This window comes from Salmo salar, chromosome 06, assembly GCF_965601325.2.
Source record: "Salmo salar chromosome 06, fSalSal1, whole genome shotgun sequence".
NCBI classification, from domain to species: Eukaryota; Metazoa; Chordata; class Actinopteri; order Salmoniformes; family Salmonidae; genus Salmo; species Salmo salar.
Window position 1 is genome coordinate 26,922,368 of NC_138296.1, and position 121,896 is coordinate 27,044,263.

Below are 121,896 nucleotides of genomic sequence, written 5' to 3' on the forward strand. Positions count from 1 at the left end.
GGATGTAGCAATCGCAGATTGCCCCTTTAATGCTTGGTCTCAACTCTGTTCCACACCAATAGACACTGGATGAAAGGCAACCGAGCACTGGGTTGCATTTGATGCTGTCAGAATCAGAAGAATAGGATTTCATCATGATGGTTGTGTGAAAGAAAGAATCTTGAATGCATCCCAAATGGCCCCCTGATCCCTTTATAGTGCACTACTTTAGACTAGAGGCCTATGGGTGCCATTTGGGACACGTCCTCTCCCTTAAGGACAGATCATTTACATGGCAAGCTGCATCAAGCACCTCATGACATTTTTGTTATTTTGTTTGTTGGATGTTGAGTCATGTCTGTGGAGCATGTAGTATGATTTGTAATATGTGGGGTTAATCAAATGTGGTGTAACAAGTGTGTGTTTGTGCGTGTGCGTGTGCGTGTGCGTGTGTGTGTGTGTGTGTGTGTGTGTGTGTGTGTGTGTGTGTGTGTGTGTGTGTGTGTGGTGTGTGTGTGTGTGTGTGTGTGTGTGTGTGTGTGTGTGTGCGTGCGTGCGTGCGTCTGTGTGCGTGCGTACGTACCTGCGTGTGTGTTTTACATCGTAGAAAGCCAAGTTGGGCCACGGGAAGAAGGTGATCACGCCAGCGGACCACAGACGGTTCAGCTCAGACCGAACCATGCCCGGAATGGACCGTGTCCGACTCAGTGACTTCAACTTTCTGGCTCTGCTGGGGAAGGGCAGCTTTGGCAAGGTAAGAGAAGGGGCTGGGAATGTAACATGTGAGTAGTTGAATTCATTAGAGGTTGAGGCATCAAGCTGGATCAGCAGAACCAATGGCAGGAATCATTTTTGACATATTCGGTAGACTATTTTTGAGGTGTGAAAACATCTGACCAACTTAAATTTTTGGAATGCAATGTCCCGTTTCAGGTTAGGGTTAGGGCTAGTGGTTGAAATCCCGTGTTTGGAGAGAAAGCACCTTTAACCCCAGGTGTCCCTGTGTAGGTGATGCTAGCAGAGATGAAGTCCACAGAGGAGCTGTACGCCATCAAGATCCTGAAGAAGGACGTGGTGATCCAGGATGATGATGTGGAGTGTACCATGGTGGAGAAGAGAGTCCTGGCCCAGAGAGACAAACCACCGTTCCTCACTGCACTCCACTCCTGCTTTCAGACTGTGGTAGGTACTGTACACACACATGCACACATGGGCATACATACATGGACTTACACACGTATGCCACACACACACACACACACACACACACACACACACACACACACACACACACACACACACACACACACACACACACACACACACACACACACACACACACACACACACACACACACACACACACACACACACACACAGGGGATTCCCAGTGGGACTAAGGGGTTCAGGGGTCATCCTGCAGCTGAATAATAGAGGAGGCCTCCTCAGTGTGTTCTCATCACTCTTTCATGAACCTTTCACTGAGAAGAAACAGACAGAGCCCTTGACTACGGCATCTACACACACTCCTTTAGAGCACAGGCTTGTGTGTGAAGCCCTCACAAGAACAAGAAAACAAAGACAATTCTGACAAGTGAAGACATTTTGCCTGTCCCCACAAGAAAAATTACTATTTTAGGCTTAGGGGTTGGGTTTAGGGTTAGGGTTAGAATTAGGGTTAGGTTAAGGGTAAGGTTTAGAGTTAAGGTTGGGGTTTGGGATTAGGGTTATAGTTAGGATTAGGTTAAGGTTTAGGGTTTAGGAAAAATAGGATTTTGAATGGGAATCAATCATTTGGTCCCCACAAGGATAGTAAAACAAACGTGTGTGTTTAATGTGTGTTTCTTTTGTGTCATTGTCTTTGTGCATGTACACGGCACACACTGCTTCAACACAGTGGCCAGTGAGTTGAGTGAGTTGAACCTCTCCAAACAGCCCCAGTATATAGATCTACAGAGGGAGCAGAGAGAGAAGAGAGGCCTTTGTCTTCAGTCAGCCCTGTGGAGAGTCCTGCTCCAGCCTCTCTGTCTGACTGACAGATGACTTATGAGGCCTTTCATAAAACAATAAAACACTTAGGTCTGAAGGTTACACCTGACACCTGCTGGGCTTTCATACACTTCAGGGATGGATTATGGGACTATTGGTCTTCTATGTTGTGTACATCAGCGGGGTACTGATGAGGGTACAAACCAACTGCGTTTTGTTTCCTCCGTTGACGTCTGCCAGCTTTCTATTTCTGTGGTTCAGGTAGTACAGGTATTAATAGGAGGCTGTGGGTCAGGTAGTACAGGTATTAATAGGAGGCTGTGGGTCAGGTAGTACAGGTATTAATAGGAGGCTGTGGGTCAGGTAGTACAGGTATTAATAGGAGGCTGTGGGTCAGGTAGTACAGGTATTAATAGGAGGCTGTGGGTCAGGTAGTACAGGTATTAATAGGAGGCTGTGGGTCAGGTAGTACAGGTATTAATAGGAGGCTGTAGGTCAGGTAGTACAGGTATTAATATGAGGCTGTGGGTCAGGTAGTACAGGTATTAATAGGAGGCTGTGGGTCAGGTAGTACAGGTATTAATAGGAGGCTGTGGGTCAGGTAGTACAGGTATTAATAGGAGGCTGTGGGTCAGGTAGTACAGGTATTAATAGGAGGCTGTGGGTCAGGTAGTACAGGTATTAATAGGAGGCTGTGGGTCAGGTAGTACAGGTATTAATATGAGGCTGTGGGTCAGGTAGTACAGGTATTAATAGGAGGCTGTGGGTCAGGTAGTACAGGTATTAATAGGAGGATGTGGGTCAGGTAGTACAGGTATTAATAGGAGGCTGTGGGTCAGGTAGTACAGGTATTAATAGGAGGCTGTGGGTCAGGTAGTACAGGTATTAATAGGAGGCTGTGGGTCAGGTAGTACAGGTATTAATAGGAGGCTGTGGGTCAGGTAGGACAGGTATTAATAGGAGGCTGTGGGTCAGGTAGTACAGGTATTAATAGGAGGCTGTGGGTCAGGTAGTACAGGTATTAATAGGAGGCTGTGGGTCAGGTAGTACAGGTATTAATATGAGGCTGTGGGTCATGTAGTACAGGTATTAATAGGAGGCTGTGGGTCAGGTAGTACAGGTATTAATAGGAGGATGTGGGTCAGGTAGTACAGGTATTAATAGGAGGCTGTGGGTCAGGTAGTACAGGTATTAATAGGAGGCTGTGGGTCAGGTAGTACAGGTATTAATAGGAGGCTGTGGGTCAGGTAGTACAGGTATTAATAGGAGGCTGTGGGTCAGGTAGTACAGGTATTAATAGGAGACTGTGGGTCAGGTAGTACAGGTATTAATAGGAGGCTGTGGGTCAGGTAGTACTGGTATTAATAGGGGGCTGTGGGTCAGGTAGTACAGGTATTAATAGGAGGCTGTGGGTCAGGTAGTACAGGTATTAATAGGAGGCTGTGGGTCAGGTAGTACAGGTATTAATAGGAGGCTGTAGGTCAGGTAGTACAGGTATTAATAGGAGGCTGTGGGTCAGGTAGTACAGGTATTAATAGGAGGCTGTGGGTCAGGTAGTACAGGTATTAATAGGAGGCTGTGGGTCAAGTAGTACAGGTATTAATAGGAGGCTGTGGGTCAGGTAGTACAGGTATTAATAGGAGGCTGTGGGTCAGGTAGTACAGGTATTAATAGGAGGCTGTGGGTCAGGTAGTACAGGTATTAATAGGAGGCTGTGGGTCAGGTAGTACAGGTATTAATAGGAGACTGTGGGTCAGGTAGTACAGGTATTAATATGAGGCTGTGGGTCAGGTAGTACAGGTATTAATAGGAGGCTGTGGGTCAGGTAGTACAGGTATTAATAGGAGGCTGTGGGTCAGGTAGTACAGGTATTAATAGGAGGCTGTGGGTCAGGTAGTACAGGTATTAATAGGAGGCTGTGGGTCAGGTAGTACAGGTATTAATAGGAGGCTGTGGGTCAGGTAGTACAGGTATTAATAGGAGGCTGTGGGTCAGGTAGTACAGGTATTAATAGGAGACTGTGGGTCAGGTAGTACAGGTATTAATAGGAGGCTGTGGGTCAGGTAGTACTGGTATTAATAGGAGGCTGTGGGTCAGGTAGTACAGGTATTAATAGGAGGCTGTAGGTCAGGTAGTACAGGTATTAATAGGAGGCTGTGGGTCAGGTAGTACAGGTATTAATAGGAGGCTGTGGGTCAGGTAGTACTGGTATTAATAGGAGGCTGTAGGTCAGGTAGTACAGGTATTAATAGGAGGCTGTGGGTCAGGTAGTACAGGTATTAATAGGAGACTGTGGGTCAGGTAGTACAGGTATTAATAGGAGGCTGTGGGTCAGGTAGTACTGGTATTAATAGGAGGCTGTGGGTCAGGTAGTACTGGTATTAATAGGAGGCTGTAGGTCAGGTAGTACAGGTATTAATAGGAGGCTGTGGGTCAGGTAGTACAGGTATTAATAGGAGGCTGTGGGTCAGTGTCACGTCCTGACCAGCAGATGGAGCTGTTGTTGTAGTTTTGGGGTCAGGACGTGGCAGTCTTGTGTTCTGTGTTGGTCTTGTGGCTCCTAATCAGGAACAGCTGGGGATCGTTGTTCCTGATTGGGAGTCATATATGTAGGAGTATGTTTGTCACTTGGGTTTGTGGGTAGTTGTTTTTACACTGCGTGTATAGCCTGTAAAACTGCTACTGTTGTCACCGTCATTGTTTTTTCAAGTGGATGCTTTACTCTTGTTTTGGTAATAAATAACCATGAGTATTCACATACCTGCTGCGCCTTGGTCCATTCATGAAGACAACCGTTACAGAACTACCCACCACCAAAGGACCAAGCAGCAGAAGAGGAGGAAGCCACAGGAGAAGGAAATGGAAGAATGGACCTGGCAGGACGAGAGAAAATTCTGGGCGGACAAGTTAAGGGAGCTAAGGGAACCCGAGAGGCAGCCCCAAGATTTTTTTTGGGGGGGGCACACAGGTAGTTTGGCCAGGCCAGGGAAGAGCCGTAAGCCAGCTACCCGTGACTACAGGGAGGTGCGTACGAGGTGGAGGGCGTCATGTTACGCTGAGGTGCGCACCATCTCGCCTATAAGGAAGCACAGCCCAGTGCGCCCAGTACCAGCGCCCCGCAGGTGCCAGGGCAAGGGGAGCATCGAGCCGGAAGGGGTGATGCCAACCCTGCACTCAAGACCGCCAGTGCGCCCTTTCGGTCCGGTGTTTCCCGCTAGACACACTAGCATGGAGGTGAGTGTCTCCAGGCTGGTACGTCCAATACCTGCCCCACGCATCAGGAGTCAACAGTCGTCGGAGCTGCCCGCCAGTCAACAGTCGTCGGAGCTGCCCGCCAGTCAACAGTCGTCGGAGCTGCCCGCCAGTCAACAGTCGTCGGAGCTGCCCGCCAGTCAACAGTCGTCGGAGCTGCCCGCCAGTCAACAGTCGTCGGAGCTGCCCGCCAGTCAACAGTCGTCGGAGCTGCCCGCCAGTCAACAGTCGTCGGAGCTGCCCGCCAGTCAACAGTCGTCGGAGCTGCCCGCCAGTCAACAGTCGCCGGAGTGGCCGGACTGCGCTGAACTGCCGGAGTGGTCGGACTGCGCTGAACTGCCGGAGTGGCCGGACTGCGCTGAACTGCCGGAGTGGCCGGACTGCCCTGAACTGCCGGAGTGGCCGGACTGCCCTGAACTGCCAGAGTGGCCGGACTGCCCTGTTCTGCCGGAGTGGCCGGACTGCCCTGAACTGCCAGAGTGGCCGGACTGCCCTGAACTGCCAGAGTGGCCGGACTGCCCTGTTCTGCCAGAGTGGCCGGACTGCCCTGTTCTGCCAGAGTGGCCGGACTGCCCTGTTCTGCCAGAGTGGCCGGACTGCCCTGTTCTGCCAGAGTGGCCGGACTGCCCTGTTCTGCCAGAGTGGCCGGACTGCCCTGTTCTGCCAGAGTGGCCGGACTGCCCGGTTCTGCCAGAGGTGCCTGCCTGCCCTGATCTGCCAGGGTGCCCGGCCTGTCAGGATCAGCCCGAGTGGTCCTCCTGCCCTCCGGTCCAGCCCGAGTGGCCCTCCTGCCCTCCGGCCCAGCCCGAGTGGCCCGCATGCCTTCCGGCCCAGCCCGAGTGGCCCGCATGCCTTCCGGCCCAGCCCGAGTGGCCCGCATGCCTTCCGGCCCAGCCCGAGTGGCCCGCATGCCTTCCGGCCCAGCCCGAGTGGCCCGCATGCCTTCCGGCCCAGCCCGAGTGGCCCGCATGCCTTCCGGCCCAGCCCGAGGGGCCCGCATGCTCTCCGGCCCAGCCCGAGGGGCCCTCCTGCTCTCCGGTCCAGCCCGAGGGGCCCTCCTGCTCTCCGGTCCAGCCCGAGGGGTCCTCCTGCTCTCCGGCCCAGCCCAAGGGGCCCTCCTGTCCCCCGGCCCAGCCCGAGGGGCCCTCCTGTTCCCCGGCCCAGCCCGAAGGGCCCTCCTGTCCTCCGGCCCGGCTCGAGGGGTCCGTCTGCCTGGTGCAGCTATCGGCTCCACCAAAGTGGGCGACGCCGAGGGTGGAGCAGGGTCCACGTCCTGCACCGGAGCCACCTCCAGGATAGGTGGGTTGGGGAGGGAGGGTGTAGCACAGTGCCGTCGTTGACGGCAGCCACCCTCCCTTCCCTCCCTTATTGTTTAGGGGTTATTGTTTATGGGTTTTGTTGGGGATTTTTGTTTGTTGGTGTTTTTTCATTGTTAGGTGCATTCCGGGGTCTGCACCTTGAGGGGGGGGTACTGTCACGTCCTGACCAGCAGATGGAGCTGTTGTTGTAGTTTTGGGGTCAGGACGTGGCAGTCTTGTGTTCTGTGTTGGTCTTGTGGCTCCTAATCAGGAACAGCTGGGGATCGTTGTTCCTGATTGGGAGTCATATATGTAGGAGTATGTTTGTCACTTGGGTTTGTGGGTAGTTGTTTTTACACTGCGTGTATAGCCTGTAAAACTGCTACTGTTGTCACCGTCATTGTTTTTTCAAGTGGATGCTTTACTCTTGTTTTGGTAATAAATAACCATGAGTATTCACATACCTGCTGCGCCTTGGTCCATTCATGAAGACAACCGTTACAGTCAGGTAGTACAGGTATTAATAGGAGGCTGTGGGTCAGGTAGTACAGGTATTAATAGGAGGCTGTGGGTCAGGTAGTACAGGTATTAATATGAGGCTGTGGGTCAGGTAGTACAGGTATTAATAGGAGGCTGTGGGTCAGGTAGTTCAGGTATTAATAGGAGGCTGTGGGTCAGGTAGTACAGGTATTAATAGGAGGCTGTGGGTCAGGTAGTACAGGTATTAATAGGAGGCTGTGGGTCAGGTAGTACAGGTATTAATAGGAGGCTGTGGGTCAGGTAGTACAGGTATTAATAGGAGGCAGTGGATCAGGTAGTACAGGTATTAATAGGGGGCTGTGGGTCAGGTAGTACAGGTATTAATATGAGTCTGTGGGTCAGGTAGTACAGGTATTAATAGGAGGCTGTGGGTCAGTCACTACGGAGGTGTTCTATGAACACTACATCCTGCCTTTCAGCTTTTGTGAAGGTGTGTTTGATGTTGATGACCTTCTCTCTCTCTCTCTCTCTCTCTCTCTCTCCCTCTCTCCCTCTCTCCATCTCTGTCGTCTCTATCTCTCTCCATCTCTGTCATTTCTCCTAGGATCGTCTGTACTTTGTGATGGAGTATATTAATGGAGGCGACCTCATGTACCACATTCAGCGTGTGGGCAAGTTCAAGGAGCCACAAGCAGTGTAAGTTGCAGTCTGTTGTCACTGGCTATAGCCCCAGCCATACATATAGCCCTAGCTCACCTATAAGACAGGTTTAAAGGCAATAGTGCACAGCATCTATATCCTCAAATTCAGCTCTCTGTAGATGGATGTACTGTATTATCAACCTGGTATTATACCTTTCTGTAACATCTACTGCACATGTTTTGAAAAACCATCACACTTTTAACATATCTACATGCTTTTCCATGTTTCTAAGTGATCATGTTGTTGCCATTGTAGGTTCTATGCTGCAGAGATCGCTGTGGGCCTGTTCTTCCTGCACAGAAAGGGTGTTGTATACAGGTGGGTGTGAAAGTCTCCCTGGAGGAACCATATCCATCTCTAGACTGGTTTGGGGGATTTCCTTATCCGGTGTAGTGTAGAAATTAGTCCCACACTGAAATACAAAACACATCAGGGACAACTAAAGTGCTCTTGAGAACCTGTGGTGGCACAGGGAGTAATTGCTGTTTGTGAAAGCTGAATATTGAGCTCCAACTTTGCCTGGCTTGTTTATAATAGCTGTATCTGTATATCTGCATGCTGGAAAGGTTAGCTTAGAAGGTTGTGTAAATATAGACTGAGAGACTCATTGTAGAGGCAGTGAGATAAAAGAAGGAGAAGTACAGGAAAGATAAAGAAAGAGAGAAAGGAAGAGCCAAGGCTAAGAGATGTACAGTTGAAATCAGAAGTTTACATACACTTAGGTTGGAGTCATTAAAACTCCAAGCACTCCACAAATTTCTTGTTAACAAACTATAGTTTTGGCAAGTCAGTTAGGACATCTACTTTGTGCATGACACAAGTCATTTTTCCAACAATTGTTTACAGACAGATTATTTCACTTATAATTAATTCACTGTATCACAATTCCAGTGGGTCAGAAGTTTACATACACGAAGTTAACTGTGCCTTTAAACAGCTTGGAAAATTCCAGAAAATGATGTCATGGCTTTAGAAGCTTCTGATAGGCTAATTGACATTATTTGAGTCAATTGGAGGTGTACCTGTGGATGTATTTCAAGGCCTACCTTCAAACTCAGTGCCTATTTGCTTGACATCATGGTAAAATCAAAAGAAATCAGCCAAGACCTCAGAAAAAGAATTGTAGACCTCTACAAGTCTGGTTCATCCTTGGGAGCAATTTCCAAACGCCTGAAGGTACCACGTTTGTCTGTACAAACAATTAGTATGCAAGTATAAACACCATGGGACCAGGCGCAGTCGTCATACCGCTCAGGAAGGAGACGTGTTCTGTCTCCTAGAGAACAAATCAATCCCAGAACAACAGCAAAGGACCTTGTGAAGATGCTGAAGGAAACAGGTACAAAAGTATCTATATCCACAGTAAAACAAGTCCTATATCGACATAACATGAAAGGCCGCTCAGCAAGGAAGAAGCCACTGCTCCATAAAAAAGCCAGACTACGGTTTGCAACTGCACATGGGGACAAAGATTGTACTTTTTGGAGAAATGTCCTCTGGTCTGATGAAACAAAAATAGAACTGTTTGGCCATAATGACCATCATTATGTTTGGAGGAAAAAGGGGGAGGCTTGCAAGCCAAATAACACCATCCCAACCGTGAAGCACGTGGGTGGCAGCATCATGGTGTGGGGGTGCTTTGCTGCAGGAGGGACTGGTGCACTTCACAAAATAGATGGCATCATGAAGAAGGAAAAGTATGTGGATATATTGAAGCAACATCACAAGATATCAGTCAGGAAGTTAAAGCTTGGTCGCAAATGGGTCTTCCAAATGGACAATGACCCCAAGCATACTTCCAAAGTTGTGGCAAAATGGCTTAAGGACAACAATGGCAAGGTATTGGAGTGGCCATCCCAAAGCCCTGACCTCAAACCTATAGAAAATGTCTGGGCAGAACTGAAAAAGCGTGTGCGAGCAAGGAGGCATACAAACCTGACTCAGTTACACCAGCTCTGTCAGGAGGAATGGGATTAAATGTCAGGAATTGTGAAAAACTGTATTTAAATGTATTTGGCTAAGGTGTATGTAAACTTCCGACTTCAACTGTACATAGATACTGTACATGGAGAATACTGTAGGCTACGGGGAAAGAGTTAGAGAATGGAGACAGAAGCAATAGTAAGAGAGAATTAGTTATGAAGACAGGAAAGAAAGAGATTTAAAGGGGGAGGAATATAGAGGTAGAGATATGGAATGAGTGAGGTTGAAAGAGAGAGACAGAGAGAGAAAGAGAAAGAGATCTGTTTTATCTCCATCATTGTGGTTCTGTCAGTACTCAGTGTGTTGCTGTGACATCTGAATGCCCAGAGGACTGCAGCATTCATCTCACATTAATCACCTGACTCCTTGAAAAAGAAAACGACTAGAGAAAGAAAGAGTGGAACGAGAGAGGCTGAGGTCATCATGTCCTCGACTCCAACTGAAAAGTCATTTCCATTCAACTCATTCCTCCATCGCTCCAGCTCTCTGTTTAGTTGTTCTGACGCTCCAACAGCAGATAGAGGTAGATTAACTAAAACCCAGGGCTAAAACACAGTGATATAAAACACAGGGCTAAAACACAGTGATATAAAACACACGTCTAAAACACAGTAATATAAAACACAGGGCTAAAACACAGTAATAGAAAACACAGGGCTAAAGGACAGCGATATAAAACACAGGGCTAAAGGACAGTGATATAAAACACAGGGCTAAAGGACAGTGATATAAAACACAGGGCTAAAGGACAGCTAAATAAAACACAGGGTTAAAGGACAGTGATATATAACACAGCGCTAAAACACAGTGATATAAAACACAGGGCTAAAACACAGTGATATAAAACACAGGGCTAAAAGACAGGGATATAAAACACAGGGTTAAAGGACAGTGATATAAAACACAGGGCTGAAGGACAGTGATATAAAACACAGGACTAAAACACAGTTATATAAAACACAGGGCTAAAGGACAGCTAAATAAAACACAGGGTTAAAGGACAGTGATATATAACACAGCGCTAAAACACAGTGATATAAAACACAGGGCTAAAACACAGTGATATAAAACACAGGGCTAAAAGACAGTGATATAAAACACAGGGCTGAAGGACAGTGATATAAAACACAGGTCTAAAGGACAGTGAAATAAAACACAGGGCTAAAGGACAGTGATATAAAACAGGGTTAAAGGACAGTGATATAAAACACAGGGCTAAAACACAGTTATATAAAACACAGGTTAAAGAACAGTGATATAAAACACAGGGCTGAAGGACAGTGAAATAAAACACAGGGTTAAAGGACAGTGATATAAAACACAGGGCTAAAGGACAGTGATATAAAACAGGGTTAAAGGACAGTGATATAAAACACAGGGCTAAAGGACAGTGAAATAAAACACAGGGCTAAAACACAGTTATATAAAACACAGGGCTAAAACACAGTTATATTAAACACAGGGCTAAAACACAGTTATATAAAACACAGGGCTAAAGCACAGTGATATAAAACACAGGTCTAAAGGACAGTGAAATAAAACACAGGGCTGAAGGACAGTGAAATAAAACACAGGGTTAAAGGACAGTGATATAAAACGCAGGGTTAAAGGACAGTGATATAAAACGCAGGGTTAAAGGACAGTGATATAAAACACAGGGCTAAAACACAGTAATATAAAACACAGGGCTAAAGGACAGCAATATAAAACACAGGGCTAAAGGACAGTGATATAAAACACAGGGCTAAAGGACAGTGATATAAAACAGGGTTAAAGGACAGCTAAATAAAACACAGGGCTAAAGGACAGTGATATAAAACGCAGGGTTAAAGGACAGTGATATAAAACGCAGGTCTAAAGGACAGTGATATAAAACACAGGACTAAAGGACAGCGATATAAAACACAGGGCTAAAGGACAGTGATATAAAACACAGGGCTAAAGGACAGTGATATAAAACACAGGGCTAAAGGACAGTGATATAAAACAGGGCTAAAGGACAGTGATATAAAACACAGGGCTAAAGGACAGTGATATAAAACAGGGTTAAAGGACAGCTAAATAAAACACAGGGCTAAATGACAGTGATATAAAACACAGGGCTAAAGGACAGTGATATAAAACGCAGGGTTAAAGGACAGTGATATAAAACACAGGGCTAAAGGACAGTGATATAAAACACAGGGCTAAAACACAGTAATATAAAACACAGGGCTAAAGGACAGCAATATAAAACACAGGGCTAAAGGACAGTGATATAAAACACAGGGCTAAAGGACAGTGATATAAAACAGGGTTAAAGGACAGCTAAATAAAACACAGGGTTAAAACACAGTTATATAAAACACAGGGCTAAAACACAGTTATATTAAACACAGGGCTAAAACACAGTTATATTAAACACAGGGCTAAAGCACAGTGATATAAAACACAGGTCTAAAGGACAGTGAAATAAAACACAGAGCTAAAGGACAGTGATATAAAACAGGGTTAAAGGACAGTGATATAAAACACAGGGCTAAAACACAGTTATATAAAACACAGGTTAAAGAACAGTGATATAAAACACAGGGCTGAAGGACAGTGAAATAAAACACAGGGTTAAAGGACAGTGATATAAAACACAGGGCTAAAGGACAGTGAAATATAGCACAGGGCTAAAGGACAGTGATATAAAACGCAGGGTTAAAGGACAGTGATATAAAACACAGGGCTAAAGAACAGTAATATAAAACACAGGGCTAAAGGACAGCAATATAAAACACAGGGCTAAAGGACAGTGATATAAAACACAGGGCTAAAGGACAGTGATATAAAACAGGGTTAAAGGACAGCTAAATAAAACACAGGGCTAAAGGACAGTGATATAAAACGCAGGGTTAAAGGACAGTGATATAAAACACAGGGCTAAAGGACAGTGATATAAAACACAGGTCTAAAGGACAGTGATATAAAACACAGGTCTAAAGGACAGTGATATAAAACACAGGGCTAAAGGACAGTGATATAAAACAGGGCTAAAGGACAGTGATATAAAACAGGGCTAAAGGACAGCTAAATAAAACACAGGGCTAAAGGACAGTGATATAAAACACAGGGCTAAAGGACAGTGATATAAAACAGGGCTAAAGGACAGCTAAATAAAACACAGGGCTAAAGGACAGCTAAATAAAACACAGGGCTAAAGGACAGTGATATAAAACGCAGGTCTAAAGGACAGTGATATAAAACACAGGGCTAAAGGACAGCGATATAAAACACAGGGCTAAAGGACAGTGATATAAAACACAGGGCTAAAGGACAGTGATATAAAACAGGGCTAAAGGACAGTGATATAAAACACAGGGCTAAAGGACAGTGATATAAAACAGGGTTAAAGGACAGCTAAATAAAACACAGGGCTAAATGACAGTGATATAAAACACAGGGCTAAAGGACAGTGATATAAAACACAGGGTTAAAGGACAGTGATATAAAACGCAGGTCTAAAGGACAGTGATATAAAACACAGGACTAAAGGACAGCGATATAAAACACAGGGCTAAAGGACAGTGATATAAAACACAGGGCTAAAGGACAGTGATATAAAACACAGGGCTAAAGGACAGTGATATAAAACAGGGCTAAAGGACAGTGATATAAAACACAGGGCTAAAGGACAGTGATATAAAACAGGGTTAAAGGACAGCTAAATAAAACACAGGGCTAAATGACAGTGATATAAAACACAGGGCTAAAGGACAGTGATATAAAACGCAGGGTTAAAGGACAGTGATATAAAACACAGGGCTAAAGGACAGTGATATAAAACACAGGGCTAAAACACAGTAATATAAAACACAGGGCTAAAGGACAGCAATATAAAACACAGGGCTAAAGGACAGTGATATAAAACACAGGGCTAAAGGACAGTGATATAAAACAGGGTTAAAGGACAGCTAAATAAAACACAGGGTTAAAACACAGTTATATAAAACACAGGGCTAAAACACAGTTATATTAAACACAGGGCTAAAACACAGTTATATTAAACACAGGGCTAAAGCACAGTGATATAAAACACAGGTCTAAAGGACAGTGAAATAAAACACAGAGCTAAAGGACAGTGATATAAAACAGGGTTAAAGGACAGTGATATAAAACACAGGGCTAAAACACAGTTATATAAAACACAGGTTAAAGAACAGTGATATAAAACACAGGGCTGAAGGACAGTGAAATAAAACACAGGGTTAAAGGACAGTGATATAAAACACAGGGCTAAAGGACAGTGATATAAAACACAGGTCTAAAGGACAGTGATATAAAACACAGGTCTAAAGGACAGTGATATAAAACACAGGGCTAAAGGACAGTGATATAAAACAGGGCTAAAGGACAGTGATATAAAACAGGGCTAAAGGACAGCTAAATAAAACACAGGGCTAAAGGACAGCTAAATAAAACACAGGGCTAAAGGACAGTGATATAAAACAGGGCTAAAGGACAGCTAAATAAAACACAGGGCTAAAGGACAGCTAAATAAAACACAGGGCTAAAGGACAGTGATATAAAACGCAGGTCTAAAGGACAGTGATATAAAACACAGGGCTAAAGGACAGCGATATAAAACACAGGGCTAAAGGACAGTGATATAAAACACAGGGCTAAAGGACAGTGATATAAAACAGGGCTAAAGGACAGTGATATAAAACACAGGGCTAAAGGACAGTGATATAAAACAGGGTTAAAGGACAGCTAAATAAAACACAGGGCTAAATGACAGTGATATAAAACACAGGGCTAAAGGACAGTGATATAAAACGCAGGGTTAAAGGACAGTGATATAAAACACAGGGCTAAAGGACAGTGATATAAAACGCAGGTCTAAAGGACAGTGATATAAAACACAGGGCTAAAGGACAGTGAAATAAAACACACTGCTAAAGGACAGTGATATAAAACGCAGGGTTAGAGGACAGTGATATAAAACACAGGGCTAAATGACAGTGAAATAAAACACAGGGCTAAAGGACAGTGATATAAAACACAGGGCTAAATGACAGTGAAATAAAACACAGGGTTAAAGGATAGTGATATAAAACACAGGGCTAAAGGACAGTGATATAAAACACAGGGCTAAATGACAGTGAAATAAAACACAGGGCTAAAGGACAGTGATATAAAACGCAGGGTTAGAGGACAGTGATATAAAACACAGGGCTAAATGACAGTGAAATAAAACACAGGGTTAAAGGACAGTGAAATAAAACACAGGGTTAAAGGACAGTGATATAAAACACAGGGCTAAAGGACAGTGATATAAAACACAGGGCTAAATGACAGTGAAATAAAACACAGGGCTAAAGGACAGTGATATAAAACACAGGGCTAAAGGACAGTGATATAAAACAGGACTAAAGGACAGTGATATAAAACACAAGGCTAAAGGACAGTGATATAAAACACACTGCTAAAGGACAGTGATATAAAACGCAGGGTTAGAGGACAGTGATATAAAACACAGGGCTAAAGGACAGTGATATAAAACACAGGGTTAAAGGACAGTGATATAAAACACACTGCTAAAGGACAGTGATATAAAACACAGGGCTAAAGGACAGTGATATAAAACAGGACTAAAGGACAGTGATATAAAACACAAGGCTAAAGGACAGTGATATAAAACACACTGCTAAAGGACAGTGATATAAAACGCAGGGTTAGAGGACAGTGATATAAAACACAGGGCTAAAGGACAGTGATATAAAACACAGGGTTAAAGGACAGTGATATAAAACACACTGCTAAAGGACAGTGATATAAAACGCAGGGTTAGAGGACAGTGATATAAAACACAGGGCTAAATGACAGTGATATAAAACACAGGGCTAAATGACAGTGAAATAAAACACAGGGCTAAATGACAGTGATATAAAACACAGGGCTAAATGACAGTGATATAAAACACAGGGCTAAATGACAGTGATATAAAACACAGGGCTAAATGACAGTGAAATAAAACACAGGTCTAAAGGACAGTGATATAAAACGCAGGGTTAGAGGACAGTGATATAAAACACAGGGCTAAAGGACAGCTAAATAAAACACAGGGCTAAAGGACAGTGATATAAAACACAGGTCTAAAGGACAGTGATATAAAACCCAGGGCTAAAGGACAGTGATATAAAACCCAGGGCTAAAGGACAGTGATATAAAACAGGGCTAAAGGACAGCAATATAAAACACAGGTCTAAATGACAGTGATATAAAACACAGGGCTAAAGGACAGTGAAATAAAACACAGGGCTAAAGGACAGTGATATAAAACACAGGGCTAAAGGACAGTGATATAAAACAGGACTAAAGGACAGTGATATAAAACACAAGGCTAAAGGACAGTGATATAAAACACACTGCTAAAGGACAGTGATATAAAACGCAGGGTTAGAGGACAGTGATATAAAACACAGGGCTAAAGGACAGTGATATAAAACACAGGGTTAAAGGACAGTGATATAAAACACACTGCTAAAGGACAGTGATATAAAACGCAGGGTTAGAGGACAGTGATATAAAACACAGGGCTAAATGACAGTGATATAAAACACAGGGCTAAATGACAGTGAAATAAAACACAGGGCTAAATGACAGTGATATAAAACACAGGGCTAAATGACAGTGATATAAAACACAGGGCTAAATGACAGTGATATAAAACACAGGGCTAAATGACAGTGAAATAAAACACAGGTCTAAAGGACAGTGATATAAAACGCAGGGTTAGAGGACAGTGATATAAAACACAGGGCTAAAGGACAGTGATATAAAACACAGGGCTAAAGGACAGCTAAATAAAACACAGGGCTAAAGGACAGTGATATAAAACACAGGTCTAAAGGACAGTGATATAAAACCCAGGGCTAAAGGACAGTGATATAAAACCCAGGGCTAAAGGACAGTGATATAAAACAGGGCTAAAGGACAGCTAAATAAAACACAGGGCTAAAGGACAGTGATATAAAACGCAGGGCTAAAGGACAGTGATATAAAACACAGGTCTAAAGGACAGTGATATAAAACACAGGGCTAAAGGACAGTGATATAAAACAGGGCTAAAGGACAGTGATATAAAACAGGGCTAAAGGACAGCTAAATAAAACCCCGGCGCTAAAGGACAGTGATATAAAACACAGGGCTAAAGGACAGTGATATAAAACGCAGGTCTAAAGGACAGTGATATAAAACACAGGGCTAAAGGACAGCGATATAAAACACAGGGCTAAAGGACAGTGATATAAAACACAGGGCTAAAGGACAGTGATATAAAACAGGGCTAAAGGACAGCTAAATAAAACACAGGGCTAAAGGACAGTGATATAAAACGCAGGTCTAAAGGACAGTGATATAAAACACAGGGCTAAAGGACAGCGATATAAAACACAGGGCTAAAGGACAGCGATATAAAACACAGGGCTAAAGGACAGTGATATAAAACAGGGCTAAAGGACAGTGATATAAACCATAGGGCTAAAGGACAGTGATATAAAACAGGGTTAAAGGACAGCTAAATAAAACACAGGGCTAAAGGACAGTGATATAAAACACAGGGCTAAAGGACAGTGATATAAAACGCAGGGTTAAAGGACAGTGATATAAAACACAGGGCTAAAGGACAGTGATATAAAACACAGGGCTAAAGGACAGTGATATAAAACGCAGGTCTAAAGGACAGTGATATAAAACACAGGGCTAAAGGACAGTGAAATAAAACACACTGCGAAAGGACAGTGATATAAAACGCAGGGTTAGAGGACAGTGATATAAAACACAGGGCTAAAGGACAGTGAAATAAAACACAGGGCTAAAGGACAGTGATATAAAACACAGGGCTAAAGGACAGTGATATAAAACACAGGGCTAAAGGACAGTGATATAAAACGCAGGGCTAAAGGACAGTGATATAAAACACAGGGCTAAAGGACAGTGATATAAAACACAGGGCTAAAGGACAGTGATTTAAAACACAGGGCTAAAGGACAGTGATATAAAACAGGGCTAAAGGACAGTGATTTAAAACACAGGGCTAAAGGACAGTGATATAAAACACAGGGCTAAAGGACAGTGATATAAAACACACTGCTAAAGGACAGTGATATAAAACGCAGGGTTAGAGGACAGTGATATAAAACACAGGGCTAAATGACAGTGATATAAAACACAGGGCTAAATGACAGTGAAATAAAACACAGGGCTAAATGACAGTGATATAAAACACAGGGCTAAATGACAGTGATATAAAACACAGGGCTAAATGACAGTGATATAAAACACAGGGCTAAAACACAGTAATATAAAACACAGGGCTAAAGGACAGCAATATAAAACACAGGGCTAAAGGACAGTGATATAAAACACAGGGCTAAAGGACAGTGATATAAAACACAGTTCTAAAGGACAGTGATATAAAACACAGGGCTAAAGGACAGTGATATAAAACAGGGCTAAAGGACAGTGATATAAAACAGGGCTAAAGGACAGCTAAATAAAACACAGGGCTAAAGGACAGTGATATAAAACACAGGGCTAAAGGACAGTGATATAAAACACAGGTCTAAAGGACAGTGATATAAAACACAGGGCTAAAGGACAGTGATATAAAACAGAGCTAAAGGACAGTGATATAAAACAGGGCTAAAGGACAGCTAAATAAAACCCCGGCGCTAAAGGACAGTGATATAAAACACAGGGCTAAAGGACAGTGATATAAAACGCAGGTCTAAAGGACAGTGATATAAAACACAGGGCTAAAGGACAGCGATATAAAACACAGGGCTAAAGGACAGCGATATAAAACACAGGGCTAAAGGACAGCGATATAAAACACAGGGCTAAAGGACAGTGATATAAAACAGGGCTAAAGGACAGTGATATAAAACGCAGGTCTAAAGGACAGTGATATAAAACGCAGGTCTAAAGGACAGCGATATAAAACACAGGGCTAACGGACAGCGATATAAAACACAGGGCTAAAGGACAGTGATATAAAACACAGGGCTAAAGGACAGTGATATAAAACAGGGCTAGAGGACAGTGATATAAAACACAGGGCTAGAGGACAGTGATATAAAACAGGGTTAAAGGACAGCTAAATAAAACACAGGGCTAAAGGACAGTGATATAAAACACAGGGCTAAAGGACAGTGATATAAAACGCAGGGTTAAAGGACAGCTAAATAAAACACAGGGCTAAATGACAGTGAAATAAAACAGGGTTAAAGGACAGCTAAATAAAACACAGGGCTAAAGGACAGTGATATAAAACACAGGGCTAAAGGACAGTGATATAAAACGCAGGGTTAAAGGACAGTGATATAAAACACAGGGCTAAAGGACAGTGATATAAAACACAGGGCTAAAGGACAGTGATATAAAACGCAGGTCTAAAGGACAGTGATATAAAACACAGGGCTAAAGGACAGTGAAATAAAACACACTGCTAAAGGACAGTGATATAAAATGCAGGGTTAGAGGACAGTGATATAAAACACAGGGCTAAAGGACAGTGATATAAAACACAGGGCTAAATGACAGTGAAATAAAACACAGGGCTAAAGGACAGTGATATAAAACACAGGGCTAAAGGACAGTGAAATAAAACACAGGGTTAAAGGACAGTGATATAAAACACAGGGCTAAAGGACAGTGATATAAAACACAGGGCTAAATGACAGTGAAATAAAACACAGGGCTAAAGGACAGTGATATAAAACGCAGGGTTAATGGACAGTGATATAAAACACAGGGCTAAAGGACAGTGATATAAAACACAGGGCTAAAGGACAGTGATATAAAACACAGGGCTAAAGGACAGTGAAATAAAACACAGGGCTAAAGGACAGTGATTTAAAACACAGGGCTAAAGGACAGTGATATAAAACAGGGCTAAAGGACAGTGATTTAAAACACAGGGCTAAAGGACAGTGATATAAAACACAGGGCTAAAGGACAGTGATATAAAACACACTGCTAAAGGACAGTGATATAAAACGCAGGGTTAGAGGACAGTGATATAAAACGCAGGGTTAGAGGACAGTGATATAAAACACAGGGCTAAATGACAGTGATATAAAACACAGGGCTAAATGACAGTGAAATAAAACGCAGGGTTAGAGGACAGTGATATAAAACACAGGGCTAAAGGACAGTGATATAAAACACAGGGCTAAAGGACAGTGATATAAAACACAGGGCTAAAGGACAGTGATATAAAACACAGGTCTAAAGTACAGTGATATAAAACACAGGGCTAAAGGACAGTGATATAAAACACAGGGCTAAAGGACAGTGATTTAAAACACAGGGCTAAAGGACAGTTTATTAAACACAGGGCAAAAGGACAGTGATTTAAAACACAGGGCTAAAGGACAGTGATATAAAACACAGGTCTAAAGGACTAATATAAAACGCAGAGTGAAAGCAAATGAACAGGCAAGGGAACAGAAAGACGCTAGAAAGGAAGGTAGAAGCGAATGAATTGTAAAAAGAAAAGTTAAGGCGGGCTGCTGTAGGAGCACAGCTGATTAGAGGCCAAAGAATGATTGTCTGTTGTAGTGTTTTAGTGTGTTGAATGCGTGTTGAGGACAGAAAAACAGGATCATTTAAAGCAAAATATTGATGTTTTTCAAACGTTTTCAGCCTCCCTCTGATCTTCTGCCTCCTTCAGAAAGAACAAACAGTAATAATTCAGTCAACAACACACCAGCGTAATCAAATGACAGCTGACAGACAATTAAACTCTCAAACGCCTTCCTTCCACACCTCAACGCTAATCCCCCTTTCTCTCTCTTTCACTCTCACTCCCTCTCTCTCTCCATCTCTCTTGCATCTCTTTTTCCCCCTCTCCCTCTCTCTTTCTCTCTGTTTATGTCTCTCTGGGTCTTTATCTCTCTCCCTTTCTTGGATCCCTCTATCACAGGGACCTCAAATTGGACAACGTGATGCTGGACTCTGAGGGCCACATTAAGATAGCAGACTTTGGCATGTGTAAGGAGAACATGTATGAAGGCATGGTCACACGCACCTTCTGTGGCACCCCCGACTATATCGCCCCAGAGGTGAGGACCACGGGGGGTGAGGGGAGAGACTGAGGGGAGAGACTGAGGGGAGAGACTGAGGGGAGAGACTGAGGGGAGAGACTGAGGGGAGAGACTGAGGGGAGAGACTGAGGGGAGAGACTGAGGGGAGAGACTGAGGGGAGAGACTGGGGGCGAGAGACTGGGGGGAGATACTGAGGGGAGATACTGAGGGGAGAGACAGATGGGGAGAGACAGATGGGGAGAGACTGATGGGGAGAGAGTGATGGGGAGAGAGTGATGGGGAGAGAGTGATGGGGAGAGAGTGATGGGGAGAGAGTGATGGGGAGAGACTGAAGGTAGAGATTGAGGGGGAGAGACTGAAGGGGAGAGACTGAGGGGAGAGACTGAGGGGAGAGACTGAGGGGAGAGACTGAGGGGAGAGACTGAGGGGAGAGACTGAGGGGAGAGACTGAGGGGAGAGACTGAGGGGAGAGACTGAGGGGAGAGACTGAGGGGAGAGACTGAGGGGGAGAGACAAGGGGGGAGAGACTGAGTGAGAGAGACTAAGTGAGAGAGACTGAAGGTAGAGACTGAGTGGGAGAGACTGAAGGGGAGAGACAGAGGGGGAGAGACAAAGTGGCAACAGAGAAGAATATAATGGTCATGTTGTCTCAGTGTATTCAAGCCTCAAGTCTCTCAGTAGTCTGTCCTCTCACACGGCTATAAAAGGACCATGTGGTTCCTCCAGCCATAGAGATGCAATATAATATAAATAGTGTTCTATTTCATTCTGAGCCTGAGGCTCAGAGAAGGACCTGGAGCGACATTATAGACCTGTCACTTCTCGTTACTGTGACGAGGAATGGATGCCCATACAGCACATGCTCAGACATGTCCCTGTGTTTGGCGGTAGAGCTGCTTCCTGTCTTGTCTGCTTGAGGGGGTGACAGGTGGTAGAGCTGCTTCCTGTCTTGTCTGCTTGAGGGGGTGACAGGCGGTAGAGCTGCTTCCTGTCTTGTCTGCTTGAGGGAGTGACAGACGGTAGAGCTGCTTCCTGTCTTGTCTGCTTAAGGGGTGACAGGTGGTAGAGCTGCTTCCTGTCTTGTCTGCTTGAGGGGGGGACAGGCGGTAGAGCTGCTTCCTGTCTTGTCTGCTTGAGGGGGTGACAGGCAGTAGAGCTGCATCCTGTCTTGTCTGCTTGAGGGGGTGACAGGCAGTAGAGCTGCTTCCTGTCTTGTCTGCTTGAGGGGGTGACAGGCGGTAGAGCTGCTTCCTGTCTTGTCTGCTTGAGGGAGTGACAGGCAGTAGAGCTGCTTCCTGTCTTGTCTGCTTGAGGGGGGGACAGGCGGTAGAGCTGCTTCCTGTCTTGTCTGCTTGAGGGGGTGACAGGCGGTAGAGCTGCTTCCTGTCTTGTCTGCTTGAGGTGGTGACAGGCGGTAGAGCTGCTTCCTGTCTTGTCTGCTTGAGGGGGGGACAGGCGGTAGAGCTGCTTCCTGTCTTGTCTGCTTGAGGGGGTGACAGGCGGTAGAGCTGCTTCCTGTCTTGTCTGCTTGAGGGGGTGACAGGCGGTAGAGCTGCTTCCTGTCTTGTCTGCTTGAGGGGGTGACAGGCGGTAGAGCTGCTTCCTGTCTTGTCTGCTTGAGGGGGTGACAGGCGGTAGAGCTGCTTCCTGTCTTGTCTGTTTGAGGGGGTGACAGGCGGTAGAGCTGCTTCCTGTCTTGTCTGCTTGAGGGGGTGACAGGCGGTAGAGCTGCTTCCTGTCTTGTCTGCTTGAGGGGGTGACAGGCGGCAGAGCTGCTTCCTGTCTTGTCTGTTTGGGGGGTTGACAGGCGGTAGAGCTGCTTCCTGTCTTGTCTGTTTGGGGGGTTGACAGGCGGTAGAGCTGCTTCCTGTCTTGTCTGTTTGAGGGGGGTGACAGGCGGTAGAGCTGCTTCCTGTCTTGTCTGCTTGAGGGGGTGACAGGCGGTAGAGCTGCTTCCTGTTTTCTGCTTGAGGGGGTGACAGGCGGCAGAGCTGCTTCCTGTCTTGTCTGTTTGGGGGGTTGACAGGCGGTAGAGCTGCTTCCTGTCTTGTCTGTTTGGGGGGTTGACAGGCGGTAGAGCTGCTTCCTGTCTTGTCTGTTTGAGGGGGGTGACAGGCGGTAGAGCTGCTTCCTGTCTTGTCTGCTTGAGGGGGTGACAGGCGGTAGAGCTGCTTCCTGTCTTGTCTGCTTGAGTGGGTGACAGGCGGTAGAGCTGCTTCCTGTCTTGTCTGCTTGAGGGGGTGACAGGTGGTAGAGCTGCTCCCTGTCTTGTCTGTTTGGGGGGGTGACAGGTGGTAGAATGTTCTTTCCTAATTTCTGCACGTGCTGTGTTTTATCCCTCACTACATGTGAGAATTTAATCTCATTTCACGTCTGTGGCAAAAGCCATCACAGCTCAGTTACAATTTAGCTGTGAGTGTGAGTGTGAGTGTGAGTGTGAGTGTGAGTGTGAGTGTGAGTGTGAGTGTGAGTGTGAGTGTGAGTGTGTGTGTGTGTGTGTGTGTGTGTGTGTGTACATGCTTGTTTATGCATCCAAGTGAGCATGTGTGTGTGCGAGCGCAAGAGCTTCTGTGTGTTTCTGTACAATGTGTGTGGGTGGACATGTGGATTGGTAAATTGGATGGTAGGAAAATAGTCCTTTGTTATGGCAGATATACATAGCCCACTGTAATAATGGTGGGTGGTGTGGTGGAAGTTTTGAAGAGAACAATCCTATGTGCTGCTACTGCTGTTAACGTAGCTCAGAGCAGAGTAACTGTCCTTGACTGAAATTGCAGGCAGAGCAAACCTGGGTAAATATGAAATTCACATGTGTTGCAGTGGTTCCCACATGCTGGTCCCACAATGGAATAGTGGGTGTGTTTAGGTTGGGCTTCCAGCAGTATATTATGAATGTAATGTGGCTCTTTCACCTTTCTCTCCTCTCTCCTGACAGATCATTGCATATCAGCCCTATGGGAAATCAGTGGACTGGTGGGCTTATGGGGTTCTCCTCTACGAGATGCTAGCGGGACAGGTACGTGCAGTAGTATATTTGTCAGATGGAAGTCTATTGTTCAATAGATCAAATGTGGCCTCATGTTATGCTGAGTCCATATTTCACAGCATCTGTTGTGTGGATCCTGCTAGCCTATATGTATGGATCCTGCTAGCCTATATGTATGGATCCTGCTAGATTATATGTATGGGTCCTGCTAGCTTATATGTCTGGCTCCTACTAGCCTATATGTATGAATCCTGCTAGCCTATATATATGGGTCCTGCTAGCCTATATGTATGGCTCCTACTAGCCTATAAGTATGGATCCTACGAACCTATACAGTATGTATGGATCCTACTAGCCTATACAGTATGTATGGATCCTACTAGCCTATATGTGTGGGTCCTACTAGCCTATATGTATGGATCCTACTAGCCTATACAGTATGTATGGATCCTACTAGCCTATACAGTATGTATGGATCCTACTAGCCTATATGTGTGGATCCTATTAGCCTATATGTATGGATCCTACTAGCCTATATGTATGGATCCTGCTAGCCTATATGTATGGGTCCTGCTGGCCTATATGTATGGATTATACTAGCCTGTAAGTATGGATCATATGAGTCTATACAGTATGTATGGATCCTACTAGCCTATATGTATGGATCCTACTAGCCTATACAGTATGTATGGATCCTACTAGCCTATATGTATGGATCCTGCTAGCCTATATGTATGGATCCCACTAGCCTTTACAGTATGTATGGATCCTACTAGCCTATATGTATGGATCCTGCTAGCCAAAATGTATGGATCCCACTAGCCTTTACAGTATGTATGGATCCTACTAGCCTATATGTATGGATCCTACTAGCCTATACAGTATGTATGATCCTACTAGCCTATACAGTATGTATGGATCCTACTAGCTTATATGTATGGATCCTACTAGCCTATACAGTATGTATGGATCCTACTAGCCTATATGTATGGATCCTACTAGCCTATATGTATGGATCCTACTAGCCTATATGTATGGATCCTACTAGCCTATATGTATGGATCCCACTAGCCTTTACAGTATGTATGGATCCTACTAGCCTATATGTATGGATCCTACTAGCCTTTACAGTATGAATGATCCTACTAGCCTATACAGTATGTATGGATCCTACTAGCCTATATGTATGGATCCTACTAGCCTATATGTATGGATCTTACTAGCCTATATGTATGGATCCCACTAGCCTTTACAGTATGTATGGATCCTACTAGCCTATATGTGTGGATCCTACTAGCCTATACAGTATGTATGATCCTACTAGCCTATACCGCATGTATGGATCCTACTAGCCTATATGTATGGATCCCACTAGCCTTTACAGTATGTATGGATCCTACTAGCCTATATGTATGGATCCTGCTAACCTATATGTGTGGATCCTGCTAACCTATATGTGTGGATCCTACTAGCCTATATGTATGGATCCTACTAGCCTATATGTATGGATCCTACTAGCCTATACAGTATGTATGGATCCTACTAGCCTATATGTATGGATCCTACTAGCCTATATGTGTGGATCCTACTAGCCTATATCTATGGATCCTACTAGCCTATACAGTATATAGACCATCCCTGTAGCTCAGTTGGTAGAGCATAGTGTTTGCAACGCATGGTGTTTGCAACACCAGGGTTGTGGGTTTGATTCCCATGGGGGGCCAGTACAACAAAAAAAAAATGTATGAAATGAAATGTATGCATTTACTCATGTAAGTCGCTCTGGATAAAAGCATCTCCTAAATGACAAAAATGTAAAAAATGTATGGATCCTACTAGCCTATATGTATGGATCCTACCAGCCTATATGTATAAGTCATGCTAGCCTATATGTATGGGTCCTACTAGCCTATATGTATGGATCCTACTAGCCTATATGTGTGGATCCTACTAGCCTATATGTATGGATCCTACTAGCCTATATGTATAGGTCATGCTAGCCAATATGTATGGATCCTACTAGCCTATACGTATAGGTCATGCTGACCTTTATGTATGGGGATATCTGCATGCCTGAATCCCAAAGGAATAGGAAAGATTGGCACGACAACATTAAGTCTGTAGCAGGGGTTCCCCATTCTACACCTCTTATGACACCGTTTCTTCAGAGACATACAGTACATTGGTGTCCTTGATTGGTGTCCTTGATTGGTGTCCTTGATTGGTGTCCTTGATGAATACCTGTGGATGCCACTTACTGACAATATGGTGTATTTAACTCATCTAAAACTTAAACTACCTCATCCTGACCAGACCAGCCACCTCTGAGTCACACACACACACAGGCATACACACTCACAGGACAGTTTGTAAAAGTCTCTCCTAATGGTTTACAGGATTCTTAAGGCCCATTATTCTGTTAATTCAAGATGGTCCTGTGTGGCTCAGTTGGTAGAGCATGGTGTTTGCAACGCCAGGGTTGTGGGTTTGATTCCCACGGGGGACCAGTACGGGGGGAAAAAAATGTATGAAATGTATGCATTCACTACTGTAAGTTGCTCTGGATAAGAGTGTCTGCTAAATGACCTAAATGTAAAAAAATGAGATGATTACCACACATATGTGCGCACAGACACACACAATCAGAGTCATTACCACTCACAAACTACATATATACACACAACCGCACGCACAATCAGTAGTCATTACTGAACACTTCTGAAAACTCCACTTTGTTACCACTTCAGTTGCCTGGCAACGGAAATGGTGTAGTGCTTTGATATGCCTCTTGTCTGCTGAGTGGAGGTCATCTTGACATCTGTAATTTCCCTCCGTTAAATCTAACACAAGACAGTACCCTTAATTAGAACAGAGAACTGAGCCCTTCAACTCAACCAAAGGGGTGAAATGGTAAATCTCACCCATGTTCTATGAACACTGCTGTTTCCCCTACATGGCTAGGTCATCCATGTATTGATGTCGGTCCTGATTATGGTCTTAGGGAGCTCAGTTATTAAGATTGTGGAGCTAGCAACACCAGCGTCATTGGTTCAATTCTGTCTGGGGACATTAATAATAACATGTATTCACTGTACTTAAGTTCCATCCAGCAACCCTGGATAAGAGCGTCTGCTAAATGAACAAATGTAACCCATAGTCATACATAGAGACTTGAAGCAACCCTTTGAAATCCATAGACTCAGTCTGCCAAGTGTGATACCATACAGTATGTCTCCTGTTGGAATTTAACGAAAAACCTTGGCGTTGTTTAAAAAAAAACATGTATTCCACCTTTATTTAACCAGGTAGGCTAGTTGAGAATAAGTTCTCATTTGCAACTGCGACCTGGCCAAGATAAAGCAAAGCAGTTCGACACATACAACAACACAGAGTTACTCATGGAATAAACAAACATACAATCAATAATACAGTAGAAAAAGTCTATATACAGCATGTGCAAATGAGGTAGGATAAGGGAGGTAAGGCAATAAATAGGCCATGGTGGCGAAGTAATTACAATATAGCAATTAAACACTGGAATGGTAGAATGTGCCGAAGATGGATGCGCAAGTAGAGATACTGGGGTGCAAAGGAGCAAGATAAATAAATAAATAAATACAGTATGGGGATGAGGTAGATTGGATGGGCTATTTACAGATGGGCTATGTACAGGTGCAGTGATCTGTGACCTGCTCTGACAGCTGGTGCTTAAAGCTAGTGAGGGAGGTAAGAGTCTCCAGCTTTAGTGATTTTTGCAGTTCGTTCCAGTCATTGGCAGCAGAGAACTGGAAGGAAAGGCTGCCAAAGGAAGAATTGGTTTTGGGGGTGACCAGTGAGATATACCTGCTGGAGCGCGTGCTCCTATGGTGACCAGTGAGCTGAGATAAGGCAGGGCTTTACCTAGCAGAGACTTGTAGATGACCTGGAGCTAGTTGGTTTGGCGACAAATATGAAGCAAGGACCAGCCAACGAGAGCATACAACATTTTTACATTTTTTACATTTTAGTCTTTTAGCAGACACTCTTATCCAGAGCAACTTACAGTAGTGAATGCATACATTTCATTTCATGCATTTCTTTTTTTTGTACTGGTCCCCTGTGGGAATCAAACCCACAACCCTGGCATTGCACACACCATGCTGGCGTTGCAAACACCATGCTCTACCAACTGAGCCACAGGGAAGACTACAAGTTGCAGTGGTGGGTCGTAAATGGGGATTTGGTGAAAAAACAGATGGCACTGTGATAGACTGCATCCAATTTGTTGAGTAGAGTGTTGGAGGCTATTTTGTAAATGACATCGCCGAAGTCGATGATCGGTAGGATGGTCAGTTTTACGAGGGTATGTTTGGCAGCATGAGTGAAGGATGCTTTGTTGCGAAATAGGAAGCCGATTCTAGATTTAATTTTGGATTGGAGATGTTTAATGTGAGTCTGGAAGGAGAGTTTACAGTCTAACCAGACACCTAGGTATTTGTAGTTGTCCACATATTCTAAGTCAGAACCGTCCAGAGTAGTGATGCTGGACGGGCGGGCAGGTGCGGGCAGCGATCAGTTGAAGAGCATGTATTTAGTTTTACTTGCATTTAAGAGCAGTTGGAGGTCACGGAAGGAGAGTTGTATGGCATTGAACCTCGTCTGGAGGTTAGTTAACACAGTGTCCAAAGAAGGGCCAGAGGTATACAGAAGGGTGTCGTCTGCGTAGAGGTGGATCAGAGAATCACCAGCAGCAAGAGCAACATCATTGATGTATAAAGAGAAAAGAGTCGGCCCGAGAATTGAACCCTGTGGAGGGGGGTGGAGGGCTGTTGATCGGGGTAGGGGTAGCCAGGTGGAAAGCATGGCCAGCAGTAGAAAAATGCTTATTGAAATTCTCAATTATAGTGGATTTATCGGTGGTGACAGTGTTTCCTAGCCTCAGTGCAGTGGGCAGCTGGGAGGAGGTGCTCTTATACTCCATGGACTTTATAGTGAAAAAGCTAGCCTTAGCTTTCCTAATTGCCTGTGTATATTTGTTCCTAACTTCCCTGAAAAGTTGCATATGCCACAGGATGTTTTTGTGCTGGTCAAGGGCAGTCAGGTCTGGAGAGAACCAAGGGCTATATCTGTTCCTGGTTCTACATTTTTTGAATGGGGCATGCTTATTTCAGATGGTGAGGAAGGCACTTTTAATGAATAGCCAGGCATCCTCTACTGAAGGGATGAGGTCACTATCCTTCCAGGATACCCGGGCCAGGTCGATTAGAAAGGCCTGCTCGCTGAAGTGTTTTAGGGAGCGTTTGACAGTGATGAGGGGTGGTCGTTTGACTGCAGACCCATTACGGATGCAGGCAATGAGGCAGTGATCACTGAGATCTTGGTTGAAAACAGCAGAGGTGTATTTGGAGGGCAAGTTGGTTAGGATGATATCTATGAAGTTGCCCGTGTTTACGGATTTGAGGTTGTACCTGGTGGGTTCATTGATAATATGTGAGAGATTGAGGGCATCAGGCTTAGATTCTAGGATGGCCGGGGTGTTAAGCATGTCATAGTTTAGGTCACCTAGCAGCACGAACTCTGAAGATAGATGGGGGGCAATCAATTCACATATGGTGTCCAGGGCACAGCTGGGGGCAAAGGGTGGTCTATAGCAAGCAGCAACGGTGAGAGACTTGTTTCTGGAAAGGTGGATTTTTAAAAGTAGAAGCTCGAATTGTTTGGGCACAGACCTGGATAGTATGACAGAACTCTGCAGGCTATCTCTGCAGTAGATTGCAACACCGCCCCCCTTTGGCAGTTCTATGTTGTCGTAAAATGTTATAGTTACGGATGAAAATGTCAGGATTTTTGGTGGTCTTCCTAAGCCAGGATTCAGACACGGCTAGGACATCCGGGTTAGCAGAGTGTGCTAATGGCGTTGTTGTCACAGTAGCACTCAATAACAGGGCAAAGCACGTCATTGCATTCTGATGGGACAATCTGAACAGATCAGTAGAGAACTATGGCTGGCATCTATTGCCAATATGAACCCACTGTACACCAATGACTTATATGACAGATGAAAGACTACACAGAGGAACATTAAAGGAACTCTCACACACACAGAGAGAAATTAGATCCACAGGTTGGTTCTGAGTGGCTGCTGGGATTTTAGGACTCAGTTCCCACCTGTCCTCTGTTTTATTCCACCTCAGAGTGGTGGCTAGTCCGGTCCCTCTTTGTATCGTGCACACAAAGCTGGGGTATCACGCTGTTTAAGATCACAAAGACAAGGGGATTGACAGGAGACATGATTGGTCACATTTCTTTGGCTATTTGTCCTTTTAAAGATATACAGTAAGTATACCATAAGCACTGTATGTACAGTAAACTTATTTTCATATCTATCCACTATAACCATGTTGCTACAAATGTGGACCTTCAGTAAGCAAATGAAAGTAAAATGTGGACCCTCACTTGTGTGTACATTTTGGTTGTCAACTGTATCAATGAATAACTTGTGTATGTTGTTTCCCTGAAGCCGCCGTTCGATGGAGAGGATGAAGATGAGTTGTTCCAGTCCATCATGGAGCACAACGTGTCCTACCCCAAGTCCATGTCTAAGGAGGCTGTCGTCATCTGCAAGGGAGTAAGTAGCTGGGAGATATGGGGTTGTATCTCTCCTACAGTAACTCACTGGGAGATGTGGGGTTGTAGCTCAACTACAGTAACACACTGGGAGATATGGGGTTGTATCTCTCCTACAGTAACACACTGGGAGATATGGGGTTGTATCACTCCTACAGTAACACACTGGGAGATATGGGGTTGTATCTCTCCTACAGTAACACACTGGGAGATATGGGGCTGTATCACTCCTACAGTAACTCACTGGGAGATATGTGTTGTATCTCTCCTACAGTAACACACTGGGAGATATGTGTTGTATCTCTCCTACAGTAACTCACTGGGAGATATGGGGTTGTATCTCTCCTACAGTAACACACTGGGAGATATGGGGTTGTATCACTCCTACAGTAACACACTGGGAGATATGGGGTTGTATCTCTCCTACAATAACTCACTGGGAGATATGGGGTTGTATCTCTCCTACAGTAACTCACTGGGAGATATGTGTTGTATCTCTCCTACAGTAGTAACACACTGGGAGATATGGGGTTGTATCTCTCCTACAGTAACACACTGGGAGATATGGGTTGTATCTCTCCTACAGTAACACACAGGGAGATATGTGTTGTATCTCTCCTACAGTAACTCACTGGGAGATATGGGGTTGTATCTCTCCTACAGTAACTCACTGGGAGATATGGGGTTGTATCTCTCCTACAATAACTCACTGGGAGATATGGGTTGTATCTCTCCTACAGTAACTCACTGGGAGATATGGGTTTGTATCTCTCCTACAGTAACTCACCGGGAGATATGGGGTTGTATCTCTCCTACAGTAACTCACTGGGAGATATGGGGTTGTATCTCTCCTACAGTAACTCACTGGGAGATATGTGTTGTAACTCTCCTACAGTAACACACTGGGAGATATGGGTTGTATCTCTCCTACAGTAACTCACTGGGAGATGTGGGGTTGTAGCTCTCCTACAGCAGTAACACACTGGGAGATATGGGTTGTATCTCTCCTACAGTAACACACTGGGAGATATGGGTTTTATCTCTCCTACAGTAACACACTGGGAGATATGGGTTGTATCTCTCCTACAGTAACTCACTGGGAGATATGTGTTGTATCTCTCCTACAGTAACACACTGGGAGATATGGGTTGTATCTCTCCTACAATAACTCACTGGGAGATATGGGGTTGTATCTCTCCTACAGTAACTCACTGGGAGATATGTGTTGTATCTCTCCTACAGTAACACACTGGGAGATATGGGTTGTATCTCTCCTACAATAACTCACTGGGAGATATGGGGTTGTATCTCTCCTACAGTAACTCACTGGGAGATATGGGGTTGTATCTCTCCTACAATAACTCACTGGGAGATATGGGGTTGTATCTCTCCTACAGTAACTCACTGGGGAGATATGGGGTTGTATCTCTCCTACAGTAACTCACCGGGAGATATGGGGTTGTATCTCTCCTACAGTAACACACTGGGAGATATGGGTTGTATCTCTCCTACAGTAACACACTGGGAGATATGAGGTCGTCATTTTAAATGGGCATCGATCACCCTATACATAGGTTGTTCAACTCATGTACAAAGCATTTTACACAATGCTTGTGAGGCAGCATATATATATACACTGCTCCAAAAAATAAAGGGAACACTTAAACAACACAATGTAACTCCAAGTCAATCACACTTCTGTGAAATCAAACTGTCCACTTAGGAAGCAACCTCCCAAGTCCACGACTCCAAGTACTTTTCCTCACGCCGCTTGGTCCTTTGGTGGTGGGTTGTTCTGTCAGGGCTTTCTGAAGGATCGGTCCAATACGCAGCGTGATCGTAGTTCCACATCTTTTATTGAATCATGAAACCGAATGCCATATGCAATAAACTTGAAAATACAAAACAATAAAGTCGTTACGCAGAGCAGGAAAACACACTACTCACAATTAACAACCCACAGTATACAATAAGAAAACCCCCTACCTAAATACGATCTCCAATCAGAGGCAACAAGAAACAGCTGCCCCCAATTGGAGATCAACCCCAAACAACACCCGACATAGAAACAGAAAACCTAGAACCCACAACATAGAAATAACAACACAGACTGTCAAACAAACACCCCCCTGTCACGCCCTGACCCATCTACTATAGAAAATGACCTCTTCCACTGGTCAGGACGTGACAACTATATTCCATTGAGTTGAAGCAAAGATTTGTTTCTGAACTATTCAAAACAGAGTCCTGTTCTAATCTAGTGAGCATCTGATTCTCTCTAGGGGTCTACTTCAGGGATGGGCAACTTGGATAGGGGTGGGGGCCACAAAAAATCTGAACTCATCATGATCACGGATCTGCATAACCACATCCATAACCACTCATGCAGTCAGAGCATGAGTGGTTATGGATGGGTCCCCAGCCTTTTGGGTCCCCAGCCTTTTGGGACCCTACGTGAAATTTTGTTGGCCCCCCCCAACAAAGTTTTGCCATGGAACGTAGAGAAAAGTTTGCTGCATTTCTACACATTTTCCCATGGGGCGGAGAGAAATTTTTGCAATTTTATAACTAATTTCATGCAATTCAACAAAAATTGGCAGTGGGTGGAGAGAAAAAAATTGCGGTTTTACAGCTAATTTCCTGTAATTCTACACATTTTGCCATAGGGTGATGAGAAATGTTTTCAGTAATAAAAACGAATAAGGGCCCCCGGTCGGTAATTTGACCATGATTACTACACGTTTAGATAGCTGGTTAGACTAACTTACCGATCTCATTTTTTTTGCTGACATGGGCTAATTGAGTGACTGTCAGTGACTGACATGACAACAAAAAAACTGCTGATGCACAAGCAAATTTCAAAATTGCACCTTTTTTATTCTACAATTGTAACTCTCAACAGTAAGTTGAGATCCTGACTAAGTTCCTACAAAAGCAGGCCACCAGTTGCCCATCCCTGGTCTCCTTGGTATCAAGGTCACACAGTCTTCCTCTTCTTTCTGTGGATGGCCATGCTTATATACACTATCGTTCAAAAGTTTGGGGTCACTTAGAAATGTCCTTGTTTTGGAAAGAAAAGCACATTTTTGTCAATTAAAATAACATCAAATTGATCAGAAATACAGTGTAGATGTTTGTTATGTTGTAAATGACTATTGTAGTTGGAAACGCCTATGTAGATATTCCATTTTTTTTAAATCAGCCGTTTCCAACTACAATAGCCATTTACAACATTAACAATGTCTACACTGTAGTTCTGATCAATTTGATGTTATTTTAATGGACAAAAAATGTGCTTTTCTTTCAAAAACAAGGACATTTCTAAGTGTCCCCAAACTTTTGAACGGTAGTGCACCATTGAAATTTGAATTTTGCAGCAATTTACACAAAGAAGAGATTCAATTTAGATGTTCTGGTCGGAAGATCAAGTCTTTTAATAATGTTTTTGGTTCAGTTACTTAGGGATGATGTCACCCGCTGTCCATGCTCCTGAACATATACAGTAATTCATCATCTGATGCTATTGTCGTCGTGACAACAGAGGCGTGTCTCCTCGACCCTTCTCTCCTTCACCTTTACATCTATATGATCTATGAAATCATTATTAAATGAGACGATTTGGAGTTGAATAAAATAGGCGCTAAATACATATTATCGATAACCATCATTTGCAATTTCCTCCCCTTTCTATTTTTAGGCTGGATTCTGAATAATGAAAATATGGATAAAAAATAAGGTTATTAAGGAAGGCTATTGGAAAGGGAAATATAGAGTGGCTTTAAGAGTTGAAGGGAAGCTACACAATAGACCACCAGTAATAAAGAACTATTGTTGTCAAGGCATACAATTGTAGCTTCTATAATGGGATTGCTCAGTTATGGGCTTCTCTCTCTCTTTCTCTCTCTCTCACTCCCTCTCTCTCTCTCCCTCCCCCCATCACTTTACTTCCCCCACCCTCCAGTTTATGACCAAGCACCCGTCAAAGCGTCTGGGCTGTGGTCTGGAGGGCGAGAGGGACATCCGGGAGCAGGCCTTCTTCAGACGTATCGACTGGGACCGCCTCGCCAACAGAGAGATCCAACCGCCATTCAAGCCTAAAACGGTGTGTGTGTGTGTGTGTGTGCGTGCGTGCGTGCGTGCGTGCGTGCGTGCATGAGTTACCCAGCTAGTAGGATCATTCCAGAAGTTATTGGAAGTCTATGATCAGATGAAACAGACCCTTTTATCCACATGCACAGACTGCTATCATAACAAGTCTCTTTAAAGGGGAAATCTTCAGTTCAAACAATACAAAGCGTCACCCCTCCACTGATAGCTACAGTAAGTGATGGGCTGGAGAAATGTATCCACTCTCAAATTCATAGACAAAGCTATGGATAGAAAGACTGACCATCCATCATATCAAAATTACAGTTTTAACCATGTTTTGAGGTGATACAGTGTTTATTTACAATGATTTTGTTTATAAACAAAGGAGTAAAACAAGCTTATATGTTGGGTTCTGATGGAGTAAAAACATTTAACTAAGCTCATGAGGGTTTTATAAGTTATATTCTTCAAGAATCAATGGGGAAATATCATGAAATTAAAAGTAATAAAGTGGATGTAGCAAACACGTATTGGCACTTTAACCTTTTAATGCAGTGGGCTAAATCAGGGTCACACAGTGTTTCTTGGTAGTCTTAAATAAATCTACTTTGAAAGAAAAGTATACACCTCACACACATGGTTATGGACTTATGGACCTGCACCGTGTCATATATAGAGTTGAAATGTATTACATTTTTAGTTTAAATCCCAATATTACACTATATATACATCACAGGAGTCTGAAATATAACATAGAAACACAACATTTTCTGCATTTAAAAAAAATATATGTTTCTAAAAGATATGAATAACATTCCACCCATGAGGCCACTAGAGGGCGATTTGGTCATGTGACTGCAGGAAAGGGCTGGAGAGCACCACTCACCTCTCTGATGCACAACATCAAAGCCACACACTTCACGTGCGCTATTACTCATAAGTGGGGTTTGTATCATATTTCTAAAGAGTTGTAAAGCTATTTTAAAAGAGTTTAAGAGAGTCTGTTTCCATAACTAAATTGGCCACTGTAGAAATGTAGGCATCACCTAGGGTGTGTGTGTGTGTGTGTGTGCGTTCGTCCATGTGTTCGTGCCTGTGTGTGTCTCTCTGATTCATCTCCTACCCTGTATGGGTCTGAGAGCCTGCAGCCATGTGTCACTGTGGGAGGTTAAAAGACTGCTAGAGCACAGCTGCAGCCACCATCTACCCTCCTCCATCCCTCCCTCCATCCCACCATCCTCCTTTGCCACCCTTCCTATTGCTAAACACACTCTCACAACCAGGCGTGGGGGCTTTGTGACCAAACCCCCCCACCCCAACCCCCACCCACCCCTCTCTCCCTCCATCCCATCTCTCTCCATCACTGCCCCTTCTTTTCATACAAACACACTTGCCGGGCGTGGGGGCTTTGTTACTGAACCCTCCTACAGAGGTTTAAGAATACATAGGTTTAAAAATAGCCCTCTAAAAGCCTCCTAGCCCTCACACCATATCCACCGCATGGCTACATGGCGGATGTATCAGTGTGGATTCACATTCAAACAGAGCTAATTCTGGTCTCCATTTATTCTGGAGGTATCGTGAGGTACAGTATACTGTAGTAATGAGATCGTTCTGGAGGTATCGTGAGGTAGAGTATACTGTCAGTAATGAGATCGTTCTGGAGGTATCGTGAGGTACAGTATACTGTCAGTAATGAGATCCTTCTGGAGGTATCGTGAGGTACAGTATACTGTAGTAATGAGATCGTTCTGGAGGTATCGTGAGGTAGAGTATACTGTAGTAATGAGATCGTTCTGGAGGTATCGTGAGGTAGAGTATACTGTAGTAATGAGATCATTCTGGAGGTATCGTGAGGTACAGTATACTGTCAGTAATGAGATCATTCTGGAGGTATCGTGAGGTACAGTATACTGTCATAATGAGATCATTCTGGAGGTATCATGAGGTACAGTATACTGTCAGTAATGAGATCATTCTGCAGGTATCGTGAGGTACAGTATACTGTAGTAATGAGATCATTCTGGAGGTATCGTGAGGTACAGTATACTGTCGTAATGAGATCATTCTGGAGGTATCGTGAGGTACAGTATACTGTAGTAATGAGATCCTTTTGGAGGTATCATGAGGTACAGTATACTGTAGTAATGAGATCATTCTGGAGGTATCATGAGGTACAGTATACTGTAGTAATGAGATCATTCTGGAGGTATCATGAGGTACAGTATACTGTAGTAATGAGATCATTCTGCAGGTATCGTGAGGTACAGTATACTGTAGTAATGAGATCATTCTGGAGGTATCGTGAGGTACAGTATACTGTAGTAATGAGATCGTTCTGGAGTTATCGTGAGGTACAGTATACTGTCATAATGAGATCGTTCTGGAGGTATCGTGAGGTACAGTATACTGTCATAATGAGATCCTTCTGGAGGTATCGTGAGGTACAGTATACTGTAGTAATGAGATTGTTCTGGAGGTATCGTGAGGTAGAGTATACTGTAGTAATGAGATCGTTCTGGAGGTATCGTGAGGTAGAGTATACTGTAGTAATGAGATCATTCTGGAGGTATTGTGAGGTACAGTATACTGTAGTAATGAGATCATTCTGGAGGTATCGTGAGGTACAGTAAGTATACTGTCAGTAATGAGATCCTTCTGGAGGTATCGTGAGGTACAGTATACTGTCATAATGAGATCATTCTGGAGGTATCATGAGGTACAGTATACTGTCATAATGAGATCATTCTGGAGGTATCGTGAGGTACAGTATACTGTCAGTAATGAGATCATTCTGGAGGTATCGTGAGGTACAGTATACTGTAGTAATGAGATCATTCTGCAGGTATCGTGAGGTACAGTATACTGTAGTAATGAGATCATTCTGGAGGTATCGTGAGGTACAGTATACTGTAGTAATGAGATCATTCTGGAGGTATCGTGAGGTACAGTATACTGTCATAATGAGATCATTCTGGAGGTATTGTGAGGTACAGTATACTGTCATAATGAGATCATTCTGGAGGTATCGTGAGGTACAGTATACTGTAGTAATGAGATCATTCTGGAGGTATCATGAGGTACAGTATACTGTAGTAATGAGATCATTCTGGAGGTATCGTGAGGTACAGTATACTGTCAGTAATGAGATCATTCTGGAGGTATCGTGAGGTACAGTATACTGTCAGTAATGAGATCATTCTGGAGGTATCGTGAGGTACAGTATACTGTAGTAATGAGATCATTCTGGAGGTATCGTGAGGTACAGTATACTGTCATAATGAGATCATTCTGGAGGTATCGTGAGGTACAGTATACTGTCAGTAATGAGATCATTCTGGAGGTATCGTGAGGTACAGTATACTGTAGTAATGAGATCATTCTGGAGGTATCGTGAGGTACAGTATACTGTCATAATGAGATCATTCTGGAGGTATCGTGAGGTACAGTATACTGTCAGTAATGAGATCATTCTGGAGGTATCGTGAGGTACAGTATACTGTTGTAATGAGATCATTCACCCACAAAAAGTGACAGCTAGACATCCTCTTGCTGTGGGCAACTTAATGTACTTCCCTTTACCGCCTAATATCAGCCATGTCTCTGTCTCTCCCTCTACCTCCCCCCTCTCTCTCTCACACACACACAGGGTGGCAAAGGAGCAGAAAACTTTGACATGTTCTTCACACGCACCCAGCCCATGTTGACCCCTCCAGACCAGCTAGTCATCGCCAACATTGACCAGAGCGACTTCGCTGGTTTCTCCTACATCAACCCACAGTTCATCCACCCTTCCCTCCTTCACAGTGTGGTATGAGGGGATAGATCAGGGAGAGGAGGAAGAGAGAGAGAGAGGGTGGTAAGAGAGAGAGAGAGAGGAGAGAAGGGGGAAGAGAGCCATGTGGACTGGGACTGGGACAGCAACCCTCCAGATTGACCACCAATCCCCTATTGTCCCTTTGTCAAAGAGACTAATATTATCTTCATGTGTTCTCTGGACTTCAGTAGGCGACATTCTGTAAACAAGCTGTCCACGAACGATCTCGATTGGAATTTGTCTGATGCGATGGAGGGGGTAAGGGAGGGGGTAGGGGTTGGTGTACAAGGGAGTATGTCTAAGTTTATCTGGTGATTGAGCGCAGTAATCATGGATACATTGATTTGAGAAGTAGGCCTGCTACAGTACAGTGAGCGTTGACATGAATTGCACACTGTTACCAAGGGGAACCCTTTAGCTCTGCAACCTACTGGCCTAACATTCAGGAATGGGTTCCATGTTTTCCACAGTTCCAGAACCTCCTACTTGCTCTAGAACCTAGAGCCAAACCCTACAGTACCTTCCTGTCCGGAAGTTGTCTGTGGGACTACATACAGTATGTTATGATTCCTCAGTGTGTTGCTATGGATAGAAAGAGAGCACTCCCTCCCTATGAAGCATGATGGAACGTACCCTCCTGTCCCTACCTTTCCTCTCTCTACTGTACCTACTGTACTGTACTGTACCTCCTGTCCCTACCTTTCCTCTCTCTGCTGTACCTACTGTACTGTACTGTACCTCCTGTCCCTACCTTTCCTCTCTCTGCTGTACCTACTGTACTGTACTGTACCTCCTGTCCCTACCTTTCCTCTCTCTGCTGTACCTACTGTACTGTACTGTACCTCCTGTCCCTACCTTTCCTCTCTCTACTGTACCTACTGTACTGTACTGTACCTCCTGTCCCTACCTTTCCTCTCTCTGCTGTACCTACTGTACTGTACTGTACCTCCTGTCCCTACCTTTCCTCTCTCTACTGTACCTACTGTACTGTACTGTACCTCCTGTCCCTACCTTTCCTCTCTCTGCTGTACCTACTGTACTGTACTGTACCTCCTGTCCCTACCTTTCCTCTCTCTACTGTACCTACTGTACTGTACTGTACCTCCTGTCCCTACCTTTCCTCTCTCTGCTGTACCTACTGTACTGTACTGTACCTCCTGTCCCTACCTTTCCTCTCTCTACTGTACCTACTGTACTGTACTGTACCTCCTGTCCCTACCTTTCCTCTCTCTGCTGTACCTACTGTACTGTACTGTACCTCCTGTCCCTACCTTTCCTCTATCTGCTGTACCTACTGTACTGTACTGTACCTCCTGTCTCTACCTTTCCTCTCTCTACTGTACCTACTGTACTGTACTGTACCTCCTGTCCCTACCTTTCCTCTCTCTACTGTACCTACTGTACTGTACTGTACCTCCTGTCCCTACCTTTCCTCTCTCTGCTGTACCTACTGTACTGTACTGTACCTCCTGTCCCTATCTTTCCTCTCTCTACTGTACCTACTGTACTGTACTGTACCTCCTGTCCCTACCTTTCCTCTCTCTACTGTACCTACTGTACTGTACCTCCTGTCCCTACCTTTCCTCTCTCTGCTGTACCTACTGTACTGTACTGTACCTCCTGTCCCTACCTTTCCTCTCTCTGCTGTACCTACTGTACTGTACTGTACCTCCTGTCCCTACCTTTCCTCTCTCTGCTGTACCTACTGTACTGTACTGTACCTCCTGTCCCTACCTTTCCTCTCTCTACTGTACCTACTGTACTGTACTGTACCTCCTGTCCCTACCTTTCCTCTCTCTGCTGTACCTACTGTACTGTACTGTACCTCCTGTCCCTACCTTTCCTCTCTCTACTGTACCTACTGTACTGTACTGTACCTCCTGTCCCTACCTTTCCTCTCTCTGCTGTACCTACTGTACTGTACTGTACCTCCTGTCCCTACCTTTCCTCTCTCTACTGTACCTACTGTACTGTACTGTACCTCCTGTCCCTACCTTTCCTCTCTCTGCTGTACCTACTGTACTGTACTGTACCTCCTGTCCCTACCTTTCCTCTCTCTACTGTACCTACTGTACTGTACTGTACCTCCTGTCCCTACCTTTCCTCTCTCTGCTGTACCTACTGTACTGTACTGTACCTCCTGTCCCTACCTTTCCTCTCTCTGCTGTACCTACTGTACTGTACTGTACCTCCTGTCTCTACCTTTCCTCTCTCTACTGTACCTACTGTACTGTACTGTACCTCCTGTCCCTACCTTTCCTCTCTCTGCTGTACCTACTGTACTGTACTGCCATTTCTAAACAGTCTGCTACACCACATTCTAGATTATATTTATATACCCACAGAGAAGAGAGGTCTATTGTCTACTGTTACACGAGTGCCAAAATAGAGGTGAAACAAATCATTTTATTCCAGTACATATCTATATAAACATATACTATCTACAGCGTCCGTTTCTTACGATATTCCTATAGTCAACTATGATGTCTTTCCTTGTGGCGAAGCCGTTAACCTTTCTGATGGTGTCAGCACGCTAAATTAAGCTCAACACCGTGTTTCTCTGGCAGTTTTATTTATATACTCCAAACCGTTATCAAACGTTTACAAACGTTACTAAAACGTAACCCACCAAGTATAGCTGTGTCTAACCTGTACTGTACTGTCTAACCTGTACTGTACTGTTGTTAAAGAACAGCTTTTTGGTCGGTATGAACAGGTGACTGATGAAACAATGATGAACATTTTAGATGGTGTCCAATTTTATTTTTGGTGAAAGCACTGGTACCAATATTCTCAGAGTTATTTAGGAGAATTTATGAGCGAGACTGAATTGAGGATATGGTTCTGTTCATGAGGTTTGCGACAACATGTAACTTGGTACTCCGGACTTCTATTTATGGGGGAAAATCTAGAACTGAGGCTCATGAGAAGACGATGTTTTGATTTTACTACTGAAAATGCTCTTTCCATATGCACAATGCAGTTCTCGGTTGCATGCTTATTTCCTGATTATGAATAAGCGCTAGATGACTTTCTAGGGGATGCAGCATATGTCTGATATTTATCATTGTAAAACCAAGTATTATGATATTTGTTGATTATATAATTGTTGTCTGTATGAAAGTCCTACCCCACTGAAAAGTTGAATGAGATTCAGAGAATACATTTTTTTTTGTTACTTATTAAACATATTCTGTATGTTTCCCTCTATACTTTTCAGTCCAGAGAGAACATTGTTTACCCTATTTGTCGACCATTTTGTAAATATCGAAAGAGCTTTTTCAAAAAGAGAAATGCCTCGCAGATTTTATACCACAAACTGAATGTGCTTTTACTACCTTAGACGGGTTAAACATCTCTGTTAGATGACTATCCCAAAAACACATGACGTTTGGCTGAATCTTTGGTATCTTTGTTATCAGCGAAACCTTGTAATATGTATTTTCTCTGTTTATCCACAGTTTGTTTTTGACTATTTTAAAGGTAGAGTCAGCGAAATGACCTTGCACGAAAAGCATCGCAGATATTGTGATGAGCAAGACTCAAGACTTCACTCTCACAAAGTCACCCACAGTATCTGTACATGGGTTCCCTTCACGCTCTTACAACGTTGTAGCCACGGGACCAAGACTGCCTCGCACTCTCAGCGTGTTGCGGAGATTGACCCACTATGCCGTTTACTTTGTGCATCTTGGTCATATCGCTGACTCTACCTTTAATGTTTCACAGACGATATGCAGTATCTACAGTATGTGTGACTGTGGTGCGTGGTCCCTGGTTGAATACACTCCTACTCCTACTCCTAGCCTTGGTTTCTCTTCTATCAGAGGCAGAAGTGTGTTTTCTGGCTTTCGCTGTGTGCATGTGAGGGTAAGGCCTGATCTAAGCATGAGAGAAGGCATGATGCATGTTAACACAGATCCCCAGGTGTACAGTATGAAGTTCATGTGTCACCAAGCATCACAGTGAGACACACGCCTGTCCCGCTAGCCCCTCCCACTACACTTCTCTCCTCTTTCTGTTCTCCTCTTCTCCATGTGTTTATTGGTTTGTCTTAGTGTTCAGTCTCCTGACTCAAGTTATAAGTTCAGTCAGAACTCACATCTAAGCCATGGACACAACGATTCGAATTTTCTGTCTCTTCTGTTTTGGTTGTGGTTATGTAGAAGTTCTCACCTGTGCCAAACTGAGAACCTAAATAATGAGAGATCAACACAGAGCAAGCACAGGAAGTTCAATCAGACACAACTGAACTGCCAAAGAATAAAGAAACTTTGGTCTATTTTTTAATACACCCTGGCCACAAAGTCCAGTTGTTTTGGCGTTTCAGCCTATTGCCAAATTTCTTGTATTTAGTCAGTTTCTGTTAAACAAAGGCATTTGTTGCATGTCCTTGAAATGTAGCTGCTCAATGGGGATGACTACTGAAATTATGTTAATATGTAACTTTGATTACATTTTAGTATTAAAGTGTCCCATCTGGACCAAATGGACCTATTAGAAATAAGGGGAAGCATATGTTTACACAACATTGCTGATGAGACAAACTGAGAAGTATTTCATTGAAGCTGAGTCAGGATCTTGCACGAAAAGTTTTACTTCAAAGATGTGGAGGTTTCTACATGGAGAATATAGCACTCTCTATAGAACTTATCAGATACTAGTGGGAAAGAGAGGCCAACCATAGTTAACCCTGTGAATGACGTCTCACATTGAGAATCTATGTCTAGTGAGTGGGCGGTGTTTGGGCTACTATAGACACAAAACCTCCATGCAGTATGTACTTTTAGGATGAACTACAATCACTTGCAGTCATTATTTGAATTACCGTGGCGATCATGGGACCACAACACAGGGATGTTTTGTATGCTTTATTTTCATTTCACTCTCCTTGCTTTTGTTTGTCAAGTCCTCCCATGTCCCTTTGCTAACTGGGGTATAAAGGATACTGTGTATGAATAAACCAATGAAAATGCAATCTGCTTTATTTGTGTTGTTTTGCTTTCTGTAGCCTCCCAGGCTTCATATGTAGATTCTACATACTGGACAGTTTACTGTATCATTGTACTGCATATCACTATTGCTATCCATGAGGAATCCCGCTTTGCCTCACAGACTTCAAAAGTATTCTTGCTTAAAAGCAACGAAATACCACCAATATCCAAATGCCACATTCAGTATCTTCTCACCGAACAACAGAAACGTCACAGCAATAACTTTTCCTTCTCCTCAGGGTGAGAAAAGGATCAAGGTTGTCTGCCCTCTTCATATTAACCCTTCAAACGTGGCCTGCCAGATAGGAGCGTTTAGTGGTCTAGCACCCTCGGCCTGCACACAGACAAATTGGCAGCAATCAAAGCCTACTGAGCCCTCAGATGAATCAGCAGAGTCCTACTGTTTGTTTTGTTTTGGGCTGGGGTTCGCCTCGTAATGTGTGTGTATGTCTGTTGTTTCTCCCACTCTCTGCCCCCCGCCCCCCTCTCTCGCTATCTCTCTCCCCCCTCTCTCTATTTCTCTCTCTCTATTTCTCTCTGTCTGTCTAAGTGGACCACTCTGCATTCACAGCACACAGACCTGGCCCGGTACGATGGCTCCTATTATATTCCAGTTGCTGAGCAAGTGAACCTGCTCATAAAGCCATAATAATGCAGAATACTTTTGGAATCTAATGGAAGATAATCTAGAAAAGATATGCCCTTGAGATATACCTCGTCGGTTATAGAAGCTGATACTCAACACATGAGTAAACAGTTTGCTTCATGTAAAGCACTCAAAGGCCCCCTGCACACTTAGATTGTACAACTTATTTACAACGCATTTGACACAATGGTTGTGATACAACAGATATTTTTCTGATACAATGGACAGTTTTGTCTGTTGCTTGTGTTGTTATTTTTGTACAGAAGAACTCTCTGTTGTATCACAACGGTTGTGCCAAATGCGTTATGCATTCCTTGTACAACATGAGTGTGTATGGGGACAAGAAGACTAATATTTTATCCCTTATGAGAACGTGACTGTAGCAGACAACTTATCACTATGCACAATGACAGTCTTTGTTGGTACACTCTAAAAATTAGGGGTTCAACAAGGGTTCTTCTAAGATCCTCAAAGTTCTTTGAAGAACCTTTGTCTTCTTGGCACTGCAAATTGCCCCCAAAAGGATCTTCCAAAAACCCCATAGGAGGTGGGGTACATAGAGGAACCTCCTTAGTTCTTGGGGGTTCTTGCAGGAACCTAACTTCCCAACTAGAAACATTTGGATTTGAAGTTGAATGGACAGCAGGTGCAGGCACTTAACTGAGAAATGTAAAGATCTCCTCAATTTAAGGTAAGGTTTGTCCCTTATATGATCTAAATGGATATTGTTTAATGATGATACCATCTATCTTTTCATATTTGTGAAAATCTTTCTAAAACAAAGACTGGACACAATTCAATGGATATCAATCAACAAAGAGGTAAGAATGTGTAGGCTGTAAGAATATGTTGAAGGCTAGCTGTATTGGGTGCAGATGACTGAACTGCTCACTTTTGTGTCTGTGTCTGCAGGTATACAGACGAGGAGGCATACAAAGGCATGTCTATTGGTATGTTATGCAAATCACATTTGCCATCCTCTTCCCTTACCTCTTCAATGAATAGCCCATAGGCCTCTATGGACAAGGTATGTATATGAAAACCATCATCAAAACGTTTTTATTTCATTCACATTCACCACAAAAACCAAGGTATGAATACTGTCGTGTGTTTTGTTAATCTTATGTATAATTACATTTTTGGGGATTCACAGACTTCACCCTCCCTACACCTCAGAATATAACAGGAAACCTGTTCAATCACCATGCACTGCAAAATCATTCTGGCTACGGATACAGAGAACATCAACACATTAACATCAACACGCCAGAGGAAAGACCCATTGGACTTGGGTCTCTGCTGGGACTTTACCTCATATTAGAATTCTACTTTGCCAATAAAATCATAATAAACTGAGAACTAAAATATTGTGTTATTGTTATGCATATTATTATCATTAAAAAGAAAAGATTCCTGGAGTACCCTTTAGGGGTTCTTCAAATTGAAACTGTGGGGGAACCTCTAGAAGTTCTTCGAAGAACCCTTTAAGATAACCCCTTTTAATGGATCATCAAATAAACTTTTGAATAACTTTTTGGGGTTAATTTTTTAAATACCCCCCTGATATTCTTATTGTTAGAGTGTATGTGTTCCTTATGTTTACAGAGATTTAGAAGTAATGTCCGATTGAGCTGACATATGAAGTGTTTACCGTCAATTAAGTATCTGTGAACACGGGAACATTGCCTTTAAAGTTAAATCGAGCTGTAACATGGATTTTCTGCGATACTTCTGCCATACACATTGAATCCAGCCCAAAGCGTTCTCTCTCTCATCTGTCTTTCGTTCATGGCAGGAGCTGGCCTTGGTGCTGAAGTCCCAGGGGCCCGGGAATGTGTCTAGACAGGACAGAATAAAGGCACAGTGATTATGATGCCTTTGTATCAGCTGTTTTGCTGGGGCTTATTTTGTATTTTTTCACTAGTGAGAAGTTATTTTCTGCTCACTCTATCAGAAATGTGTGACATGTTTTCACAAGATAAGAGGACATGTTTCAGATGTATTTTTAGGATACTTTGAGGAATTGCACATTTGGGCCATAAATAACATATACGATCTCTCTCAGGCAATCTAGGGAAATCCAGAGGTAGACTTATTATTTCATTATTGATGATCTCAAAATGTTCTAAATATACAGTAAGCCACATGTGCATCTATCATTGGTGACTGGACTCCTTTAGGGGGTGATATTGACGGCACCTTCCTCGGAAAAAGTGTAAGACTGTATGTAACCTGATGAAATAGTTTGTTTTGGCTCTCTCTCTCTCTCTCTCTCTCTCTCTCTCTCTCTCTCTCTCTCTCTCTCGTAGCCTCCGCATTCAGCATTCCGTGCAGCGTGGTGATGATATCAATTACCATGGCACAAAGCATCTGAGTTGAGCTGAAGCATCTGAGTTGAGCTGAGCAGGACAGCTAGGTGCTGGTGCGGTCTGCGGATATGTCCGTCGTCAGCAGTGAGTGAGTGAGGTCGCCTGCTAAATCCGAGGAGCTCTGGAGGAAGCGCACCTTCATGCCAAGAAGTGAGTGGCTACGGTGTGCACGTCCGTCCGTCTTGTCTATTTACCAAGCGGCTCTCCAACACTTTTTGTTACTGTCTGTGAGGGGTGCAGATGAAGACACACATAGGAGGGAGAACTACTGAGAGAGAACCCAGACTCATCCTACGCACACAGATCTGAGGTACGCAATCTGATGTAATACCGACATTATTTGGTCCCGTAAGGAATTTAAATTGGACATTTTTATTTCCCAAAGAGTTGCGTTTTGTATGACCTTCGCATTTTAATTTAAGAGGGGATATTTGGATTGAATCGGGAGTTAAAATTGATATCTGTAGTCACAGTAAATTGTTTGAATGAAGATGAGTGATTAGACCCCAATGTAAGAAACATGTTTTCGTACTACAGCGCAGGGCACTTTGCCTCTGTTTTTACTGGTAATTTCAGGTCCGTGGATAGGTCCCATGCATGCAGCGGTCTCTCCGGTTCAAAGAAATGTCACTTCACTAAACCATTCAACTTGTAGCTGTAATACAAAGTGACGTGAACAATAGTTAACTCTGCAAATGATTTACTTTATCTCACCAAAGAGCTAGATTGGACAATGTATTGTTCTGTTTTCTTTCATCACTGTTTCTGATCGATATCTTTTCGCGGATCAGAGCAATGGAAAGTTGTTTTCGTTCGGGCACACTGTCCCTCTCCCTCTGTCAGAGAAAGAGAGAGAGAAAGAGGAGAGAGAAAGATGAGAGAGAAAGAGAGATAGAAAGAGGAGAGATAGAGAAAGAGGAGAGAGAGAGAACGAGAGAGAGAAAGAGAGAGAGAGAAAGATAATGGGTCTGGGCGGGAAATTATAGAGAATCGCGCGCTACTGTCACCTTTGAATGAACTGCACGATAGAGAGCCGATGAAATGACGGTGTCGCCGCAGACAATCCGTTTCTAGACTACCTGCAATGTCCTCTGCAAGTCGACAACACCGTAATGACAAATGCCATCCTCTAAAGTTGGTTAGTTTGAATCCTCGAGCCGACAAGGTGAAAAATCTGTCGCCCCTTGAGCTAGGCACGTAACCCTAATTGCACCTGTAAACTGCTCTAGATAAGAGCATCTGCTAAAATGATTATTGAAAACGAATTCAACCCTGATTGAAAGGATCAGTGGTGTCTGAATTCTCGAATGTTTTATAGCATCTGCATTCTGCAGCCTGTAGCCATATAGCATATTAGTGTGATGGAATCTGTATTGAGGAAGTGTGTCCACATCTTTGGTAAATTATTTAAAATACTTCATTTGAATTTATATTTTGCCCATTTAGCTAATTAATTAAGTCTGGATTGCACAGATATGTTTTGGGAGACTGCCAATAAAATTATTCAAATATGCCAAGAGAGACAAAGATAATAAGCACATTTTTTACAAAACAACACCTTAAAAGGGTTGCTTTTACTGTTGCAAAAATGCTCTGCAGTTTCGACAAGTCCATTTTATTTCTCTGTAGTACATTTTGTTCATCTGTAGACCTAAATCCTCTAAGGCTGGACATTTCCCAGTAAACTGGCTGTGGTCCCATGTACTATAAACTGGTCTATAAATCCCCCTACAAACCCCAGTCACAGTGAAGCCCACCATGGATAGGTTTATGAGTTAAGAGACTAAAAGAATGGGACTCTGGAGAAATGTGCAGCTATCAGCCGTTTACAGCAGGTTGCAAGTCTTATATAAATAGATACACGTCAATACGTAGCCTAGAAACAGAACATCACAACCATAGAGCTGAAGTATAGGCTACTATCAGTCAACACAGTGTCATATATTCATTCAATCAGGGGGAGTACTAGGATGGTCTTGATTGTAACTAACTGACAGGACGTGCTTCAGTCACTTCTGTCGTGTCTTCCGGGGCACCATTAAACTGAAGACATGTTTATCAATTAACTCCCTGTAATTATTATCACGCGATTAAACTGATTAATCGTTTAATTGTAATTAACTAGGAGATCGGGGCACCAAGGAAAATATTCAGATTACAAAGTTATAATTTTCCTAATATAACTTTTCTATATTATAACATTATATATTATATTCTATTATAGTATAGGCCGATTATCATCTGGTTTAAATGGTGTATTTTACCTCGCGTCCAGTCTCATTCCAAACGTCGTAAATTGTTGTATCTGCACGAATCCAGCCTTTACTAAAGTCATCCATACATCAAATGTCTTAAAATCATTTATTTACTAAACTAAGTAATTCACAGAAAGCATACAAACAGTAGTTATCGTCACAAAGAATTGGTAGAGTAATGTGCCCTAGTGGGCTAAACAGGCATGGCTGGTGTCTTGTTAAACAAAGGGTCATAAAGGGCAGCTGAGGAGGCACACAGAGTTCATTAATATTAACAATTGATATGCTAACCCTTTGCACATGAACGCTCACTCATTCGGGAACAATTGCAATCAATATATATTTACGCTCAGTGTGTCGTCGGGATCCTTGTTGGAGAGTCGTTCTGTTGGAGAGCTCTCTCTCTCTCTCTCTCGGTTAGAATGGATCTTTCAAAGCGACATTCATTAAAGCGACATTCGTTTCGTTGGTCTTCGCGTTCAATGATATAATTTACTTAGCTGCAGACTAATAATTAATATCAAAGACTTGTTCTTATTCTGTCGGTCTCGATAGTCTAAAAGTTTAACCACGTGGTATAGGTAACTTTCAGTAGAAGAATTGGGTGGTCAAACCTTGGCTCTCTCTTCTGAGGTAAGCTGGTCTGGAGAAATTAAATCAGGGTGGGGGTTTTATACGTGAACATAGAAGAGGCTTGTCACATGACGCCTGGTCCTGTCTGTGTCCCTGGGGGCGTGCCGATGACTGATTTAATCTTTGACCAGAAAATACATTCTATCACATTAACATCAGTACATAGCATCTCAATGTATTACAAATAGCTTTATCCTTATTAATACATTTTATACAACCATTTAGATGCAAGTCCCATAGCTGAGGCTATTATATAAACAGTATTATGGTAATATGGCTATATTGTCTCTTCTGAGTATCACAAAATTGTACCAAGCGGACCAGTTCTTAGCTGGATTCTTCACCAATCTTTTATACCTTCTCCAGAACATAAATGTCGTTCAGTTCCCCAATTCTGTGAGTTGGAAGAATTTCCTGTGTCTCTCTATGGGCCATGTCGCAGGAGATTCTCCTGCCACAGGGCCTGGGTGGGGGGAGGTAGGTTGGGGGATGGTGCAAGGGGGAGGGGGTCAACTGTCCTCCCTGTACTCAAAGAGGGCAACGTCATGACACTTCTAACCATCCAGTTGTATAACAGGTTGGGTGTAGGTCTGATGACACACTTGTAACATAGAGGATGCTTATGTGCCAGGCAATATGAATTGCTGGGCATATACAGTAGGACAGGCCTTTTTCACAAGTTGAGATGTTTTGTAGCCGTCACAGTTGTCTCTTTTGTTGAGAGTATGCCCCTCTGATGTTTTTACCTCCTCCCTTTTACCAGTGATGATGTCATGAACACGATCACGGGTCCATAAAATGTTCTTACTCATTCCCTCAACAATCACCTTGGTGTTAATTGGGGGATTTTCATACCCAGTATGACACAGATCATTTGTTTTAATAAGTCACACTAAAGTGAAAACATGTCTAAATTTGACTTTTGACTCACTGCCTGGTGTGAGTGAGTGACAGGGTTTTGAATGTAAATAGAAGACTGTCTCTGTATTCAGTCTCACTTCAGTCTGCCATGGTGAATGTTTCCTGTCAGAGTTCAGAGGCTATAGGTAATGAAATAGTAGAATCAGATTATAACTAGTAGATGTCTGTGTGTGTGTGTGTGTGTGTGTGTGTGTGTGTGTGTGTGTGTGTGTGTGTGTGTGTGTGTGTGGTGTGTGTGTGTGCGTGTGCGTGTGCGTGTGCCTGTCTGTATAAGTTTGCGTGGATGTGTGTGTAAGTTTGTGTGCGTGGATGTGTGTGTGCTTGTTTATGCATTCGAGTGAGATGTACAGAGATATACAGATGCATGTACAGTACCAGTCAAAAGTTGACATGCCTACTCATTCAAGGGTTTTTCTTTATTTTCACTATTTTCTACATTGTAGAATAGTAGTGAAGACATCAAAATTATGAAATAACACATATGGAATCATGTAGTAACCAAAAAAGTGTTAAACAAATCAAAATATATTTTTATTTGAGATTCTTCAAAGTAGCCACCCTTTGCCTTGATGACAGCTTTGCACACTCTTGGCATTCTCTCAACCAGCTTCATAACGTAGTCACCAGCAATGCATTTCAATTAACAGTTGTGTCTTGTTAAAAGTAATTTGTGGAATTTCTTTTCTTAATACATTTGAGCCAATCAGTTGTGTTGTGACAAGGAATGGTATACAGAAGATAGCCCAATTTGGTAAAGACCAAGTCCATATTATGGCAAGAACAGCTCAAATAAGCAAAGATAAATGTCAGTCCATCATTACTTTAAGACATGAAGGTCAGTCAATCCGGAAAATTTCAAGAACATTGATAGTTTCTTCAAGTGCAGTCGCAAAAACCATCAAGCGCTATGATGAAACTGTCTCTCATGAGGACCGCCACAGGAAAGGAAGACCCAGAGTTACTTCTGCTGCAGAGGATAAGTTCATTAGAGTTACCAGCCTCAGAAATTGCAGCCCCAAAAAATACTTCACAGAGTTCAAGTAACAGACACATCTCAACATCAACTGTTCAGAGGAGACTGCGTGAATCAGGCCTTCATGGTCGAATTGCTGCAAAGAAACCACTACTAAAATACACCAATAATAAGAAGAGACTTGCTTGGGCCAAGAAACACAAGCAATGGACATTAGACCGGAGTCCAAATTTGAGATCTTTGGTTTTAACCGCCGTGTCTTTGTGAGACGCAGAATAGGTGAACGGATAATCACCGCATGTGTAGTTCCCACCGTGAAACATGGAGGAGTAGGTGTGATGGTGTGCGGGTGCTTTACCGGTGACACTGTCAGTGATTTATTTAGAATTCAAGGCACACTTAACCAGCATGGCTACCACAGCATTCTGCAGCGATACGCCATCCCATCTGGTTTGCACTTAGTGGGACTATCATTTGTTTTTCAACAGGACGATGACCCAACACACCTCCAGGCTGTGTAAGGGCTATTTGACCAAGAAGGAGAGTGATGGAGTGCTGCATCAGATGACCTGGCCTCCACAACCACCCAACTTTAACCCAAATGAGATGGTCTGGGATGAGTTGGACCACAGAGTGATGGAAAAGCAGCCAACAAGTGCTCAGCATATGTGGGAACTCCTTCAAGACTGTTGGAAAAGCATTCCAGGTGAAGCTGGTTGAGAGAATGCCAAGAGTGTGCAAAGCTGTCATCAAAGCAAAGGGTAGCTACTTTGAAGAATATAAAATATAAAATTATTAACACTTTTTTGGTTACTACATGATTCCATATCTGTTATTTCATAGTTTTGATATTCACTATTATTCTACAATGTATAAAATAGTAAAAATAAAGAAAACCCTTGACTGCTACTGTACATGCATCTGTATATCAGTGTGCAGTAGGTGTGTGCATGCTTACATGTGACCTAACATAAACCGTTCCCATCCAACCATCCAAGACATTCAAGTCCTTATTTGAAGATAAATTCAAGCCATGCTGAGACATCATCGTGCTTTAGATTGGCAATCTTGAACATCCAGCTGACTGATAGTTGCATTTGGCTGGGATTTAGCTGTGATGCCATCAAAATGAGACAATAGATTGATTTGTAGCACTTTGACATTTCATGATGGCTAGGATTTAGACTCCTAATCTCCCTGTTCGGGTTGGAATTGTTTAAACAGCACAGTGAGCACACCCAGAAACATGAATCAGAGACAGGAAACAGGGATGAGAGAGAGAGGAGAGGGGGGAGAGAGAAAGAGTGGGGGGTGAGAGAGAGAGAGTGGGGGTGAGAGAGAGAGAGAGAGAGAGCGGGGGGGGGGAGAGGGGGGGGGAAGAGAGAGAGAGGGGGAGAGAGAGAGAGGGGGGAGAGAGAGCGGGGGGGGGGGGAGAGAGCCATGTGGACTGGGACAGCAACCCTCCAGATTGACCACTAATCCCCTATTGTCCCTTTGTCAAAGAGACTGTCTCTCTCTATCTCTCTCTCTCTGTCGCCTCTCTCTCTCTCTCTCTCTCTCTGAGAAGATACAATTAGAGTTGGATAAATATAGATAACCTTGCATTTTTTTACAAGGATGAAATTCCAGATCTAAAACCTTGATTTTGGACCAAATTACCTGAATGGACTATTACTACCAAGGACTATCAAGAACAAACTTCTAACAAACCAAAACCTGCAGGAGAAACACAAGTGAACCTGGAAATACCATCCAACACATAACTGAATGAGTATTGTTCAGTCTGAACCTACTACTGAAGCCAAAAAGTAAAAGACAATTATCTCCAGGTAATGTTGTTATATAAAGCTTAATAAATAAATAATACTAAACTACCAAGCTGCTAGGACAGAACTGACCTGGTTGCAACTTCAAGTGAGAGGTGTGAAAATCCTTGAGCCAAACAATGGCAGGATAATTTCAAAGAGAGAGCACAGCAGGAAATGCTCTCTCTCTGTGACAACTCCCCAGAACTGATCACACCCAGGTCCCAGATCTGCACTGCTCCTCCATCATTGAGAGGGGTAAAGTCACAGAACTGGACAGAGACATGGTGGTGCTCAGAGACCCCCCCCCCCCCCCCCCCCAACAACACCCAGAGGGCAGAAGGACGAGATGGACAGCTGTCTGAGAGAGCTGACTGCTCTACGGACTGAGGTGAGAGAACTTAAAAAGGCACACATGGCACTGAAGGAGAAGGTTAGAAACCTGAGGTGTGACAGAGAGCTTCTCTCCCCCAGAGAAGCCAGTCGAACAGCCCACCTCAGACCACAACCTCAACACCACAATGGGACAGACAACACAGGACCCACCAACCCAACAGACCCCACTCCCTCCTAACAACCCCCCTGTCAGCTCCCCTGATAGCTACCTTGGAAACCCCCACACATCCACTGTGGACACACAACGCCAGAGATTGTGCTCCTCATTCACTCAAATGGCAAATACATTTAAGAGGATAAACTTTTTCCCAAAGTGGCTAAACGCTGATGCCCAAACACTAGGCATGCCCTGGAGATGTTGTCAGAGGACAGACTAGGGTCCCCCAGCCACATCATAATTCACACGGACATAAATGACCTGAGGGCCCAGCAGTGAAGGGCGGCCACAGCACTCAAGGGAGTGATTGAAAAAGCTTCTTCCACTTTCTCCAACGCACAAGTGGTTCCACCCTGCTACCACAAAAATACTTACACCCTGCCACCATACAGCGGGTGAATGCAAGCATTAAGCAAGACTGTGCCTCAAAACCTAATGTCTACCTGGCCCACCACTCCAACCTGGACTTGAACAGCCTTTACGACCAGGTCCACCTCTACAAGGCAGCAGTCCCAACCCTCATCCATAGCCTCAGCACCTTACACAGGAGCAACAGAACAACGGACACCCCGCCCAGACCTGCAAGACCCGCTCCTGAAGGACCTGCACCGAGAGAAACCATACCAAGAGGACCTACACCCAGACCACAGCATCACCAGCCACACCCCAACCAGTTAAGACCACCCCAAGCAAACCCTGGCCACACCCTATATAGGCATCCCATATCAGACCTATGCCCCTTCTGCCCACCCCATGCCCCCCGCCCCTGCGGCAAGGACGTCAACATGACAGCAGGACATATGCCCAGGCCGTGAGCAGAGCAACAGGCCCAACCCCCACTATTACACCCGCCCAAGCCCCATCCTGGGACCTAAGAAGTATGTATCAGATGCTCAACATGCTCTATTCACACCTGCTGTGATGGTCCGGGCCTGAACCACACAAAAACAACACTAGACGCTATGTATCACAAAGCTTTTAATATCTCATCCTGGATTATACAAGGTCTGAGGTCATCTGCCTTTGGCCTAAAGAGCAGGAACCCAGACTTCATCAAAGAAATTGGAAATAAAGACATTGTCATCCTACAAGAAACATGGTATAAAGGAGACGGACCCACTGGTTGCTGTCTAGGTTACAGAGAGCTGGTAGTCCCATCCACCAAACTACCAAGTGTGAAACAGGGAAGAGACTCGGGGGCATGCTAATTTGGTATAGAGCAGACCTAAATTAGTCAAAACAGGCTAGAAATGAATGAGGAAATGATATCTACAGAGAAAAATATCCTTGTATGCTACCTATATCCCGCCAATAGAATCCCCATACTTTAACGATGACAGCTTCTCCATCCTAGAGGGGGAGATCAACCATTTCCAGGCCCAGGGACATTTCCAGGCCCATGGACACTAGTCTGTGGCGACCTAAATGCCAGAACTGGACAAGAACCTGACACCCTCAGAACACAGGGCGACAAACACCTATCTGGAGGTGACAGCATTCCCTCCCCCATATGCCCCCCTAGACACAACTACGACAACATAACCAAATCACAACTCCTGCAGCTCTGTTGGACACTGGGTATGTAGGCTTTGAGGGGACTACTACGGTAGGTACAACTATAGCTCATCTCTTGGCGGTAGTACTGTAGACTACTTTATCACTGACCTCAACCCAGAGTCTCTTAGAGCATTCAGAGTCAGTCCACTGACACCTCTTTCAGATCAGAGCTATGCTCAATCATGAGGCATCAAAGCCAAAGGAACTGAATAATATTAAGAAATGCTATACATTTTTTACATTTTAGTCATTTAGCAGACACTCTTATCCAGAGCGACTTACAGTAGTGAATGCATACATTTCATTTCATACATTTTATCCATTTTTTTTTTCTGTGCTGGCCCCCCGTGGGAATCGAACCCACAACCCTGGCGTAGCAAACACCATGCTCTACCAACTGAGCTACAGGGAAGATGGAAGGAAGGTAGTGTGGTAATCTGTCAAAAAAAACTATTAGGCAACAACAAATTCAATTCCTTCTAGACAATTTCCTGGACAAAATGTTTCACTGTAATATTGAAGGTGTTAACTTGGCAGTAGAAAACCTAAAACAACAACACAAGTTATCTATTCAAAATGGAGATGTATGTGTAACATCCGTCGTTCAAGGTAGATGTTGAGTTCATCATCTTTTATTTTAAAGGTGAACCAGCAAAAAAAACAATAAACACAACGAACGAAAAGCTTCGTAATGCAAAATACATGCAACCAAACAAAGACAAGATCCCACAACTGACTGTGGGAAAAAGGGCTGCCTAAGTATGATTCCCAATCAGACACAACGATAGACAGCTGCCTCTGATTGGAAACCATACTAGGCCAATCAAAGGAAAAACCAACATAGAATTACAACACATAGAATGCCCACCCTATGTCACACCCTGACCTAACCAAAACGTCTCTCTCAGGTCAGGATCGTGACAGTATGGATAAACCACGTCTCCAATATTTTTGGCTCTATAACAAAGAACAAAGAACAAACAGCAAAAACATATATACATGATCAAATACAAATCTCAGAATCAACTATTAAAGACTACCAGAACCCTCTGGATTCTCCAATTACATTGAATGAACTACAGGACAAAATACAAACCCTCCAACCCAAAAAGGCATGTGGGGTTGATGGTATCCTAAATGAAATGATAAAATATACAGACCACAAATTCAAATTGGCTATACTTAAACTCTTTAACATCATCCTCAGCTCTGGCATATTCCCCAATATTTGGAACCAAGGACTGATCATCCCAATCCACAAAAGTGGAGACACATTTGACCCCAATAACTACCATGGGATATGCATCAACAGCAACCTTGAGAAAATCCTCTGCATTATCATTAACAGCAGACTCATACATTTCCTCAGTGAAAACAATATACTGAGCAAATGTCAAATTGGCTTTTTACCAAATTACCGTACATCAGACCACGTATTCACCCTGCACACCCTAATTGAGAAACAAACAAACCAAAACAAAGGCAAAGTCTTCTCGTTGTTTTTTTGACAGATTATGGCTCTGATGTTTAGGCATTATAAAATCCATGTACACAAACAACAAGTGTGCGGTTAAAATAGGTAAAAAATACACATTTCTTTCCACAGGGATTGAGGTTAAGCCCCACCCTCTTCAACATCAACAAATTGGCGAGGGCACTAGAACAGACTGCAGCACACGGCCTCACCCTACTAGAATCTGAAGTCAAATGTCTACTGTTTGCTGATGATCTGGTGCTTCTGTCCCCAGCCAAGGAGGGCTTACAACAGCACCTAGATCTTCTGCACAAATTATGTCAGACCTGGGCCCTGACAGTAAATCTCAATAAGACAAAAATAATGGTGCTCCAAAAAAGGTCCAGTTGCCAGGACCACGAATACAAATTTCATCTAGACACGATGCATACCTCAGCCTAAACATCAGCGCCACAGGTAACTTCCACAAAGCGGTGAACTATCTGAGAGACAAGGCATGAAGGGCCTTCTATGCCATCAAAAGGAACATAAAATTGGACATACCAATTAGGATCTGGCTAAAAATACTTGAATCAGTTATAGAACCCATTGCCCTTAATGGTTCTGAGGCCTGAGGTCCGCTTACCAACCTAGAATTCACAAAATGGGACAAACACCTAATTTAAGCCTAGGCGTCCCGCTAGCGGGACAACTTCCGGTGAAACTGGAGGGCACGCAATTCAAATAAGTTATAAAAATTATGGATATTAAACATTTAGGTACATATAAGTGTCTTATATCGTTTGAAAGCTTAAATTCTTGTTAATCTAACTGCACTGTCTGATTTACAGTAGCTATTACAGCGAAAACATGCCATGCGATTGTTTGAGGACGGCGCCCCACATCAAAATATTTTTCCACTGGCACAGGTTTCATAAATTCACAAATAGCGATTAAATATTCACTTACTTTTTGAAAATCTTCCTCTGATTTGTCATCCAAAGGGTCCAAGCTATAACATGTAGTGTCAATTTGTTAGATAAAATCATTTTTTATATCCCAAAAAGTCTGTTCAGTTGGCGCCATCGATTTCAGTAATCCACTCGATCAACATGCAGAGAAAGGAATCCAAAAATCTATCCCTAAACTTTGTTTCAACAAGTCAAAATACATTTCTATTTACTCCTCAGATACGCTAAAATGTAATCAAACTAGAATATTTCTTACAGAAAGAAGTATGTTCAATAGGAAACCGATTTTAGCAGTTATGTCCTGTCTTCATGGCGTGCGCAAACATGAATTTCCAAGACTGTGTCCTTCTACTAAGAATGTTATTTCTTATTCATTTTTGAAGTTACAAGCTTGAACACAGACTGCTGACACCCTGTGAAAGCCATTGGAATTGAATCCTGGGAGATAATTATCAGTATACCTTTATTTAACTCGGCAAGTCAGTTAAGAACAAATTCTTATTTTCAATGATGGCCTAGGAACAGTGGGTTAACTGCCTTATTCAGGGGCAGAACGACAGATTTTTACCTTGTCAGCTCAGGGATTCAATCTTGCAACCTTTCAGTTACAAGTCCAATGGTCTAACCACTAGGCTACCTGCCGCCCCGCTACCTGTATGCCCTTATACTTGCCATTGTAAGAGGATGGTCTCTCAAAACAACAAATTTCCAATTGGTCTTTCTTTGGATTTTCTCCTACCATATCTATTGTGTTATATTCTCCTACATTATTTTAACATTACACAAACTTCAAAGTGTTTTCTTTCCAATGGTACCACTTTTAGGCATATCCTGGCTTTACGGGCCTGAGCAACAGGCAGTTTACTTTGGGCACGTCATTCAGGCGGAAATTGAGAAAAAAAAGGGGCCTATCCCTAAGAAGTTATAGAACCCATTGCCCTTTATGGTTCTGAGGCCTGAGGTCCGCTTACCAACCTAGAGTTCACAAAATGGGACAAACAACTAATTGAGACTCTGCATGCAGAATTCTCCATAAATATCCTCTGTGTACAATGTGAAACACCAAATAATGCACGCAGAGCAGAATTTACCCGATACCCGCTAATTATCAAAATCCATAAAAGAGGCGTTAAATTTCTCCAAACCCCTAAGGGGAAGCAATTCCCTAACCTTCCATAACAAAGATATCACCTACAGAGAAATGAACCTGGAGAAGAGCCCCCTAATCAAGCTGGTTCTGAAGCTCTGTTCACAAACACAAACAGAGCCCCAGGACAGCAACACAACTAGATCCAACCAAATCATTGGAAAAGTAAAAGATGATTACTTGACACATTGGAAAGAATTTATAAAAAACAGGAACAAACTAGAATGCTATTTGGCCCTAAACAGAGAGTACACAGTGGCAGAATACCTGACCACTGTGACTGACCTAAAATTAAGGAAAGATTTGACTTTGTACAGACTCAGTGAGAATAGCCTTGCTATTGAGAAAGGCCGCCGAATGCAGACCTGACTCTCAAGAGAAGACAGGCTATGTGCACACTGCCCACTAAATGAGGTAGAAACTGAGCTACACTTCCTAACCTCCTACCAAATGTATGACCATATTAGAGACACATATTTCCCTCAGATTACATAGACCCACAAAGAATTTGAAAACAAATACAATTTTGATAAACTCCCATATCTACTGGGTGAAATACCACAGTGTGCAATCACAGCAGCAAGATGTGTGACCTGTTGCCACAAGAAAAGGGCAACCAGTGAAGAACAAACACCATTGTAAATACAACCCATATTTATGTTGATTTATTTTCCCTCTTGTACTTTAACTATTTGCACATCATTACAACACTGTATATAGCCATAATATGACATTTCAAATGTCTTTATTCTTTTGGAACTTTTGAGAGTGTAATGTTTACTAATAATTTGTATTGTTTATTTCACTTTTGTTTATTACCTACTTCACTTGCTTTGGCAATGTTAACATATGTTTCCCATGTCAATAAAGCCCCATGAATTGAAATTAAATTGAGACAGAGCGAGACTAAGAGAGAGAGACTAAGAGAGAGAGAGAGACTAAGAGAGAGAGAGACTAAGAGAGAGAGAGACTAAGAGAGAGAGAGACTAAGAGAGAGAGAGACTAAGAGAGAGAGACTAAGAGAGAGAGAGACTAAGAGAGAGAGAGACTAAGAGAGAGAGACTAAGAGAGAGAGACTAAGAGAGAGAGAGAGAGAGACTAAGAGAGAGAGACTAAGAGAGAGAGAGAGAGAGAGAGACTAAGAGAGAGAGACTAAGAGAGAGAGACTAAGAGAGAGAGACTAAGAGAGAGAGAGAGAGAGACTAAGAGAGAGAGACTAAGAGAGAGAGACTAAGAGAGAGAGAGAGAGAGAGAGACTAAGAGAGAGAGAGACTAAGAGAGAGAGAGACTAAGAGAGAGAGACTAAGAGAGAGAGAGACTAAGAGAGAGAGAGACTAAGAGAGAGAGACTAAGAGAGAGAGACTAAGAGAGAGAGACTAAGAGAGAGAGACTAAGAGAGAGAGAGACTAAGAGAGAGAGACTAAGAGAGAGAGACTAAGAGACTAAGAGAGAGAGAGACTAAGAGAGAGAGACTAAGAGAGAGAGAGAGACTAAGAGAGAGAGAGACTAAGAGAGAGAGAGACTAAGAGAGAGAGAGAGAGAGACTAAGAGAGAGAGACTAAGAGAGAGAGACTAAGAGAGAGAGAGAGAGAGAGAGACTAAGAGAGAGAGACTAAGAGAGAGAGACTAAGAGACTAAGAGAGAGAGAGACTAAGAGAGAGAGACTAAGAGAGAGAGAGAGACTAAGAGAGAGAGACTAAGAGAGAGAGAGAGACTAAGAGAGAGAGAGACTAAGAGAGAGAGAGACTAAGAGAGAGAGAGAGAGAGAGACTAAGAGAGAGAGAGACTAAGAGAGAGAGACTAAGAGAGAGAGAGACTGAGGGAGAGAGAGAGACTAAGAGAGAGAGAGACTAAGAGAGAGAGACTAAGAGAGAGAGAGACTAAGAGAGAGAGAGACTAAGAGAGAGAGACTAAGAGAGAGAGAGACTAAGAGAGAGAGAGAGACTAAGAGAGAGAGAGACTGAGGGACATCCCATGACCTTGAAGTATTTACATTGTATATAACTGACAGTAATATATCGTGGAAACATCATCATGTTCATGTTGTTGTTTATTTATTAGCCTTTCTTTCTTTGTCTTTTTATAATCTTCTTTTTATATAATTAAATGTAGCGACCTGAAGATTCCACAATACAACAGCAGTAGTGTTGTACATGTAGAAATTATTATTATATATTATTATTATTATTATTACTACTGAAATGAACTGGATTTCATTATCCTCATTGCATTGTACTGTATTTACTGAAATGTTGTACCACTATACTGCTTTGGCAATATCTACAAATTGTATTTCATGCCAATAAAGCGATCTGAATTTGAATTTGACAGAGACAGAGAGAGAGAGAGAGAGAGAGAGAGACAGAGAGATAGAGACTGAAAGAGAGAGACTGAGAGTTAGAGTGAGATAAAGAGACAGAGAGAGAGACTTACAGAGAGAGAGAGACCGAGCGAGAGACTGAGAGACTGAGATAGAGAGAGATACTGAAAGAGAGAGAGACTGCGAGAGAGAGTGAGATAAAGAGACAGAGAGAGAGACTTACAGAGACTGAGAGACTGAGATAGAGAGAGATACTGAAAGAGAGAGAGACTGCGAGAGAGAGATCCAACCAAATTATGAGAAAACAAAAAGGAAATGACTTGACACATCGGAAAGAATTAACAAAAAAACTGAGCAAACTAGAATTCTATTTGGCCACAATGGCAGAATACCTGACCACTGTGACTGACCCAAAATTAAGGAACGCTTTGACTATGTACAGACTCAGTGAGCATAGCCTTGCTATTGAGAGAAGCCGCCGTAGGCAGACATGGCTCTCAAGAGAAGACAGGCTATATGCCCACTGCCCACACAATGAGGTGATAACTGAGCTACACTTCCTAACCACCTACCAAATGTATGACCATATTAGAGACATGTATTTCCCACAGATTATACAGACCACAAAGAATTTGAAAACAAATACAATTTTGATAAACTCCCATATCTATTGGGTGAAATATCAGTGTGTCATCACAGCAAAAAGATGTGTGACCTGTTGCCACAAGAAAAGAGCAACCAGTGAATAACAAACACCATTGGTAATACAACCCATATTTATGTTTATTTATTATCCATTTTGTACTTTAACTATTTGCACATCATTATAACACTGTACATAGCCATAATATGACATTTGAAATGTGTCTATTCCTTTGAATTTTTTTATTGATTATTTCGCTTTTGTTTATTATCTTTTTCACTTTGGGAGAGAGCAAGAGAGGGGCGCAGTGGTCTAAGACAGTGGATCTCAGTACAAGTAGGCGTCACTGCAGTACTTGTTTCAAATCCAGGCTGTGTCACATCCGGCTGTGGTTAGGAGTCCCATAGGGTGGTGCACAACCCAGTCATTGTCCTGGGTAGGCCGTCATTGTAAATAAGAATTTGTTCTTAACTGACTTGCCTAGTTAAAAAAAGGTTACGTTTAAAAAAAATTGAGACAGAGGGAGTACCTGTTCTGAAAGAATATGAATCACAGAGATCATCTGCTTTCATATTTTTCATTTATCCCTCTCTATTTTGTCACTTTGTCCAATTTTTATTCCAAAATCTCCTCAATTACCACCTTTCTCTCTCTCTCACACACACTCACACACACACCAATCCTGTAAGCATGTCCTCCTTCAGCGCTTGATGTTCCTCCAACACTCTAACGCCTGCCAGCACGCCCACACCTCCCACACAGTCATTTATATCCCCTCTCAAGTCCAGGGGAATTCACCACAATGAGCCTACAGCTGTGTTTTAAATCAGGACATTAAGTCTATTCACTGAGAAACATCTTCAGTCTACCTTTGAAATGTCTATTCAAACACCTCATAGCACCCAGCCACGCATTCTCCCACTGTTTCTTTCTTGTGTGGCTGTAAGGTGTTGCTCTTCATGCTTTATCAGTAATTGGCCTGTAGATTCATCCACGTGTCCTCACAGCCACAGAGCAGAGAGAGAGAGAGAACTGAAAGGATAGTATTAGAACATCAGCACAGGGTCGGGCGGCTGTGTTTGTGTCATGCTGCTGTCAGCGAGCTAGCTCTCTCTCTTTCTCTCTTTCTCTCTTTCTCTCCAGAGTGAATAGAAGTTCCGTTACGCCTGCAGCCGCCCATCTTCTTTTCATGGCAGCTGAACGCCATCTCCTCTGTCTGTCTGTCTGTCTGTCTGTCTGTCTGTCTGTCTGTCTGTCTGTCTGTCTGTCTGTCTGTCTGTCTGTCTGTCTGTCTGTCTGTCTGTCTGTCTGTCTGTCTGTCTGTCTGTCTGTCTGTCTGTCTGTCTGTCTGTCTGTCTGTCTGTCTGTCTGTCTGTCTGTCTGTCTGTCTGTCTCTCTGTCTCTCTGTCTCTCTGTCTCTGTCTCTGTCTCTGTCTCTGTCTCTCTCTCTCTCTGTCTGAGTGACACAGGGCAGTATGACATGTATCTCTGTCTGAGAGATCTAGCAGCATTGTGCCGTTATACATCATCTACCAATCGTACAGAAGAGCATGCCAGTCAATTGTGTGTCTGTTCCTTTTATGGTCCTTTGCACCCTAAGTGTGTTCACTACCAGTAGGTCTCTCTGCTTGTGCCACCAACTACATCCGTGTCACCCCAATAACAGTAACAACCCTCTACTTCTCCCCACAGATCTGACCTCTCACCTCTAACCTCTGACCCAGTGCCCCCTGCTGGTGCGGACCACCTCTGATCCTACCGTGATGAGCGTGTGCGGCAGGAAGGCTCTGGCATTGCTGAGCAGCGTTTTTGCGGTCAGCGGGCTGGGGCTTCTGGGAGTTGCGGTCTCTACAGACTACTGGCTGTACCTGGAGGAGGGGGTCATCCTGCCCCTGAACCAGACCACTGACATCAGGACCTCCCTGCACTCTGGACTCTGGAGAGTCTGCTTCCTGGCAGGTCACTACCATCTCCAGCTGATCCTGGATCAGACCAATTGAGACCAATTCTAGGTGTACACCCTTAGAAAAAAAGGTTACAAAAGTGTTATTTGGCTGTCCCCATAGGAGAGCCCTTTTTGGTTCCAGGTGGAACTATTTTGGGTTCCATGTAGAACCCTCTGTGGAAAGAGATCTACATGGAACTCAAAAGGGTTTTACCTGGAACCAAAAAGGGTTTCTCAAAGGGTTCTTCTATGGGGACAGTCGAAGAACACTTTTAGGTATCTAGATAGCACCTTTTTTTCTAAGAGTGTAACTATTAGAGAGATGAAATCAGATCTGACCCTGTGTCAGTGGTAAGGGACATGTTTGTTCTTCTTTCTCACTGTCTGGTTGTTTTGGGGAATGAGAGGGAGAATGTTGCATTTCCTCATTTGCCGTGAAAGGTGACAGAGCAAGAGCGGTGTTTGTCAGACCCGAAAGTCGGTCTTCTCACAAAATCGTCTGTAGCGTCCGAATGGTTCGGCCTACAGTGGTTCGGCCTACAGTTTAGCCTAACTATTATGACCCCTCTATGGAAAGTCTCTCCCTGTCAAAATAAAGGTTAAATAATAACCTCTACAATCTCTTTATAGGCTCTCTATAATCCCTCTCTTCTTCTCTTCCAGGTGAAGAGGCAGGTCGCTGTTTCACCATAGAGTACATCATGCCCATGAACCTACAGCTGACCTCTGAGTCCACAGTCAGTGTACTTAGTAAGTTATGTTTCTCTAATTTTCCTTCTCTCTGTCTCTGTCTCGCTCTCTCTCTCTCTCAATCTTTATTGGGTGGTTGCCTCTGTTGCCAAAGCAATGTATACATAATTGAACAATATGCTTGAGCAACAATAATAATATATATCAACTTTTGGGCCAGTTGCTCTAAAGGGTCACTGCCTCTCTTCTCGATGTACAGCGTTTGATTGAATAGACCCTGTCTGTGTGTTAGTAGATGAAGCACTCTGTGGTTCAGAGTGAGTGGGTGGTTGTAATACTGCCAATGCATTCAGGACAAATAAGGACAAGTGACACAATGTATCAACATATGGCACCCTCTTGTGGTTACTTAGCTGAACAGTGTTTCTACCTGAATAGCTGAAGCGGTGAGAGGGAGCAGTGTACCATTAAGAAGCTGTATGTGCATTGGAAGAACTATTACTGAGGTGTTCTGAGTTCCTGTTCGATGAATGGAATGAAAATATCAGTCATGGCTTGTAACCAGCGTTCTAAACTGAAGAAATGGAAGAACAGACTGAATGCGAGAGATAATATATTCACTCTTGGGTGGCAAGAGACTTGAGTAAAATGGTGCTTCTTCATCATCAGTATATAAGCTTTCACATCACCAATTAAGGCTCAAATGCTTAAACGTAATAACAGTTTTATTGAAATTTGTTTTCCTCCTAGCGTGTCTGAATGACGACCTCTTTACTATTCAAGTCTCTTTCCAATTGCCCCGAGTCCAGTCTGCCCATACAGAATAAAATGAGTCATCAGAACTCCCACCGTCTCTGGGTCTCCACCCTGCTGACTCCTCTCTGCTTCAGAATACTTATTAGGTAATAACTCTGAGGAGTCACACTGAGGGGACTTTGACTCATTAGGTTTTGGTTGATGCCTGTTGAAAGCTCTCTGGTAGACAGGAAGATTGTTTGGACCCTCTATGTTCAGAGTTTGAGATGAAAGTAGAGTATAAGTGTTTGTAGATGAAAGTAGAGTATAAGAGTTTGTAGATGAAAGTAGAGTATAAGAGTTTGTAGATGAAAGTAGAGTATAAGAGTTTGAATATGAAAGTAGAGTATAAGAGTTTGTAGATGAGCATAGCTATATGTGTCTGTGAAATTCTGTTTCTGTCTCTCTCTCTCTCTCTCTCTCTCTCTCTCTCTCTCTCTCTCTCTCTCAGAGATGATTCGTTCAGCCACTCCGTTTCCTCTGGTCAGTCTGTTCTTCATGTTCATCGGCTTTGTGCTCAACAACATCGGACACGTCCGACCTCATCGCACCATCCTGGCCTTTGTCTCCGGAATCTTCTTCATCCTCTCAGGTACTCTTCTAATCTTCCATCTCTTCCTCCTCACCTCCTTCTCTTTCTCCTCTTCTTCCCTACTTCTCCTCCTCCTTGTTTTCTGCTGTCTCTGCTTCAGCTACAGAATGTGACGGTGTCTATCTCGCTTTAACACGATCACTATCTGTCTTCTCTGTCTGTTTCTTTCTCTGACTGATGTTCAGGCTTTGAAGGTTTGTTTAATCTCTCTTTTGCCTCCCCCCTCTCTCTTTCTGTTATCTCCCCCTCCTCTTCCCTCTCTTTCTCTGTCAGGTCTGGCTCTGGTGGTAGGTCTCGTGCTGTATATATCCAGTATTAATGACGAGATGTTGAACCGGACTAAGAGCAGTGAGTCCTACTTCAGCTACCGGTACGGCTGGTCCTTCGCCTTCGCTGCCATCTCCTTTCTGCTCACTGAGGTACTTCAAAATTCAAAAGTCACTCGCACATCTGAGCTATCTTTGTTGCAGGTGCATGGTGACAGTTGAATAAGATGAGAAAAAATAAGAAACATGCACTCACTGAGGTACAACATTTGTTGTAGAAAGAATCTACATTGTATGATAGTTCACTACCAAAGAATATGTTTTTTTATTGTCACATACACTGGATTGGTGAGGTGAAATACTACAGCCATAGTAGTAGAGCAGCCCTGGAGCAAATTAGAGTTAAGTGCCTTGCATTTCACCTTGTAGGCTCGGGTATTCGAACCAGCAACCTTACGGTTACGGCCCAACACTCTAACCACACCACAGACCTGTCGTCTGCTGGTGTGGTACCCTCTCTTCTGGGTCTTCTGGGTCTTCTGGCTCTCTATACTACAGAGTGCAGTGTCCTCTAACCTTTATCATCTCCTGTCTGTCTGTCTCTCTCTGTCTCTCTCCCCTCCAGAGTGCGGGCGTCATGTCCGTCTACCTGTTCATGAAGCGCTACACAGCCGAGGAAATGTACCAGCGCCACCACCCTGGCTTCTACCGGCCGCGCCTCAGTAACTGCTCTGACCACTCCGGTCAGTTCTTACACCCGGAGACCTGGGCACGCGGACGCAGCCCCTCGGACATCTCCAGCGAAACCTCGCTCCAGATGAGCGCCAGCTACCCGGCCCTGCTCAAGTGCCCCGACTACGACCAGGTCTCCTCCTCACCCTGCTGAAGGGGTCATCAGGTCAGGGCAGGTCGCCGAGGGTCAAGGGTGAGAAGTCATAGGTGATGTTGCTTTTAGATACTGATCTAAGGTCAGCTTTCTTTTGTCTTTTTTAAGTTATCTGGAATCTGTGGAGGGTTGCTGGAAAGTTGCTGGGTGTGGCTAGAACCTCCCTCCTGGTTAGTTTACTGGGAGATCAGTCCCAGTAGATATACAGGGAAGCCTCTGTCTCTTTATTTTGTTGTTGTTCATTCCCATTGTGATGCTGTGTCCTGCACCTTGTTTGAAAACCTCTACCAGCCATGATTGCTGCTGAGGCAACAGTTGATGCCGCTGTGCCACATCTTACCTACAGATGGCAGCAAAGTGCAGAGTTCTTTCAGGAGTATTCACTTCTCACGTATTTTCTATTATATCAGGATACTGCCACTGCTTAGTTAACTTGACGAGGACCAAAATAACATTTACACAAATGTTTGAACGGGAACGATACATGTCACTATGTTAAAGCGGCAATCAGCAGTTGAAACACTAACATTGCGAACTCCCCACCCGTTTCAGTAAAAAGCTGAGGGATGGGGCTGGAGAAATGTAACTATTCTCAAATTCATAGACAGAGCTATGGATGCAAGGACTGGCCATCCATGATATCTAAATTATAGTTACTATGTTTTGAAGGTATATAGTGTTTGTTTACAAACATTGGAGTGAAACAAGCTTTTATTTTGGTTTCTGATGGTTACGACAGTTGAACTAAGCACATGAGGCATTTGTAATATTATAACATCATATTCTTAAGAGGTCCAAAAATGGATGAAGCAACTGCATATTCCACCTTTAAATGTGTATGTGTAATATGTTAAATTGTGTAGTTTGCTTCATGTTGGAGTTTTTAAATGGACGTGTCCCTGCTGGCTCACGGATCTGCCAACATTACGTTTTCATGTTATGGAATCTCCCCCCAAACAAAGCTTTGTTTATGTATCATGTAAAAATGAATTATTTGAAAAGTAATTGGTATTTATTCGTAGACAGATTTTTTTACACATGCATATGTTTAACTGTTGTACATTGTATGAATATAGCGAACCATTGTAAAACAAGTCAAATATGTAGTTGCTGCTTAAAATGTTTAATTCTGAGTGTCAGCTTCATGCCTTCGGCATAGCAACTGTTGCATACAAACTGTACTGTACAATATCTGGAGAATATCTAAATGTGGGAAATAAATAGACTTTGCGAAATCTTTTTAATGACATTGCCTGTGGATGGAATGGAATTTCATTCATTAACTCCAGTTTGAAGATATTGATGTTCTGAGAACTAACGCAGCAGGAGAATTAATGAAGGTTAGGAAAAGGGTTAGTTAGAGCTAAAATGCTAGTTGTCAACAACTGCTATCCCCAACGTGACAACTAGATGGCGCTGTAATGGTAGCCACAACCTATAAACCATCAGTCTGGACAAACCATCTGTATCATAACACTGATTAATGGATTGGATTTAAATTTTGCTTCCATATATTGTAATGTCACATCAATACACTGGGAGTCAGTGTTTCATCACTTACGCTATGAAGCAGACAGAATCCCTTCAGGTCAGAAGGGTATAGAATCAGGACTTAAACACCCATCTGCCCACTATGTTACCGAAGAACTCGGTCCCCCTCTTTCAAATCATTTATTTGCACACCTTATCTAGACACTGCGTATCTATTTATTGGCCAATTAAGGGGGGAACTCATGTTACTCTGACCTTATCTATGTCTGTTTGCTGATCAATAAAGGGTTTCACATAGACTTTAACCGTCAGTAAAGGGTTTCTCGCTCTGTAGACTTTCCCACCACTCCATATTGACCATCTGTCTCTAAACTCATACGAATGTTCATAGACATGGTTTGGATGTCAGTTGGTTGGTTACTGTTCAGGACGTGTTTTTCCAGTTACATTTTCTTTTCCACTGCTTTTCCACCATGTAAAAAACAGGCAAATATTGTATCTAAAGACTAGTTAAATAATTACTACCCATCACAGTTGGTACTTAGATTAACATAAATTAACTTAATTACCTATGACCCATAATAAAATATACATTTCAGCATATTATCTACTTCTAAACTGGATGATTAATTGCATATGCAAATATGTAGGTCAAGCTCAATAAATAATAAATAAATACGTCGTACAACGGATGTAGTCTTTATGTATACTTTGTGTAGCTTTCCACGTAATGTACAATGTGACCAATAGCTTTTACAGAGATATAAAAGTTCATTTAGCTATAGCCCCACACAAGGAGCAGTAGTAGGTAATATTCTGCCCTGAGATCAGGGGTCATATCTTACAAACACATAGAAAAACTCTACTGGATTCAACTTTATCAGTCAGCATTATAGTTCGGACATCATCACTTTCATCATCATCAATATTACTACCACCCATATCCTATTCATCCTCAACATCTGCCTTATCATCATCACCATCATCAATATTACTACCACCCATATCCTATTCATCCTCAACATCTTCCTTATCATCATCCCCATCATCAGTATTACTACCACCCATATCCTATTCATCCTCAACATCTGCCTTATCATCATCATCATCAATATTACTACCACCCATATCCTATTCATCCTCAACATCTGCCTTATCATCACCATCATCAATATTACTACCACCCATATCCTATTCATCCTCAACATCTTCCTTATCATCATCACCATCATCAGTATTACTACCACCCATATCCTATTCATCCACATCATCACCCCCATCGCCATCATTATCATCCTCATACCTGCTGGAAATTGACTTTTCCTGACATCACGTTATATAGTATTTGTTTCTGATCATGTTTTTGACTTGTGTACAGAAGACCCCAAACTGACCTGATGCAAAGTACAGCCAGTAGGTGTAACATGTTTCAGAGTATTCATACAACAACAAAAAGGAGACCCATAAAACCTAGACATTATTTACATATACATAACTTAAGTCTTTAGTTTTAACGCTTACGGACAGAATGGAACCATTTGACAAAGAAAATAAATACAAACAAGATAGTAGATTATATTTTGTAAGGGGAACACAAAAAGCAAGCAAGGATCTTAGGTTACAAATGAAAAGCATACGGGTCACATCAACGCATCGCCCTTCACTGACGCTGTTGGCATAGGTTTGGACCTCGAGACACTGAAAGAAAAGCTTAAAATGACTGGTACCCTATTGGGCTGTTTCACAAACCCATATTCAAGACTACAACACATTTTCAAAGTTTGTTCAATTGCATTGCAGACACTCCATCAATGGAGTAACTCCAATAGTAGGCTAAATATAGGTTCATGTAACCACCCTTATAATTCACAACCAAAGTAAAAAAGTATGCACATTTTAATATTCTGTGGTCCACACAATGTATGGAATCAGTCCAGCTGACTCAAGACTGTAATGTTGTAGTTTTTCTAGGTTTTGTCATCCTAATTTCAGCACTAACCTAGCTTTGTATTCTGAGGTTGCAGCAGAACTGCTGCAATGGCACCTGGGAAAAAGAGTTGAGCACCATAGTGGGATGATTACATGGTTCATGTTTAGGGCCAGGAGTGTAAGGCCCAGATTTGTTCCTAGTCAGGTCACATGTTCATGTACAGTTAGTGCAGCCCTGGAACTTTCTCTCCTTCCCTCCCTATCTGACACACTCACTCCATCTCTCACATTCGCTCTCCTCTTTCTGCCATGTCTCTCCATCCACCTGAACATTCACAAGAGGAACTCTGATTTTCTACCATCTTCATAAATGATCACACACAAACGTTTCTGTATAATGGATGTCAGAGATGACATTAAGATAGTCGTTAAATGTCTGCTCTTGGCTTGCACACTGCTGTGTTTACATACATACATGCATAGATACTGTGTAGATACACACACAAGTTAGCACACCCACTTCTAAATGCACTTTATGGTATATCTACAAACAGACATACATGCATGTGTATGTGAAAAATTGCAGTTTTGCTTTTGAAGTCGTCCAAAACGCAGAAGACACCTAGAAAGCAGGGGTTGGAACCAGTTCTGGGAACAGAACCGAAAAATAAAGACATTTTTGAGGAACAGAAACAGAACCGTGTACAAAAGTGATCTCTAGTGTTGCGGAATATAACTGTTTTTTTTTTTCAAATCTTGAGAACCAGGTAATAATGTTCTTTTGAGTTCCAAAATTAAATTAAAATAAATTCTAGTATATAATATTCTGTAATTCGGTGAAGTTATAAGGCTAGTAATACCCTACACACATTCTAATTCAAGTCCTGTCATGATGTTTAGCGCTTCAAGCCAAGTCCCCTCCATGTCCACCCCTCTCTCTCTCTCTCACTCTTGCCCCACCATGAAATGTCAGTCGCATCTCACACCTGCACTTATGTGACCAATTACAAATGTAAACAACAATCTAACCCGTTCCATAGCAAGCTGCTCTATCGGCACTAATTGGTGGAGTAAATACATTTGCTAAATGTAAAAACGCATGTTGATTTCACAGGTTTAACATTTCATGAAAAGGAACTATATGAGCTGTTACTTTTTGGGGGTTAGAACTGGTTCAGAACTTTATTTTCTGGTCAGAACACTGGAACGGAATGAAAAAATAGGGTTTCTGCTCGGAATGGAACGATTGGGAAATAATTTCTGTTCCAACCCCTGCTAGAAACACATAGAAGTAATCAGAACGAATGTGGGGAACACAGGAGGGCAGTGCGGGGGAGTAAAGAGACGAGAGAGAGAGACAGAGACAGAAAGAGAGAATGTGTGTTAATACATGTTAATACATCCCACTGGCTTCCCTTGGTACTCTGTAGTGTGGCTGAACCACACTGGTCCTATAGAGGGATGTCTCCCTGTGTTGGTCCATATATTGGTCCTCTGCTTTAGTCCTGGGACGTCATGTCCCTGTAACTCCAGCCCCTGGTACTGCAGCCAGGGCTGGGGAAGTGTCCAGAATGGGGAGGGAGGTTGTCTTCAAGACCGAAGCCTGTCCTCGTTGTCTTCAAGACCGGGTGCGAGTTCTATCAGGGTCTGAAGGGTCAGATGGCTATCTTTGGTTAGCCATCCATCTCTCTAGTGACAAGTTGGGTTCTGGGGGTCCAGGGGGAGAGGGATAGTAGGGAGGGAACTTCATGAGTGGAGTCTGTCCGTGGGAGTGGTGGGAGGGATGAGTGAGGGGGGAGGGAGAGAGGGGGAGTATGGAAGGGGTGTTTAACTTCATGAGTAAGATCTGTCTGGGGAAGAGGATTGGTGGGCTGAGGAAAGGGGGTTTGGGGTGTCCCAGTTTGGGATGTCCTGGGATGAGGGGTGTCCCAGGAAGGAATGTCCCTCCTCATTTCTTGTTGGCAATCCGTCTTTTCCTGGTGGCCAACATATCGTAGAAGGGATCCCTGCTGATGCTCGCCCTGGAACAGCCAATCAAAACAAATAAATAATAATACGCCAGGGGGAAACTTGAGCATTTTTTATATGGAAATGCGGCCACATTTCTACAAACCCCTGCCTTAACTAACTAGATCAAAAAGATACAAGTTTGTTCGGTGACCTAGTTTTGTTTCCATGGTTTCTGAAGAAAACCTACCCACCCCCTTTTTTCTTATTTTCCTCAGCACTCCGGTTCCATCTCTTTCAGAGATACTGTCGTTCCCTGATTCCCTGTTCTAGAACCCTTCCAAGTGTTCTCATTCTAGCATACTCTCTCCTCTCTGCAGTTTTCCAGGTTTATAGGTTGGAGTGCAGGGCAAACAATAGTGCTCTAAATTATCGACCCTCCAGCTCTCTTTTTCTGGGAGAGAAGGCACTTGGTACAAAGCGAAGTGAGTCACAGAGCCATTCTGGCTCCGGCACAGAGCTCAGTTTCAGTTTCACGGGTGTAAAATCCTGTTAGCACCAGCACAAAGCCAAAACCAGCTTAACCCCCCACTGCGGATTCTCTCCCTCTTACTCCCTTTACATTGTCCCCCATATACGACTATGTCTCTGAGCTATGACAACAATTCCTCTCCTTGTTTTAGCTTTTGGTTATTTACCGCAACCTAATTTCAGAAAAACAAAAGAAGAAACCCCGGGGCGCCTTTCTTTCTGCAAATAAATTAAACAGAGAATGAAATAGGATGAAGTTTATCCATTAAAAGACATTGCGACACATTGAAATGGATATGAATGTGATACCAAATATTGACTTATTACAATGGTGCAACAGTATAGCAAATATATTGAGTTAGCCTACATAACATTTATTTGATACAGTTATATAAGAGCTTCATAGCACAGTTCAGAATTTTCCAAACTCACACAGATGGTCCCCTAAAAGTAGTCTAAACTGTTTGTTTAAAAACTGTCCTAAATCGCGATTAAAGATAAGAGGATAAGGAGCAAGACTATACGACCATCCCTATTTTACTGAGGAAATGTTATTGACATAAAAGCCTTTTATCTTGGCTAAATCCTTATTGACTCCCTCTGGAGAAGATAACACACACACACACACACTGCATGGTAATGGTTAGCCTCTGTGGCAACAGAGGGGAAGCGCTGGGGCTTTAGCCCAGTTTGAGCCTCCTTTCCTGGCCAGGCTAGCTGGGCTCGCTCCCCATCTCCTGGGGTGCTTTAAGCGGTAACTAATCCATCCCGTATTTCCCCTGGGGGAGCTAACTAGCATTGTAGCCTAGATAGTGAATGTGTTGGGAAGTGGTTTTGGGAAGCTAACTAGCCATGCAGCCTAGATAGTGAATGTGGTGGGGAGTGGAGGGAAGCTAACTAGCATTGTAGCCTAAATAGTGAATGTGAGTAGTGCCAGGAAGCTAACTAGCATTGCAGCCTAGATTGTGAATGTGTTGGGGAGTGGAGGGAAGCTAATTATCATTGTAGCCTAGATAGTGAATGTGGTGGGGAGTGCCGGGATGCTAACTAGCATTATAGCCTAGATAGTGAATCTGGTGGGGAGTGGAGGGAAGCTAACTAGCATTGTAGCCTAGATAGTGAATGTGGTGGTCAGGAATCTTACTTGATGGACTTGATCCACTCCTCTTTCTCCTCAGTCGTGGGCGCCGATATCCTGTACACCGTGTGGTTGCCCTCGACGACCCGGCCGTCTGCCTCCGTCTTACACGCCTTGATCACCGAACCCTTGTGGTTGGGGTTGTAGAGCTCGAAGCAGTTCTGGGGGAGGGAGGGTGGGGGTAGTGGTGTAAGGGTGGTCCAACATTTTAGGAAACCCTAGAGTCTTTCCCCAGCAATCTGTTCTCATGGGTGAGGAGATGGTTGAGTTGAGTGGGTACTAGCATTGTAGCATAATCCCAACAAAGTGGAGGTGAAAGGGTGTTTGTATTGCCCAACAATTAGAGAGACCCTATCCTCAACTAGGTTACATGTTCCAGGTCAAATACATGACTAGAAATATGGAAGACTATGTTGACTTTTGACCCCTGGTTATATCATGAGTTGGGCTTCTTGTGGGAACCTTGTGGATGAGGTTGACTACCAGTAACACCTAATATAATAGTGACATAATAAGGTTTCAGAAGGGATGTGATGCAGTATCATGAAGCACTCACTGGTTTCCTGGGTTCCTCCACCTCTCTGATACTGAGGTTCTCTAAGGGGATGATCCCACGAGGCTCCTTATCCTGGAGGAGAGAGAGGGAGAGAGAGACAGAGAGAGATAGAGAGAGAACAAGACATGATCTGTGACATTGTTTCATAGACTGGAAAACAACCTTCATTCCCCTGTGCTCTGCTCTCTCTAATATAACTAATGATGTTAGTGTCTGGCAGGCAGGCAGTCTGGAGGACAGAGAGATAATGATATGATCCTCTAGGATAATACAAGGGTAGAGGACAGACTGCTGATAAAGCAACTATCTCTGGATAGAGAGGCAAATGCTTTGATAAAGATGCTGTGATAAAAAGCTTCCAGTTATACTACCACATATAAACGCGTGTACAAACACACAGGCAAAAAGCGTACTTGCCTACAATACTGCGGTCGCACACACGCATGCACACACACACACATTCACACACACCACACATACTTACTGTTGTGTACTCAAAGTAGTACAGGCAGTTGTCTGTCAGGATGAACCACCTTCTCTTCCAGGTCTTCACTCTTCCCCCTGAGACAGGAAATAGGAAGAGGAAACAGGAAGTGATGACACAATGGAATTAGTGACAGACTGACAGCCTCCACCATACTCCTCACAGTAGGAACAACAGGAGGAAGGCACTCCAACAAGACCAGAGCTGGAAAGTAGGCAAAGTAATGGCCGCCTTGACCACAATAACATGACAGCTCTACTGTTATAAATCAGCCAAGATAAATAAATAAAGTTGCTGAGAGATTTGTCTCAAACAACAGAAGGAAATCTATATACTGTACGTAAAGCATGTATACCAATGGCACAGGAGAAATAGAAGATGAGTGAGAAAGCGAGAGAAAGAGAGACAGAGAGTGAGAAAAGAGAGACAGAAAGAGGAGAGAAGAGAGAGAGAGAGAGAGACCTTACACTTCCTCTAAAACACCCCATCCTCCTCCTGTGGACCTAAGACACTGAAAGATCAAAGCCAATGAACTCTGCTGTTGGTAGTTGGCACCACTGATTGAGAGGTGATGCAATTCCATCACAGGATTTGTTCAGCAATGTGATTGGTTACACCATCTCTTCCAGTTACTGCATAGAGAATATTCAATGATTACTCACACAACTCCTGAATTATTGCTAACTTTGCGCACTCATTATTTAAAGGCAATGGAATAAAATGCTATTGGATCTCCAGAAGAAGGAATGTACACACCACACTTGATATGAACCTAACTTGGCATCTAAAGCACCCTTGGAGGAATACACACACACACACACACACACACACACACACACACACACACACACACACACAAACAAATGTGTAAGCACAAATGCAAATACACACCAAACCCCCAAGCAAAGATTGTTACGTTTTGTAGCATGAGTATACCAAAGCTGAGGGGTATAGAGGGGAGGCAACACACAGTTGAAATAGTTTTTATCAGTGTTCCCCCTCAGGCAACTACAGCCCAATACAGTGCAGCGTTCAGCTGAAATGAAACACACAGAGATGCAAGGCAGGGATGCTGAGAAGACTTCCCTGTTGGAAGACAGCCCCCCCCCCCCCCACACACACACACACACACACACACACACACACACACACACACACACACACACACACACACACACACACACACACACACACACACACACACACTTAGCCCTCAGCACTGGTATTCACATAAAACCATACTAAATACAGCTGGCTGTTTGTTTATGAGTGGAGCAGGCATTCAAGACATTTAAATGTATGTTTTTCTTTCCACACAGTCACATTTCAGCGCTATGCCGATTATCTGTGTATTAGTTGGGTAAACTGGGCTACCATGTTGTACATGCCACACAAAAAGCGTAGAAATAGACAGATATAACAAGAGAGAAGTAAGCCCTGATCCAATGTTATACTTTTGAGTTACAAATCAAATCAAAGTTTATTTGTCACGTGTGCCGAATACAACAGGTGTAGAACTTACAGTGAAATGCTTACTTACAGGCTCTAACCAATAGTGCCAAAAAAGGTATTAGGTGAACAATAGGTAAGTAAAGAAATAAAAACAACAGTAAAAAATAACAGTCGCAAGGATATATACAGTAGCGAGGCTATATACAGGCTATATACAACACCATGCTCTACCAACTGAGCCACACCGGACTATGCATATATGACTATGCGGATATAGTGATATATAGTGATATATGATGAACAGAGAGTAGCAGTAGCGTAAAAGAGGGGTTGGGGGGGGGGGGGCACACAATGCAAATAGTCCAGGTAGCCATTTGATTACCTGTTCAGGAGTCTTAGGGCTTGGGGGTAAAAACTGTTGAGAAGCCTTTTGGTCCTAGACTTGGCGCTCCGGTACTGCTTGCCATGCGGTAGCAGAGAGAACAGTCTATGACTGGGGTGGCTGGGGTCTTTGACAATTTTTAGGGCCTTCCTCTGACACCGCCTGGTGTAAAGGTCCTGGATGGCAGGCAGCTTAGCCCCAGTGATGTACTGGGCCATACACACTACCCTCTGTAGTGCCTTGCGGTCGGAGGCCGAGCAATTGCCGTACCAGGCAGTTATGTAACCAGTCAGGATGCTCTAGATGGTGCAGCTGTAGAACCTTTTGAGGATCTCAGGACCCATGCCAAATCTTTTTAGTTTCCTGAGGGGGAATATGCTTTGTCATGCCCTCTTCACGACTGTCTTGGTGTTTAGACCATTCTAGTTTGTTGGCGATGTGGACACCAAGGAACTTGAAGCTCTCAACCTGCTCCACTACAGCCCCGTCGATGAGAATGGGGGCGTGCTCGGTCCTCCTTTTCCTGTAGTCCACAATCATCTCCTTAGTCTTGGTTACGTTGAGGGATAGGTTGTTATTCTGGCACCACACACGGCCAGGTCTCTGACCTCCTCCCTATAGGCTGTCTCGTCGTTGATCAGGCCTACCACTGTTGTGTCATCTGCAAACTTAATGATGGTGTTGGAGTCGTGTTTGGCCATGCAGTCGTGGGTGAACAGGGAGTACAGGAGGGGACTGAGTGTAACCGATGTGAAATGGCTAGCTAGTTAGCGGGGTGCGCGCTAATAGCGTTTCAATCGGTGACGTCACTAGCTCTGAGACCTTGAAATAGTTGTTCCCCTTGCTCTGCAAGGGCTGCGGCTTTTGTAGAGCGATGGGTAACGATGCTTTGAGGGTGGCTGTTGTTGATGTGTGCAGAGGGTCCCTGGTTCGAGCCCAGGTAGGGTGAGGAGAGGGATGGAAGCTATACTGTTACATGAGCACGCACCCCTGAGGGGCTCCTGTGTTGAGGATCAGCGTGGCAGATGTGTTGCTACCTACCCTTACCACCTGGGGGCGGCCCATCAGGAAGTCCAGGATCCAGTTGCAGAGGGAGGTGTTTAGTCCCAGGATCCTTAGCTTAGTGATGAGCTTTGAGGGTACTGTGGTGTTGAACGCTGAGCTCTAGTCAATGAACAGCATTCTCACATAGGTGTTCTTTTTGTCCAGGTGGGAAAGGGCAGTGTGGAGTGCAATAGAGATTGCATCATCTGTGGATCTGTTTGGGCGGTATGCAAATTGGAGTGGGGTTTCTGGGATAATGGTGTTGATGTGAGCCATGACCAGCCTTTCACAAAGTGATGGTTAGCTTTTGCATCTCCTTTCTATCCATTCTATTTCTACAATTGATCGTTATTAATCCACAGCTGAGAATATCTGGAATGATCCTGTTTTCCGTTTGTTGTTTTTCTTGCCCTCCAGGTGAGACATGTCATAGGATGTGGTGTGGCAGGCTGACTGTGCATCCTGTGGTTTCCTGGGTGTGTGTGACTGGGATTTGTCCTAACAACGTTCTTGTGGGAGAGCTTTGTCCCAACATTCCTACAGGGCTCATCACTGACCATCCCTTAGAACAGTAGTGTCCATGGAAAAACACGTTTGTAACGCACACTAAGTACTACCAGAGAGTTTTTAACACCATCTTTGGTCTTATTCATTTAATTGAATCTCTCATTTCCTTTCTGTCTTTTAGTCGATAAATCCATGCTAAAAAGTCATTCATCATATACATGCTGTTTTCATATTTTTCTGGGGAGTTTTGCCTGGCGTATTTACATGAGGTAAAATGCTTAAAATCCTTTCTCTTAATTTCCACAGTGTACAGAGTGATCCTCTCTAAAAGAGACTAATTTGTTCATAGCCTTCAGGGTTTATTTGTACTGGGCCAAATGAGAATTATTACAGAGAAAACTCCAGTTGTAAATTGCCTGGGCAGAGAGAGCACTATAATATAATAATTCACAGGTCTTAAGGCACACTGGGACTATTTGCATACATATATACTGGGTTTGATGAGACTGCAGAGACGTTACATAGAGCCAGTGGAATGTGCAGCATGTCTGAGCCAGGGGGGGGGTGTGTGTGTGTGTGTGTGTGTGTGTGTGGTGTGTGTGTGTGTGTGAGACAAGGCTTGGCCCACCTGCACTGAGTTGGCCTTTAACCCTAACAAGTCATAATAAGGCAGTTGGATTTCAACGTTACAACGGCTGTTGAAACAGGGAACTGTCCAAAACACTCCATGTCAGGGACTGGAGGACGCAATAAAAACAGGAAATGAAAAGTGGGTTGAGATGGAGGTAATAGGAGAAGGGAATGAAAAGAGAGACAGAGGGATGGAGGTTAGGGACAGAGAGGTGAGAGGTCAGAGAGAATAAGCACAACAGAAAATAATGTCTATGTAACCATACAGCCGGCCAACCAGAAAACCCCAAATACATTTCTAAAGATATCACACCAAGATAATGTTGGGGAGGAGGAAGGGGAGACAAGGCATGTCAATCAAAAACCCATGTAAACAAATAAAACATAACAAAACATGGGAGAGAAACAATAGAGAAAAATGTGATAGGAGGGTTAAAATGTAAACTGCACTACTATATTTAGGAAGGAGAGAGCTCTGTATAATATAAACAAATAAAATGATTGTCTTTGAGTGTTGCTATGACACCCGTCAGTTCCACAGCCCCCGGTTATTTTGTGATCAATGCATTGTGGGAGAGCTGATGATGACCACTCCCTCAATTAATGCTGCAACCATGGTAACAGGTTAATACTGTAACCATGGTAACAGGTCAGCTCGACTGTGTGTAGAGAGACATTGCTACCTGTCTCTGGGTCATACAGTGTAATGTTACTAACAGTTGTGACCTCAAATGCACCTTATCATGGTGATTTACCATGGTGATTCTTTCAACTTCAACATTAACATACAATCATTTACATAAAATCCTGCTCGAATATCCTTTAAACTGGCCAAAGATTGTGAAATATTTATTCCTGAATCTTCAACATCGTGAAAACCTTGAATCTGGAGGTTTAAAATAGACGACACTACAGATAACAGCCCACTGTGTGAGAACCCTGAACACTGAACCTTGTTCATATTGTACCTACAAGACGTGAGTCATGCAGCAAAACACATTGCTTGAGAGACTGCAACATTACAGTCTACAGCAACATCTGTATCTTAGCTGCAAGGGTCAGCCAGTGAAACAATGTACTGGTTCATAGCAAGAGAATGGTGTAAGAGGAACCAAAAACAATGCATAGCAATAGCATAGCACTTAGAATGCATCTCCAATACATTGCTTCATTATAAGTAGTATGCTAGTGGAGACATTGGAACAGAGAGGTGGGTGTGATGCAGGCATTCTTAGTAAGGGACTACATTCTCATCTCTACTAACCCAGTTTGAGCAGCCATCCCTCTCTGTCTGGGTTGAAGAACGTGTGAGTCAGGTCGTTCCCATCATCCTCTGGGATCTTAAAGGGTTCACTCTTAATGCTCTCATAGAGATTCTGGAGAGGAGAGAGAGAGAAGGATGAGGAGGGAGTGATGGAGAGAGAGGGATGAGGAGGGAGCGATGGAGAGAAGGAGAGAGAGGGATGAGGAGGGAGCGTGGAGAGAGAGAGAGGGAGAGAGAGAAAGAGAGAGAGAGAGAGAGAGAGAGAGAGAGAGAGAGAGAGAGAGAGAGAGAGAGAGAGAGAAAGAGAGAGAGAGAGAGTAATGGGGGAAAAGGCGGTGGAAAGCATTAGTGTTCAGCTCATAACACTTGAACAGCCACTTCCTGCATCTTCTAACAGCCATCCCAGTCCATAACTAAATCAGGTGCATAAAACATGACGGAACAAGATTCTATGAAGGAGTTGTTAGAAAAGGAAAGTGTTGGAGGGTGTGCTCATTCGTAGGGGCTGAGCTGGGTGTTAAATACTGGGACACATTTGACAATCTGAGTTACAACTTTGAGAACTGTTGGGAGAGAAAGGAACAACAAGCCAACTGCAACAAGTGTTATGTGTGTGCCCTTTTGAACTGCGGTGGAGCTGAAGTCTGTGTGATTATCTCTCTGAGCTTGTTAGATAATAATGTTCATCATTAGCATTACTGGCCTGAAAGAACAGCACATTAGATGAGCTAGCATTTTGCTACAGTATCACCCTTGATAGAAGAGAGTAAAGCTTCTACGTGACGTAGGACAAACACAAACATACACTCATCAACCACATCCAACCCCCCCCCACTCCACACACCAAACACACACTCATCAACCACATCCAACCTCCCCACTCCACACACCAAACACACACTCATCAACCACATCCAACCTCCCCACTCCACACACCAAACACACACTCATCAACCACATCCAACCTCCCCACTCCACACACCAAACACACACTCATCAACCACATCCAACCTCCCCACTCCACACACCAAACACACACTCATCAACCACATCCAACCTCCCCACTCCACACACCAAACACACACTCATCAACCACATCCAACCTCCCCACTCCACACACCAAACACACACTCATCAACCACATCCAACCCCCCCACTCCACACACCAAACACACACTCATCAACCACATCCAACCCCCCCACTCCACACACCAAACACACACTCATCAACCACATCCAACCCCCCCACTCCACACACCAAACACACACTCATCAACCACATCCAACCCCCCCACTCCACACACCAAACACACACTCATCAACCACATCCAACCCCCCCACTCCACACACCAAACACACACTCATCAACCACATCCAACCCCCCCACTCCACACACCAAACACACACTCATCAACCACATCCAACCCCCCCACTCCACACACCAAACACACACTCATCAACCACATCCAACCCCCCCACTCCACACACCAAACACACACTCATCAACCACATCCAACCCCCCCACTCCACACACCAAACACACACTCATCAACCACATCCAACCCCCCCACTCCACACACCAAACACACACTCATCAACCACATCCAACCTCCCCACTCCACACACCAAACACACACTCATCAACCACATCCAACCCCCCCACTCCACACACCAAACACACACTCATCAACCACATCCAACCCCCCCACTCCACACACCAAACACACACTCATCAACCACATCCAACCCCCCCACTCCACACACCAAACACACACTCATCAACCACATCCAACCTCCCCACTCCACACACCAAACACACACTCATCAACCACATCCAACCCCCCCACTCCACACACCAAACACACACTCATCAACCACATCCAACCTCCCCGCTCCACACCCCAAACACACACTCATCAACCACATCCAACCCCCCCAGCCACCACTCCACACACCAAACACACACTCATCAACCACATCCAACCCCCCCACTCCACACTCCAAACACACACTCATCAACCACATCCAACCCCCCCACTCCACACACCAAACACACACTCATCAACCACATCCAACCCCCCCACTCCACACACCAAACACACACTCATCAACCACATCCAACCTCCCCACACCAAACACACACTCATCAACCACATCCAACCTCCCCACTCCACACACCAAACACACACTCATCAACCACATCCAACCTCCCCACTCCACACACCAAACACACACTCATCAACCACATCCAACCCCCCCACTCCACACACCAAACACACACTCATCAACCACATCCAACCTCCCCGCTCCACACCCCAAACACACACTCATCAACCACATCCAACCCCCCCACTCCACACACCAAACACACACTCATCAACCACATCCAACCTCCCCACTCCACACACCAAACACACACTCATCAACCACATCCAACCCCCCCACTCCACACACCAAACACACACTCATCAACCACATCCAACCTCCCCACTCCACACACCAAACACACACTCATCAACCACATCCAACTCACACACCAAACACACACTCATCAACCACATCCAACCCCCCCACTCCACACACCAAACACACACTCATCAACCACATCCAACCTCCCCACTCCACACACCAAACACACACTCATCAACCACATCCAACCTCCCCACTCCACACACCAAACATACACTCATCAACCACATCCAACCTCCCCACTCCACACACCAAACACACACTCATCAACCACATCCAACCTCCCCACTCCACACACCAAACACACACTCATCAACCACATCCAACCTCCCCACTCCACACACCAAACACACACTCATCAACCATATCCAACCCCCCCACTCCACACACACTCATCAACCACATCCAACCCCCCCACTCCACACACCAAACATACACTCATCAACCATATCCAACCCCCCCACTCCACACACCAAACACACACTCATCAACCACATCCAACCCCCCCACTCCACACACCAAACACACACTCATCAACCACATCCAACCTCCCCACTCCACACACCAAACATACACTCATCAACCACATCCAACCTCCCCACTCCACACACCAAACACACACTCATCAACCACATCCAACCTCCCCACTCCACACACCAAACACACACTCATCAACCACATCCAACCCCCCCACTCCACACACCAAACACACACTCATCAACCACATCCAACCCCCCCACTCCACACACCAAACACACACTCATCAACCATATCCAACCCCCCCACTCCACACACACTCATCAACCACATCCAACCTCCCCACTCCACACACCAAACACACACTCATCAACCACATCCAACCCCCCCACTCCACACACCAAACACACACTCATCAACCACATCCAACCCCCCCACTCCACACACCAAACACACACTCATCAACCACATCCAACCCCCCCACTCCACACACCAAACACACACTCATCAACCACATCCAACTCACACACCAAACACACACTCATCAACCACATCCAACCCCCCCACTCCACACACCAAACACACACTCATCAACCACATCCAACTCACACACCAAACACACACTCATCAACCACATCCAACCCCCCCACTCCACACACCAAACACACACTCATCAACCACATCCAACCTCCACACTCCACACACCAAACACACACTCATCAACCACATCCAACCTCCCCACTCCACACACCAAACACACACTCATCAACCACATCCAACCTCCCCACTCCACACACCAAACACACACTCATCAACCACATCCAACCTCCCCACTCCACACACCAAACACACACTCATCAACCATATCCAACCCCCCCACTCCACACACACTCATCAACCACATCCAACCCCCCCACTCCACACACCAAACATACACTCATCAACCATATCCAACCCCCCCACTCCACACACCAAACACACACTCATCAACCACATCCAACCCCCCCACTCCACACACCAAACACACACTCATCAACCACATCCAACCCCCCCACTCCACACACCAAACACACACTCATCAACCACATCCAACCTCCCCACTCCACACACCAAACATACACTCATCAACCACATCCAACCCCCCCACTCCACACACCAAACACACACTCATCAACCACATCCAACTCACACACCAAACACACACTCATCAACCACATCCAACCCCCCCACTCCACACACCAAACACACACTCATCAACCACATCCAACCTCCCCACTCCACACACCAAACACACACTCATCAACCACATCCAACCTCCCCACTCCACACACCAAACACACACTCATCAACCACATCCAACCTCCCCACTCCACACACCAAACACACACTCATCAACCATATCCAACCCCCCCACTCCACACACACTCATCAACCACATCCAACCCCCCCACCCCCCACTCCACACACCAAACACACCCTCTCACCCTGAGTAGATCCTCTGGCAGGTCTCCTCCCTCGTTGATGCCTCTGTTCATGGAGATGAATCTCTCTACGGGGGGCTTGTCTCTGACGTTGGGGTTGTGGAGGCTGGTATTCAACATGATGATGGCGAAGGACAGGACATAACACGTGTCTGGGGAGGACAGCAGAGAGAGGAGGTGTGAAGTGTGTGTGTGTTCTATAACCCCTGGCCGTTTTAACCTGGTGTGTGTCAGAGCACCAGTCCCCAGAGGGACGCAGCAGAAGCAGCTGTAACTAAGTCGGCGTGTCACCACCGCAACACATGCATATTCATGAGGCCAAGACCACATATCATTCATCAACCCACCACTGGTTACTGGGACAGGGGACACAACACTGCAGATAGAACATAGAGCTGACATGACACAATATCATATATGTTCTAGACAATACATTTCTATATGAATGTTCTGTAACAGGCCCCTGGTTGTTTAGGAAGATGTAGGGGAGAGGGACAGAACATTGAGGATAGAAATTACTGTATAGACCTGACATGATCCATTATGGTACATGACAGACACAATTATATTTGTTCTACACAATAGATTTATATCTGAAAATTCTGAGCAGGACCATGGATGGAACAGGACATTTATGATGGTAAGGGACAGAGATGATGGTAGGGGACAGAGATGATGGTAGGGGACAGAGATGATGGTAGGGAACAGAGATGATGGTAAGGGACAGAGATGATGGTAGGGAACAGAGATGATGGTAAGGGACAGAGATGATGGTAGGGAACAGAGATGATGGTAGGGGACAGAGATGATGGTAAGGGACAGAGATGATGGTAGGGGACAGAGATGATGGTAAGGGACAGAGATGATGGTAGGGAACAGAGATGATGGTAAGGGACAGAGATGATGGTAGGGGACAGAGATGATGGTAAGGGACAGAGATGATGGTAGGGAACAGAGATGATGGTAGGGGACAGAGATGATGGTAGGGGACAGAGATGATGGTAGGGGACAGAGATGATGGTAGGGAACAGAGATGATGGTAAGGGACAGAGATGATGGTAGGGGACAGAGATGATGGTAAGGGACAGAGATGATGGTAGGGAACAGAGATGATGGTAGGGGACAGAGATGATGGTAGGGGACAGAGATGATGGTAGGGGACAGAGATGATGGTAGGGGACAGAGATGATGGTAGGGAACAGAGATGATGGTAGGGGACAGAGATGATGGTAAGGGACATTTATGATGGTAAGGAACAGAGATGATGGTAAGGGACAGAGATGATGGTAAGGAACAGAGATGATGGTAAGGAACAGAGATGATGGTAAGGAACAGAGATGATGGTAAGGAACAGAGATGATGGTAGGGGACAGAGATGATGGTAGGGGACAGAGATGATGGTAAGGGACAGAGATGATGGTAGGGGACAGAGATGATGGTAAGGGACAGAGATGATGGTAGGGGACAGAGATGATGGTAGGGGACAGAGATGATGGTAGGGGACAGAGATGATGGTAGGGGACAGAGATGATGGTAGGGGACAGAGATGATGGTAGGGAACAGAGATGATGGTAGGGGACAGAGATGATGGTAAGGGACATTTATGATGGTAAGGAACAGAGATGATGGTAAGGGACAGAGATGATGGTAAGGAACAGAGATGATGGTAAGGAACAGAGATGATGGTAAGGAACAGAGATGATGGTAGGGGACAGAGATGATGGTAGGGGACAGAGATGATGGTAAGGGACAGAGATGATGGTAAGGGAACAGAGATGATGGTAGGGGACAGAGATGATGGTAGGGGACAGAGATGATGGTAGGGGACAGAGATGATGGTAGGGGACAGAGATGATGGTAGGGGACAGAGATGATGGTAAGGGACATTTATGATGGTAAGGAACAGAGATGATGGTAAGGGACAGAGATGATGGTAGGGGACAGAGATGATGGTAGGGGACAGAGATGATGGTAGGGGACAGAGATGATGGTAGGGGACAGAGATGATGGTAGGGGACAGAGACAACGTGTGGTCTGAGCGTGCCTCACTAGTCACTAATGACCCTCTGTTATTGACCAGTGATCAAAGTCCTTATTAGAGGAGCCATGCAAGTAGTGATGACACAGAAACAATGAACCGCAAGTCTGTCAGCAACAACGGCTAACGATGCATTAAGTCATCGGACAGAAAGTCAAGTACCGACTGATAGTGAGTGATTGTAGAAATGTGAGTGTACCGGTATTCGGGTTTTTAATAGTTATAGCAATTCAAGACTTCCTTTTCCACAAAGACAAATGTACATGTAGGGTTGGGTATTGTAGAGGTTTTATAGAGCGACTCCACTCCATCTAAAGAGGTATAACATGTAAAACATTTACTATACAACAAAGACTGGTTTTAGGACCAGATAGTTCTAGAGTGGAGCCACGTCCTTAGAACTTATACCTAAAAGACAGGTCTGCTATAAAGTAGAGAGACAGGGAGACTGACGCATTGATCTAAGGCAGGGGTGGTCTGGTGCTGCTCTTTATGACAGGGTCCCTCCAATGTGTGTGTGTGTGTGTGTGTGTGTGTGTGTGTGTGTGTGTGTGTGTGTGTGTGTGTGTGTGTGTGTGTGTGTGTGTGTGTGTGTGTGTGTGTGTGTGTGTGTGTGTGTGTGTGTGTGTGTGTGTGTGTGTGTGTGTGTACCTGTGGATTGGAAGACACCGGGGTTGCAGGAGCAGTACCGCGAAGCGAAGGCCTCCATCATACGATCGATCTTCTGAGCCTCACCAGGCAGTCTGAAACTCCACAGAAACTGTCTACACCAGCATAGAGAAAGAGAGAGTGAGGGAGAGAGAGAGAGAGAGAGTCGCAGAGAGAGAGAGGCGACAGCAAACATAGATGTGAGGAGAGAAAGTGAGAGAGAACACAGGAAAATCAACGAGGAAGAAAACAGAGGCTCCAAAAGTGTCTTGAAAGCAGGACATCATCATAAAGTGTACTGACTGCACATTATCAATAATAAATACTACTAGATTCTTTTTTTTTTAAACGTGATGAACAGCTGGGAATCTTAGTACAGTAATATGCAGAAACAGCTCACCGTAAAGCCTGTACGAGGTTGAGATCTGCAAACTCATGAAGGTCTACGAAGGCCTGCAACACCTTGAGGTTGAAGTCGTCCCTGGGAGAGATGAGGAACAGTTTGTCAGGTTCTCAGATTCAGTCTAGCACTTCCAAAAACAGAACTATTACAGGTAAAGTGTCTTTCAATCCCTATAGGAACTGAAATGTCTGTTAGGGGAGAGGCCCTTTTTAAACCCAACTCCACCTCTTCTCTAGATTATGTCTCTATCAGACCATTATACAATATGATAAGATTGCGGGTCGTGATAAATTGCTATTTGTTTGTGCATACAACCAACTTGTTAACATACAATATGTTGTTGCTTTCTTAAGGGCCTTTTCCAAAGAAAACGATTTATCCCAGCCTCAGACTCTGCTCTGTCTGTTTGCTACACAGGCTGTTTTGACAGTCACATCCCTGCGAGGTGGCCCACGTGTCGTAGATATGAAACACATGTAGCCAGGCAGAGCAGATCTCTGTTTTACTGGCATGGCCCCTTGTCTACGGTCGCCGCTGTGCTCCGTAGAGCCAGACAATCCATTTCCCGAGGCTTTATGACCGGGCTTATACAGGCACAGAGGGAGAAATCTCCCTGAGAGATGGACAGAGTGTAGGAAAGAGAGAGGGAGGAGGGAGCGAGTGAGATGGGGAGAGAAGGGAGAAAGAGAGGAAGAGGGGGAAAGAGAGAGAGAGAGAGACAGAGAGAGGAGAGAGAGAGAGAGAGAGAGAGAGAGAGAGAGAGAGAGAGAGAGAGAGAGAGAGAGATGAAAACAGAGGAGGTTAGAGCAGTGTGTTTGTTACCTCTCTCCTAAGTAGTCCCCTATGACAGTTTTGTTGAGGCCCTCTCCTTTGTAGAGGAACTGGGATACGTCCTCAGGAGTGTGCTGGAGAAGGTCGTTCTCCAACAGAAATTGGATCCCCTGGAAGACACACACAGTTTGGTTAGCACTCCAAGCTACACACACACACACATCCACACACACACACGGTTATCTGTTTTGACTTGAAGGAGAGCTAGGAGGCGCTACAATAAGTCATTAATACAGATAACACAACCAGATAACATCTTTGATGGCCATGGTTTATAGTGTAACCTGTTCTACATCGCTAAAGGAGGCATAACAGCTACACATCTACATTTCTATCTGTTTTTATAGAAATCAGAAAACATTCAATAAAAACGTCTAACACCAGATTAACATCAGTGGAAGTGGGTTATTAATGTCTTTAGCATGGATTGCATGGACTTTAGACAAACCTTTTTGGGGTCCATGTTGAATTTCTTCCTTCCCATGGCGATCTGTTTATTTCTTTGTGTTGTTTTACTGTGATTGGACAGAGCAGAGAGATCCATCAGCCCTCTAGAACAGGTGTGGCATTATCAACAACTGACGCCTGTATTTGTTCACCAGGTCAACTGTCACGTTTGTCTACTTTGTACAGTATTTATCCAGGACTACTGACACGGCTACTTGCTGGCTGAGTCTACGTGCACGTTGACACTGTTAGTTTACATAGCGGCTGCGGTTCAGGACAAATTCAGCTGGATTCAGTTATTACTGTTCCAAGTCAGCTATGAACATGAGAATGTAATGATCCTCTAAAAACAATGATCTTTGACTTATCTTTCCATTTGGACTGTAACATCAACCATGGAGGTTGTTGCACCTACTAACTGATTAGCAGGAGAAACTCAATCTAACTCAAACTCCGTCTAATGAAAAATTAATGAAAACCGTATGCCTTTTTCTTTGTGTGTGTGTGTGTGTGTGTGTGTGTGTGTGTGTGTGTGTGTGTGTGTGTTCGTGTGTGTGTGTGTGTGTGTGTGTGTGTGTGTGTGTGTGTGTGTGTGTGTACGCACCTCTCCCCCACGCAGGTTAGCTGCTCGATCTCAGTCATCACCTCTGCAATCTCAAACTTCAACCGCTGCCAACAGGATTACAGGGAGAATTAGCTGGGTTCAATTGACAACTGAACTGTGGTTGTTTTAGCAGAGCATTGGAAATCAACAAACAGACTCAATGTAAGTGGTTAGAGTCAAAGTAACATTTTAGCCAGACACATAAAGTCATATCATATCAAGGGTGAGTGATATCTTTATAAAAAATATGAAATCTTGACATTTCTTTTCATTTTCTTGACTCACCTCAATGTCATCCAGTAGCTCTTTTTTCCTGCGTCGTATGTTTGACAGCTCATCTCTCTCTTCCAAGGAAAGGTCTTCAGGTACTGTGAAAGAGAGAGATGTACGTGTGGAATTAAGATACAATCACTTACACACGTAGTCAGACACTTCCATGGATTAAGATGTGATAGCTATTGTGCTGTAAATCAGCACACAAGGCTGATGAACCACAGATCTAGGATCAGATTAGTGTACCCCAATGCTAAACCTAACCATTAGGAGGATGGAAAAACATCTGATCCTGGATCTGTTGCTAGGGACATGTTCCAGTTCCACCTACTCCTAAATCAACACATCATTCTCTAGCAGTATACTGGAACTCTTGACTTCCTCTCTGGCAAAAGGAAAAATCCTCCATAAATTACAACCAAACCGGGACCGTGGACCCCCACCCCACACACACACACTAAAGCAGGTAAGCACACACACACACTAGCGCTGAACATCTGCTAGTCTGCTTCCTCATTTGAGGTAATTAGTACCACTGAGATATCTGGGCCAAATGCTAACCCACTTCACACACACACACACACACACACACACACACACACACACACACACACACACACACACACACACACACACTATAATATACGTGTTTGACTATACTGTATGTGAACTGAGCACCCAGTGGTAAATCATACAGACTGACATTTCCACGTGTTCTATTCAATAAGGAGTCTCCCCAGTCCCTCCTGCTTATCCCTCAGTTTACCAGCAGCACATACATCAACCTTCCTCCCCAGACCTCTCTCTGAGGACGTCCTCCTCACCACCTCCTCCTCCTATCACACACCGCCGCTCTTACTACCTGTTAGAAAGCAGGCAGAGGCAGGCATGCTCAGGCTTACAGGAAGTAGGTCATTCCCACGTCAAGAGCCGTGGCAGATTGTGCTTTTCTACGCCGCGCATTTGCCTCGCCAGCTCTCTTTCTCTCTATCCATCCTATGGCTTGGAGTGGAGGGGGGAGGAGAGTCGAGGGGGGTGAAGGGGGGGGGGTTAAATCCCAGCTGATTCATAGAGCTAAGCAGCTTTACGATTCAGATTTTTTCTCTTCTCTCCTTCCATTGTCAATAGCTATTGACTTGTCTTTTTTTCTCTCTCCGTAAAGACAAAAAGACAGAGATACCACGGACCATTAAGTCGGGATGGGATGGCATCGTGGTACTCGACTCTCGGTGGCTTCTTATCACGGACGAGCAGCCAATCAGAGCCAAATGCAGATGGTAGACAGAGGAAAAGGATCTCAGAAGTGGTGATCATTTTCTCTCACGGCCGAGTGGACCCACTCAAAGCCTCTGACTGACTTCTACATTAATGAAACAGAGAGATAGACGAAGGGAGAGGGAGAGTACACTGAGTGTACAAAACATTTTACCCTCAAAACAGCCTCAATTCATCAGGGGCATGGACACTACAAGGTGTTGAAAACGTTCCACAAGGATGCTGGCCCATGTTGACTCCAATGATTCAGACAGTTGTTTTAAGTTGGCTGGATGTCCTTTGGGTGGTGGACCATTCTTGATACACACAGGAGACTGTTGAGCATGAAAAACCCAGCAGCATTGCAGTTCTTGACACATTCAAACCAGTGCGCCTGCCACCTACTACCATACCCTCTTCAAAGGCACTGAAATATTTTGTCTTGCGAATTCACCCTCTGAATGGCACACATACCCAACCCATGTCTCATCCTTCTTTAACATGTCTTCTGCCCTTCATCTACACTTCAACTAAATATTAGGGAGGTGTTCCTAATGATTTGTCCACTCCGTGTAGCGAGAGAAATAAATAGAGTAGATACAGAGAGAGAGGAGAAATAAATAGAGTAGATACAGAGAGAGGGGAGAAATAAATAGAGTAGATACAGAGAGAGGAGAAATAAATAGAGTAGATACAGAGAGAGAGGAGAAATAAATAGAGTAGATACAGAGAGAGAGGAGAAATAAATAGAGTAGATACAGAGAGAGGACAAATAAATAGATGAGATACAGAGAGAGGACAAATAAATAGATGAGATACAGAGAGAGAGAGGAGAAATAAATAGAGTAGATACAGAGAGAGGAGAAATAAATAGAGTAGATACAGAGAGAGAGGACAAATAAATAGAGTAGATACAGAGAGAGAGGACAAATAAATAGAGTAGATACAGAGAGAGAGACAAATAAATACAGTAGATACAGAGAGAGGAGAAATAAATAGAGAGATACAGAGAGAGGAGAAATAAATAGAGTAGATACAGAGAGAGGAGAAATAAATAGAGTAGATACAGAGAGAGGAGAAATAAATAGAGTAGATACAGAGAGAGGACAAATAAATAGAGTAGATACAGAGAGAGAGGAGAAATAAATAGAGTAGATACGAGAGAGAGAGGAGAAATAAATAGAGTAGATACAGAGAGAGAGAGGAGAAATAAATAGAGTAGATACAGAGAGAGGAGAAATAAATAGAGTAGATACGAGAGAGAGGACAAATAAATAGAGTAGATACAGAGAGAGAGGACAAATAAATAGAGTAGATACAGAGAGAGGGGAGAAATAAATAGAGTAGATACAGAGAGAGGGGAGAAATAAATAGAGTAGATACAGAGAGAGGAGAAATAAATAGAGTAGATACAGAGAGAGGAGAAATAAATAGAGTAGATACAGAGAGAGGAGAAATAAATAGAGTAGATACAGAGAGAGGAGAAATAAATAGAGTAGATACAGAGAGAGGGGAGAAATAAATAGAGTAGATACAGAGAGAGGGGAGAAATAATTAGAGTAGATACAGAGAGAGGACAAATAAATACAGTAGATACAGAGAGAGGAGAAATAAATAGAGTAGATACAGAGAGAGGAGAAATAAATAGAGTAGATACAGAGAGAGGAGAAATAAATAGAGTAGATACAGAGAGAAGAGAAATAAATAGAGTAGATACAGAGAGAGGAGAAATAAATAGAGTAGATACAGAGAGAGGACAAATAAATAGAGTAGATACAGAGAGAGGACAAATAAATAGAGTAGATACGAGAGAGAGGACAAATAAATAGAGTAGATACAGAGAGAGGAGAAATAAATAGAGTAGATACAGAGAGAGGAGAAATAAATAGAGTAGATACGAGAGAGAGGAGAAATAAATAGAGTAGATACAGAGAGAGAGGAGAAATAAATAGAGTAGATACAGAGAGGGGAGATATAGAGTAGATACAGAGAGAGGAGAAATAAATAGAGTAGATACAGAGAGAGGAGAAATAAATAGAGTAGATACAGAGAGAGGGGAGAAATAAATAGAGTAGATACAGAGAGAGAGGACAAATAAATAGAGTAGATACAGAGAGAGGGGAGAAATAAATAGAGTAGATACAGAGAGAGAGGACAAATAAATAGAGTAGATACAGAGAGAGGGGAGAAATAAATAGAGTAGATACAGAGAGAGAGGACAAATAAATAGAGTAGATACAGAGAGAGGAGAAATAAATAGAGGAGATACAGAGAGAGGATAAATAAATAGAGTAGATACAGAGAGAGGGGAGAAATAAATAGAGTAGATACAGAGAGAGAGGACAAATAAATAGAGTAGATACAGAGAGAGGGGAGAAGTAAATAGAGTAGATACAGAGAGAGGAGAGAAATAAATAGAGTAGATACAGAGAGAGAGGACAAATAAATAGAGTAGATACCGAAAGAGGGGAGAAATAAATAGAGTAGATACAGAGAGAGGACAAATAAATAGAGTAGATACAGAGAGAGGAGAAATAAATACAGTAGATACAGAGAGAGGAGAAATAAATAGAGTAGATACAGAGAGAGGAGAAATAAATAGAGTAGATACAGAGAGAAGATAAATAAATAGAGTAGATACAGAGAGAGGAGAAATAAATAGAGTAGATACAGAGAGAGGACAAATAAATAGAGTAGATACAGAGAGAGGAGAAATAAATAGAGTAGATACAGAGAGAGGAGAAATAAATAGAGTAGATACAGAGAGAGGACAAATAAATAGAGTAGATACAGAGAGAGAGGACAAATAGAGTAGATACAGAGAGAGGATAAATAAATAGAGCAGATACAGAGAGAGGGGAGAAATAAATAGAGTAGATACAGAGAGAGGATAAATAAATAGAGTAGATACAGAGAGAGGATAAATAAATAGAGTAGATACAGAGAGAGGGGAGAAATAAATAGAGTAGATACAGAGAGAGAGGACAAATAAATAGAGTAGATACAGAGAGAGGAGAAATAAATAGAGTAGATACAGAGAGAGGAGAGAAATAAATAGAGTAGATACAGAGAGAGGAGAGAAATAAATAGAGTAGATACAGAGAGAGAGAGGAGAAATAAATAGAGTAGATACAGAGAGAGAGAGGAGAAATAAATAGAGTAGATACAGAGAGAGGAGAAATAAATAGAGTAGATACAGAGAGAGAGGACAAATAAATAGAGTAGATACAGAGAGAGGGGACAAATAAATAGAGTAGATACAGAGAGAGGGGAGAAATAAATAGAGTAGATACAGAGAGAGGAGAGAAATAAATAGAGTAGATACAGCGAGAGGAGAAATAAATAGAGTAGATACAGAGAGAGAGAGGAGAAATAAATAGAGTAGATACAGAGAGAGAGTGGAGAAATAAATAGAGTAGATACAGAGAGAGGAGAAATAAATAGAGTAGATACAGAGAGAGGGGAGAAATAAATAGAGTAGATACAGAGAGAGGAGAAATAAATAGAGTAGATACAGAGAGAGGAGAAATAAATAGAGTAGATACGGGGGGGGGAGAGCAGAGGGGAGAAATAAATAGAGTAGATACAGAGAGAGGAGAAATAAATAGAGTAGATACAGAGAGAGGGGAGAAATAAATAGAGTAGATACAGAGAGAGGAGAAATAAATAGAGTAGATACAGAGAGGAGAGAAATAAATAGAGTAGATACAGAGAGAGAGGAGAAAAGAGAGAGAGTGACAACGCAAGAGAGAAGATATATACTACAGACAGATAGAGAGAGAGATAGCAAGAGGGGGACAGAGAGATAAATAAAATAAATCAGAAGGAAAAAAGACAATAGATACCACTACCACAAGACAGCCAAGCTCAGAGAGAGGAGAGAGAGAGAGGAGACAGAAGAGCGAGAAGAGAGAGAGAAGAGAAGAGAGAAGAGGAGAGAAAAGAGAAGAGCAGAGAAGAAGAGAGAGCGTTCTCTTCTCTGTGTTACTCTGGCTCTTTAACCAGGCCCATAAAGCCAGTGATTGTGGATTAGATCGCCCCCCCAGGCAACCTACGTCTCTAATGGGCAAAGCAGAGCGCCATCCCACCTACTTTACCTCAAAGAACCCAGTCAACCAAAAGAAAGGGACAAATTGTCTGGGATTGATGGCCGCTGTGTTCAGTGACAATACCCCTGCTGTGTGTATGCATGTGGAAATGCTGGGTAATCTGATATCATCATTGTGGATGAACTGCTGCTGTAGGCTATACACCGTCAGCCTGGGTATCTAATGCATTATACATGAAGGATGTGTGTGTGTGTGTGTGTGTGTGTGTGTGTGTGTGTGTGTGTGTGTGTGTGTGTGTGTGTGTGTGTGTGTGTGTGTGTGTGTGTGTATCCCTTTCTTCCACCTCCAGTCTGATTCCCTTCATCCACTCCTCTCCCGTGACCAACCAGATCAATGTGATCTCCAAGGGTCAACGAGGTCGTCACAGAGGTGAGAGGTCAGACACCCCTAGGCAGGGTCAAAGTGCTACTGCTACTGAACGGTCACTTAAGGAACTCACTGCTGCAGTGTAATCAATTATACAGACCAGTGGCCACACACCACACGCCATGGGAGACTTCCTGCTTCACTTCCTTTTAGACTGAAAATAATCACTTATTCTACACACTCAGGGCTGAGCACTAACTAGAGCTCATGCAACTCCAAATCTAATCTGAATTATGCATTGATGTCAATTGGATATTTGAGTGGAAAGTTTGAATTCTTCAATATTTCAGACCCTAAACTAATTGAACTAGGAAGTCATCTTGATCTGAGAGAAAGGGTCTATTTTCCAACAGACACGTTTGTCCAAAGTTTCCCGGTGTTCTGCTTGTTATCAAGTCTTTATAATAATCTGTAGAGGAGATCTGAGCCCTTATTAACAAAGTGTCTCGCAGTAGTGCTGATCTAGGATCAGGTCCTTCCTGTCCATATAATCTTATTCATTATAATCTAAAAGGGATAACTGATCCTAGATCAGCACTGCTACTCAGAGATGCTTTGTGACTACTGGCCTGGTTCTGATGGGCACCATGATATTAAGATCTTATGACTTATTCAATTTGACATTTTATTTATTTAGCAGACGCTCTTATCCAGAGCAACTTACAGTTAGTGTATTCATCTTAAGGAAAGCTAGATGAGACAACCACATCACAGTCATGTTTTATGTACTTATGACTACATGATCATCCTCTCCTCCACCTCCTCAGTCAGACCTCTCTCTGCCCTGGCGATCAGTCACAGTCAGGGGTCTTGAACCAGGAACAGACAGGGAGACAACATGCAAATTCTCCACGCCATTGATAAACCAATGTCATTCATCTCCTGATCCAAGTGACGCTGTGACGCACTCGACCCTGATAGAATCAGTACAACTGTTGGAGTTGGACTTGGTGATCCCCTTTGTTGGATCAAGTTGGAAAATCTCTCTGGAAAAGTTGCAGACACAGTGGCGCTGGGCTAGCCTTGTCCCAGATCTGTTTGTCCTATCTTGCCATGCTAAGGTTTGGCTGGCTTGGCTTCGAAACTGCTCTGTTATGCTGACCATGCTTCCCCCAGCCTGGACGTGCATGCCTTTAGCCCCAAGTCTTGTAACTGCTAGCTATGCTAGCTAAGGCTACTTAAGGCCCTTTGCATAATGCACAGCTGTCTCTGGCTGCCGGTATAAGATAGATAGTGCAGATAGAGAACATTCTCTAGAGATTCTAGAACACCCTGGCTGTATTCACAGTGTCTCAGAGTAAGAGGGCTGATCAAGGATCAGGTCCTACTATCCATAAAATGTTTTATTAATTATGATCTAAAAGACAAAACTGATCCTAGATCAGCACTCTTAATGTGGGAAGCTGTGTGAATAGAGGCCCTGGAGTTCTCTCTTGGACAGTGACTGACATAGACAGAGGACGAGACAGAGGTCAGATCCATGCAGGGAACAGACCACTATTGACCGTTCCCTAAGTCAGATCTCTAACTCAATCTCCTTGGTAGCGAGAGGGAATACAAAAGCTGCCCAAGCATACTGATCCCCTGGTTGTACTGCAGAGGGAGATCGACGGCAGAGGCGGACATGTTGGAGTGTCCCTTGTGACATGGTTTCATGGTTCCGTGGCTAAAGATAGATAGTGACAACTCTATCTGGCTATTATAGAAACAATGGAACACATGGACTTTTTGACAACAAATACAATTTCAACTACTAAACTTAAACTTAACCTTTAGGCTACTCTCACCTCAACCCTGACCTTACCTTTGACCCTAACCCTCGATTAAGAGCACATAGCTATGTTAATAGGCTACTATTGTCCTTTCTAGCATGGCCATCTAGTGCCTACTGTGACAGCAAGGCAAGGGAACAACTAATAAACAGAGCCAGTGGAGCCACTTCCTGATTTTCTCCAGGTCTGCACTGTGACAATGAAGAGAGGATGTCTGCACTGATTAGGCCCACTGACTCTGGTCCGCCGTAACAATAGTAGCCACACAAACACAGGCTGGGTTAAACTAAGTTCACATCACGGCTAGTTCAGGAACACTTATACAAGCGCTCGCCATAGTCTCCTCATTGTGTTACTATAATCATGGAGAAATATGTGCAACAACACAGCTGAGACTGTTGAATGATGTAAGTAGGTTGAATAAGTGTGTCATGGAAGACAAAACCTGAAACATAAGTGTCTGAGTCAGGGCTGACCTGAACCGTACCGTGCTAGCTGGATATTTTCTTCTCACATTGAGGTTCCAGCAACTATGGTGGAAGCATAACCAGGCCAGCTTGGTTTGTCTCGGCTCTGTACTGGGAATATGGTATTATAGTATTGTTACGACCTCACGCCTAGGACCCAGTCAAATACCACACAATCTGTCATTAAGTGTCCTGCAATATCACTCAACTGTTCACAAAATAAAAAACATCTATAACCCAATTTGTGTTCTCTTGCATACATACCCCAGATCTGAGTCCAGCTCTGTCTCGGAGTTGAATACATAGCTCAGATCTGAGTCCAGCTCTGTCTCGGAGTTGAATACATAGCTCAGATCTGAGGTCCCAGCTCTGTCCTCGGAGTTGAATACATAGCTCAGATCTGAGTCCAGCTGTGTCTCGGAGTTGAATACATAGCTCAGATCTGAGTCCAGCTCTGTCTCGGAGTTGAATACATAGCTCAGATCTGAGTCCAGCTCTGTCTCGGAGTTGAATAGATAGCTCAGATATGAGTCCAGCTCTGTATCTGAGGGTCAGTAGTGGTCAGTAGGACTGTGTTGTTGGCTGAAGCTTTACAGCTACATTGCCCACTGCTTTTAGCTGGTTGTTTTCCTCTCTCAGTTACAGGTGTGATGGCAGGTCCTTTGACAGCCATCTCTCTCTTATCCTCTCCTTTCATTCTTTCACCCTCTGTCTTTCTCACTTTTTCATTATCTCCCCTTCCTCCAAACCTCTTCTCTGTTTTTAAATATTTTAAATCACTATTCTTTTCCTTGTCTTCCTTCTCGTTCACTCTTTAGTTCTCTCTCCCTCCATCTTCCTCTCCATCTTTCTCTCCCCTAATTTTTCCTGGAAAACTCTTCACTATAAGCCTTGTCTCATAAAATAACGTGTGAAACTTTCAAAGTGAGCCATGTTCTTTCGGAGGGCTCCATTGGCTATTTATTAGCCTCATCTCCATGGTAATAGTCAGGAGGATGATGTGGTTCTGGCCTGACCCACCAGACCAGTCTAGAGAATGCTGCAGCTTCTAGTTTATAGCCCCATTAAGAGTATTGCAACTTTGATCAGACTACTGTAGCAGTAGCTCCTGTGTAGAGTCAGACTGAATGCTCTTAGGACCCGGCAAAAGCTGTCTGCTGCTTGCCTGCTTCAATAACCCTTCTCCAAAGTTCAATACACAGAACGGACTAAAGGGTTCTATGCTCAGAACCCAAATAGTTCTACAATTAGCACCCAGACTTCAGACCTAGTAAATCATTCTGTTATCGGAACCCAAACTGTTCTAAAGTCAGAACATAGAGTTTAGACCATCAGACCCTTCCCCAGCAAGGTTTTTTGGTCAACACCCAAACAGTTCTCAGGTCAGAACCCTCTCCCCATAGGAAATAGTTCTACACTCTGAATCCTCCCCCGCCAAGTGTTCTACAGTAATATGTAACATGATTAAACCATGCGCTAACCTCATCCACAGTCTCTCTCATTAGCATAACAGTCTCATGTCTCTGATATTGTTATTGGCTGCATTGATTTAATGCCAGTCATAAAGCACTCTGATTTACAGTCTTCTCCTGTTTAAACAAATGGCTGAAGGGAATTTCCATCACCATCACTGAGCGAATCATGCAGATGTATTTCAACAGGCTCTAGGATAAACCACTTGTTTTTTCCCCTTGTGAATGCGACCTCTATTTCACTCTATCGTTCAATTGCTTGCTCTCCCTCTCTCTCCCACCATTTCAAAGTAAATCAAAGTCTTTAAAATGAAAGTATTTTCTAGCACCAAAAAGCACACACACACACACACACACACACACACACACACACACACACACACACACACACACACACACACACACACACACACACACCTCCTCTGTGTAAATGGAGACAACAATTTCCCACTGCTCTCCCTTCGGTGCATGGACCTGCTAAGCTCATCAGTCAGTCTGCTAAAGTCATCTGATCTGAAAAACATGTTATTGTACTGGGACTCCTCATTTACTGGAAGACAGACCTCACCTCACCTAAGGTACTACACTGAACAAAAATATAAACGCAACATGTAAAGTGTTGGTCCCATGTTTCATGAGCTGAAATAAAGGATCCCAGACATTTTCAAATGCACAACAAGATGTCTAAAATGCTGGGCACTAATTTGTTTACATCCCTGTTAGTGGGCATTTCTTATTTGCCAAGATAATCCATCCAACTGACAGGTGTGGCATATCAAGAAGCTGACTGAACAGCATGATCATTACACAGGTGCACCTTGTGCTGGGGACAATAAAAGGCCACTCTAAAATGTGTCACACAACACCTCAGATATCTCAAGTTTTGAGGGAGCGGGCAATTTACTTATTTAGCTAGGCAAGTCAGTTAAGAACAAATTCTTATTTACAATGACGGCCTAGGAACAGTGGGTTAACTGCCTTGTTCAGGAGTAGAACGACAGATTTTTACCTTGTCAGCTCGGGGATTTGATCTAGCAACCTTTCGGTTACTGGCCCAATGCTCTAACCACTAGGCTACCTGCCTCGCCAGCATTGGCATGCTGACTGCAGGAATGTCCACTAGGGCTGTTGCTAGAGAATTTAATGTTTATTTCTCTACAATAAGTTGCTTCCAACGTCTTTTTAGAGAATTTGGCAGAATGTCCAACCGGCCTCACAACCGCAGACCACATGTATGGTGTCGTGTGGGCAAATGGTTTGCTGATGTCAACGTTGTGAACACCCCATGGTGGCGGTGAGGTTATGGTATGGGCAGGCATACACTACCGACAACAAACAAAATTTCCTTTTATCGATGGGAATTTAAATGCACAGAGATACCGTGACAAGATCCTGAGGCCCATTGTTGTGTCATTCATCCGCCACCATGTTTCAGCATGGTAATGCACGGCCCCATGTCACAAGGATCTGTAAAAAATCCTGGAAGCTGAAAATGTGGCAGTTCTTCCATGGCCTGCACACTCACCAGACATGTCACCCATTGAGCATGTTTGGGATGCTCTGGATCGATATGTACGGCAGCGTGTTCCAGTTCCGGCCAATATCCAGAAACTTCGCACAGCCATTGAAGAGGAGTGGGACAACATTCCACAGGACACAATCAACAGCCTGATCAACTCTATGTGAAGGAGATGTGTTGCGCTGCATGATGGTCACCAGATACTGACTGGTTTTCTGATCCACGCCCCTACCTTGTTTTCAAAGGTATCTGTGACTAACAGATGCATATCTGTAGTCCCAGTCATGTGAAATCCATAGATTAGAGCCTAATGAATTTATGTCAATTAACTGATTTTCTTATATGAACTAACTCAGAAAAACCTTTCGAATTGTTGCATGTTGCATTTATATATTTTGTTCAGTATAGTTTGCTTCAGTTGTTTGGATTGTCATTGATTTACACAAAAAAATATGCATTGTAATTTTCTGATTTTGTGCAACTCATTCTTGCTTTCATTTTTGTATTCAACAGCATATTTCGCTTGATTGCGTCGGCGACAGTCACTCGCTGGGAATGTTTGCTGTCATTTCTGCTATTTCTGAGATCCAAACATTGCCCCAAATAAAAGGGGATTTCAACATCAAAACAAATGCATCACAACACAGCTGTTTAATGATCAAAAAGCACCAGAGGCTTGAAGCACAAATCGCTCCCCCTGTAAGCCTAAACCCACCCCGACAGCAAAGCGCACCAGCCACAATGACTTATTCATATGGAATTAAACAAGATCACCGTTTTTACTGCTAACGTTTGCCAAAAATCCACATTAAAGGAACGCTTCCGCTTCCCTTCCGGAGATGAAAACAGGGACGTAATTAGTCTATTTTTGGGTCATCATGTGTCATGCTCTTCCTAACAAATTAGATTACTCGTTTTGGCAGCAGGGTCCCCTGTTCTTTATCTCTACTCAGTTACAGGCGCTGACTGCAGTAGGGTTGCCTTTGATTACTCTTGATGATCCTCCTTTCACGTGTCACTTCCTGCGTATTAAAGGAGCGAATCACAGCATCAAATCAAATCAAATTTTATTAGTCATATGCGCAGAATACAACAGGTGTAGACCTTACAGTGAAATGCTTACTTACGAGTCCTTAACCAACAATGCAGTTAAAAAAAAAAATAATAATAAAAGTAACAAGTACTTAAAGAGCAGCAGTAAAATAACAATAGTGAGACTATATACAGGGTTGAGGTAATATGTACATGTAAGTAGAGTTATTAAAGTGACTATGCATAGATGATAACAACAAAGAGTAGCAGTGGTGTAAAAAGGGGGGGGCAATGCAAATAGTCTGGGTAGCCATTTGATTAGAGTCTTATGGCTTGGGGGTAGGCATATGTTGTGAATGACTATATTATGACTGTGTCCCTGCTTTCTTTTCAGTGCCCATTTTTAAAGAGAGTTTACAGTACATTTTTAGAGAGTTTTGCATGTTTTGAGTTGTGACCAATGAATTCCCCTTTAAAATACCCTTGCCATGAGTCTACCTCAGAGGGGCCTTCTTATCTTATCGTGCATGCACCATCCGGCTGAGGCCATGTCTCCTTTCCCAAGGAGAGACTTCCAGGGGGGAAGCTGGGTATGGCATGAGGGCATGAGAGCACAACCTGGGCCCCTTCTTTCCTACACATTGACTTAAAGGAGGATAGAGGGGATACTGTGGAAGCACCGTTCAGACCTCTACTACCGTTCTCTACAAAACATCCATATTGTTGTATACTGTATATCGCAGTACTTAAAATATAGAATACTTACATAAAACAAAAAAATTATTAAAACGAATTTAGACAATATTAATTGAAGCATTGGCCCTAGGCTGTAATTAAAGCAACCAAGGACTTTTGTCTGTATTGTGTGTCAGGCCAGACAATGTGTGAAGATTACTGATTGGTGCCGGCGAGGGGAAAGTAGCACATCTCACTAACGGAGCCTGCGGCGTCTACAGCAGCATCTACCATGTCACCCTACGACACAAATACTACAGTGTCTTAAAACGTCACCCTACCATAGGACGCACTACAGCGTCTACTCTACAAAGTCACCCTAGGACACACACCACTGATCAGAGAACAGTGTGACCGCTGGATCAGGCCGTTTAGGAGGCAATAAAACAGCTCCGGGGACAGTGACTGTGGATAATAATGGGAGATAAGCCTCTGAACCTCCAATGACGAGCAGAGGTTATAATTGACTATCAATCATCAAGTCATTTAGGGTCAGACTTTAGAGTAGGGGGTGGAGACGCGGTAAACGACTCCTTGGTGGTTGGCGAAGGAACAAGCGGTTGGAAGTTGTCATGCACGGAAATCTCTGAATTCCAATATGGTGGATGGAATATAAAGGCCTACTGGAACGGTTAGATCTCCATTGGGTTAGCTTTACAGCAGTGGATGACTGTCAGCACGTGAGAGTCCTGTATTCTATTGTGAGGTTCAGAAGCCTCATCCACACACTATCACTACTATTAGTCATAGCATTAGTAGTAAGGAAGTAAAAGAACAACACAAATGTTAACAGGGCCTCTCTTAGAACCCTCTTTAGAACCCCTACAGTCCTCCAGTGTGAGTCACTCAAGAAATGACTGGAGTGTATCTGCCACTGGCCAGTCGTCTGATACGGAGGCCCTGAGGAGACAAACAGAACAGAGCCTGTGAGGCTGAGGGAGGCTGCACTGAATGACTGAACTGTTTATATTGGGCTCTGGCCATCCAGACAGCGCATCTGGAAAAGAGCATGAGGGAGTATAAGAGAGAGAAAGACACGCTGGCTGCCAAGTAGGACTCTAGCTGCTGTTGCCTGCTCTCTGTGTTGTTCTGTGGGAGGAGAACAGCAGGATCACAGCAAACATGTAAAAAGTCGAGCTGGGATGACTTTATCACAGGGAATACGTGGGTGGTTGAGGTCAGTCAGACATCCTCTTTTTCTCTGGACTTTATTATATACAACTTTTTGCAGATTGTACGCCTCCACATAACATGGTTTTTTTATTCACTTCTCTAGTTTGTCTGGAACTGAGATGGTGATGAAGTTTACAGAGGTAGACATTTCAACTGTTACTAGCAGCATCTTTATGAGGAAGTGTTGAGAAATGCAGATTTTCTATTGGTGGAGCTAAAGTGCAGAGTGCAGACCTATTGGTTGCTATGTGATTTAGTATGGTACCATTGGGCAGTTAGTGTGGCATTTAAATGCAGCTACAGTAGTGAGGTCGACAGTAATTAGTTGATAATCTTTATGCTGCCTATAAGATATTAAAAACAAATGTTTGGCCACAGATTTCAAGAAAAAAAACATTTAATCCAACTGTTGCCATTTTCAGATATCAAAATAGGCCTACAAGATATAAATATGACATGGATTACATACAGTGCTGTGAAAAAGTATTTACCCCCTTCCTGATTTCTTATTTTTTTGCACATTTGTCACACTTAAATGTTTCAGATCAAACAATTTTTAATATTACACAAAGATAACCCAAGTAAACACAAAATGCAGTTTTTAAGTGATCATTTTATTTATTAAGGGAAAAAAGCTATCCGAACCTTCATGGCCCTATGTGATAAAGTAATTGCCCCCCTTGTTAAATCATGAATTTACTGTGGTTAATCACATTTTTTGGAAAGCTGAGTTCAATTTCACTAGCCACACCCAGGCCTGATTACTGCCAGACCTGTTGAATCAAGAAATCACTTAAATAGAACCTGTCTGACAAAGTGAAGTAGGCCAAAAGATCTCAAAAAGCAAGACATCATGCCGCGATCCAAAGAAATTCAGGAACAGATGAGAAACAAAGTAATTGACATCTATCAGTCTGGAAAGGGTTACAAAGCCATTTCTAAAGCTTTGGGACTCCAGTGAACCACGGTGAGAGCCATTATCCAGAAATTGAGAAAATTTGGAACAGTGATGAACCTTCCCAGGAGTGGCTGGCCTACCAAAATTACCCCAAGAGCGCAGCGACAACTCATCCAAGAGGTCACAAAAGAACCCACAACAACATCTAAAGAACTGCAGGCCTCACTTGCCTCAGCTAAGGTCAGTGTTCATGACTCAACCATAAGAAAGAGACTGGGCAAAAACAGCATCCATGGCAGAGTTCCAAGGCGAAAACCACTGCTGACCAAAAATAACATAAAGGCTCGTCTCACTTTTGGCAAAAAACATCTTGATGATCCCCAAGACTTTTGGGAAAATATTCTGTGGACTGATGAGACAAAAGCTGAACTTTTTGGAAGGTGTGCGTCCCGTTACATCTGGCGTAAAAGTAACATAGCATTTCAGAAAAAGAACATCATACCAACAGTAAATATAGTGGTGGTAGTGTGATGGTCTGGGGCTGCTTTGCTGCTTCAGGACCTGGACGACTTGCTGTGATTGATGGAACCATGAATTCTGCTATCTACCAAAAAATCCTGAAGGAGAATGTCCGGCCATCAGTTCGTGACCTCAAGCTGAAGCGCACTTGGGTTCTGCAGCAGGACAAATATCCAAAACACACCAGCAAGTCCACCTCTGAATGGCTTAAAAAAAACTAAATGAAGGTTTTGGAGTGGCCTAGTCAAAGTCGGGCCTTGAATCCGATTGAGATGCTGTGGCGTGACCTTAAAACGGCGGTTCATGCTCGAAAACCCTCCAATGTGGCTGAATTAAAACAATTCTGCAAAGAAGAGTGGGCCAAAATTCCTCCACAGCGATGTGAAAGACTCATTGCCAGTTATCGCAAACGCTTGATTGCAGTTGTTGCTGCTGAGGGTGGCACAACCAGTTATTAGGTTTAGGGGGCAATTACTTTTTCACATAGGGCCATGAAGGTTCAGATAGCCTTTTTCCCTTAATAAATAAAATCATCACTTAAACTGCATTTTGTGTTTACTTGGGTTATCTTTGTGTAATATTTACATTTGTTTGATGATCTGAAACATTTAAGTGTGACAAATGTGCAAAAAAATAAGAAATCAGGGAGGGGCAAATACTTTTTCACAGCACTGTATTTTGGGGAAATAATGAAAAATGGTAACCCCCTCTAGCTACAGTAATACCCCTCAATTATCCTTCAAAACACATTAACAATTTGATATAAATTACAATATTTTGATATAGTCACACTGTTGCATTCAACCCACCTGAACCCATGTCACATCCAGCTGTGACCCAGCTTCATAGAGCTGAATATTGGGGTAGCCAGATGTTGAGAAGATGCAGTCATGCAAAATAACATAGGATACAGGAAATAATATGAAGCTTCCTGTTTGAAGAGATCCAGCTGGATGGAACTCAGATGATCTGTATGAAGTTCAGTAACGCTGGGTTCATATCTACTGTATGTATCTATGATTTGAAAATGAAAAGATTGATCCATCACTAATCTATAATAACCATCTGGTTTCCTTCCTGGGACAATAAGATAGGAGAGTGGAAGAGACAAAGGTGCTCAAAAAGGCTTGATACTCCAAGAAATAAGATCAGTACCTTTCTTGATGATCCAACATGGTGGTTCTGTTGCTGTAAACACAAGGGTTTAACGTGCCACTGTTCTCATTATGGCTCTTTGAACATTTTTAGGCATACAGGGCTCAAGTGCTTCTCCCTTTCTTGAGAAATTGAATGCTGATGATGATTTTAAATAGTGAAAATTGTATTTTATCTAGAGGAAGGACAATAATCACTGTCTTCTTATTATTTACAGCCACCTGTACAGTTTGTCAAGTCTTCAGATAAGTGAAGTATCATATTTACTGAATATTTCTCCCTGCGTGTTGAATAAATCCTAGAATTACAAGGGAACGATATATTTTAAAGTGGAAAGTGGGAAAACTAGTGGAAACAATTTACAGCCTCTGGAAAACAAATATAATCATTCCATCCAGGTCCAGATGTTGGTAATAGTCATTTTCTCCATATTCACCCTTGGAAACAACTCTAAAGTATAACCATTTCATTTATGGACATCTCCCACCAGTGCGTCTAGCTACACATGGTATTGTCTACCACCTCATTCTACAGTAATAATATCATGTTAAGCTATAACTAATCTAGCCATCAAACCTCTGGTGAAAAATCAGCAATGACAGTTTGCTCTGCTAAAGCTACTCAGAGAACACCATGATGTTAGTGAACTTGGCCATCGTCTATATATTTGGAGTATCACTTTGACACACATATGGAGATCCTCATTGATGTCTGTGGGATTGTGGGATCTCATTCACGTAATGTATTTCCGTAGCTAGTGACCCCTCATAGGGAGGGAGGGAGGGCTTGTTTCATAGTGTTTGTGTATTCCAGCCAGAGATATGATGTGACGTGACAGAGGTGACAGGAGATTAAATGTGTGTGTGAAGGGACCCATGCCTCAGAGCCACTGTAAATCTCTGTCTACACCCCGAGGCACTCTTGACTGTGTGTGTGTGTGTGTGTGTGTGTGTGTGTGTGTGTGTGTGTGTGTGTGTGTGTGTGTGTGTGCGTGTGTGTGCGTGTGTGCATTACTGCATGTGTATTATTCCCCCCCAGGACAGCGTCTTGATACAGCTTGATATCTAGCCGCTACTGTCCTTGTGAAAAGGTCTCGTTATCAATGCTCTCTTGGACATCTGCAGGCCCATTCTTCAGCCTGTCAGGCTGACCTAGTCCAGAGAGCCTGAGTAGACCGACCTGCCTTGGAGGCCATTCACATTTCATTTCACGCTTCCCACCATGAAAAACATTAGTCATTCTTTCTGCTCTCCTCTCACAAATCCCCACACAATGTAGTGGAGAGGTTTCAAAGGCCAATAGAATACGTTAGGATCCTCCGTATTGTATCAGCAGAACAGATACAGGCTACACACAGTGATTCACTACACTGCACTGCAATGTACATCCCCTTCAGTACTTGAGATTGTCCCACTGTCAAGACGACTAGGCTGGTCCCAGATCTGTATGTGCTTTAGCCAACTCCTCTGATTATCATCGGCAGCGTTTTTCTGGATCAAAAGGGGTTTAAGTGGTGGGCGTGGCATGGGGAGTGGCAGGGGCGTGGCAGAGTGCGGTCGGCCTTATGGCGCTGCTACATTATAGAGAACATTTTAGAGAACATTTTAGAGAACATTTTAGGGGCCCCTATCTTGGCGCCATAGATCCTTTTTAGCATTTTTAAGTCAATTTCCTGCAATTCTACACCTTCTGCCATGGAGCTGAGAGAAATTGTTGCAGTTTTAAAGCAAATTTCCTGCAATTCTATGCATTTTGCTATGGCTAATCCTGTGTTATTTTGCTCAAACATAAAAACAAAATGAATACTGATAAATTCATTGTTTTGGGAATTTTCAGTTCTCCTTGACTGCCTACATATTATTTTCAGTTCTCAAAGTGTCACAACGTCGACTGAAGGTGGCGCCACTCCCCATTCGGGCGGCGCTCGGCGCCGCCGGCCTACTAGCTGCCACCGATCCTCTGTTCATTTTCCTTTTGTTAGGTCTAGTTTAGGTTTGCACCTGTGTTGTGTTAGTTCATTAGTGGGGGGTTATTTAGTCTTTCTGTTTAGGTTTGTTTTTTGTGCGTTTCGTCAGGTTGGTTAGACTGGGGTTAGGTGTTTTTCCTCTGCCTGTGTATTTATAAGGCTGATGAGTTTGTGCTGCTCCCCTACTTTGCTTTCAGGCTCATACTGTTGTTTTTGTATTGCTGCCCTGCCTTGCCTGTTTTTGGCTGTTTGAGGATTACGCCCATTAAACGTGTGTTCACGGACATTTGTCTCCGGCGCCTGACTTCACCCCTCCTGCTTCCTTGAGTACCCCCTTGACACAAAGATTATTGTATTCAAATATATACGGGTCCATTATCTTTTCTACATAATTGATATCTGGTTTTAATCATTTAAGTTAATCACTTAAATCTTTTTTCCATCCTGAAAATGTTTTTCTGACACTGTTTGGACTTCAATGGATTACAATGGCAGAAAGATCCCTGATTGGTATGCCGTATATGTAGTCAGGGGACTTTGTTAAATCAGATCAAGGATCAGGCTTCTCATCTCATTATTGACATGGGGAAAGTCTTGGTAACACTTTATTTGGATAGTCCCAAGGAGATGGTTTGTAGATGTTCAGTAGATGTTCAATAACTGTCAACATCATGTCAACTAACTATCCACTAACCCTAACCTTAACCCTTATTCTAAACCTAACCTTAACCTTAGTAAGTGTTTGCTTATCAACATATAGCGTGTTGATAGTATGACCATCTGTAGACCATCTAAATATAGTGGGACCAAAGTCTCAATGTAGTAGTGATGTACATTTCCTGTATTTGTGAAGAAAGGGATGGTTTCTCATCTCTGTCATGTTTGTATCCTGTTTGGTGTCTCTCCATTCAGCCCACATCTCCAGTTGGATGTAGGAAGGTGACAGCCAGCAGCTCCAGTTGGATGTAGGAAGGTGACAGCCAGCAGCTCCAGTTGGGTGTAGGAAGGTGACAGCCAGCAGCTCCAGTTGGGTGTAGGAAGGTGACAGCCAGCAGCTCCAGTTGGGTGTAGGAAGGTGACAGCCAGCAGCTCCAGTTGGGTGTAGGAAGGTGACAGCCAGCAGCTCCAGTTGGGTGTAGGAAGGTGACAGCCAGCAGCTCCAGTTGGGTGTAGGAAGGTGACAGCCAGCAGCTCCAGTTGGGTGTAGGGAGGTGACAGCCAGCAGCTCCAGTTGGGTGTAGGGAGGTGACATCCAGCAGCTCCAGTTGGATGTAGGAAGGTGACAGCCAGCAGCTCCAGTTGGATGTAGGGAGGTGACAGCCAGCAGCTCCAGTTGGATGTAGGAAGGTGACAGCCAGCAGCTCCAGTTGGATGTAGGGAGGTGACAGCCAGCAGCTCCAGTTGGATGTAGGGAGGTGACAGCCAGCAGCTCCAGTTGGATGTAGGGAGGTGACAGCCAGCAGCTCCAGTTGGATGTAGGGAGGTGACAGCCAGCAGCTCCAGTTGGATGAAGGAAGGTGACAGCCAGCAGCTCCAGTTGGATGTAGGGAGGTGACAGCCAGCAGCTCCAGTTGGGTGTAGGGAGGTGACAGCCAGCAGCTCCAGTTGGATGTAGGAAGGTGACAGCCAGCAGCTCCAGTTGGATGTAGGAAGGTGACAGCCAGCAGATCCAGTTGGATGTAGGGAGGTGACAGCCAGCAGCTCCAGTTGGGTGTAGGAAGGTGACAGCCAGCAGATCCAGTTGGATGTAGGGAGGTGACAGCCAGCAGCTCCAGTTGGGTGTAGGAAGGTGACAGCCAGCAGCTCCAGCCTATGACCCTTAATCCACTAACTGTCCCCGTCCCTCCAGAGCTCATCTCCCCCATTTGTTTAAGCATGGAGAGGGCTTGCAGCAGCCGGTAATCCTCTCCATCTACACACAAACACACACGCACAAATGCACACACACATCAAAGCACATACACACACAATTAACTGCTATCTCATCCTGGTCCATGGGAGTGGGAAACCGTGAGATACTGTACACACAGCTGGGGCTGAGCCCTCCACCACCAACCTACTTTGGCTGAGTACTATATACATGGTAACTGCAGCATTCACTTTGCTCTGAATACTCCTAAACACTCACTATATATACAGTACACTCATAAAGCCACACACACACACAGGCAGGTCATGCAGAGGGTCCCTGTTCGTCATATGGCTGGCCCCGCTGGGTACTGACTATGAGGTGTTTTGCTGTGACAAACACAACCAACACATATATATACATATACATACATACATACATACATACATACATACATACATACATACATACATACATACATACATACATACATACATACATACATACATACATACATACATACATACATACATACATACATACATACATACATGCATACATACATACATATTGCTCAAAAAAATAAAGGGAACACTTAAACAACACAATGTAACTCCAAGTCAATCACACTTCTGTGAAATCAAACTGTCCACTTAGGAAGCAACACTGATTGACAATAAATTTCACATGCTGTTGTGCAAATGGAATAGACAACAGGTGGAAATGATAGGCAATTAGCAAGATACCCCCAATAAAGGAGTGGTTCTGCAGGTGGTGACCACATAACACTTCTCAGTTCCTATACTTCCTGGCTGATGTTTTGGTCACTTTTGAATGCTGGCGGTGATTTCACTCTAGTGGTAGCATGAGACGGAGTCTACAACCCACACAAGTGGCTCAGGTAATGCAGCTCATCCAGGATGGCACATCAATGCGAGCTGTGGCAAGAAGGTTTGCTGTGTCTGTCAGCGTAGTGTCCAAAGCATGGAGGCGCTACCAGGAGACAGGCCAGTACATCAGGATACATGGAGGAGTCCGTAGGAGGGCAACAACCCAGCAGCAGGACCGCTACCTCCGCCTTTGTGCAAGGAGGAGCAGCAGGAGCACTGCCAGAGCCCTGCAAAATGACCTCCAGCAGGCCACAAATGTGCATGTGTCTGCTCAAATGGTCAGAAACAGACTCCATGAGGGTGGTATGAGGGCCCGACGTCCACAGGTGTGGGTTGTGCTTACAGCCCAACACCGTGCAGGACGTTTGGCATTTGCCAGAGAACACCAAGATTGGCAAATTCGCCACTGGCGCCCTGTGCTCTTCACAGATGAAAGCAGGTTCACACTGAGCACGTACCAGATGTGACAGAGTCTGGAGACACCGTGGAGAACATTCTGCTACCTGCAACATCCTCCAGCATGACCGGTTTGGCGGTGGGTCAGTCATGGTGCGGGGTGGCATTTCTTTGGGGGGCCGCACAGCCCTCCATGTGCTCGCCAGAGGTAGCCTGACTGCCATTAGGTACCGAGATGAGATCCTCAGACCCCTTGTGAGACCATATGCTGGTGCGGTTGGCCCTGGGTTCCTCCTAATGCAAGACAATGCTAGACCTCATGTGGCTGGAGTGTGTCAGCAGTTCCTGCAAGAGGAAGGCATTGATGCTATGGACTGGCCCGCCCGTTCCCCAGACCTGAATCCAATTGAGCACATCTGGGACATCATATCTCGCTCTATCCACCAACGCCACGTTGCACCACAGACTGTCCAGGAGTTGGCAGATGCTTTAGTCCAGGTCTGGGAGGAGATCCCTCAGGAGACCATCCGCCACCTCATCAGGAGCATGCCCAGGCGTTTTAGGGAGGTCATACAGGCACGTGGAGGCCACACACACTACTGAGCCTCATTTTGACTTGTTTTAATGACATTACATCAAAGTTGGATCAGCCTGTAGTGTGGTTTTCCACTTTAATTTTGAGTGTGACTCCAAATCCAGACCTCCATGGGTTGATAAATTGGATTTCCATTGATTATTTTGGTGTGATTTTGTTGTCAGCACATTCAACTATGTAAAGAAAAAAGTATTTAATAAGATTATTTCTTTCATTCAGATCTAGGATGTGTTGTTTAAGTGTTCCCTTTATTTTTTTGAGCAGTATATATATATATCTCCACGGGGGAAGAGTATGAGTACTACTACTGCAACACCACAGCAGAAGCAGAACCTGCTGATCCCTCTCCTCACAACTAAACAACACATTCATTTTACATGATGAGGCTGTATTTTACACCAGAGAAAAAGTAGTTTGTGCAGATCTACCATGGCACAGAACACAAGGAGAGAGAGAGAGAGAGAGAGAGAGAGAGAGAGATGAAGAGAGCGAGAGACAGACAGAGACAGACAGAGAGAGCGAGAGACAGACAGAGAGAGCGAGAGGCAGACAGAGAGAGCGAGAGGCAGGCAGAGAGCGAGAGGCAGGCAGAGAGCGAGAGGCAGGCAGAGAGCGAGAGGCAGGCAGAGAGCGAGAGGCTGACAGAGCGAGAGGCTGACAGAGCGAGAGGCTGACAGAGAGCGAGAGGCAGACAGAGAGCGAGAGGCAGACAGAGAGCGAGAGGCAGACAGAGAGCGAGAGGCAGACAGAGAGCGAGAGGCAGACAGAGAGCGAGAGGCAGACAGAGAGTGAGAGAGACAGAGAGTGAGAGACAGACAGAGCATGGTCTACTCTACTGACATGCTGGTCCAGAATAAGCATTACTGTACACATCCTCTTATAGAGCAAAGGAGAGGAGAGGAGAGGAGAGGAGAGGAGAGGAGAGGAGAGGAGAGGAGAGGAGAGGAGAGGAGAGGAGAGGAGAGGAGAGGAGAGGAGAGGAGAGGAGAGGAGAGGAGAGGAGAGGAGAGGAGAGGAGAGGAGAGGAGAGAGCACTGAGATGGACAGATTATGTAGTACAGCACTATACTGTTGATTCAGTGTCCTGCCATCACAAATGCACAAAGTACATTTCTTTCCAGTAAGCTGCAAGCTCAAAAACCAACAGTGCATATCAAACCTGACGTGAAGACAAGACAGTGGTCAAGAGGATAAAAGCATTTTCAGGAAGATATACTCCTCACTCCAGCCAACACCAATCTATCCCTAGAAAAGTAACACCATTGTCAAAAGGATAAAAGTACATACTGGGGATAAATAGTCTCTGTTCTGGCCACCCCAAATGATCCATCCATTTGAAGGACCCATTTAGCCTGAGGAAACCAGAGGTTATAAGATCCTGTGTGTTTGGAGACAGAGGGGGACTGGATGTCCTGGCATGCTGGCTGGCTGTAGTGACTGAGGGTGGATACACCTTTTTCCTGCATCTTCAGCAGCTTTTACAATCTATGATCCCTTACATAACTGTTCCAGCCGTGCCTTTTCCTCCGCTCCACTCTGGTCGGCCTTCTCTTCCCTTCCCTTCCCCAAAAGCCAACATGTAACACATGCAGGCACGAATGCACGCATAGACAGACGCACACAGGCACAGACAGAACCTTGAACTTGAGGGCCGACAAAGCCCAGACTGGAGAGGGGGCTGTTCTTCCCGCAAATATTCTTTTCAACATATGACCCAGGACTCCTGGGAGTTTTTGCACGCTCTGAGAGAGAGGAGAAAAATAGAGCTCAATTTGCCTCACGCTTCCAAAATCCCCCTCCCACACACACACACGCTGCCCCCCCCCCCCCCCCACCCACACTCACACACCCCAAACCTCCGTATTGTAGGCCTGGTCTAGGTCTGTTTTTAATCTATTCAACCATTCTTCATGTGGAACCCTTTACTACGCAGCCCCGTATATCAGCCAGCCAGGGAGGGAACATGGACTGGAGAGGAATGATGGCTGTAGAACCTCTGCGTGCTCTCTCCAACACTAGGACCCTTCTGCTGGGACACAACAGTTCACAGATTCCTGCCACGCACACCGCACTCACTTAGAAACATTTCTTAGACCCCTTTTTTAAGATTGAGAAAACAGTGCTGAGGTTCAGGAGGATTTCCCCAGTCTCTCCTAACACAACAGAACACAGAGCGCATTTACGCAGCTACATCTACCCTTCAAACCCTATCAAATCCACTGAGAGAGAAACTGATTCAACTTCCATGTGGGCCCATCTGTCAATAATCCCAAAACTCCAACTTAACTAACTCCAATTTACTGTATAGACATATAACTGCACTCCACCATTCAAAATGTGGACTTGACATCATTCAGTCTCTCTTAAAAAAGAGATCATATCTCAATAACATTAACCTGGGTGAATAAAGGTTAAATGCAATAGAAACATCTGCTTGTTTGGACCTATAGTAGGGTGTGTGTGATAGGAACAGTGTGTTTTAAGTTATAAGATGGTGACTTATTGACTTGAAACCTCTCTGGCCACACACACACACACACACCCACTCAACCCATCCACCGTACAGTATCAACTCCCCTCTCTGCTGTGTCTGTTTGTATGATCAGATATTGAGCCAGGCCAAACAAGGTCTCTGTTATACAGCCAGCAGGGCATCAGGTTGGTGACAACCACCCAGCAGTCACAACACAGAGCCCAGCCTGACAGAGGTGACTCACACTGGGCTGAATCACACAGGGAGGCCTGGGTGGAGAACCAGACAACCCACCAATCAATGTATAAGATATATATTTAGACTGATATACAGTATATTTAGACTGGAAAGGAAATGGCTGTTAAACTCAGATAGAAGGAGAGAGAGGCTATGGGACGTAGTATTGACCAGTCTGGCTGACTGGTGGTGGCCCTTCAGGGTTAGGTTGAGAAGTAACTGATTGGGGCAGCAGTGGGTGTTGACCATGCCCACAGTCAGCAGCCCACAGTCAGCAGCCCACAGTCAGCAGCCCACAGCCCGCAGTCAGCAGCCCGCAGTCAGCAGCCAGCAGTCAGCAGCCAGCAGTCAGCAGCCCAGCAGTCAGCAGCCCACAGTCAGCAGCCCACAGTCAGCAGCCCACAGTCAGCAGCCCACAGTCAGCAGCCCACAGTCAGCAGCCCACAGTCAGCAGCCAGCAGACAGAGAGATGGAGAGACGTGGAACACATAGGCACTATTACCAATAAAATGTAGTCTTCATATTATTTTTGGTTGGTACTTTTTCCTTTGAATCCAGTTGTGGTAGTCTAAATCCAGACTGGCCTGCTGGGATCCAATCTATTTCTGCAGAACTGCAGTAGTAAACCAGAGCTGGTCCCAGCTCTGCATGTGCTTTAGTGCCCTCACTATTGTTGTCATGCCATACAGACACATTGAGAGCTTCCCACTGGGCAGAGGTCATTTTAACGTCTATACCACGTTGGTTCCACGTCATTTCATTAAAATGACGTGGAAACAATGTTGATTTAACCAGTGTGTGCCGTGTGGGTTGGAACTATAAGGTTCTATCTGCAATGATTCTGAGATAATTGGCCTTAAAGTTCTGAATGCTCATTGGTTTGACTGGTGTCATGAATTTTTATCTTAACAACGTGAATTGGAGTATTTACTGTACTATATAAGTAGAGAACATTGAACAGAAAAAGGCTACGTCAACAACTCAATTTTGACAAAAATGTAGAGAGAACCTTCTAGTCCCAAGCTCTTGACCCACTGATCAGGTCAGTGGAGCCCTGGGAGGGCCAGTCAGTTTGGCAGGCCACTGTGCTGTGACATACTTTGAAGGACTCCAGTCCACCTGAATAAATGGTGGATCGGCACAATGTGAGCTCTGTGCTGCAACAGAGCAAAGGGACGTCTTCTTGCTGGACCAGCTAAGCGTGAGCTTCTCTAAATTGTGGAGAGCTCATATAGTCATTGAACCGTGACCCATCAACTTTTCAGCTGCACTTCTCTTAGCTACTTCACAGAGGGTGGGCCTTGGGTAAACACGGAGGTCCAGAGACGCCCCATCTATTCCAAAGACCAAACGTAAACAAACAACCTCCTTAACATTCTCTGTCTGAAGCCATTTTGCCGTCCACAGAAGCAAGCACACGAGAAGGTCTGGGACCGTTGCTTCCTCCACTTCTATCCTGAATGTGGGTTGGTCAGAGTAGAGGGCATAGCAGGCCTTCAGGTCAAATAAATAAATACTGTGGCTGAGTGTAGTTGGTGCTTAATGTCCAATTCTTCATTAGTGCAGATGAAGGACAGGAGACAAGGAGACAAGCAGAGGAAGCCATATCAGACTATTGAGATACGCCTCCGAGGTGGAAGGTGTCTCGCCTCGGCTAGCCAGGAGCGTGCATGGCATAACCTCGCGGCTGCACGGGCACACAAGCGTAGCCAATGAAAATGGTCGGTTTTCGCACTGAGTAAACAGAGAGGTTTGTGGCCAAACATACACACACAGACACACAGTCCGTCGGTAGACATGCTGTGAACGTAACTAAAGGGATAAAAACACTGATTCATTCCATATGGTCTCTCACTCTACCAGTCAATGCTGTGCACACACACACACACACACACACACACACACACACACACACACACACACTCTCAAGTGCCACAGTTGAAGCTAGTAGAAATGACACTGCTAATAAACACACTGTTCATTTAATCTGTTCAAATGTTCCGCTCAGAATTGGTCATTAGAGTCTTCTGCTTCATGTAAAATGAGTGGATTAAACAAAGCAGCAGTGAGGCACCAATCAGAGCAGGTGTCTGAGGAGAAGCATCGTATTGTGGAGTGTCATGCATGTCAGACGGATTCAATCACCTTCGTTTCTGCTGCTGCCCAGAGTTTTATAACGCCTGTGTGTGTGTGTGTGTGTGTGTGTGTGTGTGTGTGTGTGTGTGTGTGTGTGTGTGTGTGTGTGTGTGTGTGTGTGTGTGTGTGTGTGTGTGTGTGAGAGAGAGAATGAGGAGTGCTCTGCTCTCTCCTATTAGGCCTCACTGGTGGGGATGAACACTGGTGGAGAGGAGTACAGCACATCACTACTACCACCCACAGTTAGCTAATCATCACATCACTACTACCACCCACAGTTAGCTAATCATCACATCACTACTACCACCCACAGTTAGCTAATCATCACACAACAGATAGGAGTTTTATTGAACGGAAATCCAGTAATAGACTGAAGAATTGATTAAGGAGGAATATGTACTCATCCCTGCACTGGCCTGTCTCCAACCTTCCCTCCTCTTCCTCCCTCCCTCCCTCTCTCTCTCGCTCTCTGACTCCCTCCCGCTCTCTCTCTGTCTACCACTTGATTTCTATCTGTTCTCTCTATTATCCTTTGGCCGCTCTCTCATTCTCCTACTCTCCATATCCCTCTCTCCATCTGGCCTGGCCTGGCCTGGCGTGCGTGCGTGCGTGTGTGTGTTAATCACACTGGCCCAGCAGGACTCCTGTCGACCGCCTCACACCCGGCGTGTCACAGACAGTATCCCATAGAGCAGAGCCAGGAACCATCTCTCACCCACTCTGCCCTGCTACCCAGCCTAATCACCTCCTCCCTGGGCTGTCTCTCCTCAGTGTCCCTGGTAAGCTCTGGTTCTGTTCAGGCATATAGTGTATATACTGTAGATCTCGGGTGAGGAGATCACTAATGATTGGTGATGATGATGTCCTTCATGTGTCCTAAATCAAGCCAAGCGTGCTAGACAATAAGCCCGGTGGTCTTTCTCTCTCTCTCTCTCTCATCAACTGTCTGCAGAACTGGCATATGTGGTGCTATGCGTATCCTTCCAGGACATACACACACACACACACACACATCCCCTCCAACACATATACACACACACACACATCCCCTCCAACACATATACACACACACAAACACACACACATCCCCTCCAACACACACACATCCCCTCCAACACACACACACATCCCCTCCAACACATATACACACACATCCCCTCCAACACCCACACATCCCCTCCAACACACACACATCCCCTCCAACACATATACACACACACACACACACACACCACATCCCCTCCAACACACACACACATCCCCTCCAACACCCACACATCCCCTCCAACACACACACACATCCCCTCCAACACACACACACATCCCCTCCAACACACACCACACAGAGATCCCCTCTATCACACACAAATAAACACACTGACACCTCTCTTATCATTCCAGACCACAATCTATCCTCTCTCTCTCTCTCTCTCTCTCTCTCTCTCTCTCTCTCTCTCTCTCTGTGTTAGGGAAGACTGCCGTGAGGGAGAGGGGGAACAGGGATAGGATGGAATGGGTTCGGTCTTCCTCTCTCGGCTGTCTAACTGTCAATTATCTCTGGTTGGCATCACAGGACCATACAATATGTCTGTGATGTCTGTCTATCGTGTCTGTCTGTGGTGTGTGTGTGTCTGTGCTGCTGCTGACGTCTCCCACCCACCACTGGAGGGGAAGCACTTTGATAGCAGCACAATGAGGGCTCTGTACCCTCTTCCCTCGCTCCACTCTGCCACAGTGAATAACATACATCACATAGCTCTGGACTAAACAGTAAAGGGGCCTAGCAAGAGCTGTAGATCAGTGTTTTCTCAAAAGGTGGGTCGGGACTCAAATAGAGAGATCCAAATTATGTGTAGCCTACTGAGCCGATTGTGCTTATGTCCACACACACACACACACACACACACACACACACACACACACACACACACACACACACACACACACACACACACACACACACACACACACACACACACACACACACACACACACACACAAAGCATCTAGTCATGGAACTGAGCCAGAGAGAGCACTCTTCAATTCGTCATAACTTTATATATCACTGAGCAATGCTTGAATTAGCCTTCCCTACATATGGAACGACCTGTTGAGCTTGCCTGGAATGTGTGTGTAACTGACCTGCTGACTTAAAGTCTTAATACAGTTTTTTATAATCACTTTGGTACTAATTTCGGAACCTTAATGTCATTTTTCAAAACTCTAGACACAAAACTCACAACCAATGATCAAAATGAACATTTTGCAAAACTCTTAACACTTTTTCCAATTGCTTGGATACAATACACATAAAGCTAAGATCATTTGTTCATTGAACTAAAATCACCTGTTCAAAATGACACAACTTAACATCAAAGTATTACCATTTCAAAATGCAATTCACACATTACATCTGAGATGACTGTCTATTCATTTCATTACAATGATCTAACTATCAATTGATACAACTGCTCAAAAATGATAAGTAACTGTTGCATTACTCTTAATGCATGGTTTTATGGAAACTGACAAACAATATTCCATGTTTAGATCATGAAAGTTTCAGGATAACGAGATCCATTGATACCAATTACCGTGGAACATGAACCAATTGGACTACATTATCTATGGATGTAATATTTCATCATCATTCTTTATTGGACACTGTTCCTATGTTCCCATGTGCCCCTTTCCAGACCATGTTTTCAGATTCGACATCGCTGTACACTCACCGGCCACTTTATTAGGTACACCTATCTAGTACTGGGTAGGACCCCCTTTTGCCTCCACAACAGCCTGAATTATTCACGGTGTTGTACGTTAAGAGATGCCCTTATGCACACCCCTGTTTTAAACAGCTGTTATTTGAGCATTTGTGGCCTTTCTGTTAGCTTGAATGAGTCTGGACATTCTCCTCTGACCTCTCTCATTAACAAGGTGTTTTTGCCCACAGAACTGCCGCTCACTGAATGTGTTTTGTTTATCGCACCATTCTCTGTAAACTCTAGAGACTGTAGTGCGTAAAAATCCCAGGAGGGCAGCTGTTTCTGAGATGCTGGAATCACCATGTGTGGCATCAACAATCATACCACGGTCAAAGTTGCTTAGATTACACATCTTGCGCGTTCTAATGTTTGGTCGAACAACATCTAAAGCTCTCTACTCTATATACTCTATATATTGAGTTGCAGGCAGCCACCTGATTCGCTGATCGAATGTAACCTTCCATGATGAGCTAAATCAGGTCACACATTTTGTACTACAATATTTAATGAATGTACGAACAACTACACAGTGAAACTATCGGTATCTTGTGTGTGGGTGATCTAAATGAATGTTCCTATGGTATTTCATGATAAATAAGTTATTTGAACCAATGATTCTGCAAGTGCAAGGTTCCTTTAAAGATATGAATGCACAATGCAATGTTTTGAACGTTGGACAGCCTGTGTTACAAGTGATGACCGTTTTGTGTTTTGTGTCAAGAGTTTTGAAAAATGACCACAAGGTTCTGAAATTTGTGCCAAAGTGACTGTTAAAAACTGTAATAAGCCAAGGGAGTATGCGTTCTGCATTCAGCCTCGTGACAGTGATGTATTCATACAGGCATCATGCCTATCCGCTGGAGTGTGACAGTCCTGTTTGTTCTTATTTACGTAGAATATAGGTCAATCCATATCCCTCCATCCTGCATTAGCGCGCTACACATCCACTGTGTGATGACTGATGGTTCTGTGTCAGATGACTTCTCATGGAACCATGAAACATGCTCATAACTGGGTGGCTATACCACACGAGTGAGGGTGAACATGTAAATTGTCTCAATGTAGAGGGATAAAGGTTCACATTCTAAATGCCTTCTATTTATTTTCGTATTCTTATTTTCTAACGTCATCCTTAAATCTATTGTAACATATAATATAGGCAGATTATAGTATTATTATTATTATTATTATTATTATTATTATTATGTGAAATATCACAATACCTCAATGTAAATACAGTGTTAACCTGATTGTTGTCATTAAACCGGCCTTGGGTCCTGCTGTAGCCTGCCGAAAATGATCCTAGTGTACACATCAATACATCGACACATGAAAGATAAACATGCGTGTGAATGGGATGTAACGTTACCTTGATTGTCTTCGTCCATGGCTGAAGGGGAAAATGCAAAGGTCCAAAAAACCAGGTAAGATCGCTGAAACTTGTTGTATGAATATGGGGTAAATTATTGAAATGCGCGTTTTAATTTGTAGGGTGCATTTGCAGACAGGTTGAAGCCGCGTCTTGTTTTGGGGGAAATTATTTTCTTGCCATCAATGCTTGAATCACGAGGCAATCCGCTTGGATATCCGTCATCAGTGTAGCCTATTTCAGATGGAACTGAATCGGCGACGTCTTTTTTCTAGAGTGATCGGTTGCATATTATCCGGCAGATACACCTTCACTCCACTAGCATCGGGAGAGTAGGCTATCCCATCCGAGCTCCACGACTCCCCTTCTCCACTAGACAGACAGGCAGCTTTCACTGTACGTCATCATTATCTGTCCCGCCCTGTGGAGCAACGACTACAAACCCGCCCTCATTTGACTGTACTGTTCACAGGCTGTACTGTATTGTAATCTGTGAGGGAATAACTCAATCAAATTTCTCAATGTTGCCGCCGTCCTAAAGTCACTGCATCTGGTTTCTTTCATTGACAAAGAAAATATGCTCATTTTGTGTGTGTGTGTGTGTGTGTGTGTGTGTGTGTGTGTGTGTGTGGGGGGGGGGGGGGGGCTCCCGACCAGGCTCTCAGTTTGGTGTGTGTGTGGGGGGGGTAGGGGGGGGTCCTGTTTGGGGCCCAGATGTCCAGACCAGGAAACTGTGTTTTCTTAGTTTTTCTCTCTTTCTCCATTTTCCACCGGGCGGACCAGTAGTTTTACATAGGTGGCGGATTCAAGCAAAGTATTCAACAACGCACAGCACACAGGCATGATTTGAATATTTTCTGTGCTACAGAAAATAGGCCATATGCATAATCTTAGTCAGTTTCTGTCATTGGTTAGCATGCTGTTGTTATTGAACCAGAGCATGGTGAATTGGTTAGCATGCTGTTGTTATTGAACCAGAGCATGGTGAATTGGTTAGCATGCTGTTGTTATTGAACCAGAGCATGGTGAATTGGTTAGCATGCTGTTGT

General features: G+C 43.9%; 3 protein-coding genes across 3 annotated transcripts in view; 2 read left to right on the top strand and 1 right to left on the bottom strand.

Moving 5' to 3' along the window:
- LOC106594070 (protein kinase C alpha type) overlaps positions 1–38,261 on the top strand; it is a 283,350-nt gene extending 245,089 nt beyond the window's left edge. The window contains exons 9-17 of the mRNA XM_045720006.2: positions 587–733; positions 988–1,161; positions 7,603–7,694; positions 7,956–8,018; positions 20,641–20,779; positions 23,698–23,778; positions 30,248–30,355; positions 34,316–34,456; positions 38,093–38,261. Coding sequence (XP_045575962.1) covers positions 587–733; positions 988–1,161; positions 7,603–7,694; positions 7,956–8,018; positions 20,641–20,779; positions 23,698–23,778; positions 30,248–30,355; positions 34,316–34,456; positions 38,093–38,260 — 1,113 coding nt within the window. The 3' untranslated portion in view covers position 38,261. The remainder of the gene's footprint in view (positions 1–586; positions 734–987; positions 1,162–7,602; positions 7,695–7,955; positions 8,019–20,640; positions 20,780–23,697; positions 23,779–30,247; positions 30,356–34,315; positions 34,457–38,092) is intronic.
- A 24,450-nt stretch (positions 38,262–62,711) lies between these two features.
- On the top strand, positions 62,712–67,909 carry cacng5b (calcium voltage-gated channel auxiliary subunit gamma 5b). Its single transcript, XM_014203079.3, has 5 exons — positions 62,712–63,459; positions 64,109–64,195; positions 65,382–65,522; positions 65,796–65,941; positions 66,414–67,909. Exons 1-5 carry the CDS (start codon positions 63,264–63,266, stop codon positions 66,672–66,674), a joined length of 831 nt encoding a protein of 276 aa, XP_014058554.2. The 5' UTR covers positions 62,712–63,263; the 3' UTR covers positions 66,675–67,909.
- Positions 67,910–68,848: 939 nt separating this feature from the next.
- Positions 68,849–121,242, bottom strand: LOC106606720 (cytohesin-3). Its single transcript, XM_082976401.1, has 13 exons — positions 120,848–121,242; positions 89,713–89,795; positions 89,428–89,492; positions 88,825–88,891; positions 88,368–88,486; positions 87,543–87,623; positions 87,146–87,258; positions 84,460–84,608; positions 80,030–80,141; positions 74,751–74,827; positions 74,267–74,338; positions 73,717–73,871; positions 68,849–72,115 (listed from the first exon to the last, which is right to left on the bottom strand). The coding sequence occupies exons 1-13, from the start codon at positions 120,864–120,866 to the stop codon at positions 72,043–72,045; spliced, it is 1,185 nt and encodes a 394-aa protein (XP_082832527.1). The 5' UTR covers positions 120,867–121,242; the 3' UTR covers positions 68,849–72,042.
- Positions 121,243–121,896: the final 654 nt, after the last annotated feature.

Coding starts and splice junctions, on each gene's coding strand:
- cacng5b (XM_014203079.3), top strand. CDS start 63,264: ATGAGCGTGTGCGGCAGGAAGGCTCTGGCATTGCTGAGCAGCGTTTTT. Junction 64,196..65,381: donor GTCCACAGTCAGTGTACTTA/GTAAGTTATGTT, acceptor TCTCTCTCTCAG/AGATGATTCGTTCAGCCACT. Junction 65,942..66,413: donor TCTCCTTTCTGCTCACTGAG/GTACTTCAAAAT, acceptor TCTCCCCTCCAG/AGTGCGGGCGTCATGTCCGT.
- LOC106606720 (XM_082976401.1), bottom strand. Junction 87,624..88,367: donor GGGGACTACTTAGGAGAGAG/GTAACAAACACA, acceptor CATCTCTCCCAG/GGACGACTTCAACCTCAAGG. Junction 84,609..87,145: donor CGGTGTCTTCCAATCCACAG/GTACACACACAC, acceptor TGTCCTCCCCAG/ACACGTGTTATGTCCTGTCC.